The sequence below is a fragment of the Nothoprocta perdicaria genome, unplaced genomic scaffold (assembly GCF_003342845.1).
Source record: "Nothoprocta perdicaria isolate Ctin4 unplaced genomic scaffold, notPer1 scaffold_250, whole genome shotgun sequence".
NCBI classification, from domain to species: domain Eukaryota; kingdom Metazoa; phylum Chordata; class Aves; order Tinamiformes; family Tinamidae; genus Nothoprocta; species Nothoprocta perdicaria.
In genome coordinates this window covers 749534-891727 of record NW_020455478.1, presented here as the reverse complement: position 1 = coordinate 891727, position 142194 = coordinate 749534, and the positions used below count along the sequence as shown (strand labels likewise).

Sequence of the window (142194 nt, the reverse complement as noted above, 5' to 3'; positions counted from 1 at the left end):
TGGGGCCTGGGATTCTCAAGCGGTGCGKTGAGGAGCGCCTCTGCGTTGCCACCTCGGAGTTTGGGGAGGGGCAAATGTGCAGGAGCGGTAASGGTGTGAGGTTTTCTCTTGGGTGGGTTTTTTTTTTTTTTTGAGCTGTAGTACTAAAAGATAGTTTTGTAATACTTCCTCTAACCTTAGAATTACAGAAATCATATATCGAGTTTCAAGCTTAGTTCTCTTGCTGGCAGTGTTGGGTTAGATACCTATCTAAGAACGCTGTTATCATCCATCACTATTATCTAGCTGCACCTGAAACTCTTAAAATCTCACTGTTATCCTGGTTAAGAAATACTATAATTTCTGGGCTGCATAGAACAGTTGGTAGAAGAGGCTGGTTTGACAAAACAAATTTTTTATGAAAGTAGCTGTCTGCAGCTGCAGGGGATACAGGTGCCTGAGCTTCCGAAGATAGCGGAGTCTTGCATTTTAGGGACAACAGTAGAGGATGCAGTATATCATCTCAGATCTCATTCAACCTATGCTTCGGACAGTGGAGAGAAGTATATGTTTAGTCTTTGAAGGCTAGGAGGAATTTGGCTACGCAGTACTTTGATAATTAATTATGAAGAGGAAAAAAGAATCATGAGGCTGCTGGAGTGAGGGCAAGAGGCCTGGCAAGCTTGCTGGAGCAGGAGAACGTGCAAAGTGATTTGGATGAGGTCTTCCAGAGTGTATTTCCAAGTAGTACCATACTGCTTATGAAATATTTTAAAGCTAAGTTAAAATTCCAGATATTTGGATTTGTACTTATTCCCTAGCTGTTTTAATTGACTGAACTGAAGAAAGATGGCTTGTATAAATGTTTATTTCAAAATAAGCCTCTAAGTACTCAACTAAGTCCTATTTTTTTTTTTTTTTTGCATAGTGTGTGTGAATTTTTTTTGCACATGTGTCTCATGCTCAACATGAGCATGGCATGTGATATAAAGCCTTGCCTTTCAGCTGCTGTATGGGTATTTCGTCTCTGAGAAATTAGTTTTTTGATCTGCAGTTGCATCCCTCTTCCAGATGGGTGGTGCTACATCTTCCCAGTGCTCRTAGGAAAATTTGGGATGTGCCTGGCCATTAAATCATGTTGCTTTTAATTGCCTGGATGGTTAAAAGATAGCAATTTCTTTATCTTTTTGGAGCTTCAAAATTACAAGGTGGTGGAASAGCTTGCATGAAAGATCTAAAAGTGAGGCTAGTGCTAATTCAGGAACCTGAAATGCTGATTCCTGGGAAGTCTTGCTGTGCCCTGTGCAGGACTGAGCACCGCCGCTCATAAAGCTTTGAACTTGTGTCCCAGATACACTAACCCTCAGAGGAACCCGCTGTGAAGGATCACTTCACCTCCTTGTACCGACTGCCTTGTACCTTGTCTGCCTGCTGCTTGTGGGATGGGCAGAGGTCACAAACTAGCATTGCTTGGTGGCAGCTATTCTTGTTCAGGACCCAGATGAGAAGAGAGAAGCAGCTGAGACTTYGTCCTCTTGCTTTGGGTTAGTGGAGAATGCTAGTGCTTGGCGTCATCGGGTCCTAATTACAACCTAGACCATGAGCAGTGAACTGTTTTCCCCCTAATCTGTTTAATAGTTTCTAGTATGATGTAAAGGAAATGAGCACCAATGTGCCATAGGGGAGATAATTGCTTTGTACCATAAGGAAGGCCTTAAACCAGTCTTTGCTGATCAAAGTTGGAATTGAGAGCAAGTTTAGTGCAGTGTTATCTTTGAAGTGCACTTGGATTGTCTTGGTCATGTGCAAGCTCGAGATGTTCCACTCACGTTTGCTAAATAGTCGTATGTTGGACCTGCAGATCTKCACAAAGCAAAGTGAGCTATGCAGAAGACCAAAGCAGAAGTGTTTCTGAAATGTTATTTGAAACGGTTAAACTATTTGAGGAGTCACTGATGCTCTTTCCCTTTAGTAGGTTTAAAGCTAGAGCTTTACTTGAAGTTAAAGGCTTACCTTGCAGAACTGTAGTTGTTCATACCTAGCTTTGGTTTGTATTCTGAAATACCTCTTATTGCATCCCATAATGTAGGTTTAGAAAGCAGCGATCTAACACATGAATCTGAGAACAAGTCAAGCTGTTAACTGTTGACTGCAAGTATGTTCTGTAGGCCTTGCTGTGGAGGGAACTGGAAGTTTCTAAGATATCATTCCTCCACGTGGGTGTTAATGCTATCCATAGCAGCATCAAAGTAAACTCAGTATGATTCTTTTTTTTTTTTTTTTTTAGAATATACTCATGAATGAAGCAACTGCATGATGCTGCAGTAGTTACCATGTAGTTAAGAAAATCTTCCAAATCCTATTAAAAAAAGAAATTTGAGCAAGACTGTCTTCATAGGTTCTACTTGCACACATACCTTGGGAAAGATGACTTYCTAAAAATCTGAAACATGGACTTTGGTATTGCTTCTACACTTGTGAAAGCTGCTATGCTGAGGTATTATCACCTCTGGAAGAAGTTAATACTTTGAGCATGTTTTTGGTGGAACTGTTTTTTTTTTTTTTCTTTCCCCTTTCTCCTTGCCATTGTAGATACTAGTCCACTGTTTTTCCTTTTTAGATAGGAAGGAAGATGAAGAGCTGTAAAGTAGAACTGATAGGATGGCCTGGTTGGAAGTGGCAAGACTAGCTTCTAATCAAGCCCGTAATGAATGAATAGCTCAAATAATGGCTTCAGTAACACATGTTGCAAGATCTTAAAAAACATTAAAAACCCTAAAAACAAGTTAAACAAGTGAAATTAAATCAATTACAAAATTACCTTAAAGTATAATTCTGCAGTGCAATTGAAGTCGAGGCAAGATGTCAAGGAAACTGAGCCCTGAAGAAATACTAGTAGATGAAAAGCCTAAGGGGGTCGTCTTGTTTTACTTCATGCACCGTGTCTCACTCATTTCCAGTGTTCATTGCAATGGGCATTGCCAAACTCAAAAGGTTGAGTCTTCTGTTGGTTCGTTTTGTCTGTTAGAGGCTAATGTAGTTGACACTTTCACTGGCTTGTGTGACTCCAATTCTTCATTAAACTGATCTTCAGCACAGGGCTAGGATTGTAGTAGTCAACTTCTGGGATTTAGCTGTTCTGTCTTAATTAAGAGACATTAAAACATGAGCTGCGAAGCCTGACCCATGCTTGGAATATTATTGTGTCATCTGTGAAGGTAGCTTGAAGCTAGAATGAGATCAGAAATCTAGTGYTAGTCCTAGGCTCCTTAGGAAGAGCTGGGCTCTTGCAAGGGCAATCAAAACAGAACCCCTTCCAGACTGGGAAGCTCTGTTGGAGGAAACGTTATTGAGAGGTATGTTGGAATGAATAAACTGATAAAAGAAGACTGAATCACACCTCAAAAGATGGTTAGTACTTGTGTAGGAAAGAGCACATTTTAGTTCTGATCCTTGATTTTTAACTCCGTCTTCCTTCAGCGGTGTGTCCTGGTCTTGGCATGTATGTTCTGCACTCCTCTCTGCTCCCTGTCTAGTCTTGTCACTGCTGCATTCCTCGCAGAGCATTGACCTCTGTAGGGTTGGAYGCTGCAATTTCCCATAAGTGCCCAGAGTCAGGTGTGTAGGGCCTGCTTTCTACTGCATGGGCAGGCACCCTCTGAGCTGTGACAGCACTGTCTGTTATATCATCTCCTGCTAAACTTTAAAATAAGAACCTTTGGAACTTGACTTTAAAAAGTATGGAGTTAAATAGACTTTTCTATCCACTGGATTAGGTCTCTGAGAAGACTTGGTCTGATCAGCATAGCCATTAGTTCCTGTGGGATTGAGGTAGGAGGAGGTAGGTGCTGCGGTTCTGCGGATGCGCAGGTCTACAGCTGCAGGCACCTTGTAAGGTCCAGGCAGAACGTACTTGGGGAGTTCGGAGTTGTTTGTGAACTTGTTTTCTTGAATCGCAGTTTAATTTCACAACTAAGTTATTCTTTGTGGCTGCCTCCCCTAGTAGATTGGCAAGATGTGGCACATTAGATCCTCCTTAATTTAGCCCTCTTGGGAAAAGAACAGGAAAAGTGAGATTTTTTTCCGGCTTTAATCTCAAAAGCTTCCTACTGTTCAAGGAAACAGCACTGTCAAAGTAATTTACCTGACTCTTCCGTGCTGTGACTGCACTGTCCATATGAATAAGGCTTCTAGAGAAGAAGGTCTTGCATGTTATTTATCTTTCTCCATTTTAATAGTGTGGACAGGTTTCCCTCCAGGAGAGCTAATGAAGAGCTGTATATTATGCTTTATCAGAGATTTTATTTGGAAAAATAGAGTATCTTGACTTGGAGATCTCTAAGACCCCTGTCTGTAGGGTGAGACAGACCTCTTGTATGTACAAGTCCAGTTTCTTTAAATATTTTTGATTTCTCTGGAACTGCACAAGATTCAGTCCCTAGAACATGATGAGTATAAGGGGAAGTAACACACTCCAAGCTGAACTGTAGAGGAAAACTGCTGCATTGCCATGATTAAGTCCTTGCAGTTTTTCTCTCAAATCCTGAGTTTTGTGCACAGGTATAATACATTATTTATAGAAACACAGTTAGAGCCATTTTCTGTTTCCCTTTTCTGGGCCTCATTCGTGGCTCTAACTTTGGGACTAGAAACTAGGACCACTTTCAAAGTATTGATTTTGTACTATTACCTGAAATAGCAGAGCTTATAGAAGAAATAAAAATAGATCCTCCTTTCCTACATCTGTAAGAGAAGTTTTTGACCCCAGCATCAACTGGGAAAAGAGGGAAGCCTTGACAGAGTGGAACCTTTTTTTTCTTAATACTGTTTTCTGTCCTCATGGAAATGCCTGGGGGAACCTGCWCTTTACTGTCTGTGTGAAGAAAAGACAGAAATGCCTGTGCATGATCTGCAGCCCTAACCTTCTAGGAGGAGAAGGRCTATCAGGTTTTAGTGATTTCAATCTTTCAGTCTTTAGAAAATGTAGCTAGAAGTATTAGAATAGTGAGTGTAGCTAAAGACCGGATTGTAGATGGGGAAGCAAAAAGACTGAGCRCCTGGAGAGTTAAGGAACAGCTTATTTGCACCAAGCATAGCTGCATGGAGCAAACTGCTTATGACCACTGCATCTTACCTTTAACCTGTTAGCTAGAGCAAAGGACTGGCAACCTGACTTCTCTGGTTTTGTCTGCAAATAGATCATGGAAGAGAGTGAGCTTGGTGCTGTGACTGTCTGATTTCATGGGTCATAGTCACTGATCTGACTGTGCAACTGGGAAAGCTCTGCATGTTGCTTTGCTGTCTGCAAACTTGTCGTTGGTTTCCTTGAAACTTCAACGTAAGATAAAATGAGATGCTGTGGAGTTCTGTTGTTCCTAACCACGCTGTTTGACTATTGTATCCTTATAAGGTGTTTGCTTTCAGACTTTYTCAGAAACTTAATTCTGCATTTGTTGCAACTAAAAAATTGAAAACTTATTTTTTTTTCCTTTTGCTTTACTTGCCTCCTGACAAAGAACAGACCAAAAATGAGAAGCTACAAAATAAAAGCTCACCTGCTATATCTCAAAAGTAACTTTGCCTCCAAGTTAATTAGAGAATGTTGTTCTATCCCATCTGCAGTCAGAGCTTGCTCTTGTTTGAATAGTGTAGAAGCCCACTTGGAGTCATGTGAGCTGGTGGTTTTGCCCTTATTATTCCACTCGAGTTTCGACAAGTAGAAAGCTCTACTTGAGTTTCCTTTGCTGTRCTAGAGTGATTGGTAACTGGAATGCACTGTTGCAGCTTACCTGTGAGCTTGTCTCGTAGTCATCCAGACTCTTTTAGGGTCTGATAGACTTTTCTGATCAAGCCAATGACATTTATCAGTTTCTGAGAACTACTGCGTTATTGTAACGTAGGCCTTGTTAAGCTTTTGGCCCTAGAAACTTGATTGAATTACTTGAGTTTATTATGTTTCTAGATGGTYTTGCTAGTTTACCTTCAACGTATGGAAGTTGAGAGCAAATCAAACCTACTTAAGGTGATCTTGTTAATCTTGGCCTTGACACTTTGTTTCTGTTTAAGCACTTTTCCTCAATAGTTGACAACCTTTTAATCAAATAAATGACAAATTCTTATCAAACTAATACTCATCATTAATATTAAGAGTTCCTGTTCTTTAATTGGTGAATTATGGATATCTTAACTGTGAGCCTTGAGTACCTTGACAAACTCAGATGCTTAGTTTTTTCTCTGTGCTGTTCATGCTGCTGGTAGCAGGAATTTGCTGTGAACAGGGCATTATATTCTGGCTGGGTAGCCATTATAATTAAATTATCATCTTTATCTATGTTCAGTGAACCTTTCTTGCAGTAACTCCCAAAGGAATGCACCTTTTTTCTACTTTGGGAAAATGTGAACCCTTAACAAAAGGAGGAAGGTGGCAGCAAGGTAAATGTTTTGCGACCTGCTAGGTTTTCCTCGTGGGTTTGGCTAATGGATTATGGTCAGGGCATAGTTGTTTTCTAGTGCAAAATACAGTAGTTTGTTTGTGTGCTTTTTTTTTTTTTTTTTTTTTTTCTCCCTTTGGTCTGCAGTCCCTGTAATCCCTCCGGAAGCTAGTGTTAGTATCACACGATTTGGAGGTGATCAATTAGCATCCTTCACTGCTGCAGAGCATGTCTGCATGTAACAGATGAGTAAATTAAATTGTGGGGAGAAGCGGCGTGTGAGTCTTTGCTGTGGCTGCTCTCTGTCTGTTTCTGGTGTATGTTCTGTCAAAACTGAGGGGAGACATYTGGTAACTTCGATTTCCAACCATGATTAAAAAAACTGTAGTTACAGAAATCAGTTTCTGGTATAACTGCATGACGATAACAACACTTCCAGATGCTGCCACACTGCTTTGTCCTGACCTCAGTTCTGACAGTTTTAGTAGTTAGAGTCTAAATATTTTCTACATGTCTAAAGTTGGGATTGTTGTTCATGTTATCATTAGAAAACACTGACACTTGATGAGGACAACTGCTTAACTCTGATATCACCTGAGAGGACTATGCAAGATAAGAGACTCGTCGGAGTCTTCTGAAACATTCAGTTTATGRTATATTGACTAGTGGATACCCTGAAATGCTGCAGTACTGTCATGTGTTGGGGCTGATAACCTCTGCTGGTTTGAAAGATACTGATTTTTAGCTATTGGTGCTGCTTTTGCAGAATTTATTTCATTAAGCAGCAGAASACTACTGCTTTGCTTTGAGTAATTTTGGTAACTGATACCCTACGTGGCGGGAACATCCTCCTCCCAAGCTGTTTAATTCACATTGAAAGAGATGCAGAAATAATTGAGGAGCTAGCTAGCTGTAGTGATGCTTTAGGAGCGTGTTACTCCAGACCAATTATCTTTTGCTCCTCTAAAGCATTGATTATAAGCTGTCTAGCTTTCAATTACTAGGCCATTCCAAGTCCTCTGCAATATTTTGAACAGCCAGTGGTGACCTGGCAGTAGAAGAGACTAAGGATGGCAGTTCAGTAGCAATATGTGAAAGAAAAGTGACACCAAATGTGCTGGTGGTAATAATTCCTGTTGGAGTAGGAAGTTCATCTTGAAACCTGCTTGTTAGGGTTGTACCTGCAGAGGTTGGTAGAGTTCATTGCTTGCCACCGCAGTGGCTGTTAGTTGAACTGATAGCTGTGTTCGTGTAGACTCAGCTTTGGAGTTGTGGTCTTTGGGAAGAGGATTTTGCTTGATTTGACAAGCTTAATATTGGTGGAACGGGGGCATGAAGAGTTATTTCTTTCTCTGAGACTACTTTTTTAATAAACTGTCTGTTGAAGGTACGAGCTTGGGTGCCTCTGTCGTTTCCGAGGGTCACACCCAGGCACCACTCCTATTAAAATTAATGGTGGCGTTGCATCACTCCTTTGGCCGGTGTGTTCTCATTCAACGCTAAGGTATGACAACTTTTCCTCTTGCATAAGAAGACTCTCTTTGTTCTGGTCGAGGAGGAAACTGTTTCAGAGCTCGCTGGAGTTGCATGCCACTGTACTCTGCAGCTTATTTTTTTAAACATTAGTATTTTAAATTTTTGTCAAGCTAAGTTGTCTCTTCCTTACAGTCTATATGACCGCCTGCTATGGGACCATATATTCGGTCATGTTTGCATGAACAGATGTCTTTAAAGCACTTCCTAGTCTGTGTTCCCTTTTCTAGAGATACTTTGAGAGAACTGTTCAGACAGCAATTGATTAAATCATTAATACATGAAATATTAAATCCATTTTTGAGGAGAATTCCTTTAAGAATCCCTCACTGTTTTAAAGTCCAGTTAAATGGATCTAGTAATGTCATCAGCCCTGAATGCACTTCCTTCAYGGCTTCTAGTATGCTTCTGCTGGTAGACCTAAATTGACTGCCTCACGTACATGAACATATCCAGACCCTCAAATTTCAGTGTGTCTTTATCTACTTTGACTCTTTGCAGTCTCTGTCTATTTACAAATGCTATTCCAGTCTTTTCTGTTGCTTCCAACATTTTTCAGTCTCATCACAAACATTTGGAACCACCTCAATCCCAGTGCACCAAGTGGCGTATGAGTAAAAACTAGTTTCTAAAAATGTGACCRAGATTCAATAATGTACTTACTGAGCTAAATGGTCTGTGCTGCTCAAAGATGAAAAGTGATAAGGTAGTTAAAACATACCTTATCAAAGAAAAAGCCACTAAATGTGGCTTGTATCATGAAAAGTGCAAGAAGGACCATTATTTTCTGTGGGGGGAACTTGCTATGGCAGAAGTGCTGGCTTGAGGAAAGCAGGCAGCTCGGGGTGAATCTAGTTAAGTTTTAAGTTTATGAAATAAAAAAAAAAAAAGTTTAAATAAACAAAAACTCTTCAAAATTGATTTATGTGCTTAAAGTCTACAATTCTTATAGTGACTCTTGCCAAGACAATTAAAGAGCTCCTTGAGCTAGTTTAAATTTCCAGGCTGGCTTTGGAGGGCAGTGGCTGCAGAGAATATGCAGGTATGTCCAGCTAGGGAGGCGAGTCTTTGTGGTTTTCCTACTGGAAAGGTTTTGGGGATTGTGAAGATGTTGCTCTGAAACACCTTTGTGAAACAGTTAAGGCTATAACCTCATGGGTCATTTTATGTCTTGCAGAAGGTCAGCCTAGGTGGGCACTAAACCCCTGAGCTTCTAGTTGCTATTTTTTGGACTTTACGACCTTAAATTCTGAGGAGTTCTAGTTAAACACCACGTGTTATTTAACTTGCTGTTCTCTTTTTGTGAAGCTGACAAATTTGAGTGACAGCTCAGCCTCTAAATGGAAATCAGAGCATCTTTGCTATGTTATAAGAAACTTTTTGTTTGTTTGTTTGTTTGTTTTCACCCGGTACTTATCCGATTCTCCAGCTCAGAGCTTTTTGTAACCTTTGAACTGTGTAAGTGTAGAATAGGAACGTATCCTGTAAAAACTTGCATTTGTCTGAAGAGGCAGCTCCTACTCACTCACTCACCTCTGTCCTACATCTCTAGATCTCAGTTGTGAATACCGAGGTGTGTGTCATTCCAAACTTGCTAGGTAAGTAGTTAATCTTTTGGAACAGAGGAAGTAAATGCAATCTGTAGCAACGACTACTGTCCYTTTACTATCTTGCTCCTTAATGATTTTTATTTCTTACCTTGAGCAAAACACACTTTTTAACTTCTCAATTAGGATTTAGGAGTTTATCAGCAAATAATTCCATAGCTGTCAAATCCTAGAGGTTCTTTCAAAAATTTCTGTCTGAGATGAAAAGCATTGAAGATGAGCACTATCATCTTGAAGGYGATGTACTTCAGACTGCAAAAATTAAAATTGGATACAGGCTTTCTTTGGGGGTAAGAATGGGGAGAGTTTATTTTGTCTAAACAAAATAAACTGGGTGGATACTAGAGCATCAACCTGGTAAAAGGATCCTTAAAAATGAAATGCATGGTGGTGAAGGAAGGTAGGTTGAATGAGAGGGTCCGAAGGTTACTATGGTGAGATAAGAAAGAAGTGCGCGCGTGTGTGTGTGTGTGTGTGTGTGTGTGTGTAAAAGGGAGCAGGCTTGAATTGCAGACCTCCTTGATACTTTGGGGCCCTTGGAGTAAAGATTTCAAGGAAATGTTGCTAATACTGAGTTAGTGGGGTCGAGATTTCTCAAGTTTGTCATCATTCTGACTGTAGTAATGGTTCTTTCTCCTTCTTGCAGGATTTAACTCCTTGTCACAAAAGTGATCCTTTCCTTGCCTGTAGTGTTCCTTGCAGACAGACTTCAGATAGATATCTGCTTCTTCACYTGAGATTGCTCTGTGTTCAGCATCTTTCATATTCTGAGTTTAACTTGCAGTTTTCAGATGGCACGTTCAGTGTCACTAACCTTTGAAATATTCTTAAGGGASATGATTTTCTTGATATGATACTTCTGCATTAAGATTGAGGCAAGTAAAGCCACTCTTGAGAGCTTTTGCAGTTGCTCATCTTACTTCTGTAGTCAAAATCRCTTCTATCAAGTATATCTTGCTGACTTAAACTGGTCTTTGCTAGGTAGAGTACTGCTGATATGCCCTAACCTAATTTAGGACAGGTTCTAAGTAATAGGCCTGCTTTGCAGATAATGAAGGTCTTTAGGTCTCAAACTACTAATTGCCTCATGGCACTGAAGTATTAGGCAGRACTTTTGGTACAGGAAGGTATAACCATTGAAAAGGGTGGATGTTACTACCAGTTTCAGTTTGAGTTGTAGGAGAGATTTATGCAGGAAGTGGGAGCGGATAAATTCCTTTTGTGGAGCTGTTATCSCTTGTTGAATAGTTGAATCTCTGGGTTTTGCCTTAATACCTTAATTGATGGATGTTTATGTCTTTTTGACAGATAAAATATGTTTAAGCYTTGTAAGTTACAGTGTAAGGGGTTAATAGATTTATAGTTGTTAAGATGCCTGTGCCTGTAATTTAATTTCTAGAACTAGTACACTGTACATTAGTACACTTCATACTGAAAAGTTATTCAGTAACTTGGTTTTGGTTACTGAGCTGCAAATAATGCTGGTGAACTTTGCAGCAAGGTTAAATGATAAATGTACAAGAACAGATCTCCAATTCAGAGCCTATTCCTGGAGGCAATAAAGCCTTCGCTGGTGACCTTACTCATGCAGATATTTCTACTGGCTATAGCAAGATTAAGCACTTGCTTATTCATATTGCCTAATATCTATGCATTTAGGACCTTATCTTTTACCTTTGATATTTATTGCATTGTAACTGTAAGCAAAATGATTACCCTTAGGTTTGCTGTAATGCTGGTTTTTCTTCAAACTTTTTAAAATGAAGGTAGAATATAACTGTTTCTGCACTTGTGCTGGTGTACGTTGCATCAGAGTACTGGCAGATCTCCTCTGTGAGATCATGTATCAGCTTGCGAGGTAGAAACCCGTCTGCAAGCACATTTAATCTATTTTTGATTTGTCAAGATCTCCAGGCTAGAAACAAAAAGCACTTTGTCCTCAGTACTTTTGCAAAGAGTGACACTTTAGAATTCCTCCTGCTAGTTGTTTGTTGAGTCGCTTTTCCGAGGAGAAGAGAGACAGAAGTGGGTCACTTCCACTCTATGTAGGAGGTTCCAAGGCTTTTCATCCATAGGTTGAACATCTCCCACTGACATTGAAATCTCTGTTTGGACAGTTGAAAGTTCAAACTGTTCAACAGAAATCATTAGAAAAAAACTTCTTCCAACTGTGCTAGCACTTGTGTGAGTTTTCAGAACGCCAGACTGCCTTGCCTCAAATCYGAGATGCTCTCGTTCCCCTCGGATTTGTATGAGACAACAGCAGTGTGACAAAGTACTTTCTGATGAGCAGAACCCTATAAGAACAGCGTTTCTGGGCTTTTAGTGGACTTCTCAGAGAATCATTCTTGTTGATTTATACTTTGTTGCTGAGAGAATGTGCGACTTAGAATATATCGCGGAAATATGGCATCCAGATTTTAATTCTCACTTTTCATGTCTTATTGCTCTACATTTCTTTCCCTTACCCCAAAGTGCCTAGATGTAATGGGAAGTTTGAATCTTTACCTCACTGCATAATCTTTTTTTKTGTGTGTGTGACTGTTTTCTGAAGAGCTAAATATCAGAGCTTTAAATTTCTGATGCATATTAGAGCTGTGTGCTCGCATTTCTAACCCTGCAGCAACTCTGAAAGTATTCAGGCTATCTTTAAGCAGTTGAGCTTAGTTTTGTACTGTTTACTTCATGCTCTCCAGGTCTCTGTTTGCATTTACCTTTGCTAAGCAATAATGCTTGCTAACTCAAAGCATTAAACTGCTGATGGAGTTTTAGCGTGCTGTGAGAACAAGCCAACCAAAGAAACTTTATTGCAGCTTCCTGATAGTGGAAATTCCTGTAGTGAAATAACYGATTTAATCTTTAAGCTTGGAGAAAATGARGGTGTTGATAGGAAAATTACTTTATATTGGACTCTCATCTAGCCTGATATATTGTGGCAGCAACAAGAGGTTGTTGTGTGAAAAGAATAGTAATGACCTTAGAAGCACTGAGTAGCAGCTCTTAAATCTGAGCTGCTTGTTCTTTGCTTTGAGCTCCCAGATGTAGGGCGCATTCTCCACTACACTTAATTTTGACTACTGATGCTTCCACGGGCAGCATCTGGATGACATTGCATCCTTCTAATGTGCCAGTCTAGGTGTATTTAAGGTTAAGCTGTAAAGAAGACTCCAAGATATCACTCTCTTCCCATGAAACAGTAGTCAGTGGAATGTGCCATATCTTTCTCCTGAAGCAGATTTGCAGTGCAGATAAAAACTACTTCCTGAATGCTGGAGCAGGCCTTTTCAAGAGAGGCTGAGTTAGATATGAGCATCTAGCTGTAGGTGAGATGTATTTTACCGATTGTCTCGGGTGGGGCAGCTCCTGTTAACAGCCAGTGTGGGCATGGCACTAAAGATGCATCGGGTAAGGATTAATCTTTTTTGGCTGCAGATGCTTTTTGAAGTTTTCTTGGCAAGATAACTTGGTCAAATGCCCTTACTATAGCTATGGTATAAATGCGACCTGTTAGGACTGAACTGAAACGCTCTAAAACTCTTCAACTCCTTGGGTTGAGATGCCCTGTGTGAGGATGGCTCTGACTCGGTGAAGGATCCAAGCATATGATTAAACTTCAGGCTGTATCACTGAGTCAGAGCTTTTAAGCTCCCARTCTCTCAAGTTAGGACATCACATCTATTCCATTACCCACTGGAATCACACCTTGCCTTAACCTCTAGTGTTTCTTACCTCACTCTGCTTCTGTTTCCTTTATAGGAAAGGAATTCCTATTTAAAGGAAAGGAATTCTTTTCCTGCCCACATCTTGCAGCCATACCTGTACAGCTAAGCATCTCAAGACAATTCTTTGATGCTTGACAGTGAGTCCCTATGTGGAGGGGTTTGCTCTGCAGCCCAGAGTGTACCTGCATACGGGTGCTCTCAGCATTTCATGAATGTTGTTTGGTTCATCTAATGTTGCTCCATACCAGTTTGGAAACTTCTTGTGTAATAGCATCTTGCCCCGAAGCCAAATTTTGATATTTTATTTTAATTTATTTAATTTTGCTTGAATTTTACAGTTACTGCTGCAGAATTCATATTGTATTTCAAAGGTGTGATTTTTTTTTTAATATTACTGAAGAACTTAAAGCTACTGTAGACTTTATAAACTCACTATATTTGTAAGCATGGAAAAAAATCTTATCCCTTCAGAAGTGAATGCATCCAAGTTTTGGCAGTCCATATAGAGAGCACTACTCAGATTGCTTTGAGCTCTTTGGGTGTGAYGTGGTAGCAAGACACTTCTGTCATTTCCCTCTGCAGCAGAAGTCCATCTCTCAGCTTTGGGTCTCTCAGGCTGTCCAACTTTTCTGTTTATAGTTTACACTGTTAAGCTGACTTTTGTGCCATTTTATTTCTCCACAGTCAGGTTGTTACAGGGAAGTGCCTGGTACCTCATTTTTGCAGGCTTCTATAGTAGATTTATTTGGACTGTTCAGATGTATGGTCTTTCCTTAATTTTCTGTCTCTGAGTTGGCTGCTTGTTTAAAGAAAACAGGTGTTTTGAGCAGGGAGTAGCCCCATCTCAAGAGTCGCGTGATTTCCAGGGCAGTGTTTGGCACAGCTATCCCGATACCAATGAAGACAGTCTTCTATAGTCACAAAGTCAACAAAATGTACCTCTTCTAACACTCTCTTAAACTGTCCCACCTTTCTGGAAAAGCTGAACACTCTTTTGAACGTACAGAGTCTTTTSACTGTCCAAAACTTGTTTCTGTATTGAAGGCAAATGCCTTGAAACTAAGGACGGGTGGCAGATGAAGTCTTTCTTTCTTGCAGTCAGGCTCTATAATGCAAAGCATTGGTCAGCCTCAGCTGTAAGTGGAAGAGAGCAGGTTCTGTGTTTGAATGTTGGACAAAGTTGCCAAGTGCTGATGCAGGATCTCTAGGTCACTTTGGTTCCTCTTTAGAAGTTTGGGTTTCTTACGGAGGGCAATGCAYAGGTTGTCTTACGTATTGCAAGAGGCAAGTTGTAATTTGGAGTGGGGAGAGCTGAGGCTCTTTGGAGGTAAGAGGAGGAAATTGTGAAAAGCCAACGTGCTGCTACAGCATCAATCTCCATAACTGTGCAAAACCTACGTTAAACCTGCAYGGATGTGCTGCTCAAAACCTCCCACACCTACCGTCTCTCCCGTGGAAGCAAATGGTAGGTTCAGTTCCTTGTTGCCATCGTTCCTTGGTGCCATAGGGCTTTCTAAAGCTGCTGTCTCTGTCTTAATGCCCTGGCAGCCCRTGGGCTGCTCGCTCGGCCCGGCACCTGCGCAGCAGCGCGCTGAGCGCTGGAGGCGTGAGCAAGTCTCACTGGCTGCTTCTTGAGTCTGACATCATATCTAAGAATTAGATGGCTCTCTTTCACCAGAGGGATAATGAAATAATTCCTGCTGTGTTATTCATTAACTTGCACTTCATTCAGTGGCTTTTAAGAGGATAACAGGTGTGTTTAGAGCTGGACTTGCATAAGACTTCCGACATCCCTTTGATAAGATAAATGGGTTGAAGATATGGCAGATGACTAAGAGCAGCATAGGTGTAGTAGTGAAGGCACGCCGAGGTGACATGCGGTGTCTTATGCTTACTAGCTTGGAAAATAGTTGAAGAATTTTGATTTAAAGAAAATGATWTGCATCTGTAAATGTGGAAGAATGAACCTTTTAATGTTCAAAAGAATAAAGACTTGAAGCAGGCAATGGGAATTTGGTATCCCGCTTATTTTGCTCTAAAACAAACCCTTGATAAACTGGGATTCCTGTAAATAAGTCAAGCTGCAACACTAAATGCAAGTGCTGCTCCATTGGGAAGGCTTGCCAAGGGGTTAATCTTTCCCCAGACAGGGTTTTTATTCTGCAATGTTCAACTGAGCCAAAAAACTAATATAAGCAGATTAAGTCGGTTGTGGGAGGGATGCAGGCTGATCTTGTGAATGTTGCTGTGAATGCACCGGCATCAGCAGTTCATCCACACAGATAATAACTGTGATCACTGCAAGGAAAGGCTGCAGTTGGCTTAAGCAWCTGAAGAACAGAACTTCTGAATGGCTCAATAAGACTTCAAATTACTTTATCCATGTAGAAGCACTAGGTGAGGGAATTGGGAGCCTTGGGAAGAAAAATTAGGTAGTGGTCCTGTGAGCTCAGTGGTTATTTTATCTCCGTCTTGCTTAGTGGTGCGGAGTAAGTTCCTGGATATTTTCAGGTGTTTTMTCTTGGATGTTGGCACATACAACTTCTGGGCCTGAGTGCTCACTTCTATAAATCATACTCCCAGCTAATGCAGTTGTGTTTCACAAATACAGAGCACTATAAAAAATCAAAATACTTGAGAACTAGCTTTAGACTTATCTTTTAGGTGCCAAAACTAGAAGATGCTTCCAGTGCCTTATGCATTCATTGTGTGTGGCTCTTCAGCCCTCTAAGAATACGGTGCAACCACGTATCCGTATGAGCTGGTGGGAAAAATATAAAGTACAGTAAACAGCTGGAACTTAACCAGGAAAGGTGCTAGAAAATGAGCAGTGTGGAAGAGACTGACTTGAAAGTCAATGTCGTGGTCTGAAAAAGGTTTAGWAAAATGTATATATTGGAAAGACAGTCATGTACCAAGAGCAGCACAGTGTAATGCACTGAATGGGGAGGGAATTTATGGGAAGGAAAGGATGGAAAAGAGAAATGATGATCATACATAAGCTCAAAGAAGCTGAACTAAAGCTTCACAGGTCATTTCATTGTACTTGTATTTTCTAATACAAARTTCTTCTGTTAGCATCTTAATGTCAATATATAATAATCAACAACTTTAATTCTACTGAATATGTAAGTGGTGAAAATAGCTGCAATGTTTAATATACTTTTCTGTCCACTTGTCTTCCTTAGTTTATTGTGCAAGTCCTTAACTTGCACCATAAATAACTTAAATAACAACCTTAACTTCTAGTCCAAAAATCCATCATCAGAGCATGTCAGCCCTATCAAGGAGCTCTTCCTTTGCAGCCRCACTTACATGCAGTGCTGTGACTTCTTGAGCTCTTGTATGTGGAAAAAGAAGAAAACAACCCACAACAGTCTGGCCTGGTTTCATATCTCTCCTCCCTACCCCGATATTCTCTTCTCAGTCCCATGGTAATGAGGACTGGAAAATGAGCATCTTTGAATCTCATCAAATATTAAATTCTTTGAGCATACAAATTGCTGCARTGATGTTCCACCATGAGCTTCATTGGTTATTCTGAAAATTTCTGCCATGAAGGAAGACCGTTTTAAAACAACTGTCACCTGAACCTGAAACTAGTTTATAGATAATTGCATTTCCAAGCTAATGGCACAGATGCAGGACTATTATAACATTAACTTATATTAAAACATTTACTTACTATATATTCTGTATGAATTTGGCTGACGGATTAAATTAATCTTGCTAAGTAAGCTTTCCTATGTAAGAATGTAGTCTTTTGCCCAGGCAAAGCAGCTTGCTCATTTTCTGGCATCTGTATGTGGATGTACAAAACTGCGTTAACTCTTTTGAGAAGCGAGCTCCTGTTCACACAGACTGCAAATTCTCAAATTTGCGTTACATCACTTGGGAAACCTCTTGAAATAAAAGCTTATGATGAATCCAGTAGACATTAAGTAGGCTGAATGGTTATTCTTGTCTCTGTTGGTTCTTCCTAGTCTTACTCACTGTTTGAACCCTTCCTTTGCCTTTCAGTTTTTTTCCTTAGAGCTTTTCTRAGTCTTCAAGCCTAATGCTGGAACAGGTCATCTAGAAAGATGGAGATATTCGAAACATGGCTGCAAAAGATGCCCTAAGCCACTTCATTTAATTGGAATGGTGTCTCAAGTCAGGGGTTGGACTCGATCATCTCCAGATGTCCCTTTCAACCCAAGTTATTCTGTGATTGTGTGTAGGTGTGTGTGTCCATGCCTATGTGTGTATCTGTCCTGTGTTTTCATACTTTTTCTTCTTGGAGTTAAATGGACAGAAGTAATTTTTGCTGTTTCTAAGTGAATATTGACTCATTCCTGTAGCTGTTAACACTGCAAAAACTCCCAGTCTTGAATTTGAGCCTTTCTGACACAATGTTTTCTGTAAAGACAGTCCTTCCAGACTTGAAGGCAAGCTTCCCTGCAAGCAACATTTAGTTTTGTTGTTAAGGAGGGGAAAGAAATTCCTGTTTGTTCCTGGCTCACACTTTGCAGACCAAAGTTGTCACCTCCCAAGATTTGCATCAGGACTTGAGCTTTCTCAGTGCACTCTATGTGCTGTCAACAGCTTTAAGCCACTTGCTTAGGTCATAAAATCAGATGTAGTCAGTTGAAGACAAGGTCTTTTGCTGTTTAACTTTATCCGGAACAAAATGACAAACCAGCAATCTTAAAAACAAATACTCAATTTCTTACTGCTCATTTATGTTGTGTGTCCCTTCTTGACAAAGTCTCCCTGACCTTTCTTGGRTCTGAACAAATCACGTAACTCGAGTACTTCATCCTCATGGTTGAAGTCTGGTAAGTCTGATCCTCAGACTTATATCTGAGTTACGTACGTAGACTTACTCAGGTAAGTCTGATCCGCAGACTTACATTTGAGTTTGCATTCAGTCAGTACAGACGCTATSCTGCTTTAGCTACTAAATCAGCTATCTTTGAATTTAAAATCTCTTCTACTAAAGAGTACAAACAGACTTGTCTACTTAAGATCTCTTTTGTTAGAAAAGAAGTCTGTTTTTGAAAAATGCATAACTTATTACACTATTTAGCCAGCTTTAAGCAAGCTCCGGGACTAACATGCCCTTGTTTTTGTATTTGTTTGGGAAGTACAACTTTAAGGGTGCATGCCAAATCTAAAGTAAAGATGGYTGTAAAACCTTTTTTTTTCTTGTTGGCTGATAATGAAATACAAAGGTTCGTGCACAAAACAAGATTAAAGCAGATAAGTTCCTTGTTTACTGATACACATCTTGTTTAATATATTTTATTATTATTTTTATTAAACTACCTTGCCTGCTCAACAGGTAGCTCTGTTTCTAGTGGAACAGCTGTAAATTTTGTAATATCTGTCTTGACAAAGATGTGGCAACACTTTGCTTCAGAAGAGTTGCTGAAGGACCTAAGCTTTTTGTCTTTGAATTGATGGTCTCTCTTTTAATTACAGCCAAACCTTTTCTAGGGAACTGATTTGTTTTGAGTCATGCTAGAAAATAGTKATTTTTTTTTAGGATAAAACAGATGGTGCTTCTAGTGGTGAGTTACAGCAATGTGTATATACAGGTACCTGTTATTATCCTGCACTACTACTTTGTCATTTTTTTAAAGGACCTGCAGTATGAATTTATTCTGGAGTCTTATCTCTCTTCCAAGTGAGAACTAATCAGTTGTACAGAACTATAGTGTAGACTGATCAAAGTCAGTAGGCAAAACCTCCTCATTTAAATCTTATTCCTTCCCTTTTTTGTCCTAGAGGAGCTCGGTGCTGCTGATTGATAGAACCATTGAAGCACATTGATTCAAAAGGAGCTAAAAGCACCACAAAGGATTGATTCCCTTATTCACATAGCTGCTCATATGCAGCGAAGGAAAATTGATCACTTAGGTCGGTGGATTTTTAAGTTTAAGCCTTGGAGGGAAGAGACTCTTCCGTGACTGCTATATATTGATTGGGATATATTAAATCTTGTTGAAGTAGAAGATGAGTTACATTCTGGCATGAACTTTAATTGTAACTGAAACTTGTTGGTTTTGATACCAATGGTTTTGATACCAATGTRTCTTTGACGTCCCTTCAGTTTTTCAGGCAATTTTGGTGTAAACAGATAGACTTGTGGTTTTATCAGAGTTACATGGAGAGAAGATATAAAGGGAGCTGTCATGGCTGCAACCAGCYTCCTGGCTCTCTAGGAAGCCTCTTTAGAAACCTTTATTATTTAAAGGAAATTACCCCTTGCTTTGAGATGTACAGAACTGGGATGTGAGGGTCTCACGGTGCTACCACAGTGTAGTAGTTGGAGGGCTGTTGGACTTGAATTATGTAACAGGTCCAATTTTTTTCCTCCTAAAAAGCTGCTTTGGGTCTTTTAGAGGAATAAACTTTGCAGCTGGGCAAAATAAAWTTTATCCTACTCTGAGGACCTCTGGAAAGCAGCCCTTGCTGAGAAGGGCCTTGGAGTGCTGGTGGGCAACAAGCTAACGGTTAGCCAGCAACGTGCCTTTGGGTCAAGGWGGCCAATGGTGTCCTGGGGTGCATTTGGAAGAGCATTGCCAGCAGTTGAGGGAGGTGATCCTGCTTCTCTGCTCGGCCCTGGTGAGGCCACATTGCTGCAGTTTCGTGCCCAGTTCTGGGATCCCCAGGAYRAGAGAGACATGTTGCTACTGGGGAGGTTCCAATGAAGGGCTACAAAGATGATTAGGAGACTGGAGCTTCTCTCCTGTTCAGACTGGAGAAGGGAACRCTGAGAGGGGATGCTATCAGTGTACAGAAATACGCTAAGAGAGGGTGTCAAGAGAACGAGGCTAGATTATTTTCAGTGCTGTCCAACGACAGGACAAGAAGCCATGACCGCAAACAAACAGGAAGATCCAACATGAGGGAAAACCTTTTGCTGTGCAAGTGGCAAAGCACTGGGACGAGTTGCCCAGAGAGGTTGTGAAGGTTCCTTTCCTGAAGATGTTCAGAACTTGCCTGAATGTGATCCTGTGCAGCGTACTTGAGGTGACCCAGCTTGAGCAGGGAGGCTGGACTAGGTGATCTCCAGAGGTGCCTTCCAACCTCAGCCATTCTGCAATTCTGTATCTGAGACCAGACACCCATAATGTGTAGCACACATCTTCCCAACAGTACAAAAACGAAGGTACATGGATATTCTCTTCTAAATTGTTTAGTCACTTAAGTAATTGCAAGTCTATTGGTTGTGCTTCGTGTCTCTTCTGTAAAAGCAGGGCATGTGAAGAGAGAGAGAGAGAGGAGGAAGAAAAGAGTTGCTGTAACCTTGACAGAACATTCAGAGCTCCTCGCTGTAACTTGAAGTGTGGTCATCTCTAGCTGCATCAAGGCACTTTTTTTTTTTGGCATATATTTGCAGGATCCTCTTTAAAATTATTTTGCCTTTTTTTTCCTTGCCTCTTTAGTTGTGGAGCCCCATTTCCAGCTCTTAYTTGAAAGTGAAGCAGGTAGCTTGCCAACAGAAAGCGGTATTAACACTTCCTGCCTCTGAAAGTACCTGGCCATCCACACATGGAGAAAAACTGGAGCAAATAACCRCCTTAGTATTTGGAGGACAGTGAAGTTGCTTACTTGTAGGAGCAAGTGTTTGCTCTTTGACATTTTTGTGGTGGTRTCCCCTCCTCCTCAGGCTCCTGGATGAGAAAAGGCATCTAGCTCTGTTGCAACTTCATAATGTACCTGGGGAGGCTTCAATTCTTCTTTGTACCTAGCAGAAGGACTAACACTGGTACAGGTTTTAACCTCCTCTTTCCCCCTCTTGCCCTTTTACTGAAGCTGAAACCAGAAATGAATTGATGCAGCAATCCCCCMTGATTTGGAACAGAGTTGTCAGTTCAACCCTGAGAAGGGGAGTAACCTGTTCTTGTAATTCAGTTGTCTGGCTTGAGGCTTACTGCGTGGAGGGCTCCTAGTCGAAACTGGCTTATATTAATGTAACTGGTAGTGTTTCCTCAACCAACTCTATGCTCGTCTCCTTATCGTGCSTAAGCACCCCCCGTTTTATCTGTCTGTAGCTCCTACCTTTTGCCTTATAAGCTTGCACACTGTTCTCTGAAAAGCAGACTTTACTGTGATCCTAGGAAAGACTGGCCTTGAGCTCCCGACATGTGAAATTCAGCGAGTCAATTAGGGTAGAGTTGGCTCCCTTCTGAGGGCAGCTATTTGGATGTAATTATTTAGTTAACTTACTGATCCAGGATTATTTTGCATGTGTTAGTAAAGTATTTGTGCTCACACTTCTTTTTTTATTTACACAGTTTATACCATAAATAAACAGCTTCACTAATGTTGTGATCAAGGATAACCTTCCTATCCCCAAGAGGGGGATAGGCTGGAAGAGACTGGCTGGAAGAGACTAGCTCTTTATGCCGTGGGTTCATGGATGCCAGCAGAAATACTGTGGCTGTGTATTAGACCTGAAGACATTTCTTCCTCCTGTTGGTTCAGAAAGCAGCTGTAGAGCCAGCCCTATTCAAGTGTGATAAGCGTTTGAACTGCCAATTCTACAACTGTTTGACTCCAGAGCTACAAATAAGACTGGAAATCAGCAGAAGGGCTGAGCCAGCGCTCTGCGCGTGGTGCACAAAAGACTTCCTGGCCTGGTTGTTGGAATTAATCCAACATGTGCAGTGAAGATGCTTGTGCGTGGATTTGTGCCACGGGCTGATGGAGCAGGAGGTCAGCGCTGGCCTTTACCAGTGGTGTTGGCTTTTGAATCTTTGGGAGTCAGAGGAAACAAACCTGTGTTGTTGCAAAGGGTTTTTAGGAATAGGTTTTTTAGTCTTGGATGTTACTAGTCTTGCAAAGAGATGTGGGATTTTTGTTTGTTTGTTTGTTTTGTATTTTTCACCTGAAAGGAAATATTTATGCATTTAAGACTCTCCARTAAAAGGTTAGTGTAGCTTCTGATCATTTCCATTTCCTTCTGGCTTGTTCTCATTTTCATTTCACTATAGGAAGCCCATAATACAAGCCTTTATAGCAAGACTGTTATGAAAATTACAGAAAACAAAAGGGGACTTAACCACATTCTCATGTGTACGTGAKATTGATCCCACTTATTTGTTCTATCAGGCTTAGACTGTAGCTCCTTCAACGAAAGTTAGATTCTTCATGCTAATATATTTTAAAGCTTACATCCTGTGTGTTTTTATAGTTCATATGTAGCTGGCTCAAATTCTACAATTGCTGAAAGACAGGCATTTGTTTTCAGCAAAAAAAAAAAAAAAAAAAAAAAACTTTTCAGCATTTTCTTTCTTTTCTGGCCACCATCAGTGTCAATAAAACAAGTACTTTTGTTTGGTTAGGTCACCGGAGGTGCTGCTAAGGTTGAGCCTGGTGGGTGCTGCACAGACCTGATGCTCCCTTGGGCCCCTCGTGTGACCCTTGGGTCTTAGTCACAGAGGACAGTGATGGTCACCCGTGTCCTGCCCAAAGAGACATTCGAATTCGTGATTTATAACCCTTGAGTAAGGTGCAGTAAAATAAAATCACCTTTCGTTACAGGCCTCTATGGCAGGGCAGAGGGGTTTTGGAGTGTCCTGCCTGTTCCCGTGAATAGCGCTGATGATTTCTGAGGGCCTGTGGCTCTTGATGTAGACATTTTGCAGCAACCTTAAAGCTCTTAATGTTTTGATGTGTAAATACCTGAATTATTCACAGCAAGCATTACAGCAGAAAACATTGACTGGGGCTTGTTAAGGAGGCTTTAAAAGCTTTGTGCCCAAGCCAAGTATAGTGTAAAAGAGACCAATTACTACACTTAGGAGCTAATGGGGGGGCAGAGGAGCAAAAGGRTTGAGAGACTTCCATACGAAGCTGTTCTCCTTGTTTAAATTTAATTTTGATGTGTGGTGAGGATTACAAAGCAATTGAAAGAAAAAAAGGGAACAGGCTGATGATGAAAGCTTGAGGCTTCTAGGAGTGTGATAGAAGAACTTCACAGGCAGGTAAATTAAACTCCAGTTTATATCTAGTCATATTGACAGCATTTGGATCTTGGGGGCTCAGCCAAATGAAAAGGGAAAATTCAAAGGAAAGAACTGGAAATGCTACAAGAAGTGATGATTTCTTCTGATTTTTGGTCTCTGACTTGCTGGATTGCTCTGTAGTAGTATGGGAGAATATTGATACATAAGTTTGCAATCATGGGAACATTTTTTTTCTTAAAAATCTTCAGTTATTGGCATTTACTGTAATCCCACCCAGAGATTCTTTCTTTACATTATTTATGGAGGAAATTGATCTTTTCTCATGCAAGATCAAACTTTCTTTAACATCATTTGCTCTTAGCAGTACTTTTACTGTCTGCCCTACTTCATTCTTCTAGACTCGAACCTTTCCTTGCTTTGAACTTCTCCAGTTAAAAGTTATTTGCTTGGTACTTGCCCAGAGGTATCATGAGAAGGAGAGTGAGACTTATCTACCAGAAGATGCCTCCCTGGAGGCCAGCATTTTCTTTTCTCCTATTTTAAAGCTTTCTCTAGAGCAGTAACRTTGCGTTGCCCAGGCTCAGGAGTGGCTGCATGGAGGGCAGCCAGCCCAATGCTCCTCCTTGAGCTGTAATTTCGAGCTCAGCCACAGGCTGGCTGCATCACCCCTGGGTGCTACGTATTTAATAATGTGTTACGGGATAGGAACAAAGTTTTCTTTAGAAGGAAACAAATAATACCCCAAGAAAAGACATATCAAGGACACAAAGACCAAAGGTGAGCTAAAATAGTGGGGAAAAAAGTGAAACCCGCAGTGAAATGACAAACGTGTGACCACGTGGTGCAAGAGGAGGTCTGTTGGTTGCAGCGCTAAATTAGGGGGAACGGAGTGTGTGAAACRCACACGAATGAGGAAGTGTGGATGTGAAGCCCTGCTCGCGTCGCGCTGAGGTGGTGACACGCTGTGGCACAACGCGGGCACAAGCTGCAGCACATCTTCCTCTCTTGTTTTTGCTGGATGTGTCCTGGCAGCTAAGAACCTAAAGCAGTAGCTTTCTGAGCGTTAGCTAGATAAGCTTCCTATTCAAATGTTACTTGGGAGTTTTTGCCTCTCTTTAATTTAAATACATGTTAGCAGAAGCATTACCACAGAGGCAAGGCATATCTGAAGTTGGAGAGGAGCTAGACCAGTGCCTTACTCAGGCCAGTGCCATCTTTGGAACTAACATCCGGTTGCTCTGGCACCTTGTCCACTCCAGTTGGGAAAATTTCCAGGAACCTTTTTTTCCCCATAATCATTTTATTCCTTTGTTTTGGCTCTGAGTGCCTGCATGTGATATCAGCTGCCCACTCCAGTTGCTGTAGCATCATCCAGGAAAATGCAGCCAAGGTGGGACCCAAGGGGGCTGTTCCCCTCCTCCTTTCAGTGTTTGCCTCACAGCAGTGTCCACAGTGAGAGGGATCTCAGGAAGACAATTCCAAGCAAAATCTTAGCTTTAGTCTTCAAATTAAGAGCTATCTAACAAAATGACAGTTTGAAATCACCGTGTTAAGTCCTGCAGAACCTCAATATCTGTACTTAAAAACAAACAAATCCAAAGCAACCAAGCGGGGAGAAAGGTGGTGAAAAGCCTGCTCCCTTTCCAGACTCCTGGGACTTTGTAGGAGTTGCAGAAAGACGAGGCTGGTCCTTTCTTCTCTCCTTCCTGGAGGCTCTTGTGGTGCCGAGTCTGTACCCCGTGGACTCGGCGAAGGGAAGAGGCAGGACAAGGGAGCACGTGCGCCTGGGAAGGCGCCATCGCCGTCCGCGGGGGAGCTCGGCAGGACTTGCCGCGTTACCCGCACGCGGGGAGCAGCCCTGGGGCTCGCTGCCCCTGCCAGCGCCTGTGAGACGCCGCTGAAACCCCATCAAAACCTCCTTGCCCTCCTTTGCAAGAAACCAAGTGGTGCTTTCAGAAACTGTTCTGGAAAAGTAATCCATGCTTATTAGTGGCCTTTAATGACACGAGTAGCATGTTTCTTCCTACAGGCAATGTTTTTTTCATATTTAATTTTGGCACAAGCTGTCGCCTTAGGAAGCGATAGGGTTCTGGGCGCTTATCTGCGCCTTGCAGCCGTGCAGGAGGCGCCCAGTGAGGACCATGTGCAGGACTTTCCAAGCACTGGCAGCAGTAAAGCGGAATCATTCGTGCTTGGATCTGAACGGCTTTCCTGTTTTTAAACTCCAGAACACCCTGGTGATCCAGGGGCTTCCTCCCGAGCTTTTTCAATTCAGGGAGAAAGCTTCCTGCAGATTTCATTGAGGTTTTTCTCTGACACCTCAAACAGAATAACACCTAAGTCTCCTTCCTACCACCCCACGTGTGTTTTGCCTCGTTGAAAACATGGGCTCGATCAGGAAAGTGTCTTTGAAGAAAGTTGTTCTCCAGTTGTCAACTTGACATGACTTCCTTTGAATGCCCTTGCTCTTCCCGGCCAAGGCAGCTTCGTGCACGCAGGTCGCTGCAAAGCTGGGCTTGCTCCAGTGGTTCAGCTGCTGCCTCAGCACAGAGCCGTGTGCCTGCTGCTTCCTGTGCAGTATTTAATTACCACTAACCCGTACGAGCTGCTGGTGCAGGAATTTGCCTGGCTGCTTGGTATTTGTGTACCCTGTGTCCTGACATGCAGCCCCTACCTGAACTGTTAAGCTCCCTTTTGCTTGCAAGGAAGTTTGCACTTGTCACCTATGCTTTTCTACTAGCCAGGATCTAAAATTATGCAGCCCTTTCTTGTGTTTCAGTAGCATTTTTTTTCTCTTTCCTGCTATGATATTACCATAGGAGACCATAAATATTAGATAGAGATGCTATTAATGGAGTGCACTGTGGAAATGACTACTTTTTGGGGCACATCGCAGTACTAGGAGACTATATAGGGGGGTTATTTAGAAGTATAAATTAAACTTTCCAGGCATAGTTAGGTCCAGTGGGCTGTTGGGACCGTGTCCAAGTTACTGGGGTAACCTGTTACGGTCCAAGTACCGTGTTCTGGTACCCTGGAAGCAAGAGAGAGGTAATTCCTCAGTATGCTTTGCAGAACCACAGAGTGGCTGAGGTTGGAAGGGGCCTCTAGAGATCATCTAGTCCTCCCCTCCCGCTCAAGGCGGGAACTTGCTCGCTTGTCCTTRTTGAACCTCATGAGGTTCCTCTCTGCCCAACTCTCCAGCGTGTCCAGGTCCCTCTGGATGGCAGCRCAGCCCTCCGGAGTGTCGGCCACTCCACCCAGCTTGGGATCGTCTGCARACTTGCTCAGGGTGCMCTCAGYGCCCTCGTCCAAGTCATTGATGAACAAGTTGAACAGCACTGGGTCCAGTACTGACCCCTGGGGGACACCACTTTAGGAACTTCAGGAACATTTGATTTTAGTCAGCACCTTTAATTTTAGGTTTGGCATGTTTTAATGTGGACCTATGTATCCATATGACTCAAGCTGTTAAAGCTGTCGTTCGGCCRCTTTGCAGCAGCTTCTGTTGCTCAGTAGTTTGTTTCCTCACTTTCCGATACCAAAGAGTGTTGAAAAACATTTAAATTACTTTAAGGAGAAGTTTTCTGAAATGTTCCCCACCAGAAGTCAGGTCTTAATCCAAGGCAGCATGTCTGTCCGAGTGCTGGATTGCCCGTTTATGTGTCTGAAGATCTCGAGAGTTATGAGTGCTGATGCRTTAGTTAGTAATTTACTTTTCCTTTTTAACTAGGACAAGCTGGGCTGACAGCTGAACTTTTTATGTTGTTTACTGTTCGAAAAGAAACCCCTTGTAAAGTGAAGTCTTATGTTTTTATGTGTTTTCTTTCTTTTTGCAGCTGCCCATGTGAAGCATTGGAGGAGATCTGAAACTTTCTGGGACAGAGAGGACTGTTTCATTGTCTCCTACTCCTTGGTAAGTTGGCCAGTTGCACGGTTTTGATGGGACCAGCTCCCACCTCCAAGTAGATTCTACAGTTATAGATTTRTTTCTTCATTAAATCAAATGGTTTTTATGCTGTTATACAAAAACAAAAAATCCCACAGAGAACGTGACCTCATTTCCCAAATTAATTGTCCATATTRCTAGGTATTATGTTGGTCAATCCTTTTGGAAGGTATTCAGTTACATCCAGATTATTTCCAAAGACCTTCCAATGGTGTCAGGAAAGAGGGAAACCCTGCAGTCAAGGCTTGAAAGTGGGAAGCTGAGCATTCTTCCTCATCTCGACCTAACATCCTAACCTTCCTCATCTCGACCTAACCTCCAAAAAGGAAAGATGTATTTTCACTCTGTAACAGGAGCATCTTTTGCAAAGCACGATCATTCTCTTAAACACTGCATGCAGAAGTGTTCTAATTATCAAAATATGTGGTTTCCTTTCAAAAACTCCTAAAAGACATCTGTGATGCAGCAAATAAGTTCTGAGACACCTCAATTTGCTTATGAAACTGGAATAAATTGAATTCAGGAAAAAATCAGGAAAATTGTTTTGAAAGAGGAAGGCTGGGGAAGAATGGGAAGAGCTCAAATTCTTCTTTTTTCTTTGTCTTTTCTACAATTCTATTTTTTTCTTCTGTGCTGTACATTACACACCTAGCTGTCCTGAACTATATGTGAATTGAAACAATCATTTTAATATCCTTTGTTTTGCATTTTCTGGCAAACATATAGTTATGTACATAATTAAAATGACCATTAATTTAGACATATTGGAAGGCACATCTCGTAATGGAAAGTAGTTAAGACATTCCTATACCAGCTGAGGCGATTCTGAGGTTGCAGCCTCAACTAATCAGTTATCCTTCCAAGTGCAACACAAGGATGCAAAACGAACAAGACCAGCAGCTTCTTGTTTGGGTGTGCAATTTAAAATTATAAAGATTCTGTTGAAAGGAAAAGCACAGGAAACTGATAACTGATAAACCTTTTTTTGACTGCACTTTTATAAATATATATTCCTCACAATGCAAGCAACTTCCACCATGTGTTTTTATGTCTACTATTTATATGCTATCCTATTTATAAATAGCAGCTGGAATGGGAGAGTTTTCTTTTTAGGGACTTTTTTCTCGGTTAGTTGTTACCTAATGTCTATTTGAACAATTCCATTTGATCCTAGAAATTGTTTTTTGCCATTAGGGAAGAACTGATGATGTCAGTGGTGGTTAAACAAAACTATAATAAAACTCCATTCAGCTGCTCTTCAGAAAATACAGGCTAAGTCAGTTTGTGGCTAGATTTCTTTAATCAGGTTATACTAATTTCATTTTGTAGGAAACTGCCTTTGAAGGTAGTACAGTGCCTCAGTTATCATCAGTGAAATTCAGCAGAGCTGCTTGTTGCAGTTCATGATATGAAGCAAGTCCTTGTTCCTTTGGGTTAGGCAGCCTCCAAAGCCAAGGCTTTCACAGAGAAGGTCAGAAATCCTCGTAGTAGTCATCACAAAATCACTATCATCATTTTTTTTTCTCCAACATGACTGACTTGGAAGAGGTGGCCACTTCCATGGTAGGAATAGCTTTGGAAGCTTTGCCATGGCAAGAGATTATGATCACAGGAGGCGTTTCACAGCTCACGTGCACAGTGTCACCATGTGGCACTGCCAAAAATGATCACGGTCTCCTRGACGTGGAGCTCAGTGTCGGGTGGCCTTCCTTCAGTCTAGTGACCAGAATCATCTAGCAATGCAAATGAGTGAGATCAGCTTGTGGTGTGATGGGAAATGAGTTCTTCCTTCAGGTGGATTTGTTTTCCATCAGATCAACGATCTTCAGTCTGATAAATACTTCTATTTTGCTGCATTTGCCAGCAATTTTTTAGCAATATTTTGTGTTACAGTGGTTAAGGTGATGAAGCGTTTCATTAACATCTAACATGCCTCAGCATGCCGACTCTGCTCATATCAGAAACAATTTTTATAAGTTCTTGTACCTTTTACCTTGGCAAAATCACAGTTTATAGCTGTTAATAGTAATTGAAACTGAAAACACTGCTTTTTTACTCACGTAATTTTTTCAAAATTCACTTAAAGAAGGGAAATTCTACACATTCATGTAAAAACTACGTCAGTGTAATATAAGGCATTTTGCAGCTGAATGCAGATTAAAAAACTTGTTCTGATGTTAATCTGAATAGTCTGCAAATGGTTTGTGTTGGCTTTTAGGAAATTTTAGAAGAGCTATTTCTTTAAGTTAGTATTCTTTTTATTAACGTGAAGCTGGTTAGTACACTCTGTATTTTAAACATGAATATAGCTAACCAAGAAAAAATACATCGGAACAGTTTTGTCACAGAGTGCTCAACAAATGAAAACCTCTCATCAGTGTCAATAGGCGTGTTTTAGATTTGTAATAAAGCTCAACTTTTTAGTGAGTTGTTTGTTTGTTTATTAATCATATTTGCAATTAAAGTTATTTTCTGAATGAGCTCAGTCTTTTAGCTATGGTTGCTGATTCTGGAAGGGCAGACTGCACTGGTAAGAGGGTAGTTGGCTGCAGAAGGTGGTGGTGCTCTTGGTGGCCAAGCTCTCGGCTTGACACGGGGTGTGTAATAATTGTCTTGCAGGTGTAGAAGGAATCTTGCACTGAGCCGTACATTCTCAAACCCATCTTCTCTTGCATCATTGCTTTTTATTGTATCGGGATACACTGCAAAGATAATCCAGTTGCTGCCTTTTCTTGACTGGTGAGCTTGCGGACAGAGGTCGCTTGGACAGATAAGCCTATGGTTTAGCCAGCTGTCATTTTAAATTTCCTTGAGTGGGAGCTTCCTTTCTTAAATCTYGCAGAGCAGGGACAAAGGTGCACCACTTAATCTGAAAAACATAWTGTTAGAACCACAGATTAGAAGCTAAAACCAGCTGCCTATGAGAGTGCTGCTGTATTTCTTCTTTTTTGATGACTTTGAGGCAAGGCCAGATTTGGGTGGGAAGATGCACGTAACCAAACACAACCCGCATGAAACACAGAGCTGTGCTGTAATCAAGGCCAAGGTCTTGGTTTGAATGCAGGGGCTGGATGCTGTGACCTCTGATGAGTGAGAAGTCAAACATGATGAATTTGGGGCCTACTTAGCTTTAATCACCGTGATGCACTGAATATTCTTCTCAGCTGCAGGGGGTCTCATGTTCATATGGAGCTTCATACTGAACTCTTTTCATCCTCTAGCTTCTTCTGAAACAAGAATATTAAATAATTCTGCCTTTCTGAAATCATTATTCACAGTAATACTGTCTTCATCTTGCTGTTGACAAAGAAGATTTCTGGATTTCCTTGGTTTCAAATAACTGGAAAGAATCTGGTTATCTGACTTCATTCTTACAGTCATGGAAATTTCTGCGCCAGGTTTTCATTTTTTTTTCCTATTGGTAGTTTTTTGCTTAGTTGATAATTTCAGTTTTCTCTCAAGGCATATAGTTTTTATTTTTCCTTTTTGTTTAAAATTATGCTCTTATATCTAACTTTCCTTTTTTTTTTCCCCTCAGTGTCTTAACTAGCAGTTCCATCTCGGTTCTCCCCATATTTTCCTCCAATTTTATATGCTTRTATTCCTGAACAATTATACACAAATGCTTTGGTCAAGAGGCTCCTCAGTTTACCATATTTAGTGCAATATGGTCATAATTTTTAAGCATGAGACAAGGATAACTTTCCAGCTCAGTAAATAACAATAACCATTTTTTTCTGTGRTAATGAAGTCCAGAAGAAAGTTGCATTGTGTTGCACATAATGTAGTTCATTAGAAAATATCATCTGTCACTTCTTACACTCCCACGATACCTTACTGTGGAATATGTTAACTGTTGGGCTCTGGGTTTTGTAGCAGAAATAGAAGTTTCTTGCAGTTTCCCCCTGTGATACTGAAAATGGTGAAGAAGTTGCCCTTTCTGGTTGGTAGCATGGTGTATAATGCCCTTGTGGCTGTTCAATACCTGAGGCTGGCAGAAAAAGCAGGCTAGGAGGTGAAAAGTGAGTAAAAAAGCAGAAACAGGGGAGGCTCATCTCTCCTTGGACTTTCTTAAAATAATCCAAGTTAACCCACGCTCGTCACCACATTTCACGCCGTAGATGAGTGTTTGTACCTTGACACCATTCCTTCAATGTGTTGTTCTAGATCCTGTGGTATTTTGAACCTACTTGAAAGCCTTTATACGTTGCTGCTTGCCTTCCCCGGGAGCATACTCAGTTGCTCTGTTTAATTTTGTATCTTTTACATAGTTTGCTAGTAGCAAACCTCATAAAATAGGTATGTCAGTTTTTAAAGAGAAAAGAACCTACCTGAGTTATAAACCGAAGAGCAGACAGAAGTTTAAATTAGAATATTCATATTCACTTTGCTTGTTCTTAGTAGAGTTGAACACAAACTTTTGTATTTAATATTTTTAATATTTTCACACGATTTGCAGATGAGGAAAGAGTGGGGGCTTGTTTGGGAAGAGTGCAAGTGAGTCAYGTAAAGTGGTTGAAAGCTGAAGGAACGGTAGGTGCAAGGAAAAAGGGTATCTTGATACATCCACTCATAGAGGAAAAAAAAGCTGTAATTGTACAATGTTGGCTTCTGTCCTCAGAAATAAACCATTTAGAGGACTGATGGACGCTGGTGCCGACGTTTCTAGTTTTAATCAACATGAATGGCCGGCGACCTGGCCTTTAACATGAGTGTCTGAGGCAGTCACTGGCGCTGGAGGGCTGCAGATTCTGCTACAAAGCGTGCGGGACTCGTTAGTGGGAGGCTCCAACAAAAAGCGAGCACTATTAAAACTGTATGTTCTTGCAGGACCTTGTGGTCTTTGAGGATGAGATTTATTATCRCAGTGAAATGCTACATTAATGATAAATTTTCACAAAGGGTCACTGATGTGCAGCCCCGTAATGCTGATTAKAATCATCATTAAATCACCATAATGATGACTAGAATCATCATTAAAAACTTTCAGGTTGCAGTTGGCCCCAGAAAAGGTGCAGACAGAGCAGCCTTGGAAGTATCTAGGATGGAAACTTTTTACTTCACAGCACTGGSGTGCTGTCATGGARGGTTATGTGCTCTTCAGGAGGGACAGGCTGRGAAGGCGAGGTGGGGGAGTTGCTCTGTATGTGAGAGAGCAACTGGAATGCATGGAGCTCGACCTGGAAGTGGATGATGAGCAGGGGGAGAGCTTGTGGGTAAGGGTTAGAGGGCAGGCCAACGTGGGAGACACTGTGGTGGGTGTCTGCTACAGGCCACCTGACCAGGAGGAGAAGGAGGTTGGCGAGGCCTTGCCTTCTACAGGCAGCTGGAAGTTGCCTCACGGTCACAGGCCCTGGTTCTCATGGGGGACTTTAACTACCYCGACATCAGCTGGAARGACGGCACAGCAAGGCACAAAAAGTCCTGGAAGCTTCTACAGTGTGTCGATGACAACTTTTTGATGCAGGTTGTGGAGGAGCCGACGAGGAGAGGTGGGCTGCTGGACCTCGTACTGACAGAGAGGGCCTKGTTGAAGATGTGAAGGTGGGGGGCAGCCTTGGCTGCAGTGATCACGAGCTGGTGGAGTTCAGGATCCARCGAGGAGGAGGCAGGGCAGTAAGTAGCCTTGCCACGCTGGACTTCAGGAKGGCCAACTTTAGCCTCTTCAGAGACCTGCTGGGAAAGATCCCATGGGCTAGGGCTCTAGAAGGAAGAGGGGCCCAGGAGAGCTGGTTAGTTTTCAAGCAGCATTTCGTCCATGTCCAGCAACAGTGCATCCCTGTGCATAAGAAGTCAGGCAGAGGGGGCAGGAGACCAGTGTGGATGAGCAGGGAGCTCCTGGCAAAATTCCAGCAGAAGAAGGCAGTATACAGAATGTGGAAGAAAGGACAGGCCCCTTGGGAGAAATACAGGAGCGTTGTCAGGGAATGCAGGGGTGCTACAAAGAAAGCTAAGGCTTGTTTGGAATTGAATCTGGCAAGGGATGTTAAGAGTAACAAGAAGAACTTTTTCAAATATTTTAACAGCAAAAGGAAGGTCAGGGAGRATGTGGGTCCACTAGTGAATGGGGTGGGTACCCTGGTTAGGAAAACCACGGAGAAAGCAGAGCTGCTGAATGCTGCCTTTGCTTCTGTATTTGTGAGGGGCAGCCCTCCAGAATCCCAGGCCCTAGGGACACAAGAGAGCTGGAGAGTGGAAGGCTTGCCCTAGGTAGAGGAAGAGTGGGTCAGAGAGCGCCTAAGGAAACGTGACACCCACAAGTCCATGGGCCCTCGTGGGCTGCACCCCRGAGTGCTGCGGGAACTGGCGGATGTCTTAGCCAAGCCTCTCGCCATCATCTGTGGAAGGTCCTGGAGAACAGGGGAGGTGCTGGAGGATTGGAAGAAGCCAACATCACTTCGGTCTTAAAAAAAGGCAAGAAGGAGGACCCGGGTTAATCTCAGTCAATCTCACCTCCATCCCCGGAAAAGTGATGGAACAGCTCATCCTAGCTGCTGTCTCCAGACACGTGGAGGAGAAGAAGGTGCTCAGGAGTAGCCAGCATGGATTCACCAAGGGGAAATCCTGCTTGACTAACCTGATCACCTTCTATGAAGGAGTGACTAGCTGGATAGATGAGGGCAGAGCAGCTGATGTCATCTGTCTGGACTTCAGCAAGGCTTTTGACAGCGTCCCTCACAGCATCCTCCTGGGCAAGCTCCAAAGATGTGGGATAGATGAGTGGAYGGGGAGGTGGATTAGGAATTGGCTCAGTGGCAGAGCACAGAGAGTGGTCGTCAGTGATGCGGAGTCCAGTTGGAGGCCTGTAGTTAGYGGTGTCCCCCAGGSGTCRRTTCKCGGTCCGGTCCTGTTCAAYTTATTCATTAACGACCTGGATGAAGGGCTGGAGTGCTCCCTCAGCAAGTTTGCCGACGATACCAAACTGGGAGGAGTAGCTGACAGCTGTGAGGGCTGTGCTGCCATCCAGAGGGACCTGGACAGANAGTGCTCCCTCAGCAAGTTTGCCGACGATACCAAACTGGGAGGAGTAGCTGACAGCTGTGAGGGCTGTGCTGCCATCCAGAGGGACCTGGACAGATTGGACGACTGGGCAGTGAGAAATCTCATGAAGTTCAACAAGGGCAAGTGCAGGGTCCTGCACTTGGGGAGGAATAACCCTGGACACCAGTACGGATTAGGGGTGGACCTGCTGGAGAGCAGCCCCGCAGAGAGGGACCTGGGTGTCATGGTGGACGACAAGTTGACCATGAGGCAGCAGTGTACCCTGGTGGCCAAGAAGGCCAACGGGATCCTGGGATGCATTAAGAAGAGCGTCTCCAGCAGGTCGAGGGAGGTGATTGTCCCCGTCTAGGCAGCCCTGGTGAGGCCACATCTGGAGTACTGCGTCCAGTTCTGAGCTGTCCAGTACAAGAGGGATGTGGAGCTGCTGGAGAGAGTCCAGCGCAGGGCTACGAGGATGATCAGAGGCCTGGAACATCTGCCCTATGAGCAAAGGCTGAGAGAGCTGGGTCTGTTCAGCCTGGAGAAGAGGAGACTGAGGGGGGACCTGGTCAGTGTCTAGAAATACCTCAAGGGAGGCAGTGAGGAGGAGGATGTCTGCCTCTTTTCAGTGGTGGCCAGCGATAGGACTTGAGGAAACGGCCGCAAGCTGAGGCACCAAAAGTTCCACAGGAAGTTAAGAAAAAATTTCTTGTCAGTGAGGGTGCCAGAGCCCTGGCACAGGCTGCCCAGAGAGGTTGTGGGGTCTCCTTCTTTGGAGATCTTTAAAACCCACCTGGATGCAGCCCTGTGCAACGTGCTCTAGGTGACCCTGCGTGTGCAGGGGGGTTGGACTAGGTGACCTCTGAGGTCAACCTTAAGCATTCTATGATTCTATGAATTTGGGTGCTCTAAGGAGTAGTCAGCAAGACATGAGGACCTTGTGCTGTGGTGTAGCCAAAATGCAGTCTGCAGATATATTAAAAGGGAAAAGTGGGTAAAGAGTGAAGAACTTTGACTCTCAGTTTGGCACTATTTTGATAGCTGCCGGACCAATCCTAATGTCTGCAGGTAACATGTTAGAAAAGAGTGCAGAGGACAGGAAATGATTGGAAAATGCACTTTCTGAGAGAGTCCTGAAGCTCAGACTCTGATTATCAAAGAGAAGATTTAGGGGGTTATTTGGTCAAAGGTAACAAGTATTCACATGGGAAAAATAAATGTGGAGATACAGGGCGCTTAAGKTTAGCTGAAAATATATTAATGATCTTCTGAAGCTGCAAAAAGAAAATGTTATATTTTATGCTTGGAAATAAGAAGCAGATTTTTCTGTGTGGATATTAACTTAAGGAGCAAACTGTTAAAACTGTGATGTCTTTCCTGTCACTAAAACAGTAAAAAAAAACAGATCTTTTTCCTAAAACGTAGGCTGTGTCTCAGAAAAACACTTTGAAGAATCCTACAACCTGTGTTGCATACCAGAGCAGACCGAGCACCACAGTCCCCTTGGTTGTATAAGCTGTATGTTTGTGAATCAGCATCTGCAAAATGCCTCTGGAGAAAATTCAGGATGATGTAGAAAAATGAAAATGTTTTAATTTTAAGGATATAAACAGATCTGAAAGGTACAAGCAGGTCTAATTGCTACATTCAAACCAGTATTCTTCTTGCAGTAGATTCAGTGGTATTTTTTCAGAATGTAGAGAAGGACTGGAGGCACTTTTAGAACATTTTGTCTCTCGGGAAAGCAGGTTATATGGATTTCATGTTTTCATAATTACTGCTTGTTTGGGATTTTTTAATAGCTATATTATCAACCTTTAAAAATCAATGTGTATTTATTTGGCAAAAGMAAATCAATTTGTCTTCATTTCTGCACTTATCTGAAATTCCAGATTTTAATAAGTGAAGAAGAGCCTCTAAATACTGAGTAAAGACGAGGATTTCTCCTCCTATCCAGGATCTATCATGGTAAGCAAAAGGTTTTTGTGGGGACTGTTACAGAGCAGAACAAGCTCATACCTGAAAAAGCATTAGAGAATTAGGGTTTACACCCAACATTGTAGAATCTAAGTGTCGTACTAGGTTCAGGCTAATGCTTTTATGGTAATACTTCTACCCATCCTTTCCTTTTATGACTTTATTAATCACACAACAGGAAGAAAATCTGTGTCTGATACCRCATTTAGTTGTTTGAGTGCTAGTCTTTGTAAGTTTGGTAACTTTAGTAGGTTATTGATAGCTGGGTCCTCTAAAGAGTCCATCCTGTTTGAGCTTTTCATTGGTCGTTGATAGGCTGCTGAGTGGTGAAGAAGTCTATGTTAGTGCTGAAGTTAACTGTAAGGCTTTGTTTCTCAGGATGAAGAGACTCAGCACAGCCTTGAATGCATCCAGGCTAATCAGATTTTTCCCAGGAAGCAGCTGATCCGAGAGGATGAAAACCTTCAGGTAATCACCACATTGTCCCTTGCCAGTGAAGATCACAGTAACAGAAGYTGAGCTGTATATTCTCTGGCCTGTCCTGTAAAATTTTAATTGCCAAGTCAGCACAATTATAGGAGAAACAAATTCTCTTCTTTAGTACTCACATACATAAGCCAGTCATCAGAGTGTGCTAGACAAATAGCCTAGACAAATAGCCTAGGTTATTCATCGTACATGTTTTGCCCTTAGGATGAATTTAATCACCATATGAACGCCTCTCTCCATGAAGTAAAAAGTAAGATAATACATGACTAGGTCAAACATTCAACAACACTGCCAATACATGAAGCTATTTTGCTCAATATTTTCAGGAAAAAAAAAAAACACAGGCACATACTACTTAAGAAAATTGAGACAAAATAAGGAATTGAGAAAAAAATACGGAAAGACTTAAGTGAGTAGGGCCTATTTAGTCAAGAGAATAGAAGACTGAGAGGGGATCTGATTGATATGTATAAGTACATGAAGGATGAATGTAGGAGGAAGGGGCCAAACTCTTCTCACTGGTGGCCGGTGATAGGACAAGGGGAAATGGGTATAAGCTGAAACACAGCAGGTTCCATCTCCATGTGTGGAGGAACTTCTTCACTGTGAGGGTGACAGAGCCCTGGCACAGGCTGCCCAGGGAGGTTGTGGAGTCTCCTTCTCTGGAGGTCTTCAAAACCCACCTGGATGCCACCCTGTGCCACATGCTCTAGGTGTCCCTGCTGGAGCAGGAAGGTTGGACTGGATGATCTTTAGAGGTCCCTTCCAACCTTAAACCGTTTATTCTGTGATTCTGTGAATCTTTTAAAACAAAGACTACAATTAACCTATAGACCAACCTTACCAGAAACTCTTCTTCTTAGCAGTAGCAGCTAAGCTAACCCCTTAGCAGTGTTTCAGTTTGTTTTTTGAGTGTGTGACCATGAGTGGATATTTTCAGGAGATGCGTGGTTTTGGTAAATGCTTTCTAAAAGACTTCTCTTCCCATCCTGCAGGTCCCATTCATCGAACTTCACGGTGAGAGTACTGAGTACGTAGGACGAGCAGAAGATGCCATCATCGCACTTTCGAATTACAGACTTCACATCAAATTCAAGGAGTCTGTTGTGAATGTAAGTGGCCCTCATGCTGCTGTGGTAATACAGATATTCAGAACACAATTCTGATCAGAGAACTGAGAGAACGAACAGCACACTTGCCTTTTGGRCTCAGTGGTAAAGGAAAGCGGATGTTTAAGCCACATTTACGTTATGTATTCAGTAGAGACAAGAGAGGTTCTTCTCAGGGAAAACTGGGACCTAAGTTAGATTCCCACCATTGATGGAGGAACTCCAAGATATCAGGAAAGGTTCAGCTACTGAAGTTAGATGCAGGAAGTTTAATAATATCAGTACTTTCATAGTGTCACTGAGATGAGAATTGTGAATTGGATGCTAACTTCAGATTCCTAAGTATTTCTTTAAAAAGTTTTACTTTCCCTTTAAGAAACTGTTATATGCCCAGCTACTCCTGATCAGTTAGATAAAATTTATTATAGAAAAAATGTATTATAGMAAATGAATTAAGCAGGCGTTCTGCAATCCTTTACAGTAGTATATTGATGACAGCCATGCTGCTACTTGTACTATCATCTGCAAATTATAGTATATTAAAATTCAACACACTTTCATATTGCCTTTAAACATAGAGCTATCTTATTTATAGTCTCTAGGATGTGCCCATATCTTAGATATCATTAATCATACTAAGTACTTTTTAGTTCATGAATTGTCAAAGTAGTAGACCAATTAGACGTGTCTGTTATGCTAATGAATGTCTATATACCTCATTTGAGTGATAAAATCTTGATGATGCAGGGATTTTTTTTCAGCAAATAAGGCATTTTTTTCTGAGCAGGACATTTGTTTTTGTCTGTTACAGTGGCAAAAAGATAATTGGCAATTTAAGGACGATTATATTAAGGACCATTAATAAATATATGTGCATATGCCATGGTACCATGGGGGCTGCCAAAGGTCAGCTGGGTGCCAGTCCAGACTGATTTATCTATGAACACGACCAACAGCAGAGAGACAATTCATGACGTGACATGCATTTTATTGCATTTCTTTTCCTCTGTACAATCCACATATGAATTCTGAGACAGGTTTCTGTCAAGAGGCCTCTTACAATAAATCTATTAATGAATTATACAATTATAATGAATTATGCAAACAGGTTTTTTTTTTAATGAGAGTATGAATGTCGTATTAAATTGGCAACTAAAAATGATAGAGCAAAGGACTGCCTATTTAAGAATGAGGAGGTAAGACTAAGCAAAGGTACCTCCAGAAATCAAGAGTTARTCCTTCTGCTGGGGTTGTACATGGGCATCTACTTCAGAAGTGGTTGGGAGTCATTTTCTTGTAGCAGCTGTAGAAACGGACCTCCAGGGGAGCAATATTGCATGCCAGTTACTTGCACCTTAGGAAGGGCAATTGCATGAAGGAAATGGAGTCGAGTTGAAAATGAATTCTTAGTCTTTTTTTTTTTCTTTTCTCTTTACTCTCTTTTTCTGTCCTATAATTTAATTGCCCAGGAGACAAAACAATACTGGTGAAACCTCAGTAAGTAGCACGATGTTGCTAGGTCATTTGTTGGACCTGTGCTTGAAAACAAATAAATTTAAATGTTCACAATGCTCATACTGCACCACAGCAGAAAAGATGTGTGTGCATGAATCCTTTCAATGGGTAATTTCCTAGATGAGAGTAGTAATGGGAACACAGCATTATAGATGCAAAGAGAAAAGATCCAGTAGACCACATATAAATTGATGGGATTATGGCTTTCAAAAGTGTTGACTTTYATTAATCCATGGGATAAAAATGCAGACTCAACAGTGATATCTCTTTGCAAATCAAAAGTTAGGTTCTCAGGCTGGTCTTCATTGATTGGCTTTCCTTAAGAAAAAAAAAMCCCAGCTTTGCAGCTGGGAACTGTTTCTGTCTCATGGTTGTGCTCCCTCTAAGCTAAATACTTTTATGAGAGAACTAAAATTGCAGTCTGGTTTATAAAACTACAGTTTTGAATGTAGCTTCTTTCAAAGAGTTATTTTGATTGCCGTAGAAAAAACACTCATGCTGTCAAGATGAGGAAGGATTTCAGTTTTGAAATGACATGAGTTTCAACTTCATCTTTACTTGGAGAATGGTTCATTTGATATTTTCCCCATCTTACTTTTGTATCAGGAGTGAGTCATGCGTACTGAACTCCACCTTGCTTCATTCCCAGTTGCTGGTCCCAGTTGTCCACACTGCATGTAAGTTAGGTCAGTCATGACTGCGGAGAGGGGCTAAGTGATTTACTCCAAGACAAAAMCTAGGTGTAACTCAAGTGCAATGGAAGGCATGGTTTATTTCAGGTACTCCTTGTAGGTTGAGCAGACAGRATCCACCCAGGAGGAATTTGATTCCCTCCAACAAGAAGAGTTGTCTGATAACTTCAGAGCTGATCTTTCACCCTCTGCGCTTCCCTGTCTTTTTTTACCATGGTTCAGCTTGTGCATACATACCCTTGACCTCATGATGTTAAAAATAACCATTCTGTAACATAAACCTGGCATTTTTTTCAGGTTCCATACTAAGAAARCCACAAAAAACTACTAATTACAGCCTCAAAACCACGGGATGCCACGTAGTGGTTAGGAGACTCRGGCTAAATTTTATGCAGGGCAGAGCATGTAGCATATTCTCTCTGCAAGGCTGTGGCTGATAGCAGCAAGGACGTGGTGTATTGCACGCCGCTTGACCTGCAGCCAAGGGCTGAGCCATGGGATTTATGGTTGCAGCAGCATCAATGTGACTTTTTTTCTAAGAGACATATAGAGGTGTATATTTCTAATTATATCTTGTATTGCTTTTAGATCGCAGTCAATTCCATTCAATAATAATAATTTGAAGAAGGACTTGTAAAATGCTGCCAATGTTTAAAATGAGATAATTTAGGAAGAGAGTTGAGAGACAGATATGGCAAGAGCAGGATGCTGCAGTGCTCTCCATAGGAAYGGCCATTGCTAAAGCACGTTTGTTTATATAAAGCCCCAAATGTTTGCTTCTCCACTTTTTTTAAGTAGGCATCACAGTATGGTGAGATGTCAGCAGATAGACCGGACAGCTCTTGAATGAGCAAGTTCACTGCACTGAGGGTGTCTGACCTGCTGTGTGCCTGAAAAGCATAGCAGTAAAAACCAGGTTTTCTGGGGGGTAAGAAAGAGGGAATGAATATAACTGAGGAGAAATTCAGATAATTTTGCATAGTTTTACTGGGAGAAGCGCAGTGGGCAGAAAAGAGATGGAAAAGAGTTTGTGTATCATCAKTGTACAGATAGGAGCAGGATACAGAACAAAACTGCTGGGAGTAGGGAGTGTGGTGAAAAACTGCCAGTGAAACAAAGGTGGATATTGGGAAGAATGCAATAAAAGAAGGCTTGAAAATAAAGGAGTTTTGACAGAGAAGGAGCATTTAGCTTAAAAAACAGGAAAAAGTCTAGATTCTCAATTCTTTTAGTCAGTCTATTTCAGTAGAAGCACTGTGAGTCAATAGGACTGTTAATCCATTATGTGAGGCTGTCCAGTGTGGAACAAGGTACAAAGGATTCTCCAGTCTCCAGTTTCTGCTGCTTGATGTATGGAACTGTCATGCTCCGCTCCCTGATTCAACATGTGGTCTCAGCTGCTTTCCTGGGATCCCTTAAGGTTCAGAGACCATTTGGAATTGAACTAGAGCTTGACTGATACATAGCACCACACACTTCAGAGTTGTTGAAGTAGATACTTTTCCTGGTTTCTCTCTGTCTTCTCCATCTGCATGTAATCCTGTAATAAATCCTTGTGAGGYGTGCCAAAGAATTACACTGTTAGCACCTTGAAATAAAATTCTATAATCTTTTTAATTGAAGGTTCCATTGCAACTGATAGAAAGTGTGGAGTGCCGTGATATATTTCAACTCCATTTGACTTGCAAAGACTGCAAAGTTATAAGGTATGTCTGTAGCTTTGCCTTCCCCATGCTGCTGGCATCTGGGATGTTCTGCAGAGATGGTTTTTCTTCCTTTGTGCAGTTTCCCTCCACAATCTTTTGTGCTTTTTGTGTAGGTAACTGGACATTTTAGTGAAGCAAATGGGAGTAAATAACAATCTGCACAGTTGTTTGCTGCCACATAATGTAGCGGAAAGTCTTGGTCTGATCCAAAGCAGATATTTTATTTCAAAATTAATTTTAGTTTCCCTGCATTTTCCCTGCTTCACCATCTATGGTCAGTTACAAGATGCAAAACTACGGAAATACGCAGGTTCTTGGACAAAAATGTTCAATTGAAATGCGAGGTTTAGCAGGCTGTGGTAATAGCTGGGGTAGTTCTACATGAGACTTTCGGCTGAGATAGCATCAGTCGGAGAGTGTCCTAAAGACGTCGGTAGCTTATTGAAGAAAAATATCCAGCAGAGCAAAGCAGACAGCATCATGTAAATGGGAGCATGAATTTTTTCCTCTCCTTCAGTATCCCGTTAGAGTGCCCCGAAAGCCTTTGAGCTTCACTTCTTCCTTCTTTTCTATTGGAGAAATTAATGTTGATCTATAAATTTTAATTAAAAAGAAGGGAACATTTCTTTTTGATGAAATGTTTGCTGGCAGTACCTKTTGTATAATGGAATGAGCTGCAGCCGTAGCTGAGTTCTCCGAATGTTTAACAGGCCAGCTGCTTCCTCAAATGCTGTATTTTGATGAGGACTCATTTTTACCTTGGAAATAATATTTCCTTCAACTTGAATTAAATATTGAACTTGCTCTTAACTTGTAGCTCTTGACATTTGAGAATTCAACCTCAATGTCTACGTTAATTTGTTGCTTCTCTTCAATCATAGAATGAATACAAATTATTTGTATATAGCCTTGCCGTTCCAACATTCCCTTTAAAATMGAAACTCTGGCAGTCAGCACTTGCTGCCACTGATCCCTGGAAGTGTGGGGCCTGAATGCCAGATTTAAAACGTGCTTATGTCATTTCCTACAGATAAACTAATTTATATCTTGAATAACTACTCAAACAGAGCTAGTATTGGAAATGCCAAAATACCAACTTCAGAAAAAGCTGCAAATTTTGGCAGAAACTCCRGGATTTAGAAAGAACCACAGTTCTTAGGATGAGCTGCATCTTATATAATTGTAGACTCGCTTTATACTCAAGGAAGAAAACCCCTCCAGGCAGCAGTTCCTCCCAGATACTTCAGATGTGTTTCTTAGCACGACGTTAGACATGCATTTTCCTTCCGCCGAATGACTTTTAGATATTTACAGGTGGGGGTGCGGAGTCCTGCACTTCGTGAAATAAAATGCTGCAGTAGAAGAGAGCCTGAAGTGAATGTAAACACTGGGTGCATGTCGTAAAACTATAAAATCTTCAGGAAATCTGCCAGAGGAAAATAAATTGCTAATCTTATTTCCACCCCTTTGTTCTGGAGGGCCTAGGAATCCTTTTTGAAAAGCTAATGCAATTTTCATGTACCTAGCTTTCAAGGTTAGCTTATCCTTGGCAGGGCATGCTCCTGGTGATTTGCTGTTAGTCTGTAACATTGGGCAAAGCTCAGATCCAGAAGATTTGCTTCTCTTTGCCGTCAAGGCCAGGGAAGAGCAACTGAGCTATGTGAGGTAGGAGGATAAGGTCAAATTTCAGGTACTGGAGTTTTCAAAGTGAATTCAAATGGCATTTCTCCTCTGACTAAGCTGAAACTGCATTCTTGCTTTCAGGAGTATTCATTAGTAAAATATATGTGATGTTTTTGAGATTTAGTTGCCATCTGAGACCACTGTTCTGCAAGATGCTGTAACACGTTTCTTGGGTTTGATTGTGTGAAATTTTCATCCTGAAGTCAGTGAGACTGTCCTTGATTTTAAACATGTGCAGAAACATCTTACTCATGACTAGTAAGGCATACTGATTTATTCACAATCCCAGAACACTGTTCTCATACTTACAATTTAATTTGATTTTATACATTTTTATTATTATTTTTTTACTTCTCTTTGAAATGTATCAAGAGTCAAAAATAATTTTTTACTTCTCTTTGAAATGTATCTAGAGTCAAAAATAATTTTCCACAAGATGTTTATTATCATGTTCATCTTTCACAGAAATTTTCCTAGATCCTCTTGTTAGGTCTTACAGTCTGTCACCTTTGGCTTTGAATTAATAGAGAAATGCTTGGTTTGGGGACAGGTGTCAGTTCTCCACTTTTGAGCAGTGTCAAGATTGGCTTAAGCGACTGAACAATGTTATCCGGCCTCCTTCCAAGATAGAAGACCTCTTCTCCTTTGCCTATCACGCCTGGTGCATGGAGGTGTATGCCAGTGAAAAAGAACAGCATGGGGATTTATGTCGGCCAGGTACGTGGAAACGTTTTGGCTATCAGCACACATTGACTGGCAACTGCTTGTTTGGTACTGAAATGCAGAATTCTCCTGAAATGGAAAGAGAAAAACAGTGAAATATTGACCAGTGTGGATCTTATCTCTTCCCTGCTCAGCAGACAGGCTGTGGCTGGACATGAGCTTAGGGTAYGATGTAGCTTTGAGTTCTTGATTGGCTTTTGTGAGTCAGTATTTTTTTCTCATTTGATGTATCTATCAAATAATTAGTATCTTGAATTATTAATTTTTTCACCCCTGTGGCTTGCTTATTTCTGGTGGTAGATATTATTGTGTAGATATCCCAGAGTTAAAATAAATCCATGGAAATGTAATTGAAGAAATTAATCCAAGGCCTTATAATTTATTTCTATAAATGAAAGCAATCCAGTATTTGATATGTAGGCATAAAATAACTACATTTCTTTGAAATCTATCTAAATAACCCTTTCTRTGGAAAAAATAACTTAAATCTTATCAGTGCATATGTTGAATGATTTGAGTTATGGCTCACAAGATTATGGTTCGAAGTTTCAAGTCCACATAATATATACCTTTTTWTTTCCTTCTGTTTCTGGAAGTTGCTTTATGATACTTAAGAAGGTCTAGATTATTGAGCTTGACTCAAAACCCTTCTTAAAATGYCAGCATTTCAGGAGGAAAGGACAAAATGCTGAAGCTCAGGAGTTTTTTTTTCTTAGGGAGTGGGGAATCTGATTTTACGACACGGAGAGTAGCTCAAAATCAGAGGGCAAAATTAAGCAGGTTTCATTTTCCTGCTGTGGTGTCCAGCATTAGAAGTAACTGTAGTTCCATACAATTCCCTAAAAACACATAAGCARCCTTGAGGACTGGGGCTATTTCTAATATGCTCTCTTGTTATCCGGAAAAGCCCTTGATCACGTGCATCGCATGTGTTAATCACCACTTGCTCCCAGCAGCTGATAATGAAGCCAGTCCTCTGTGCTGAGAGAACACGCTGTATACTGTTGTGCCAATAAGTAGTGAAATTAACATTTATTGCTGAGGAATAACCTGGTGGAGATTGCTGCCTGGTTGGAATGTTTCATTGTGACCGTTTCATCTCTGCACTTGACCTTTTGTCAAGTGTGGTATGGTAGTATACGAGACCATCCAGCTTTTATAAAACAGAGAGCTGGCATACATGATGAGTAGATGGCTGGAAGATTATAAATCCAAGGTCATCCAGAGCATAAGAGTCCATTTGAGAAACAGAGAATAGTTGGCAAGCTTCAATCTCATGGGTTTGGTGACGGGGAAGGTAAGAGCTACAGCACATCTGTGATCCGGAGGGGAGCCTCCTGCAGAAGCAGCACAACCAGGGAGCCAGGACAGCTTCCTTTTTATGATGCAGTTGCACGATGTATAGGCAATAAGTGGTGATGGACAGTCAGGTTCAAAATATTTATTACTCTGTAGCTTAAAGAGTGATTTTTCTCCACTTGCACAAAATGGTGTCCTCATAATTGAGGTTTCAAACAGTATAAGAAAAATAATCTTGTTACCATTCCCTTGCAGATCTTGGCACGTTGTCCATACTGTAGGCATGTCTGGATTTACAATGTCATGTTCAGTGTATGATCTGACACGTGCGGAGGAACAACATTATAGCTTTTTTTCTCCTTCAGAGTTGGTCAATTCCTGCAGTTAGGCTGCTGTCTTTACTCTTGATTTACTTGGTTTTCCATATTTATCCACAAGTTTGTAGTAAGACTGCATAAAAAATCACATTTCACAYGGGTACATTTACATTTTTCAGATATCTGTGTCTGTATTTTATATAGCTCATATATTTAAAGACTTTAAAGGTCTTTTGAAATACACGATATGAATGTCTGATACTTAAAGCTTTAATTTTTCTATAGATTTTTCTGCTGTTGATTGTTCTGTCTCATGATATAGTGAAATAGTAATTTAAAGAGACAAGCAATGAATAGACTTCCAGATTTGTTTTATCTAGTGATGCTGAAACATTCACTGGATTTATTAGATTTCCTGGCTTGGTGAATCTGGAAATTTTCTACAAGGTATCATGTTCTGCCCTTTGAGTACCTTGTAATTCTCTGCATTTCCTGTCTATGGGAATAGTTTTTCTTTACTGACATTGTATATTTTCTTTCAACTGCATTTGGATGCTTTTTAAGACKTGTCCAGAAAATAAATGGAACTCATTCTCAGGTTGTATTAATATATTATTCCAGGAATTTACAAGGACTTTGCGACTGATGCATTTTATCTTTATATCTCTGCTATGAGTCATGGAAGAATAGTCTCCAGTTGAGAGATGGAATACAGAGATGTAGGTTAAATTATGGGGTTTGCCTGCAGTCACACAGGATGCCTGTGGCCGAGTTGCACATTAAACTGAGATTGCCRAAATTCCAGGCCACGTCCTGTATTTTACACTTTCATGTATCGATCAGACTAGAGCTTCACATCCACATACCTTGTTCTTAGCTTTGGAAAAGAAAAACTACCAGCATTTTGTCACTGGAATTGCCAATGGCCRTAAATAAATACCTGCTGCTTTTGCCAGTGTGCTTGCTTCTGGGCTACAGGATTATAGAATTTTTTATGGGAATTTACAGAAACTGGTCATGGCAGAGAAAAAGTCCTTTATGGATTTTGCTGTTTCGGAAGAGCTGATTGGTAAGAGATAGGAGCACAAACTGTGGCACTCTTGCTTGATACAGATTTTTAGACCAGGGCTATGAAATGTAAATATTTCTGGTTTTGGACAGTTCCCTTTCCTTTTCATTTTTTAGTAAATATAAATACAGCATTGCCTTTTTCCAACTGTTTTGAAAGGCAGGAATCTTGCTCTGTATCTCACTTTTATTTTCTCTACCTGCCTTTGATACCCAGGAGAGCACGTAACTTCGAGGTTTAAAAATGAAGTCGAGCGGATGGGTTTTGATATGAACAATGCCTGGAGGATTTCCAACATCAATGAGAAATACAAGTAAGTTACAGAGACTGCTGATTCATAGCCCAATGTCATCTCACAACACCAGTTCTCTTACAGGAGATGACTGGAAATTTTTAAGTTCTGGAGTCCCTAACTCTGAGACAGTCAGAGTTAGGATTTTTTTTTGCTATTTTATAGAATAAATGTGCTTTTAAGGTAGTGTTTAGTATTATATTAACTGTTAACATTTTTGTAGGCTTAGGAATAGCAAAATTTAATGTGCTTGCTGCTCAGCTTCCTAGAGAGTAAGTATACTAATGCAAGAAGACAAAAGCCTTAAGTGAGCCCAGAATAGGGTCATATTGAACTTTAAATAACTTTTTATTGAACGTGACTTCTCTAACTTAGGAGAAGGAGCTGATCTTGTAGACGCAGAGAATGTGACAGGGAGAACTCTTGTTCTGAGAGCTTGAGCAAATGCCCTCTCCTTTATCTGCTGAAGCACACGAGGCAGCCCTCCCTCCCCAGCCGGGAGGGCACAGCGTGGGGCTCACCCCTAATCCCATCCGCTGCAGAAACAGCAGCCAAACTTCGTAAGGAAACTTGCTCCCTTCTGTTGCCTTTGCATGACAATGACTTGCAGCCCGTGGCTGGTGTCGTGGCAAGGAGAATGTCTAGAGCTCAACCAATGGAGCAAAGAAAACATAGCCATTCCTTCCAGATTTGGTACATGTGGATGACACAAATCCCCTTTTTTCTTTTTTGTGTCCAGCACTTGAGAAAAGAGTGGTTTTCTGTTTGTTTTTGTTTTTTTCTCAAGACAACTGTATTTTCTGAATAGCATGGACATATGGTCGTATGATTAAGTCTGTCCTTTTTATGCGGTAAATACATCTTTTTTTTTTTTTTTTTTAATGCTTAATGTAACCTCACTGCAGGAAAACAAACTTAGAGGTGTAGGAGGTGTTATTTTTATGTTTTCAAGACTTTCTCTTATTAGTGAGCGAATTTACATTTGAATAAGCTGTAGAACACGTTGCAGTCTACAGGCTAGGAGTAGGAAGTGTCAGCAGACAATATTGGGTTTTGTTGTTTCCCATTTCTTGTGTTTTGTTAAAAGATCTGATTTTTTTCTTAGTTTTGAAGGACTGCCAAAATGGAGAACATTTTATTATTTCAGTATACAGTTCTGTTAGAATTATAATCTTTACCTTTATGTCCTAATCTTAATGTTTCCCTTGAACGATGGATGAAGTAGGGAGAATTTGGTGTTGCCTCAGGATTATAACACTCAGTCCATACGTGAGRTTGGGCTTATCTGTCCAGGAAGATAATTCTTTTCCTTTTATTGCCTGTTGGGACTGAGGATGAAGTTTCTGACTTAGCAATGTGTTGCTGTCCCTGCTGAGTGCTTGCGCTATCCCAGCTATTCCTGCAGGTCCTCTGCATTCTTGGGCAGTCTTTACTTCCTTAGTTAAATTACAGAGCAGGAGATGCATCTAGTAGGGGCAAGTGCGAGTTAGCCAGTCATGCAAAAGGCAGCACATTCACATTCCTACAGGTGGGTTGTTACCCTGGGGACATTTCCTCTCTTGAATGCACTAGCCCAGAATGGCTCAATTTCTGGCCTTTGTGATCCAGGAAATTAAGTCAATTAAGAAATTAGTTCTATAGCATTAAGAGATGAGGAATTTCTTGTCCATGGTGCCGTTTCTTTCAGCTGCTGGATTTCAAAATCAACAATGTCCCTGTTTCTGGAGGAAACACCAAATTGAATCTTGAAATTCTGAAGAGTGTTTAGGCACCTCAGTATTAATAGTGCTTTTTTATGYCTCCTGAGAGGGCTTTATTTAAACATCCAGTGAATCAGGAATTAATAAAGCAACGCAGTTTGCTGAGATGAACATTAATCAGGTTGCTTATATCCTTTTTGTCGTTGTCTGGGAAGCTTATAGCTGCTCTCTGTTTCTTRTATTCAACCCTTTTCTCACAGGCTCTGTGGTAGTTACCCACAAGAAATCATAGTTCCTGCCTGGATCACGGATAAAGAGCTGGAGAGTGTGGCCAGCTTTCGCTCCTGGAAACGTATCCCTGCTGTTGTGTACAGGTGAGGAACAGCTTTCACAGACTGCGCATGGGGTGTTCTTACGAATAAAGCTGAAATAAGCTGGAAATGGGAATCTTGGCTTGTAATTAAGCTTGCTTAGGTGTTGTCCTCTGAGTCACAGGTGTTTCCTCCCTGAGCCTGAAGAAAATTAATGAAAGCGATGAAGATGCTTCAAATGAATATTTCTACAATGTACTAAAAGTATTGAGAGGTCCACCTTGAATCTTAYTATTTTCATGCATTTATACTGTGATGCAGAGGGATGTTGCATGAAGGCCAAGGACCTGCTAGGATGGAGTTGAAGATCTAGGCTGGAAAGAGACAGCAAACCCGGCTCACTCCTTCCTGTGCTGCCTGTCRGAGTGGTACCAAAGCTCTGGTCTCGTGGGTTGCCTCTTGCTCATGCACTGTGGGATTCTGCCTGATGTCCTTCAGACCTCACAGCAGCAGCAGTGTCGTTCATGGATGACGAGGAGAACAAGACGACCCTGCCACAAGCCACCCTGGCAGTTCACTTGTTGAATGGGGATGAAAGGAGAGGTCATTAGAAACCAGTTCAGACCTGTGTTTAACTGACAGTCAACCCTAACGTGTTAGGCCTGATAGTCAGGGGGCTTGCCTGCTTAGTTTGCAGTCTGCATGTGGAGATGTTCTGCTTCATGTGGGGAAGAGCATTTAACTGTTAAACAAAGAGTGATCTGTTGCTTTCTGGTTCCGTTTGGCATTTTCCTGATCTCTAAAAGTTCTTGTCAGGGAAGTAGTTGGAAGATACAGCGATCCTGTCCTGGATTTCTGTAATTAGCATGAAAACTGCCTGGTGCTGATCTGACAGGTCAGGAAATCAAGTAAAAATTCTCTGAATTTTTCTGTCACGYTGGCAGTCCAGTGGGGATAAGCATACCAGTGTGAATGAAAGGATTCCTCTGGTATGCAGTCTATTTTGTTGGTATTGTTTTATACCCTTTCAAAACTCCAAGAATGTGAAATAGTTGCCTATACTGGCCCTTGTCAAGACATGTAAGTGAGATAGACCTATTACATGTTCCCTGCAAGTGTGAGTAATGATCTGTAGGTCTTCATTCCAAGCAGATGTTGTGAGAGCACTCAGCTTTGCATCTTCTGCAACACATCCTTTGGGCGTTCCTCTCCACTAAGCACATTAAAAAAAAAAAAAGTTAAAAAAAGTAAAAGGAAGAAATAAAAATAGCTGAAGGAATGATAGGGAAGATCCATTACTAGATACTCCTGTAATTTTTTTTCTGGTTCTAACTGGGACATTTGGAAAAAGAATCAGATAATGGGGAAGGTCAGAGAAACTAATATGCAGATTGCACAGCAGATACACTAGCCTGATCTTAAGGAGATTTAGGGGAGACATCATACACAGACTCCAAAACCATGTGCATGTTAGCTACGTCTGCATATTTGAAACAGATAGCTTTAATCAGTCTCTTCTTTATGCTGAGAGTAACTATTCTTTATGATAAAATTCCTTTTCTGAGACGTTATTTTTTGACAGCTGCTTTAGCGAGAAATACTTTTAACTTTCTTTTTTTTTCCCCCMMAAAAAATTCTGGGATGTGTCATTTAATGCCTTGGCCACTCTTCTGGTGTTACTTATCCTTCCCCAAAATGTATAAAATCTCTTTAAAAAATGAAATGACTGAAAGTTTAGCGAGATAATAAATACTGATAATTCCATGAAGTCTGGCCAGTCACCCATTCCTGCTAAGCAGACGGTTGCTGAAGAGCTGCTCTCTGAGCGGCAGCCTGAGCTTTACAGGGCAGTAAAGCTGACACAATTTCCCTACAGCCTAGGTATGAGGAGCAAGTATATAAAAGTTGGGAAGATGCCACGAAGCAGCATTTTTATAAATATTCAGACATACTTTATGTATGGTTGGGTATGTCTTTCAGTGCCCTTCGATGGGAGAAAAGTTTCTCATTGCTGATACTTTTTTCACCCTGACATTTAGTAACACACCTTCAAGTTCCAGATTCCGCACTCTTAACAGAATCCAAATCAGCAAGTGGTTGACGATCCATGGAGTTGGAAATACGTATATAGTTTTGTTTATATAAATATATATATATAAACATTAACTTTTTTTTTCCTTACATTTGGAGGAGTAAACTCCCCAGACATTTTTTTTAATCTGTTGCGGGAATTTTGTTATTTGCTGACCACAAAGTCTGCTTGCTTTACTTTTCCTCGGGGAAAAAAAAAATGGAATAATGATTTTTCACATCCTTTCAATAACTAATCTCAGAAACTTCTTTGAAACTGGGACGGAGAGAGACGAGAGAGAAGGACACATGGCCACAAACAACTCATTGTCTGTTTTGGTAAAGCATTCAAAAGCTGTGACAGTGTTGCACAGGCTGCAAAGATGAACAGGCTGAATTCGGAGCCAAGGTCCAGAAATACTCTGCTGAGACCAAATTGCCGAGAATTGCCCCTTTTCTGTGAAAGGACCCAAAGGCACCCGACTTCTGCTGCTTTTCCCAGGCTTTACCATTTTTGAAAAGGGAGGTATTAGGCACATATTTAGGCAGAGAAAAGTGGTCTTGGATGTAACTTTTGATGCTTTATATGTTTTGCTCCCAGTAAATCAATAATAGGAGAAGCCTTTGGGGGCTTGAAGAAAGGTTCCTTAGAGGGTTTTGCAGATGCTATACAAACGTGGTGCTGAAGTCAGAAGAACCTGCTTGCAAGTGAACGGCGTGGCTGCTGCCTTTTTGCCTTTCCCAACGTTGAAGGTTGTTACGCAGGCAGGCAGGGTTTGTGCCACAGCAGGAAGCAAAGGTAGACAACATGTGCAGCGTGCTGCGCTTGCTGAATTACAGGGAGCTGCAGTAATGACTCCTGGTGTCGGTAGCGGGCAAGTGATGCTGTGCAGCTCCAAAGTCGCTTCAGTGCTCCCTGTTGTTGTTTTAAGGGACTCAGGAGGAGTCAGGAGGACGTTGGCAGCAGGTCAAGGGAGGTGATCCTGCCCCCCTACTCAGCCTCAGCGAGGCCGCACCTCGAGTACTGTGTGCAGTTCTGGACTCCCCAGTATAAGAGGGATGTGGAGCTCCCAGAGAGGGTCCAGCGGAGAGCAGCTAAGATGATTAAGGGGCTGGAACATCTSTCGTATGAGGAGAGACTGAGTGAGCTGGGCCTGTTTTCTCTGGAGAAGAGAAGGCTGAGAGGGGATCTGATTAACATGTACAAGTTCATGAAGGGAGAATGCAGGGAAGAAGGGGCCAAGCTCTTCGCATTGGTGGCCAGCGATAGGACAAGGGGAAATGGGCATAAGCTGAAACACAGGCAGTTCCATCTCCAGGAGAGTAAGAACTTCTTCACTGTGAGGATGCCAGAGCCCTGGAACAGGCTGCCCAGGGAGGTTATGGAGTCTCCTTCTCTGGAGGAGACTCCAAAACCCACCAAACCCACCTGGATGCCGCCCTGTGCCACATGCTCTAGGTGTGCCTGCTGGAGCAGGAAGGTTGGACTAGATGATCTCTAGAGACCCCTTCCAACCTTGAACATTCTGTGATTCTGTGACTCAGTGGATTTATAGTTGTCATCAGGAGGTGGCTTGAGCACAGGGAAGATGAAGCATATGCAGAGGTGTAGYGTATAACACACAGGGCTTTATAATGGGCTCCCTAGTTGCTTAGTGAGGGATTTACTGTCCAGTTTCTGTAAGGAGGCTCTATTTGGGAGGGTTAGGAAATTTGCAGAGGAGGGACCTTTCAGTAACTGAAATGTGAACAACGCTGTCTTACCCTCAGGTCTGTCTCTAAAGGCTGAAGTATCCTACTTAAATACTTTGCTCTTTTGTTCCTGCGGACAGTTCGACTGGAATGAGTAGGATTCAGGAGGCCTCCGACATTGCCATAAATCCTGCTGATACATCTCAGCATGGCAGATTTGTTCAGGCTTAGGAATGTTAGGACTTCACAGCTATCARGGAACTTCACGTTTGGCATAATGTTTGTTATTCGTGATATAAATGAGGYGCAAGAACCTGGAGATGAAAATACAACTTTTTAGGGCTCTATGGAAATGATTTTGCAGGTGGGTAGTAGTGGAATAGGGGAGGCTATACAGGAAGGTAAATGTGTTTATCTCAAATGCTCAGAGYAATTTCATCTGTCCACAGTGATGATGCATTTTCTTTTGCGGTTTGTGGAAGTGCACTTGGGGACTAGGTGCCATAGTAGCAATTGGCGCACACGTTTTGCTGAATTAATTTTACATCATGAGAGTTGTCTCTGGAAGGTTGTTCCTTTCGATCGAAATCCATTTTCCTTTTTATGGAGCTGGCTGGCGTGTGTGTCACTCCGATTGCTTTTCCTGCRGGTCTGTTAGTGCACAGCGCTAGCCGCTGCCTTTCAGGAAAGGAATTTGCTTTGTAGCAATTAGAAAAACAAAACAATAAAAAGCACTTAAAATACAGGTATCACCACAGATGATATTTTAAGTCTTCACAGCAAGGAGCCTGTACTGCATTGTTGGTGTCATTTTTTGAATGACCAGCATGAGGCAGCTCCCTTAGGAACACACCTCCCTGCACTGTGGAGGTGGTACTCCCAAGCACCTGGCAGGTGGACAGCTGGACAGCTCTGGTGACACATGCAGAATGGTTTGTGACACCTTTCTAGCTGTGTACTAGGGTGGTGAGAGGAAAAGGTTAAGATTTATGAGTTGGGGTGGCTCTTCTTCCTCATGAGAGCTGACAKAGCCCACTATTTTAAACCAGTTTTGCATAAAAATCCAGGATAACTCTCACTGTTCTGGGCAATTGCCATGTGAGAGGGAATTCAACAGCTCTTGGCTGACATGGAACTGTAGTGGTCGGTGGGTTTGCTTGCAGGAACACCCCTGATGTGTCTCTATTTGCTGCATCACAACAAACTGCAGGGGACCGCCTAGCAGAAGTCCGGGTTTTTCCATTCCTCAACGCCACCGATTGTCATGTGGCCCGGGAGGAATCTTCAGACMGTGGCTGAGGTCCTGTGAGCGTGAGGTGCTGTTAGTGAAAGTCAAGAAGAATGTGTGAACCCTGTCAATGGCAGACACAGACACCTTAGTGGATGTGGAAGCACATCTTCCCTTGGCAGCACTGCACTATGCCTGCAGGGAGGCAAGTGGAAATTATAGTAGCACTATAATTTCAGTAATCTTTTTAATATAAATTACAAGGGTGAGTTTCTTAATCTGCTGTGAGAGAGTGTACTTACAGTGCTCCAGGAATCTCCATTGTGTCTAAAATCTGTTCTTTAGGAGAACAAAAAAGGTTAMATTTTAAAACAATGCTAACTCTTCAGAAATTGATTTTTTTTTAGATCTTAGTGTCGTTCTCCCAAATAAGGTAGTTACGTTCAAGTTAGATCGTTCGTGAKTTATCTCAATGACCCGTCTTTTATTGATAAGCTTATTTCTCTATTTTCTAACCCTCTGAAGTTTATTGATATTTAGAGTGTTTACAATGTAAGTCACATTTTAGAATAAGCATTATTTTTTTTTTCTGTACCAAATTTTTGCTGGGATATGACCAGTATTTGAGAGGCAGCAGAGGAAACACTACYTGTTTCATGTCAGTAAGAGCAATGGAGAAGGCCTGCACATGAAGGAACCCCAAAAGGGAAAGAAAATGAAAAAGAGAAGATRGAACGAAGAAATTCAGGAGAGGGGRACCTTCCTGGGCTGCTTTATACTCTCCTGCTTAGGTTTTCAGATCRTTTCCGAGCAAATTCTTTGTACCGAGCAGGCTGTAAGGCTGCTGTAAGGCTGCAGGGCAGGCTGTAAGACAGCTCATTTTCAACAGACAATAAMACCAAAGCTCAGAATGAGTAAAACTGCCAGTATTTAACATGGTGAGAAATGGGCTGGTTTCCTTTTAGCTGGTGAAGTAACACCTAGCACACACTGGTTTCTAGTTAGGAGAACCCTGAGTCTGAAAAGTGGTCCAGGATGGCCTTTGATTCCCAGGTGATGTCTGGGAGGGGATGCATCGTTGTGCACAGGTGACGTTTCAGTTAACCTGAGACATCACCGAACTGAAAGCATGCCAAATCCTGCAAGAATTTCCTACCACAGCCTGAACGTCCTTCACAGATTTCATTACCGATATCTTTTGATTCAATAAGCTTAAATCTAGAGTTATTCACTAGCTTCTGGCTTTTAAATTAGTATGAGTTAAGCTGAGCTTTCATACCTAGTTTGTTAAATTACAGCAGGAGGCCTAGATAGCCAGGGGGTGGTCGAATACCCCTTGAAAGACTGGTCCGTGTTTTAAAATGTTCCCAGTGTTTGCTGGCCAATGGGCAACAATATTAATGGAGAAAATGCTTCAATCTCTCCTCCTAACCTCGACTTTGACTACTGATTTTCAGTTTCCTGTAGCCACAATCAAAGGGAAACTTGGTGACTAAGTTGCTTCTGAATCACAGGTTGGGGATAGCTGCTGAAATACGCAGAGGTCTCTGAGAGGAATTAAAATAATAACAGTTTATTTCTAAATAAATAGAATGCCCTCTGGGTTTTTCATCCCCGTTCTGCCACAGGATCATCACTGTTCATTTTATTCTTTTCTTTTTTTCCAGGCACCAGAGTAATGGAGCGGTTATTTCCCGCTGCGGACAGCCTGAGGTCAGTTGGTGGGGCTGGAGGAATGCAGACGACGAACACCTCGTCCAGTCTGTAGCCAAAGCCTGTGCATCAGATTCAAGGTCCAACAGTAATAAGATAATGAATGGAAATTGTTCCAGAGATTTCTCCAATGGAGGGGATCTTTCTGATGTGGAATTTGGTAAGTTTGTCGCCATTCCATTTCTGAGCAAGCTAGAGCTTTCTGTAAGAACTTAGTCTCCTGAATGTGCTGCAACAGATGAAATCCCTTGTATTTATTCAGGCATTCTCTGCTTTTCCTGTGCATATCCTAGTRCATATACATTGTTGAGCTTGTGTGAATTACTGTAGTGAGTGATGTTAAAATATCCCTTTTATTTTTCTCTGGCTGCCTGTTTTCCACAGATTCCTCAATCTCTAACGCTTCAGGAGCAGAGAGTTTGGCAATTCAGCCTCAGAAGCTTTTGATCTTGGATGCACGATCCTATGCAGCAGCTGTGGCTAACAGAGCCAAAGGTGGAGGCTGTGAATGCCCAGGTAAGCAGTGAAGCTCTCAGTTTTATATGAACTTGATCAAAAGGATTTGTTCAACAGTAATTACAGTGATATACTTCACTGCTGCATATTTAAAAGACCACATGAAGGCAAATACCATTCATCTGCATTAAAGTTTTGAGTTGTTATCACATAATCCCTTCAAAAGAACATAGTTATTAATTCTCTTTTTTTCAGAACATAAAATCATCTGCTAACAGTATGCAAAATACGTTGAACTTTGTGGAATATGTTCATGAGTTTTTCCTCAGTAAGTCGAGTATATAAACTACAAGAGACAAAGTTGTCCCATCTGTCATCTAAATTGTCTGGTCTGTCATCTAAAAAACTTAAACAAAAATCTAATAACTGTAGAGGCTAATAATATTCCAGGGTGGTTGTGCAGAGCACAACCTTTCAGCAATTTTTATGAAAATGCAGCATTTTTCAGCATGTGTACCATAACCCAGGCAATGGAAAGCCTGATTTGCCATGCATTTGTGAGACCTTCATCATCATCATTTTCTGTATTCTTTGACATCCATAAATTCTTTATATTCTAAACAAGATATTATGTTCTGGTCACTATTGGATGTGAATATTAAAATTTCYTGGCTGGAGAGTGTGGAGAAAAATACCAGAAAGCAAAATTAGGACAACAAAAAGGTATTTCAAGCATGTTTCCCCCCTTTTGGTCTTTGCTGTAATAGCTACACATTGATATATAGCCACCATAAAGAGAGAGATGAATTTTTTATTCAGTATCTCAAAACTATAAAATAACTTATCGTCACAATAAAATTTCAGAACGGAAAAGCAGATTACCCAAGAGGTTTAATTTTCCTGCTATATGTTGATTCTTGAATTCTTTGCAAAGAAATTTGCAAAGAGCTTAGGTGTCACCTTCAATAAATTTGATTTGCATTAAGTGCTTCCTTTTTGCTGATACGCTTTCTACAGGTATTGCCAAGTTTTCAAAAGACAAAAAAAATGCTTGAATTCTGCATTAGTGTCAGTCACTTCTGACTGCAGTTACACAGTCCCTCACCAAAAGGATGCTCTGGTTTGGGACAGAATTTGTTGGGTTGGATGACAATTAAGAAATCAAAACATATAAATTATGCTTAAGTGAGTACCAGCTTTTCTTTTGCAAGCAATCCATATGCCATATTCCACATCCTGACTTTTCTGTCCTAGAAAAGGCCATTTTAGCTATCATGTCATCATTTTTTTTTGCAGACAGAAGCATCATCACRGAGGCAAAACCTAGGAAGGGCCATCTAATTACTTTATTAACTAATTCTGCATCTCGATGGATGCTCCTTTTGACCAGTGGACGCTTTCTGCCCTGAAACTGCCTCCTAAGTAGAGCTGACTTTCTCAAATATTTAGTGTAGCAAACTCTGAAGGAAAATGTAGTATTTTGGACCACATTCTCTATGTATTTCTTACCCTTGTGATGCTCCTCCCTTCCCTCAGAGTATTGAAAATAAACGTACAAACCTACAAACACTTTGTTAGTTCTTTCCTGTTTCACTGTGCAGTGTTGTAGTGTCTGGAAGCCCTGCTGGTGTCTAAGTGCTGGCTTCTCCTCTACAGAATATTGGTAAACATCTTACTCTGTCTGCCCACAGCAACAGTAGTTTGTTGTTATGAAAAAGCTTCTTTCAGAAACTAAATGAGCGTAGGTTTTAGTTTCTTCCTTTTTTTCTTGACATTTCCCTACAGAGTATTATCCAAACTGTGAAGTAGTGTTCATGGGGATGGCAAACATTCACTCTATCCGGAAGAGCTTTCAGTCCCTGCGTTTGCTCTGCACACAAATGCCAGATCCAGGAAAGTAAGTGGATATTCAGTGGGTTTGCCTTTCTTGACATCTTTCTGCATTTCTCGATGCTGTTCATAAACTGCACTCCAATGGTTTGTTCCCTTAGAACCTTTCCTGTGTAATTATGCTGGCTGTATTTCTCATTTCCACAGAGTCTGAGCAAAAGAAAGTTGTTGGCTCATTATCCCAGAAGTGAATTCAGAAAATGAACAAATAATGAGATTATAATTCAGCCCTGAATTTTGATATGTTTTGAGAATGTTATTGCTTGCAGGTGGGGATGTAAGTGGCAGCACTTAGTCATACCTGCTTTTCGGATCTTCAGTTTTAACAGTATAGCTCTCCTTCAAAAAATTCTAGTGTTGGGCCATGAATTTTACATATTTATAGTGTCCTATCAGGAGACAGCCTTCCAATGCCATGGGAAAATTAGCTTCTCTATTTAAGGAGCTTCTAAGGTTGGCTCTTCCTAAGGACAGACCTGTTTCCTCTACCACTTTGTTTTGAATTTGTTGCTAAGGATCTTTCCTGCTTGTTTAAGGAGCTCCAGAATGGCCAGCATTGCTAAACTGACTGTGAGATTCTTCCTGTGGTTAAGATCCTTAAGATACCTACTGCATAGTTTGGAAAGCCAAGGTGGGAAATACCTCTAGCAGAGGCTTTTCCCTGTCGGAGAGTCCCAGGATCAGATAGTGTCACTGCTGGATGATTTGAATCTTCAGCTTAGAAGAAGTGAGACAGCAGAAGCTGCTGCTGAAAGTAATGGTGACCTGCTTAGATTTCATCTGCTTACAAGTCTTAGCAGCAAGCATACCCACACTGGCCATTCCTTGGGTAGCCTRCATGGCTTTGTTCCTGGTGAATTTGGGAAAACATGAACAAGACATAAAGGAAAAATATATTAAGGGATGACATTCACAGRTTAGGAATGTAATAAAGATTATTCTGTGACTGGATAAATTCAAAGATCAAAGTTGGAAGGCATTTCAGAAGAGAAAAAAATTCACCTCCTTTGTTTTCTCTAGTTGGTTGTCAGCTCTGGAAAGCACCAAGTGGCTGCAGCACTTATCTGTGCTTCTGAAATCCGCGCTGCTCGTAGTTCACGCCGTGGACAGAGACCAGCGGCCGGTCTTGGTGCACTGCTCAGATGGCTGGGACCGGACCCCGCAGATAGTGGCGCTGGCCAAGTTGCTGCTCGATCCCTATTACAGGACCACAGAGGTTTGTAGACCATCCATTGGCGCACGAAGTGGTGCAGTGATGTTAGGTTCTTTTGCCAGGAACTTTGGGAATAAATGATTTCAGCTTTTTCCACTAGGAAAAGCACTGGAGCTAGCAGAAGTTCACCAAATATAGTCTGCAGGTACAATTACAYGTGGGGTAAATATTCCCTGGTGTAAGAGGAGATTGTATTTTCCCCCTTTGCTGTAACTGCCTGCTTATTGTGCTTCTCCTTGTTTGGCTTGGGATGATGCAATGCAGAGTGTTTCTAGCACCATTTCAGTGTCTCAGCCCCTTGTTGATACAAAGCGTTTCTCTTTTCTACTTTCCTCAGCTGCATAATTTTGCTAGCTACGCTTTTGTGTGTCTGTCGTTTAGTTCCATTTCTCTTGTTTTATTTTCAGTCTGATTTTTCTTCCATGCCTTTTCAGTGTAGTGGGAGGTGTGATGGCTAGATTCCACCTACCAGCAGGTGCATTTGTTCTCCAGAACAGAACGTGTCTGAACACTGTGCTGTGTAAATGGCYCCTCAGAGCTGTTGTATTTTTCTTTACAAGGATCACAAACATTCAGAAAAATGAGTTTTCAGCTTTGTACCTTCTTTTTTTTTTCACCTATAAGCTATTCTTTTTTGCTCTAAATTACAGCCATTGACTTAATAAGCATCCACTATGAATTTTCTTCTCCCTATGAAGCAAAGCCTTCTCACTGTTTTAGGCTGTGTAAGACTAAGTCTCCCTTCAGTTTCTAACCTAGACCTTATTTTGAAATGTTGCCTTTTAGATTGCAGGACAAACCACATAATTCAACCTTTATGAAACTTGTGGATGTGCTATCTTTGGTGTATGCCCAGGCAAGCACCCTGTCTGAATACGGATGTCCTGTCGTGGGTGGATTGCTTTGTTTTTCGACCGAAACACTTGCCCTAATCTCAGTGCCTAATCTTCTGTCCTAATCTCAGTTACTGTAATCCAGAGAGTTTTGAGCACGGTCAAGTTCCTACTCATTCCTCTTTTGCCAAGATAGGTCTCATATGAGGATCTTTTTTGTCTGGCAGTGAGGAATAAATAATGTGYCTTATTCCCTTTCCTGTAATCCTGGGAATTCTGGTCTGTCCTAATTTCGCTCTGCACCATTTCAGAACACAGAGCTATTGGGTAAAGAAGTACAGATAAGTAATGTGGCTAACGCTAAAGTGAAATCAGATTGAGTGAGGGCGTCATAATAAGGTGATTCCCATGAGTCTTGGGCTGTTTTAGAAAACTGTAGTTTTCTAAACTTGCAGTTGAAGCAAAAAAAACCCAGAAACTTTCATCTGTGCTTTCATTTCTGCAGGGTTTCCAGGTGCTAGTGGAGACGGAGTGGCTGGATTTTGGCCACAAGTTTGCAGATCGCTGTGGCCATGGTGAGAATTCGGATGACCTAAATGAGCGCTGCCCAGTGTTTTTACAGTGGCTGGACTGCGTCCATCAGCTCCAGAGGCAGTTTCCTTGCTCTTTCGAGTTTAACGAAGCATTCCTTGTGAGTTGTGGCTTGAGAGATTGCTGTTTTATAGAATACTTCTAAACCAGTACCCAGCACTAACATACTCAGGAGCCCTGAAGGGTTTCAGATTTTCCCATTTACCTAGGATAGGCTGAAACCTGATGAGGGAAATGGGAAAACTATTCAAATACAACAGGCAAGAGTAGTTGTATCCTTCAGGGAGCCAGAGGTTTACTCACTCTTGAAACAAAAGCAGCATCTGTAAAGACTCTCTTTAAACTTAAAAGAAAGAAGGAAATTTTATGAATCGAATACTTTTACATAGTAAGTGCTGAAATAACTCCTGTGTAATGTATCTAGAGAGCATGAAAAAATCATAGTTACTGCCAGTGTAAACTTCTCCTTGATTTGATCTTATGTTTTGAGTTGAGAAGACTCCTTTAAAACCGCTTTTCCATTCAGGTTTTACATTTCTTCCTCTTATATATTCCATCTATATTACATCCATTAAGATTTAAAGCATATTTAAACAATTATACTTGACTAGAGTTGCCACTTTCTGGCTCAGCCATGTGACCAAATACATATACAGTCCTAGYTTAGCTCAGTTAAATGACATGCAGAAACTGGCTAGCAGACTGCTTCAAAGCAATCTGCTAATCTTCAGGAATTATATGTGGACATACTTTTCCCCTAAGGGGGTGTTCTGGCCCCTAATTTGTTAAAATATTGAAGTACTAAACATCTCAATAATCTCATTGAAGTCATTTAGATTATTCATGTGTTTACAGTTCACATTAAGCTGTTTTGTTAGACTGGGACCAGAGCATGGAGTGGGTAATGACCAAGACTGGATGTGTGTGCTGTGTGCATTTATACCAACGTACAGAAATTAATGCTTTTCCCCAACATTTTTTTTCGCCTTTCTGTTGCCATATATATGCTTTACCACAAGAGGTATCATGATTCCCTTTGCCATAAGAGCTTGAAACAGCAAGAATTTTATACTTGATTGCAGAACAAATATTCTGCCTTTATTTTTTTTTTTATGATTTTAAATGTTTACATTTTGATTGAGCTCTTTCACAATTAAGTTTTTCTAGGAAGACAAAAATGCCCTGTGCCCCGGGCTCTAGATGTCCCCTGCTTGAGCAGCAGGTTGGACTAGATGGTCGCTAGAGGTCCTTTCCAACCTCAACTGCTCTGTGATTCCGTGACATGTTAAGTATGTTTGTGTATCACTCTTTAGGAAAGGGCTGTATGGCCTTATGAAGATTCATTGCTGCTTAAGTGTGGTTTGTTAATTCTTCCATAAGCTGCTATCTTCTGCCATATAACTGTGCTCGTGTTGGTCTGTGCAGGTCAAATTGGTGCAGCACACCTACTCCTGCCTCTTTGGTACATTCCTGTGCAACAACGCGAAAGAGAGAGGAGAAAAACACACGCAGGAACGGACCTGTTCTGTCTGGTCTTTGCTGCGGGCAGCAAATAAAGCCTTCAAGAACCTGCTCTACTCTTCTCAGTCTGAAACTGTATGTAACCTTTATTCCACGCCACATCGTGACAGTCCTTTCAGGGGCTCCCAGCTATAATGGTCTCAGAAGCACGTGCATTAAGAATATGCACAAGTTATAGCAGTGAGAAATGATACTGCTAGCCTGTTCTCATGAATACAATGCGGAGAGTGCATTTTTTTCCTGAAAATGCCTCCTCTCTTTTCATCAATATTTACTAGTGAACAGTCTGTTGAGTCTTATGTTTTACTCATTCAAGCTTTATCTATGCTGTGCATTCCCCAGCACAAAGCTTTGAGGCTGAAATATTCACATAACATTATTTGTTGTTGACTTTTGTAAAATATCAAATGCAACCTAGGAATACCTGTATCCTGGAAGCGTATTTTGTGTGCCCAAATATTTTGCTCGAGTTTTTGTAACAWWTTTTTTGTGTGTGTGTTTGTCAATTAGACCTTTCTAGAGAACTGGGCTATTTCAGAGGAATGTCATAAGATTGCCCACAAACCTTTGCCTACAGTTTGTATCAATGTCAGATCAAAACAGAAAATGTAAATGTTACTTAGCATATTTGTATTTCTCTTAATATTTCYATCTTTTTGTCTTGGTTTCACAGAAACAGCTCACTGAAGCTTCTAGGAAAGGGGTTCACAGGGTTTTTCTGTGTGTACTTGATAAAGGGCATGTAGGTATTTGGATGGAGATGGAATATGATGGACCCGGCACGATGCAGTGGCGAGCACRCTATGTGAACAGACAGTTGGGCATTGATTATCACTATGCTGAGGACAGCAAAGACTGTCATAAATTCTTCAAACACTTTTTAAAGTTACCAGACAATGTAGACTCAAGTGTAAGGACTATGCTATGCTTTTGCATATGATAAACGAGGAGTTTAATTGTCTCTTAGAATAAAATTAAAACCTGGCTTTGCAGGAGTTTATATTTACGTTTTTCCTAAAAATAACAGGATCATCGTTGTTTTCACGTCGGCCCTCTATCCTTGTCTGTCTCCTGTGGAGAGCACACGTGCAGCCTGCACTAAGTGCAGACTCCATTTGTCATTACACCGGGTAACCTTGGAGCCCTTCATGCCTTTTTATCACTGTCATCATACGTGATAGCTGGAAGCCTGAGCCACACAGCAGAATATAATATGTGGGAACCTTTAAAGCTATGGGTACATCTAGAAAGAGAATTTCTCTGGGAACACCAGCAAGTTTGCCAAGAAGGAGCCTGGAGAGTGCTCTTCAAATCAAGCAGTGTCCTTGGGGCTGCCCTTACATGCTGTATGTTGCAAAACAGATGCAGTCTCAGTGACTTGGCCCCTGTTCTCAGTAAATCCTATACCATATTGCACTAAGCCAGTTTGGCTAATTTGTCTGCATGTAGGAGTTTGGGTAATTTCCTTTCTTGCATTGATTTCTTCGTGATTTTTGTTTCAGTGTTTATAAGGTGCCTTTGTGATGTAGCCACGTATATTATAAAAATACAGAAATTTAAGAGCAACATCCATCAGACCAAGATATCCCAGATTTCCTCCCTGTGCTCATCTGGCTGTTTCTCGCTTGTCCTCTGCTTTTCCACAAGAAAGTTGTCTGGGAAAACAGTGGAATCGATAGAGTAACTGAAGGTGTTTTAAAAAGTGAAGCAGAAAGCTTATTCAATACTCACGGACTCCCTTTTGAGTCTTTGCCTGTTGAGTGAAGTATTTTTGTATGTGCTTAATTTTTCACATATGAGAGCTTCCGTTAAAGGCTGCGTTCGTTATCTTTGATGAATTGGAGCTGGTGGAAAGAGGTTAGGAGTTCAGCTCTCTCACGGCATGATATCATTCAATGCACTAGAAAATCTCTATGGTATCAATGGGCCACTGAATTCTTCAAAGTTTAAATTGCTCAGGAGTGTTTTTAAGGTGTAGATTSACACAGGACACATTGCAGTAGGTCATTCATGAGGAGCTGAAAGTTGGCATTGTGACATCTCAGCCTCCTTCGCTGAAAGGAAAGATAATCATACCGCCAMGTGTAATTGATTTAAACTGCCATGGGTTATTTAGAGATCTAGCAAGGCCTCAGAGCTTCGTAGCTGAAGAATAAGCAGAGAAAGCCACGGCCGTGTTTGAACAGCTTTTTACATTCGGAGAGTGAGCAGTGACCGTTTCTTAACAGCCTTTGTGTTCTTCTCTCTCAGGTGCTGTATCCAGTGTGCCACGTGCGTAACCTCCTGCTCTGGAGCGCCGTTTACCTGCCGTGCTCTTCGCCCTCCACRCCTGCCGATGACACGTGTGCCCCATACCCTGTTCCAGGCTCCAGCCCTGAAGATCAGCCTCTGGGCAGGTGAGCCTAGAGCCCAGAAATCCAGTCCTGTAAAGTAAGATCAACAGAGAATATTGTGGGCTATAAAAAGGCGAATACTCACTGTGGGAGGGGGCTTGTCCTTATACGCTCGTTTGCGGGACTGTTCACCTGGCTTGCCTGAACATCTGCTTTCCTTCCTTATAATCTGCATGGAAAGCTGGGGTCCTGGTGTAACAAATGCATTAAAACAAAACAAAAGAAGATTAGCAAACAGAATTAAGTTCGGAATATTTTGTAGTCTTGTAAGATTCCCTATATCCTTGCAGGCTATAGTCGTTCATTAAGTTGAATTTTTTTGCTACGTGATTTCTCCTTCTTCTAGGTTGTTTACCTGTTTCTTTGCATTTTTTTGTAAGATGAATCTGAGCACATATTAAATGGGAGATGGGACCAGAGTCTTAAGTATTTGTGCCTTCTGGTGAGGGGGTTATTCTGGGAGTGTTTGAAGTCTGGTTAAATATATTTTGCTGATGGCAAAGAAAGCACTGAAGCAACTTTGCACTATAGAAGATCAAAGTGTGCTCCTATATAATACTTTACAAAATTTTACTTGTTAGCAGRTTGTTGCTGCCCTAACTGGGGGTGAGTTTCTAAATCATGGTAACTAAATTTGGCTTCTGATTATTTTTACCATTATAGGTTACCAAAGACAAGATCATTTGACAATCTGACAACGGCCTGTGATAGTAGCATGCCTACAACCAATCGACGTAGCAGTGATCCCAGCCTAAATGAAAAGTGGCAAGAGCACCGGAGGTCTCTGGAGCTGAGCAGCCTTGGTAACCCAGGGGATGATCCTTTTGATGGAGACAGCCTGGGCAAACAAAGCAGGGCTCCAGTTGGAGCAGAACTGTCTGTTGCAGCCGGYGTAGCAGAGGGACAAATGGAGAATATTTTGCAAGAAGCCACTAAAGATGATGTTGCTCTGGAGGAGCACCTACGGGGTAGTCTAGAGACAGTAGGTAAAGAGGATGAGATCGCCCTGAATAAGGAGAACAGAACTGAAAATCTGCATGGGCATGTCAGTGACATCTGTGAAAAGACTGAGGTGGATAAAGGTATTGTAATGAACAATCCAGTGTCAAATCCACTTTCACAAGGTGCTTCTGAGCTTAAAGGACAACCGGATGAGCATGCTGATCTCAGTAACATTATCCAGAAGTTACCTCAGGTGAGAGGACTTCCAACTGTTCCTTTGGAGAGTTTTGTAAATAGAGATGCTCAAAATAATATGGAGGAGGGTGTTAGCAAGCTTCAAGGAGAATCGGAAGGTCTGTATAATACACTGCAGGACAGCTTTCCAATACCTCTCACAATCCAGCATGAGGCAATCACTTCCAACATTGAAAGTTCAACCGAAACCTTAACAGAGAATGAAATAAATCAAGAGCCGATTCCTAAGGGCCTTTGCCGTAGACCTCATCTGATGGACAACAGTGCCGATGAWCTTTCTCTAACTATTGAAAATAGGCTGGAGGGGGAAAGCACACTAGAACTGCAAAAACTGGGAACAAAAGTAAATAGGACTTCAAGTAGCAGCAACACACACATCCCGATGCCTTCCCCTTGTGCCTTGCCTTTAGCTGAATGTAAAGAGGAGATTGTTTGTAACGGAGAGCTGGAGCCTGAGAACAAGGTGATAGAGAAGCCTCTGGGGTTTAGAGTTACCCAGAAATATCCTGCGACAAATGGACATTGCGTGAATGGAGAGGAGAGTCGGATGAAAGCTTCTCTGAGTCGGCAGGTCTCTGCAGCCAGCTGCAGTTCTGCTCAGTTTCACTTGAGGAACTTGCACCAGAAATGGATGTCTAGTCATCTTGGGAAGCAGCAGCCAGCCAGCAGCCCAGACCAACCTGCCAGGAGTCACCTGGACGACGACGGGATGCCCGTCTACACCGACGTTATCCAGCAGCGCCTGCGCCAGATTGAAACTGGGCACCAGCAGGAAGTGGAGACTCTGAAGAAACAAGTGCAAGAATTGAGAAGCCGCCTGGAGAGCCAGTTTCTGAACAGCTCCCTGCGTCTCAATGGTGATTATGGAGATGAAGTGGTAAGTGGCAGGGTGATTGAACCACTGCTGAAAACAGTGGGCCAGTTGGGCCAGGTCTGGCTCTCAGCATAATGGCAGCTCTTAGTTCACTAAGGCTGTGATTTTGAGGGAGCTTTATCGGGCTTTCTAAAAGTCTCAAGGTCATTCTGAAAAGGGCAAGCAGCTGATTGAACACATGGCAAGTGGCAATTAATGATGCCTGATATTTTCACTGTATTTCAGTGTGACCACTGATAAGGATTATATTTGCTGAGTTATATACTTGGCAGTAAGTTAGCACATAGTTGGRTGTGTTGTTGAATAAGGATGATCAGGGTGTCAGAGACACTTGTACTTGTGCAAGGGGAAAGATATTTTTCTGAAGATATGTCATTTAGTGGGACAAGAAGGCGGGACACACCTTTTGGCGTTTTGCACGCAAAGGGAAGGAAAGATGGAGCAGTGGTTCTTCTTTTGGCTAAAACATAACAATAAAAATCCCAAAAACATATAGTCACTGGCCTTATGCTGTTGCTTGAATGTAACACTGATTCAGAAAACAAGCAGRAGAGTGGCTTTTGACCACAAAGCAATTACATGGGTTGCTGCAAATTTGTTTTTCCAAAGGCTCAATATTTTTAAGGAAGAGAAAAGARGTGGAAACTGGTAGGCAAAGGAGAGGGAGATGAACATGAAGGGAAAGGTGAGGAGACTTAGTGAATTTTTCAAACAGAGTTTGCTTCTGCCTTTGTGCTGGAGCAGCAAACAGAGCGGTACCCTTGGGTCCTGAGCTTAGCTTTATGCTTAGCAAAAATATCCTTTTCCTACATGCACATTGTAATGTGCTCCATATGCCTGCAAAATTGGGGGGGGRAAAAAAGAGGTTTCCAAATTTGTTTCTCCTAATTTGTTGAGAAGTGGCAGAGGTGCTGAATAGTCCCAGGTACTTTGTCACGAGAGGGTTTCGGGGGCTCCTTGGCTGTTCCAGTTAGAGGCAGCAATGCTGATGTGAAGTACGCAGCCCTCCCCAGTTCAGTGCTCGGTGCAGGCATCCCTTTCAGACGAGTGTCATTGAAATTCGGTGCAACTTCTCGCATTGCAGGAGCTTGGATTCCTTGGGGAAATGTGGAGCTTTGGCTTAATTTATTATACTTTTGTTTTTTAAGGGCCTTCGCAAATTGTGGTGTAGTAGGGCTGGGAGTGAGATCACTTTGTCCTTTAGAAAATTCCAGTGTTTTAATGAATCTGACCTTTATCTCCTATTTCTGCCCGCGCTTGGGAGTAACAGAGTTTTCTTCCATAACTCCCAAGGTGCCAGTTCCTCAGGCACCAGCAGACATAGCCAGACTCTCGATCCTTTCATGTATTTAAGGGCTGGTGTAGTTTTATGTAGGTCAGTAAAAATACAATTTTCCGTGGCTGGGCTATATTGAGGCTGCATTATTCCCCCAAAGCTTTCTCTGGAAAAGGTTTGTTCTTAGTTTTCCATGTGAGGTTTTCGGGCTGGTATATGTTACTGGTATTAGTTCTGAAAGTGAAATAACCATGGAAAGGAAACAAGACCCTGAAATTGGAGCCACGGATAGGAGCTTTTAGTTCCCACATCACCCAATACGTTGCTAGAACTTAGTGCTAACACCTAGGTTTTAAACCCATTTCACCTTCCATCACACCATCATCAGAAGGTCAAGAAGCGACCCGTTTTCTCACAGCTCACCATTGCACAAACTGCTTCAGTTTGGAGCATTTGTAGCTCCTTTCAACATGGGATTATCCCTTTGCCACCACACACATTGTATAGAGCTTGCATAAGATCTTCCTGGATGAATCTAGTTTGCTCTTTCCTAGCAGGATACACCCKTTTCATTCCCCTTCACCACCATCCAGATATTATTTGCACGGAAGTGGGAATATGGCATAGTTCTGTTCAGCTGTGTTTGTTTGCCAACAGACTTCTATACCCGACTCGGAAAGCAATATGGATCAGAACTGCTTGTCTCGCTGCAGCACAGAGATTTTCTCTGAAGCCAGCTGGGAGCAGGTGGATAAACAGGACACAGAGGTACAGACCAAGTCCCTGTAAATCCATCATTCTTTCCTTCCRTAGGATGAGATATCTATAATGCAAATTGCACTCCTTCTTTTGGTCAGATACCAGTTCCTGTGAACTATCTCCTTTGCACTCGCCTGTCTCTCATACTTGGAATATTGGTACCTGTGCCTATGAGCCCTCTGCTATCAACTGTCTGGGAACTGTCTTTGTAAAGCTGCAGCGGGGAGGAAGAGCTAAAGGAGCCTTCCACTGACACATGCTTTGTAAATATTCTTGGCCTGGATGTTTTTGAAAGACAGAAAGAAATCAGGAAATTTGGCTTTATGCCTTTTTTTTTTCCTGTTTATCTCAGGAAAAATCAGGGCAGCTGTTTTCAAGGGGAAGGTTTCTCTCTTCTTGCTCTTTCACCATTGCAACACTCTGCTTGTGCTCTTAGAACAAATGTTTTGCTCGTGCTGTTTTGCTTTGACTTTGGGAGCTCCAGTGAGGTGGCCTTGTTTCTGCTGAAGCGATCTTGCTAAACAATGTCTCTGTCTTTTATTTCTCCCAGGTGACGCGATGGCTTCCAGACCACCTCGCTGCACATTGCTACGGCTGTGACAGCATGTTCTGGCTCGCCAGCAGGAAGCACCACTGCAGGTAACCTGTGTGTTGATAGAGGATAGGAGGCACTGTCAGGTAACAGGAAGGCGAGGTCAGGGCTTCAATCACCACTTCTGCTTTTAGACTAGGAAAGGGTTTTCTTTGGACATGTGTTTCCTTTGTCAAGGATGGGCTTCAAACCGAATTTCAGAGCGGGGGAACCATCTAAGCTCCTGAAGCAAATAAAGGAACCAAGAGCTTTGGGAAAATGGATCAGTTTTTCCTGTTCTGTTTCAGTACAATCAGGGTATATATTTCCAAAGGCATATTTGGTGTCTGCTCCACCCCAGCCTGAACATATCCAACCTTTTTTACCGTCAAAGTGAAGCTGCAGGCGGTTTGCCGTTTGCAAACACAGCTTTTTAAGGGAGTGGAAATAATAAAAATACTGATCTGTCTGCTTTGCATTGAATAGCATCTTTACTTCCATTCCTAGTTGAAATCGTTTTCCTTCTGTAATCGTTATTCTCTTTTCATTAAATTGCTTTCACAAGAGAATCTGAAAGAGACACCTACATGAAATAAAAGTTGCTGGATTATCCTTCCAAAATAKGTCACTCTCAGAGGCCACAGTAGGTAGTGCTGGTGGCGAGTGATAGCTGCCTTTTGATGAGACCATATTCTAGTTTAAGTAAGAGAATCTGGTTTCTAAGTTCCATTTTCAAACAAAACCTATTCCTAAATTGTGGACATCAGAAAATRATTTCAAGAATTATGATTTAGATAAATGGCAGTTTTCTCATTTTGATGCTCAATTGCTTTTTGAAGTTGCAGATGATAAAAGGAGCTTTCTTGGTTTGTGTCCATTTTATATTTTGCTCCATTTAGTCATCTTGTAAAGATAAACAAACCCAGAGGAGAGTGAGCAGAAGTTGAGCGTTTTTGATTTTTCCCAGTTTCCTGTCCAGTGTGTTTATACARATTTATTGAAGTGTGCCTTATGGCTTCAGGTGAAAACTAGAATTGTAAACATATGATATATACCTGAAGAATTTTGTAGGAATTAAGGTGATGCTTTCCTTCCTCCTCTTTCTAGTGGGTTTGTTTATTTAGTTATCCATCATGAAAAGTATCCCATTCAGCATTGTCAGCCTGCCTCTTTGCTTCATTGCATTGGCCTTTAGCATCTATATTTATATTTTCTAGGCCCAGACTCAGGAGAACTAGTACACAGGGACACCTCCGACACCAGGAGCAGTTAAAATTGTTGAAGAGTTTCAAGTTTTGTGGCAAAATTCCCTTACGTGGCTTTTTTTCTTTGACTTTCAGATGTCTAACCTGGGTTCAATAGGCTCTCCATATTAAGCCACTATCTTTTTTTTATGATAGAGACCAATAAGGAATAGTGTCATATACAACAACAACAACAACAACAACAACAACAAATTATACCTTACGTTTTCATAAAGCCCAGTGACCAATGGAAGTCTGCTCACTGCTTTATCTGAGAGTGAATAGGAGTTGAAAACCACATACTCTCTAAGGCCTTAAGAAGGATAAAAATACCCAGCTTCCTTCATTGCCACTATTTGCTTCCTTTGCTAGTTCCTCTCTGAGCTCTTTCTCCCCTCCTTGCAGGGACATTGAACGTGTTGATCAAATCTGGTGAGCATTTACAACAGCCTGTGTCTGTTGTCTGTCTCCGTTTTCTTGGTAACTTCTCCAAACTAACTCGGTCTATTCCCCACCGTTGTTTTTCACTTGCACAGAAGTGACTAGCAGTGATTTGGGGATGAATAGCACAACCCGTTGGGCATTTTGATTCACGGGGCTGTAAACAGATGTCTCCCAGAAGGCAATTTAGGACTCGACTTTTGATAGCCCAGTCCGCGATGTGTTTCACACTAACACTCACCATCATTCATTAATTTGAGTAACAGAGAATGCTTCACTGCTAACCAAAAAGAGATTATCCTTCAAGTTTAGTCATGAGGGTTTTGTTTGTTTGTTTTAAATTCTTTCCATTCTTGCCTTCACTGTAGGAGAAGTCCCTGTGTTTTTAAGCAGCTCTAGTGTAGCTTTGCTCTATTCTGCCAAAAAAAATCACCACTGATTTTTAGGAGTGAAAATACGGCGGCAGGAGCAGACAGGTAAAGCGCAAAGCTGATGAAAGGGTTAGTATTACAGAAAGGCAGCAGTGTGCCCTGGTGGCCAAGAAGGCCGGTGGGATCCTGGGGTGCATAAAGAAGAGCATCTCCAGCAGGTCGAGGAAGGGGATTGTCCCCCTATACACAGCCCTGGTGAGGCCACATCTGGAGCCTGTGTCCAGGTCTGGGCTGCCCAGTACAAGAGGGATGTGGAGCTGCTGGAGAGAGTCCAGCGCAGGGCTACGAGGATGATCAGGGGCCTGGAACATCTGCCCTGTGAGCAAAGGCTGAGAGAGCTGGGCCTGTTCAGCCTGGAGAAGAGGAGGCTGAGGGGGCACCTGGTCAATGTCTATAGATACCTCAAGGGAGGCAGTGAGGAGGAGGGGGAAAAATGTCTTAACAGTGGAACAGGCTGCCCAGGGAGGCTGTGGAGTCTCCTTCTCTAGAGGTCTTCAGAACCCGCCTGGATGCCACCCTGTGCCACRTGCTCTAGGTGTCCCTGCGTGTGCAGGTGGGTTAGACTAGATGATCTCTGGAGGTCCCTTCCAACCTTAAGGATTCTATGAGTCTGTGATTTAGTAAGAAGTCAAGATTTTAACCAAGAAAAGGGGACCTCATTTCCCAAAAGGAGAAAAGCAGTTCTCCATTGTGTTTTATCATCTCTATTTTTAATTTTTCAAGCATAGCAGAGGTGCACCCGGATAGAAGGAACTGAGATGTTCAGAGCTTTCCGCAGCTAGTGGGAGAAGAGTTATCAAACACTGTTCTCCATCACACATCAATAAAACATGCAAGAAAACAGACRCATGGTAGCAGGCTGGTGAACTACAGCAAGTAACTGTTTTAATTTTTCCAGTTGCTTTTTGACCTCGTTTGTCCAGTAAGTTTTTGCAGGATAATGATTCTTTTGGCAGCAAAGACTGAACTGCTTTTTGCAGGACCTGTCTGTATAGCACCTCATTGAGCTGTGTTCACTCCTGTTTTTTTCTGGCAATAATTTCTAACAGAGTCCTTAAGAAGACTTCAGAAGCACTGCAAAAGGGTTGTGAGGCTCCTAGGGCTAGGCTTGTCACTTTGAAACCAGGTGGTGCTGCACAGAGCTGAGGAAATCAGCCCACTGACGTGAGAAATGGGATTTCTCTTTGCTGATTTTCCCTCCACCAGTGGCCATCATCTGGAATTCTTGTCTCTTGGCAATAAAGGATTAATCAAAGCTGTTGGATGGAGGCAGAATTTTCTGTCAGTCCTGTGGCAGTAGCAAAGTTTTTCCAACTCAAATGATAACGGTACAAAATCCTGATGCCAAAGAGTTAATAAAAAGGGCATGGAGGTGAACGTGAAAAATCCAGGTCCCTGAAGTTCTGAGCTCCTTATGAAAATGGATGAGTTTTGGAAGACAGAGCCCTGCAGTGCTCATTGAACTAGCTGGATCAGYAGCAGGTTTTTGACAGGGGGTGCTGCAAAAGAAAATAATTATTTTTGAGATTCACATCTTCTCCTTGGCTCCTGCAAGGTGCATGTGCCTCCACTGACTGACAGCTGACAGCGTATGAGGCTGCTCACCCTGCTGCAACGTTACCACCATCCCTGCGCATGAGCCTGGCTGCCCATCTCATGGCTTCGCATGATCCTTGCTGGCTCTCTGTTTATGCAGAAGTGTGGGACTGCTGGGGCCCTGCCAAAGAGACTGTGTCRTTGGGGCAACAGGAGGATTGCATCTCCCAAAAAATGTGTTTTTTTTTGTTTTTCCACCTCTCCCGTGCTTTAAACCTCCTGACTTGAAAGAGACAGAAGAAAATGTCTCTGTGCTGATTCTTCCTGACACTCCCTTTTAGAAGTGCAAAGGAACAGAGACTTTTACCTTCTCCCAGGACTGCAATATCCAATATTGCTGTAATGCAAAGCTTGCAAAGTGAGTAGGAGCCAGAACAYGTGATTCCCACCTCCTGGAATTCGCGTTCCTTCTGAAGGAAGGCTCCTTGTTTGCTCACAAGGTAGCAGTGCAGGAGCGCTGTCATGCACCGCATGCAGTCTCTTATTTAGGGCATAGTAACTGCCGTGTTCAGGGGGACCCCTTCACACCACCTAGGTGTTTAGTTTAATTTTAGAATGGGGGCAACACCATCAAATTGCTACTAATATATATATATATATTTTTTTCCTTTCTCCTCTGTTCTTGACCAAAGGAATTGCGGGAATGTGTTTTGCTCCAGTTGCTGTAATCAGAAGGTGCCAGTTCCCAGTCAACAGCTCTTTGAACCCAGCAGAGTCTGCAAATCGTGCTACAGCAGCTTGCACCCGAGTAGTTCCAGCCTTGACCTTGAACTGGATAAACCCATCACTGCCACGTCAAACTAAAGCTCAAGCCTAGAAGGAACGGGGGAACGGCCGTGTTGACTCTTCCCCGGACATGCACRATGGATTGGTGCATTCGGTGGGAGGAGACCGGGAGGCCTGAGGAACCATGCACTTTGGAGCGTGGGGCATGGAGCAGTGCTCGGCAAGACAGAAATCTAGGACGAACGACTGGACTGTGGAATTCTCCTTTTCCAGTTATTCCCCGTTTCCCTTTCTGTCCTATTTGTGCGTGTGCATGTGTGTATGGATGTGTGGGTGCGTGGTGTGTGTGTGTATATATATAGTAATATATATATATATATATATTTGTTTGCTGGAAGATTGTGAAGTGGGAAGGGAGCTGGCACCCAAACCAGATCCATGCATATCCCACTGTTGAACTGTGTTGCAGACAGACAGTTGTATGGAGGAAAGAGAAGAGGGGAATCAGTCCAGAGTCAGCGTGCAAAGTGTGAATACGTGTAGCATCAATGCTAATGCTTTCAATCACTCCTGTTACTTCCAAACAAGAAACTGTTGTTTGGGAACCTGTTGCTGCTAGAAGAAATGGGAATCTCTTTCCCGAGAGAGCACTCTCCCTCTCTGTTCTCAGAGTGAGCTTAGTTATCCTCAACTGTGTGAAGGAAGACTCAGTCACAGATTTCCATACTCAGTGGCTCTGTATTTAACGATATAACCTATGTGTTTTATTGCTATTAGCCTGGTTAGCTGTGGCTCAGAGCGGGAACACCGGGACAACTTGGGCTAAGGAAAGTTGCGCGCTTGTTTGAGTGAGGTGAGAAGGGCACTGAACAGGCTGCCGAGCTGAAATTGGYTTTACACTGGCACCTCCGTCTGTAAATGCAATTCATTATTTAAAGACAAGTGGGAAAGTAGGAGACTTCAGACTGTTATCTTTGCCCCGTCTGTCAGATGGATTACTCGGAACGCAGAGCCGCTTCTGGAGCGGTGCGCTTGGCGCGGTTCCTGCCCACTGTGCTGCTGTTGATCAGACCTGCACCTTCAGGGCAGTATCCAAAGCGACTCSTCAGCAACTGTGCTGGGCTGGTATTTTAACTGGGCTCGCTCCATGAGAAGTGCACTGATGTTTGTGATATTCCTGGGATGCTTCTTCCTTTTTATTTTTATTTTTTTCAGTCTATATTCAGCATACTCCAGATAGGAAAATCCTGCCTGAGGATTAGAGACCTTAAATAAATCATGGATTCCTGTTCTTCTTTCTGTCCCCACCAGAGTCAGCTTGTAAAGTCACCTCATTAAATCATAAATGTCTTGAATATGTCTAAAMGAGAGCCTTAGGTACTCACCCCCTCTTCCTTTTGGTACAACCTGTTTAGTACAATTGGAGAAGGAAGAAATGCATATGWTAATACCCTACTTCCCAGTTTATTGCTGAGACAAAGTTACAACCCACTGTATCCTCCAGAACAAAAAATCCTGCCGGAAGATTTGAAAGCTTTTTCGAAGAGAAAAATGAAGCAAGGGTCGGGACAGGAGCTCTTTTCCTCAGTGCAGCGTCAGAATGACAAAGCCCAGAGTGAGTCTCATGCAGAAAAAAACCCTCTTGTAACATTTGTTCAATTGGATGGAGAARGAAGTGGCCAGGTAATTTACTTGTGATGTTTCCCACGCTCCTGGAGAGGATCGTTACCCTGCTGCAGCGGCAGCTGAAGATGTACAAGCCAAAAATGACTGTGCGGGAAGCTGGTTGAGCACAGCGGCCTCCATCCTTATGGGATGAGCAGCTGGTGGCGGGATCATCCCTGCTACATGTTCTGAAATGTTTTCTAATCATCGGGAGGAAAAGGCAAAGACAAAGATGGGGTGTGTGGTCAGAGATGTAGCGCTCTGAGCAAATACTTAGGTATTTGTTCCTAGAAGAGGGTAGTCAGTACCTGGAGCAGAGCTTTAGGCGTTAGGCTGTGAAGTAAAGCAGAGCAAGGGGAAGGGCGGGCGTACAGCTCCTCTCTCTTGGGCTCGTCCACTGAGGTGGGTGTTGAGAAGTTGGATTTTAGGAGACGTGGTAGCGTTTTACACACGGACGTGTGGGTTTGTGGTGCAGGCAGGCAGTCCAAAATAAGCCGCAGATTCTGCAGTTCCTAGTGACAGGTGCCAAGAGGGTTTGATACGGGTCTGGGGGGTCTGGGATGTACAGTGTGAATAAATGCTTGCAGCTCTTAGTCTTTCTTTGATCAATGAAGCACTTTTTTATTAATATTATTTTTCTTTGTATGTAAAGGAGGAACCAGTATCTCTCCATAGCTGTATATATATAACCCTTCTCTCCTAAAGAGAGTAAAATGCTCCTATATTTTTCTTTTTTTTTTTGTCAAAGCAAGAAGTAAATACTTTAGAGTTGTTAAATATATAAATAAAGTGAATAAAGTTTAGAATTTTGCATGGGAGCATTTGCTAACACACTTTTTAATTTTTTTATTTTTCTCTCCTGTCCTTGATAGGGGACACATTTGAGGTTCAGCAGAAATACCAAGGCCTTTGAAAAAGGAGGCTGCAGCAGTCCTCCTCTTGCTTTCTTTTCCGCGGTGTGTCTTTGCCAGGAGCAGCAAACCAGTGCTTCTCCACGCAGAGGAAGAAATGCTAAGCTTGGATTCCCTGCTGCAGCAGTGCCAGGGAAGGGGAGAAGACACAAGCCACCCAGCCCCACCAGGTACTGTCCTGCACAATCCCTAGAGTTTCCGTAGAGGCTGGAGATCTGTAGGGGAATCTGACCTTCCTCGGTACCTCATTTTTCTTTTTCCCCTGTAAYGGACCATCATATCTCAAGCTTGATCCAGTGATGCTGGCCCAAATGCAGAAGTAGCCCAGGCCATCCCTGCTGTTAGCACAAGCCCTGGCGTTGGGCGCAGCGGCCGCGTTCGGGGCAGAGCGGAGCTCAGTTTTCATTTGCACACTTTCTGCCTTATTCTCACTGCTGGCTGGTAGACCCAGGGCTCTTGGGGGGAACAAACCAGACTTGCTCAGGTTTCAAACCTTCAATCTTTTGCCAGAAGGCGGAAAACACAAGTGCTGGTTGTCCTGCAGAAGTCTCCTGCASCAGGATGTGATGCTTCTCGTATTCTCAGGGCTGCTGGCTCGCTTCCGCAGCCCACCGCGTGCGTGTCCGTCACCGAAGCTCATCTCCCTTCAGCCGTTCCTGCTTGCATGTTTTAAGTCAAGAGAAGGGATTTGTCCTGAACTCGCTTGTGCACTAAAGAGCTCCTTGAGCATTCCCGAGTTACTTTAGGTCAGGTGTGTTTTGATCACAAGACGTGGTGCACAGTTGCTTTATAATCTTAAGGTATTTATGTAATCGAATAATATACCAGTTTTTTGGAGAGGGCAATGATCACAGCAGGTGATTTATAGCTTTGAGGATAAAATGAAAAGCATATATAGTGTTGTACACTGCTAAGAACGTGCAAAGGAGTAGCGGGTTTTCAATTATACACCTGAATCTGATTTTATAGAGGTCCTTTCATACCTGAGTTAGCTCCAAGTGCTTTTTCAGTAACTCATTACTCTGCAGTGCAGTGACTGTAGACTTTATGTGCACACCGTTACTCACAGCCCTGGACATTTGCACTTAATTCTTGCCTAATTTCTGTTTGGCAACCGCTGAGCGCAACCCTGGGGCTCTCCTGGGCCGTGGTCAGGAGGAGTTAGAACACTTTTAATTCCTACRGAGTGCAAAGGATGGCCGTGCAGCAGCGCGAGCCAGGAGCAACGTCCTGCCGCCAGTCTAGCAGTGCTGCTAGAGGAACTCGCAGCTGGTGCTGCATAGAAATTCACTTCTTGGCCATCAGCTTCTCGTAAGGAACCTTTTTGAAACATCTCTTTGCTCTTAAGCAGCAGGAAATCCCCAAAGGGCAGCAGTGGTGTTGGCACGACATGCAGCTTTGGTGCTGTTTTACRTACTGCGCTTTCCTTCCCATGATCTCCTTAGGCCAAGGCGATTTGTACAGCTTATCAGGAGTCTCAGAAACAGGATTAGTGACTGAGAAGGGAAAAAGACAGTCTTTGAGAACCAGAAGTCCCCCTTGGCCTCAGGTAGGACAACGGCATCCTCAGCCTCTCCTTCCTGGTGGGACTGAGTCCATGACTGCTGTACGTGGGAGCAGGAATCGCTGAGGAGCGGTGACACTGTCGGGCTGGGCACCACTTAGCGAGGTTCTCAGCKAGTGGCGAACCCAACAAATGTGTTGAGAGCTGCTCGCCTGAGCCAGGAAGCCTCTACCCACAGGAGGAAGGCCAAGTTAGGAGGCTGCAAAGGTCAACATCACATGTGGGAAAAGAAAACCCACCACCACCACCAAACCTGCACTGATGCAGAGGTCATTTAATGGAAATGGGGCGTACAGAAATGTTATGCTTGTTCTCTCCATGGCCCTCTAGTAGATCACAAATTATTCACAGATAYCAACCCAAGGACTCGAGAGAACTTAGACGTGTCCAGAGTCAGGTGAAGGCAGTGCTAGTGTGGGTCATTCTGGAAGGAGATGCAGTCAAGCAGCTCCTGACACTGCTAGAGGAAGGCCAGTTCTCTGCCACTGGTTCCCATGCAGGATCCAGACTGGGCTCTGTGTGGGCTTCAGAGTCATCTTCAGTTACTCTCCATTGCTTGGCCTTGCTCAGAAGCGATTTTGTGGCATTACCTTTTCTGAGTAAAAAGCAAAAGCGGCAATATAGGCTCTTAAGGAACGTGAGTGAATGTGGTTTCTGTTCAGCGTGYGCTCACAGGACGGGGTATTTACAGCTGTGCTGCTGGGAATCAGGTTTGCTCCCAGTTGGGTTGGTTTTTCTTCTCTAAAAGGCCAGGCTGGTGACTCTCCTGAGGGCTGCTCAGGACCTTCACAGACCTAGGGACTGCTGGAGGAGCACGTGAGGTGTGCCAGGCAGCTCCGAATTCCTGGTGTGCGCTTTTTTTTTTCAAGATTTCAACTTGATTCTTTATCCAAGCGGGAAGCCACTAGCATGAGAGCAAGGAACTAGAAAGCAGAAATGTAAGATTTGAACACGGCCACATSTGTACAAACATTGTTCCAGCATCCACAGGCTATAGGGGCATCCTGTTTCCTGGACAGAGGAATAAAAACCTTCCATCTCTTCATTTTACACTCATCCTGCCAGCAGTGGAGCTCGGAGTGTTGCATTTTGCGATTTAAGATTACATACTCCTTGGACTTTTAAATTTTTTAAATGCTGCTAAAGTTTTACCTTACTATTTAACAGATATGTTTTTTAAAACGATTTCCCATAGTTATGTTATTAAATGATTTTTATCTTGCAGTGGCAACCAGTGATGCATTTGATTGTACGTTTTTTTTTTCTTTGGTGGAATTTGTATTAAAATGACATCTGACGTCTTGATTAATTACTTGGAAAACATTAAATGTTTTACAACATGCAAACCTATGAGAGCAGAGAGCTGGTTAGCAGCAGTATAAAGTGTTAGACCCTAGTGCTTCTTTGTTTGTAACAGCATTTATTCTGCTGTAGCCTCAGAGTGACTATTTAGATCTTAATAAATTGGTCATTTTCCTACACAGTGACAATTCTCCAGTCCCTCRTGTTTTCTGTATTCATACTTTTGCAGGCCTCCTGGTTGGTGGGATATATTTTTAGGCAAATCATAGCTTGTATATTAGGAAGAAGTAAGCCCAGTGATCAAAAAATGTGCGTAAAACTGAAAAGAAGAGGTGCTGGGAAAGCCAGAACTGGCAGCGAGTGTGGCAGGTATCACCAAAGCCCCAGACCTAGCAAGAAAGGAGGCTTCAAATGGGCGATAACCAGCTCTGCAAACAGCTTCAAAAGCTGGGTAAATACGGGTGGCTTTATGTTTTAACATGTGCAAGACATTTTTCTTTGACAGCAACCAACACGAGACTTTTTCCAAAAGCCAGAATTATTTATTCACCCTAAAGCCATGCAGCAAACACAGAGAAATGTGGCAACGAACAGCCCAGCAGTGCTTGGTCATGCTAACAGGTTTGTCTTTGCACAATTTGAGTGATGCTCAGGCCTTGCGACTCCCTGAGCTGGGGCAGCTGGGCCCGCTGAGCGTTCGCTCGCTGCTCCCGTACCTCCCAGGCACCGCTCCTTGCTCCTGCTCCTGCTCCTGCTCCTGCTCCTGCTCTGCTCAGAGATGGGGTCTTTGATCAGCAGGGTCTTCTCAGAGCCCTGGTCTTTAGCCTCAGCAACCTGTTGGGTAACTTGTGCTCAGAAAACAGCTCTTTTCTTGTCTCTTCCCCTTCTTTCTCCTACTTGCACGGAGCTCTTTGCAGTTATATGTTCCAGTTGTCTTCCCTTGTTTTTCTTCTGTTAGCAGCAACTTGCAATTAGAAACTTTTTCTCAGCAGGATAGTATCAGGCAGGTAGACTGAAGTGCTGATTTGGGGAGAAGCATGCAATCAGTGTCCAGGTGTTTGCTTGGATGGTAGATAACTGGCTTTCAATCTAAAACTTAGATTACTAGAATCTATGTCAGTATGACCTTATCATTAGGATACACAAACAGAAAATTAATMAGCCTTCTAGAGGGCAAAAGTTATTTTAATTATATTACCAGCATGTACAGTTCTGATGCAGCTCAGACATCTTCTCCCTGTCTTTTCCAGAGTAGCTTCATACAGTAGAGTTGATGTTGATGCTAACTGTTTATGAGGATGTAAATCCCAAAYTATTGTGTCCTCTGTTTCCAGTGCCAGAGGCTTAGGATGTTTTTGCTGCCCATCGTGGCTCTGGAGCTGCGTTACCTAGCGGCTTTCACAGGATCAGGCMCCTGCTCAGAGGCGTTACAGGGTGAAGCCTCCGCCTCAGCTTACTCTAAAGCACAGCGAAGTTTGTTTGGGACAAGAAAGAAAGGAAACATCAAAAGCACAGCCAGAACAACAGTGCCCAATGAGCTTACTCAACCATCCCCTCAGCTATGGCAGGATTAAGAAAAGGGAAGCTTCTTTATACAATGGTTTTGCTTTTCCCAAAAAGCTGCCAAGATCAGTTACAGAGTTTCACAGATCCACAGGGTCTGCAATCAAGTGTCACAGTTGCCCCAGAGGTCACCGGTATGAATGGCGCCTCCCGACCACCTGGCTTGTGAACAAATTGTTAGAGATTAGTCAAGGTTGCCTTGGCAGAAAAAACTGAGTCCCGGCAGCTGCCAGGGTGGAAGAATGCTTAGGAGCAACACTGGAAAGCAAGAAGGCAAATGTATCAAAATCATAGTTTTCTCTATTTAAGCAGYGTCAGATAAATTTCATTTTGAGTTTGGTTGCTTTTCCTTAGCATGAACACCAGTTGCACTTGAAGAGATGCTGCGTCAAGTCTTTATCTGCACGTGATCACTCAGCCTTTGCCTAAAACCTGGTAAGAACATTTCACTGTCTTAGACTGAGCCTCAGTAATCTACAACTGTGATTTTCCCAGGTACCTGTGCCAAGTCACAGCTTGCTGTGTGCAACGGGGCTCCCGTCGTACACCAGGCAGCTGTCCAGGAAAGCTGCCTCAGCATCGTAGCTGCCGTTTTTCAGCTCCGTGCTGACAGGACACAACTCTTGGTTGCACCACCTGAACAGAGAATGCAAACAATTTGAGACTATTCGATTACAGACAAATTACCACTGRAGTCCTTTCCAGTGGGGATCTTTGTCGTTGCTGCCAGAAGAAAGCTTCCYCATGGCAAGGAGGAGCAGTGATGCTGTTTGTCCTGATGGAAGCTGATAGTGAAGTTTGAGCTCTCAGCTGGCAGATGGTTGGATCTCTCAGTGAGGCAGCACAAAGGAAGCTGCGCCGCATGAGGAACTGTTGCAAATGGCCAGGRCTAGGGGAGGTTTCTGCTTACCTTTGAGCAGTGGAGACATCCGTGGCGGAGGAATCGGGCTGGGCTGCATGTTCAATTAAAAGAGCACCTGTGAAAAAATTGTAAGACGCAATGACTGCAGCCAGAACATCAAAGAGTAAGGAAAAAGGGTTGGTTGGTACTTCTCCTGTGTCAAGCTGACCCTCAGTTTAGAAGGAGTGACTGAGCTCACTTTCAAACACTGTTCACTGCAGAACGTCCAAACCTGGACACTGCAATCCCCCATTCTGGCCTTTCCCGTTACCTGCATAGATCCTCGCTAGGGAGTAGGAGAAGTCTCTTGCTGCTATCTCCATGGTTGCCGCCCCTTTGGAGCCAGCGCTCTGCACGAGTCTGACAGCCTCCTGCACCAGCTTCACAGCACCTTCCAGTTTCTCAGTGCTAGAAGCCGACTCCAGTTTTCTCTGCAACAAAACCAAAGGGAGGAAAAGTTAGCGGCTCTGCCTCGTGCACGGAGATTGTGAGCACCCCCAGCAAGGTGCTCAGCGTGGCTCTGACCTGCACTGCCGTAGCTGGAGCAGCCAGAGCGGCACCTGGCAGCAGGGAAGGGGACGGGACCCAAAGCAAACTCCCAACCTTGCCTTAAGAGCAGTGGATTCCTGTAAGCTGGACACAGCAGGTGGCATCACCATGCTGGCTTTCCAGCTGCACTTGGGGACCAAGTCAAATCTGTTGTACCTTCTACCCGAGCACTTGGGTCAGGTTTTAGTTATATGTGACTTCCCCTAGTTTTGTATTTTCCCTTCCAAACCTTGGAGCTGTGTTCAGAGAGGAAGAATCAGGCTGGAAGGAGCTTTTCTCTGCAAGCGGTGTCTGGGGGGAAGGCCCCATAAAATCCCACCTGTCTCTTGCCATTTGATCCAACCGTTTCTTTCTAGAAGGAAGCCAGGAGCTTGCCTGGGTTCAAAAGCTCCTGCACCCATGCCTTTGCGCTGMGCTGCTGCTTAGCTAGTTTGTTTAGGGTCTCAAGGGTGTTGTGAAGGCATTTCAAGTGAGGGTCTGCCAAGAGGCTCCAAAGAGTTGCCCTCTCCTAAGCGAGCAGGGCCACGGCCGCGCCACGAGAGCCGCTGCGGCCGGGCCCGGCGCCGTGTGCGGAGCAGCAGCGATCGGCCCACCGAGGGCGGGAGAGCTCCGGCTCCGGGGCCAAAGCTTCGTCTGCTCGCACTGGGCTCCGAGGCACTTTGCCAGGAGACGGCGCGGGGTGGACGGGACGCACGGCTCCTGACGCGCCGCGACGCTCTGCCCGCCCTGGYGCCCAGCTGCACCAGCACCTCCCCRCRAGCAGGGCCTCGCCAGTGTCCCAGCCTGAACCATTACATATTTAAGTTCTTAAAGTAGCACGTGGTAGGAAATGCTTCTTGTTAATTAGTCTAATTTGCAGCTTATTTATGAAGCTTTTGGGGKTTTTTTTGTTTGTTTCGTTGGTTGGTTTGGGTTTTTTTAAGCCTTCAGTGCTCAGGCGATCATGCAGCTCCTCTTGCTAGCACAAGCAAATAGCTCATTTGCACAGTAGGAGTCAGGCTGCAAAAGCTGAACCCAATTTTGCTTTCTSTAATATTTCTATGCACAACACCTCTGGTGCCCTGTATTTTCTGACGATTAATACAAGAAAAACATGGTCTTCAATGGAGGCTATTCTGCGCTCGAGGCAAAGCAGTAAATAAATACCCAGAGCATATGCTGTGCGAATACAAAAACGTCGTTAAAGCGGGTCGGTCTAGCGCCAACATAAAGCCCCAAGAACTCCCCAAACCCACAGAATACTAATAAGATGTTTTAAAAGTAGCTCAGAGCTTGCTGCCAGCAAAGATCAAAGACCCCAAAGGCGTAAACATCCTCGGAGGCAGCGGGGCGGGAGGCAGCAGCAGCCAGGCCCTGCAGAGCACAGGGGCTGCAGAGCACAGGAGCTCGCAGCTGGGGCACCAGTGGCTCCGTCCTGCATCACTCGGTGTTTTYGCAGGTCTAAAGACCCAGCCCCACGTAGATGAAGTAGGATAAAGCATGGGTTTAGTGTCAACCCAAAAGGACTATATTCTCCCTCCAATAATTTACCCTTTTATTTGTTTTTAAGCACTGCACATTCTTTTCCTAATGGAAAGCAATTGGTTTTCTGCAAGACCAAGCTGKTTTTTTCCACATGCAAAGGGAGAGGGGGGGAAGAATTTGTGGACGGGAGGCGAGCCAGCTGCTTCAGGGATGATGCTCACAGCAGAAGCAACTCCTGTTCTTCCCTCCTGCATGTTGATTTGCTCCAGTTCCTGCCTCCTGAGGGGAGGCAGACACATGCAGACTCCGCATGCCTGTTGTACGCCTCTTTTCTGACTGTCATCGGAGAGCAGAAGAGCTTTACAGCCCCAATATTCCCGATTCCTTCAGGTTATCACAGCMGTATTTAAGCTGTCACTCATTTGTCTGTTCTCACTTGTTGACTACCAAGCAAGACAGAACGAATTTTACCTACAACAAACAATAATCACGGCGATGTAAAAATACGGCACCAGGGAGAAGATCCAGAACAGAGCTTGAAGCACAAGCCTCACATGAATATTTGAAGCAGATGGGTAGGCTCACTTTAACAACCTAGGTATTTTTCCTGCTCTGTTAAAACTGGGATTATATTCTAAAAATTACCTAAAAGCACTATCACGTGGCCGTTTACAGGTAGGTCTTTGGCCCTACACGGTCACTGCTGATGCATCACAGCCTTGATCCTGAGYTACAGAACATGAGTTACCAAAGACCAGTATTCAGAAAGAAAACTGTTTGTGATGTGACCAAATTTAATCTCAAGCCACTAAAATACAATAAGCAGAGTTCCCAGGTGCTAGTTTAGAGTCACTTTTCAACWTGTAATTGAATTTTAAAGTACACTTGGCTCAGAATTCCATTGAATAATGTTTTAGCATAGCGTGCAATTACTGCAGCACCCATCTGAAACCCAGCACAGTTGGTGGGAATCTGGGACTGTCTCTCCCCCTTCCTGTTCCTGCCATGAGTTCTCGGGAGTTGCTGCAGACTAATTACCTCTGGATAGGAAGGTTTCCTTTCCTTGCCAAAAAACTGCCTATATATAAGAAGCTSATTTTTTATGGTTCTTGATAATCACACTGGGCAAGAAAAGTTCTCTGTATTTTCTCCCTTTCTGAAGATAAAGGTGTCACTGCATTAGTGCTCATAGAAAACAAAAACCAAATGGATGCAGCTCCTTCAGTCCTCTGTTATTCCATAGTCTACAGAGCCAAATGGCACAAGGAAAAAGCAGAAATTGGTAGCAGGGGAGCAGGGGGAGGAAATTCCAGTAAAATACGATTTTCAGAGAAGAAAGTGCTAAGACAATGCTGCTTTCTCCAAAGACATTTCTCTGTCTGGCTACAAATCCTACAAATGGAGATCTCTGATGAACATTAGTAAAAGAAACTGCACTGTTTTGAGAGAAGTGTTAATAAAAAGGAAAAAGAATGCAATAATAAAAATCCTCTATAAAGGACTGAACGATTTCATCACTAACTGGGCATAGTAAAGATGGTTTAAGAAGAGCCAGGTCCCCAGAAGCCAAGAGAATTGGGGCAACTGGAGCTCARAAAGGGATTGGGTATCATCCTGATTCTGGTACAGAAACCCAGCATGTTCCTGACCAGTGCTGCAGAGGAACTGCCAGCTGTAACGAGCATCTAGAAGTCCTGAGGAAAGTGCTGTGGGCTCAGGAACACTGCTGTGTGTGCTGGTGCTGCGAGCAGGACACCTTCCCCTCTGCCTCCCCTGTGCGGGGCTGCTCAAGGCAGAGGGGCAAAGGCTTCTGCCCTGTCCAGSTCAGACTTGCCAAGTACAAGCTGTCCCGTGCAGCATCACGTGTATCAGCACGGCCCTCCCAGCTCAGCTTCCTCCAGTCACTCCGTTGCCAAGAATCCGTGGAAATGAGGCAGTCTAAGCACGCCATTAACGGAAAACGCCAGCTTAAAAATCAACGCGTGCTTTTTCCCCCTGCAGTCTCCTTTGCAGGTTGATTTGTGGGGAAGCAGGAGTCATTACGAGCTTACTAATTAGTAAGTCTGTACTAAGTGGTACAGACACTCAATTATTTGCTCTGAATCGTGTTGCTGAATTCTTTATCATTTCTCCCATTATCCAGTTGATAAAAAGCTGAAGGGGCTCTCTGAGCTACACCAACAAGGTGCAGTCCTAAGACTTAAGTATGGCACTTTTTGGGTATCTACTTAGCTTAAATTAGCATAAGTGAGGAAGCCTGTGGGTACCAGTTCCTTTCCAGGTTATTTTTAGACCTACCTTCCCCTTCTTCCATGCCCTACTCCCTACCTTCATTGTCAGAGTAAACTACTTTTTATCCACAGACGGACCAGTTGGCTTTTMATTAGCAGTTAGGCTCATCAGCTTATGAGTGGACATGGCCTTTTTTTGTCAGATGGAGATATTGTGTCATTTATTTTGGCTTTAACAAAAAACTTGATGAGAGGATGGTAAGATGACACTCATCTCTGAAGAGAGTTATAGAATATAGAATAAAGTTGCYCATTGCAACCACTTGTTACAAGTCACGTTCTTGCTACTGTGTTCTTGAAAGATATGATGGATGGGTAAGATTTTATATTGAATGGACCAGAGCCCCCAGTGAGAATTCTGCACTGTGTTGTACTGTGCATTACTAGCACTGAGGTGAATTTTTGCAGCACAGGAAGATCCCAAAGCAAATACTGCCTACTTTCTGGTTTTGTAAGTGCTATTTAAAGAGCAGAATTGAGAGGCACCTTCTGCACCCATGTCTAAAGGTCTGAATTTGATCATATTCTCTACTGGTCTCAGCTGGCAATATTAATCCCAAATGACACTGTCTCACAGTGAACAACTTATGCTGAATAGTGCTGTGGATGTGAGCTCACCTGCACTGTGGAGATGAACACAGTCATCACCTGCCCTTGACTCTTAGTGAGCGATCGCAGGACATCAAGTGACAGAATATTTGTTGTTCCTTCCCATATGGACAGCACCTGCAGGGTAGAAGAGACTGTGGAAAGGATGTGAAGGAGCTTCTTGGAGCAACAGCAAGAGGAGTGGAAAGAGAGACAACAAAGACATGGGTCTAAGTTAAGGGATGGTAAGGAAACCTCTAGAGACTTCTTGCCTCACCACAAATGGAAAGGAGAATTAACGATTGGTGTCAGGGAGCCAGCTCCATTGCTGAGCTAAGAATCAAGCTCTTGGAACAGGAAAAAGTCACGTTCCCTCTCCTCTAGGGCTGCTGTAACCCCCTTTGAATGGGATGATGATTGGGCTGAGCAGGAAGGCAACTCAGAAAGAGCTGCCAGAGCTGGAGTGAGTCTGAGAAGGGCTGTGTCTTCGAGCATGTAGGAAGCAGCTCTGGAGGACTCTGGAACATATTATGTAACACATAAGAGCTTCCACATAAGAAGCCGTCTCTGCTTCTCCTACTGCTTTCTTACCAGTGTGTCACGGACTATGACTGGCAGGCCTGTGTCCTCCATGTAGCCCTGTCCCCCAAAACTCTCCATGGCCTCAACAGCAACAGCAGAAGCCTGAAAAATGTAGAGAATTAGCATGTTGTAGTTGCATGTAGCACATTGCACAAGAGGAGAAAGCATCCAGAAATATCTAATATCATGTGGCAGTTCCTGCTGGGATAGGACCAGCTGGATCTCATTGATTTGCTGGTTGGCAGGTTGCTCATTAAATGACGTCTTCATCCTGCAGAATGAAAAATGAGCAACACTGGGAAAGGACTTCATAAGTAGTTGAATCTTGAGAGAATATCCAAGGAGCTTCTCTGTCAGTACAGTTCTCTCTATGAAAKGAAAAGCCTGAGGTGTGTATGAAAGTAAATGTCTATTCCATATTCCAGGAGAGTTTTTAACCTTTTACTTGATACCTCTCTTGTTGCCCACGTTAATCATGTTTCTTTCCAGCTCTGAAGTTATTAATGTGCCACCCAGACCCACTCCAGGCTGATGAAGCTGGTTGTTCCTTACCTGTTTTCCAGTGTAAAGTTTGGCTACTGGTATCAGCAGTCTCAGGAGAAGCTGCTCTTGCTCATTTGCCATGTTGGTTTCTACAAGTCCAAGCAATCTAACTATCTCCATGAGCAGCAGAAATGCCCCTCGGGTCTGCACCTGCAGGCAGAGAAGTGGGGTCCTTCACTGGCGAAGACTTTTGACTCAGACTGAGTGAGCCTTATCTGCTGATGAGCCATGRCACTAACACTCACACCTGGGCAAAGGGCTACCCCTCCAGTGCAGACTCACAGCTTCAGAGACAGACTGGCCAGCATCCAAGACACAAAGCGAGACTGTARGTAGTCTGGAGATGCTTCTCATGGCCACTGCAGTCCAGCATCAGGAAAAGGACTGATTTCATTAAGCTTATTAAGATCAAAGCTCCCACCAGGCATCCACATCACAAATCCACATCCTTTCCAAGGATGAAGAACATGAGACCATGCATGTCAGCCGCTGAGTACCAGGAGCTGCAAGGTCTTTTGCCAAGGGAGAAAGCTGCTTAACGAGGAATCTGGAAGTTGAGGTTCAGGAAGCTTTGCTATATTGAGGTGTGAGTGACACCACTTTCCCCCAACGCTTCCCCCTGCAAATGGGATTTTTAATGCTGCTTTAAATATCGGCACAGACCTATTGCTGCCCAGGACAACTGTTGGCATTACACAGCTTAAGCTAAGAAGTGCTGCCTGGGTGGGGAGAGGAGCAGAACTGTGTGCATTCCCTTTGAAGATCTGTTAGGGGTGGGAAGCCACCCGTGTCTTGTGGAAGTGAGCTGCTCTGTAGCGAGCTAAGGCTCAGACATCAAATTACTCTTGAAGACACAGTGTCTATTGATACCTCTCTGTCTTTCGTGGTCTTAGATTCACGCCTAGAGGCGATTCTCTGGCTGGCTATGCACTGAGCAGGCACACAGCGAACAAGACCTGCTCTCAAGGGCCAGTTAGTCTGTGTGTTTTGACCCCTCAGAATTCTTTAAGCTGGCTGCAAACAGTGCATAGCCCTTCTACTTGTGCACAGGCTCCCAGGCAAGTTGGATGAGTCTTCCTGGGTCCTACTAAACAGTCCATTAACTCCAATTTAGGAGATTATGTTGTAATGTTTGGATTCAGATGTTACGGACCAGCTTCAGAGGTTGAGGCATAGTAGATGCATGCATAAATTTAAGGCAATCCTCTCAACTGTTCCCAGGTAATTGTTATTTAACTTAAGCTGAAGTCCAGCAGAGAAGTTAGGTCAATTGCCAGACCAAATCTCACTGAAATATGTCGATCCCTTGTTGCATACATCTTATTGTAGCAGGAGACAGCTACCTCTGCCTGTTGCACACAGAGGCAGGTTGGCTGCTCTCAGTAGCAGCTCCGGTCTCCCTGGCAGATCCAGCTGAGCTTYAAGAAGCCTCACCTCCATCCGGGCTATCGTCTGCATGTGGAGGGGATGGTCCTTGAGAAGCTTCCCAAAGGCAACCCGCYGAAGAGCATATTCCCTGCTCAGACTGATCATCCTAGAGAATATAGCCAGGTAAAAGAGTTAGACTAGCAATCCTCCTGCTTCACCGTTGGGCTTTCCCTCCCACCCGTTCCCACTGGAAGAACCCGACTCAGCTGTACATGCAAGCCTAAATTACCCACAGGGCAACTCCAGCTTGGCTAGATCCCAGCCCTGTGCCCACAGAGGCCTAAGATGTCAACCAGCTGCAATGCTAAGCCTTGCAGAGTCCCCTTGTTTTGATAAGCTGCTTCTTCAGCCCCAGGGGAGCGACGCTGCTTTCACCTTCTCATGGAAGCTACTGCACCAATGACATTGTGGATCCGAGTGATGTTCAGCATGTTCGAGATGGAGGCCACTCCACGACCCTCTGCAGAGATCTGAAAGCAGTGAAGGACAAAGGCTGATCTAAACCTCCCTTTGCATGTCCTTGGAAGCTGAAGCACATCTGTCTGGGTGTCAAGAGGCAGACAGACAGGGACAGCTCACTCTGTCTGCCGTCAGGCACCAGAAAGATGTGCTTGCTTTAAAATACAGCCATCTCATTTTATCCATGTCTTGGGCATGACTAAACTGGTGACTTTGGAGACAATATCAGCACGATCAATTCTGGTCCTGGGCTGCTTATTCCCACCTGCATGCTACACAGAACTATCCCTCAGCCAGGTCCAACTGGATCAAGGAAATAACCATCCTAAAATGACTTTTTGTTTTTGTTTCTCCTCCTCTGGGATTGCTTTAAAATCAAATTAGTTTCTTGAGCTCTTCAGAGCTTTGTCCTGTACACAGCTCTGTTGGGGCAAGGTTCTGTGGAATAAACAGCCAGCCACAGAAGTGGGAGAAACTTCCTTTTCTCTCTTCTTCATGGTTGTCTGTCTTCATGCCAAGCCAGCCCGGTCCCAAGAAGGTGAAATCTTACTTACTAGCTCTGCTTTGGCTCCATCTAACCATAGCTCTGCTGTTGCCATCTGGCGTGTACCCAGCTTGTCTTTCAGCCTTTGCACTTTGATGTTGTTCAGCTTCCCATCCTCATCTTGAACCTTCAAGAAGAACAGGGACAGACCTCCAGAACCCTAGGGCCATTAAAAATGCATACAAAGAAGATGTTATGATGATGAGAAAAGGCAAGTAAGCACATCTCCCCACTCCTTTGCAGTATTCCACTATGAAACAGACCTGTTTTACATGTCCTTGAGCATCCGCTATCCTCGCCAGGGTCAACGTCACATCAGAATCAGCAGCTGATGTAAACCATTTAAAGCCGTAGAGATGATATGTACCATCTGGCTGCTTTCTGGCCAGGGTCTCTGTGCCATTAGCTGTAAGAGGGAGCAGGAGATCTTGGCTTTATGGGAACTTTTGTATCAATCAATGCTGATTTTCAGCTTAAGCAGAAGGTCTTTTAAATCACCTCTTGCTATCAAGACAAAATATGGATTAGCTGCTAAKCGGTTTCACTGGCCTTGGATAAAAGATGCAGTCAGGGTTAAGCACTAGAAAGAAAATGTCCTCTGTTGAGTCTGGCCCTTTCCAGCAATTGCTCCAGGCCAACAGCTGAAAATGGCAGCACTTTGTAGGCAAAAACATAGAGTGGTTTATAATCCAGCTCCCCCATTTTTAAGAGACTACCACAGCCAAAAACAAAAAAAAAAGGCCCATGGAAGAGGGTCTTGCAGTGATGCTCACCTCTCTAGCTTTCATTCCACACCTTCTCCCCCCAGGAACCCAATTGCTACTTCATCAGACGTAGCTGACTCCCTTTGCACACTTCTGTCTTTGCAATGAAGTTCTGAGATTTCCTGGTCTATTCCGCTATTATTATCACTTGCCAAGGAACAAAAGTGGAAGGCCAAGACTGTGTCTTCAGTTCTACCTGGGATGTGCCTCAATATCTTGATCAAGGGTCAGATCTCGTGGGCTATCGGTGCAAGTACCGCAGCTCGGTATCTGCATGTGTGTGTGTACTGCATGCACTGGTRGACAGAATGAGTTTGGTCTTTTATTAGTAAAAGGTAGCCCTATCTAAAAGAGTTACATGACTTCTGCTGAAGTATCTTAAATCAGCTACACGGCCTTGAAAGTTCTCCCCACACCTTCCATCTTCTCAGTTCTTGCTACCACAGCCAGCTGCCACTGCTGTCATTTCCCAGCTAGGGACCCTTACCAACATCAGAGCCTCCCTTGCGCTCCGTCATCCACTGGCCAGAGGTCCAGAACTTCTTGGGGTCACGAGATGTCAGATGATCGAAAACATTTTTCAGAGATCCAGGAATACCCAGTGACTGTTTGGGGGGAGGGAAAATAAACCAAGATGAAAAATCCTAATGCCACAGATGCATCTTGCCCAGACCAAATTTCAATAGTTTCCTTAACTCACAAGAGTRTATCCTACAAGCGTCCCCGCAGGGATCCCTGCGAGGTTCAAGGTGGACAATAATACTGTGCTCGGTGATGTAAGTAATTCTAAAAACAAGCCTGTGCACAAAGACTTTATAAGTAACAGAGAAACATGGGGGAGCGGGAGATGGAGCTGAGTCACAAAGCCAGGAAGGGACATGCAGGTGGCAGATCAGCTTTCCTGGAGCCTTGGCCAGTCCTGGACTCTGATCAAAGCTGCCAGCGCCTGGGCTGTGCCCTGAATGACAATGGGACTCCTACCTCAATGACTTTGGCTGCTCCATCCGTCATGGCCAGAGGACAGTTGAAACCTCCAGAGAAACTTGAAAATAAGTAGACTTTGATGGCCTGATGCACACGGCTAGGGAAAAAAAAAGAAAAGAAACCAGAGAAGTTCTGCAGCAGGTCAACAGTAGAAGGATAAAACATGACGAAAGGGAGGCCAAAAGGGTACAGGCAATACAGATGAGAACCATGCCACTCATTTCTGAGGGCAGAAAATTTCAACCAGGAAGAAATGGAACAGAAGAGCTTCTCATTCCCAGAGAAATGGCCAGTGCAGGGGCTGGATGAAAGGCATTGCTTGCCAGCTGTGCACATTAATTGCAGTTCATAAGAACAGTAAACCTGAGGCTCTCTCTGGAATACAATGCAATTGCAAGCAAAAGCCCATGTAGTTGTATTATGATGAGTGCAGGTAAAGCAGGAATGGYGGGAAGAAGTGCCAGGCCCCAGAATCCAGAAAGAGACATCAAGGAGTACAACTGCTAACTGTAGGCCATCAGGTATGGATAATCATTGCTAATGCAGAACATTAGAGTGGACAGGGAGACTGCTGTTCAAAGCAGAGCTAGGTGTGCCTTCATCCATGCCTCATCTGTCATCCATTATTCAAAAAGGAGTCCAGTCCTATTAGATGTTGAATACACCCTGCTGACAGCAACCAGGGATATTCAACAAGTCGCCAAGCCACTTGCCTTCACCAAGGGGCCTTCWCCCATTCCCACATCCCCAGTTACCTCCAGTTGGAGTATCTTCTCTCATAAGCCTGAGCAATTAGCCCCTCTTCTGCTGCGATTTCCTTCATCCTCTTCCAGGCCGAGCAGGTGATAATATGATCCAGCCGCTGCCCCCAAGCACCGTACGGCCGAAAGACCGGAGGATTCAACGCACATTCCCATGCTAGAGGTTGGATCTCAGTTCRCAAACGGTTTCCAAATTTTTCCAGGTCCTGACTCACCTCCTCCTGTACCTATGAAGTAACAGCAAGAGTCCTTCAGTACACCCTGGGAAGACAAGGAGCCTGCAGGCTTGTTTCGAAAGGYAAAAGATGGAGCACAACTGTTCAAAGGTGCTAATGATCTCTTGCCACCTGGCCCTTCTGTGTTCTGTAATGAGCAGGACAGCAGCTTGTCTCTCAGGCTTGGATGGGACAGCTGTGCTCATCTGTCACTTTTTATTTTCCCCCAGAATCCCTTTTCTGAAAAGGCTGCATCTCTGGGTTTTACAAAAGACAGAAAAAAAATTTGTATGAGGGTTGAGAATCACACATATACTCATGAATCACACAGATACACATGCTGGGGGTTGACTGGATGAACTCCAGAGGCCCCTTCTAGCCTCAGCAATTTCCCGCTGGATACTAATGCCAAGACGACAAACCTGCAAAAAATGGAAAGCCTTTATCTACCTAGGAAGAATTCCACTGGGCTTGATAACTACCTGCTTATTAGATTAGAAAGGGAGGGATGTCTCAGCTGCTTGAGCTTCAGGCTGGCTCCTGAGGTGTCTGAATTCGTTTCCACTCTGCAACCAGCCTCCTAAATGTCTCTGGATAAGGACTAAAATGCCTTTACTTTTGCCGTGTTGGCTGCCTGCCACAGAGCAGCCTATCTATTGCTAAAGGAGAGAAAGGRACACCTGCAGAGAGGGATTCATTCCGACTTTTAGATCTCTGCTTTAGTGTGAGAAGAATTGCCCTCTATAGGCACCTKCTCCTCTTCACCGGCAGTGGCCAGAGCCTAGAGAACTTGCCTAGACTTAAATAACCTCACTGATCATTAAAATTAGGTCAGATGAAGCCGACCTCTAGCATAGTAGGGCCTTGTAAACACATTCAAGTCAATAGTAAGGGTCATAGAAGTACCTGATCTAGATTGGCTTTCATCAGAGGAATCCCTGAGCACAACAAGTGTGGAGATGATTGTCCTAGCTGCTCTATTCAAATAGCACAAATGCACAACACATTAATTTGCTGCTGATGAAGTTCAAACACTGCTTTCTTCCTTTCTCTGCTCCCTCCTGTATTGACTTTTCATTAAATTACGTCCTGTGCGATTGATTCCTCCATCGCTCTGCCTCTCAAACTGCGGAATGAGGATCCAACACCTACTGCCTGCTTAGTGCTTTAGAAGTCTCARACTTCAAGCCAACCAGTTTCCTTTCGGATAAACAGTGGCAAAGAGAACAAAGCACAACCTAAAACATGCCCAAACTCCCTAGCAAACTGGTCCAGCTTATGGTGTACTCTTGTTTGTTCTAGCTGCAGTTCAGCTGGAACTCGGATGCCTCCAGTGCAAACACGGGCTAAAAGCTAAAGGTTGTTTTAGCGGCACAGTCTAAGAGTCCAAGGATTCATGGATTTCACTAATCCCTGAAGTGCCAGGACCTTTGCASTGTTTAGCAGGTAGTTTTTGCTGAGTAGAAGAACAGGAGTTTACTAGAGAGGTTTCCAAATGGGTGCCAAGCCCCTAGATAGACAGGGCAAGGAAACTGTCCACACACGAGAGTGAATGCAATTATGACAGTCCCTTCACTCCCATACACAGTGTGTGTAAAAAGACATTTGGCCTCTCTGTGTGTTCCCACCTGGACTTTGCCTTTTAATGCTCTGTGTTGCCCATGTTAATGTGTTTATTTCCAAAGCCAGAGAACAAAAAGAGAGCTCCTGTAAGCGGGACCATTGAATGAGGTGCACGGCAGCCCTGGCACTCCAGGCAATGTGCAACAGGCTACTGAAGGGTCATCCCTTCAATGTGGTTTCATCCACAAACTGTTAGGTTCATGGCACAAGCCATCAACAAGCAGCGTTTTCTGGGTGATGTTGTTCACCCTAATCAGCGCTTTAATGTCCCATAGGATGAGTATATTGGACATGCATCAAAAGTGAAAACAGATCATCTTTTATATTAAAGCAGGTATTTATCGAGAGATCAAAGACCACAGACCAAAAAGAGCAGACACTTTCTTCTASGTAATCCAGAGAACATCTTTAAAAAAACAGATTTTGTGCTTCTTTCCAGGAATATATTTTTGTTACCACTGGACATAGGCAAATAGCATGATAGAAATCAACTTCCAGGGAGGCATCCACTTCAGTGGAACACAGAGTTCACCTGTTGTTGGAGAAGGGCATCCGCATGGACCTCCCGGAGGAGCCTGTGCTGCAGGAGGCAGCAAGCTGAGACAAGCCTCTCCCTTTTAAGGATGAGGCAACACTGCCCCGCTGGGACCAAATGCAGAACTGTAAGGAGATTTTGCTGATTTTTTGATAGGTTTTACACAAGTGGACTGCAGCTCTCGGGCTTCATAATGGACCTCACTGAGCCTTCCATTTTTCAAGAGATTTGACTCACGCTTCTGTCAAATTCCGTACCGGGAGGAGGATCTTTCTGGCTGCCTGAACGCATCCCCTACTCTTACATCTTCTGTCAGGAAGGCCACAGCGATGCTTAGCGAGGCTTCATCCCTGTATTTAGTGACGGCTGTGAAAAATGCAAGCTCGCAAAGCTCTCCTCACACTATTCCACCAGACTGCAAGGCCTCATGAACCCGGGGACGGAGCAGTGGCAGGGAGAGCATCACTCAGAGCCATGTTCTGCCTCCTTTGYTCACCTGGTGGCTCTCCAGGTCACTGTATTGCTTCCAGTGGAGTAAATCACAAAGACAGGCAACACTCAGCTCTGGGAGATGTGGTCCTTGAAAAGGGACCACATTTACTGCAGTCCTTGGGTGGCCTCTTCTACCTGATAATGCAGYGAGCAGAAGGAGCCCCCAGCTGATCCTTGCTGAATGGAGACCTGGGTCTGTCTCCCCTGCAGTCCTGTCCAGAGCACTTGTTATCTGCAAGCCCACTCAGAAATGCCCATGAGTGATGCTGAGGACAAGCAAACACGAAAACGCTTCTGGGTGTGGAGCTGAAATGCACTGTTCTTTCTGAAAGGAGCTTCCTTCAGAGCTGCAGGCGGAGGGAAACRAGAGACCAGAGCAGAGCGTGACAGCAGCCGCACTTTAAGGCTCTTTACCTGCAGTCTCTTACCGTGGATGACTAACACACAAACACACGCATGGCCAATCCCTAAGCAACGAGCAACCCCTCACGCCATTGCAACACCCGRCCAGTCACAGGAGCCCACCAGGTCCTTTCTAACCCTGTTCATGCCCCRTCAGGAGCTGTCATCTGGCGGCGATTCAAACCAAATTTTGAAGAACGCGAGGCTGAAAGGCGACAGGAGCTCGCAGACACGTTGTGCTGAGGGTCTGCAGAGATCAGCAGTCCGGAGCTTCCCGCGCCGCGGCGGCACCGCACGCACGCACAYACACAAGGCAGGCACAAGCGCACGCCGCACCTCAGGAGGAAGGTGCCTTCTCAAGTAGTTCCGAAGCAAAGCATCTTCGGCGTACGGGTTCCCCGTCCCGGGCTGCTCGTGCAGGAAGCGCTCGGCTTCCCTCCCCACACAGGGCATTCCCAGGCCTCCCGGCGCTCCGAGTCCTTCACGGCTCCAGGCTTCACCCCTCTTCYGGAGGGAGGCGGAAAGACACCCAAGGGCCTCCCCCAGCCCAGCGGCGGGCGGACGTGGAGCTGTGAGAGCTCCTGGGGGCTGCCGAGCTGCTCCCCTCTCCAGGCCTGCCCTGGCTTGAGGTCAGCGTGGCTCCCCTTCTGGTTTTACCCTTGACATCCTTGAAAATCACTGCTGCCTTTTCTCCTCCCGCGGGGAGGAGTTTGGAAACAGCTCCTGGCCCCAGACTAGGGAAAAGGTCCCTGGGAAGAGGGCAGAAGGGGGCCCAAAACAGGGAGGTGGCAGAAGGCTGCCGCGTCCTCCCACCTGCCGCTGCAGCCACGACAGGCCCCGAAATGGGAGAAAAAGGGTTTCGCTAGGGCCGGTGTGTGGATAAGGTGCGGATCAAGGCAGGCAGCCCCTGCCCCGCTCCGAAGTGCTGAAGTCCGACACAAAGTGGCTCCTTTTTGGGGGACAGCAGGTGCTGCCCCGTCCCCTCCTCTCCCTGGCCCGGGCCGGCCCCGGCGGTGCCAGCGGGAGCGTGCGGAGCTGCTGGAGCGCGGCTGCCGCCTCGCAGGTAGGGCCCGGGGCCCGGGCTGCRCGCCTCGGGGCTCTGCGTGCCTTCGGGGAGGCCTCGCGCCGCGGGCAGGGCAGTCGGGCCCCTGCGGGCCGCAGGAGCGGCCGTGCCGTCCCGGGAGAGGGCAGGAGCAGGGCCCGCATGGAGCAGCTGGGCTGGGCAGAGCCTCTGTGGAGGCCGGGGCAGAGCCTCTGTGGAGGCCGGGGCAGCGCAGGGCTGCGTCGCTCCCGAAACCCCTCACAAAACGGCCTCCTCAGGTAACCCTCTCCTACCCAAAGGAAACCATTTTATATGCAGCGTGTTTTGCAGGAGAACGTGTTTTTGTAGCTTCGCGACTCTCTCACATGGGCTCCTCACCTCGCTTGGGAGCAACGCCTGTGTTTTCCTTGCGTCCCAGTCCCGTTCAGACCGCCCAGCCAGTCGTCAGCGTTGAAGGGAAAGAAAAAGACCTCCAAAAATATTTCACATATAAATATTAAAAATCTAGCGCCGCGCATTTGTGTGAATACGCTTTTGTAGCTATAATGTGCCCTCGTTATTAAATGAAGTACTAAATTTAGCAGAAGAGCTGTCAGCATGTTCCAGTCAACATGTTTTAATGACTGCCAAAAGAGAAGAAATGCGAGAGGTGTACAAATACGAAGCAAAATGAAGTTGACTGTTCCGATAAGCCTTCGCAGCCCAACACGTGAGGTCGTTGCTTAAATCAATCCGCTGCGTTGGTTTTCTGCTTTTAATGGGCGACAGAAATACTGACTCGCCTCGGCCAAGGAAGTGCACCTTCGGGGCCTCGCTTGGGATGTTTCTGTCCATTAACACCTCCCCCATTAGCAGCTACAGCTCCTACACGTCGAGATCCGTGGCGGGGCCATTTCTCAAGGCAGTTAATGCGTRCGTTGCTAATTCTGTCTAATGGACGTTTTTAATCAAGACGTCAGGCCAAATCAAGCACCTTGCAGAAGTGCAAGGAAAAAAAAGGGAAAAAAGGAAATACCTGCATCACTGCCTTTATCAATCAGATTTCTAATCTTGGGAAACAATTTCCCTCTTTAATCCAGGTTTGTTTAACAAGGCCTGCCTTCATTAAAACTGTACAGGCCTCTCATTTTTTTTTTCTTTCAAGGTGTCTTGGTAGAGTCATTCCTTTATTCTGGCTGAGATTGATGTTAGCGTCCATCCTGCTTGCTCGTGCTAAAATCCTGGCTCCCACTGGCAGACTTCCAGTTCTTTTTCATTCCCTCTTCACACTTCCTAGTCGCTTTAGGAGGTAGCATTTGCGGGTGAGAATATGAAAAATGCATTCTGAAGTGGCACCAGTTGACACACAGCTCAGATATGGCCCTGAATTTCAAATACTATTGATCGTTAACCTGTGAATAGATTTTTATCACCCCACAGACTTGCAGGCAGTACCACAGAGTGTCTCTGCTTTACTTTGAGTTAGCTTTTCTTGCCTAACAACTGGCTTTTAGACCTGAATAGGACCCAAGAGTCTGGTTCTTACTTGAAGGAAGACGAGGCATTTCAATGACTGCATGTTTTCCAGGTATTTCACCTCCATTTTTTTTCTGCAGGCTTCAGTTGCAAGTGGAAAGCAGGACTTTGATACGTGATGGCCACCCACCAGCTGTTACAGACGAGGCAAAAGAATAAATCCTCCAAGGTAAAAAGCCTGACGTGCAACGGTGCAGCCGSTGTGGTGCTCAGTTCTGAGGCTGTGCCCTGTGGGCTGAGAACTCTTTCTGTTGACTGCACTATCTTTAGCTGGATGAAAAAGCAGGTATTTCCAGCTTAATGAATCCAGGAGGATACAGCATGCAACATGCAGCTTTGACATGTCTTTCAATAAATAAATGAGGGCTCATTAGGTGTGCTCAGAGCCCTATTAGCAGGAACACACAAAAAAAGAGCTATTAAAGGACTAAACTTTGTATGCTTTGTACTGACATTTTTCCACTTAAAATCACAGTGTTTAGTACTTAGAGCCACCACAATCTCCAGCGTGGTTAGCTCTTTCAGTTTGTAGCATGTACTGGGTACAGTTCTCTGATAAAATCACTGTGGGAGCCCAGTCCTTGTATGGTGGCAGCAGGCTGGGTCTGCTCTCAGATGTCAGAGCTGTTGAGGTCTGACACTTCTGTCTAGTGCAGGACTTTCTCTTCTTACCACTGATTCTCAGAAGCACTTTTGACCATGCCAGTGACCCTGTAGCAGTTCTTTCATGCCACTTAACATGATGCTAATAGCTCCAGCCAAAGCTGTGGTAGGTGCTGGGCTTCGGTGTAGCAGCAGACACTGCCCCAGTTGTGGCCCTTGTTTGACTCCAATTAACTTTGAAGAGCTGAATTGACAGAAATTATATATATATTTTAGCATGGGTGGTTTTCTGACAGGTACCATTATTAGTGCAGTGGAGGAGGTGGGAATGTGCCACTGTGACCCGTGGGCAAGGGAGGGATCAAAATTGTCTGGATCTGAGTAAATGTTGTGGGATCCTTTGATAACTAACCTTAAAATGCTTAATCCCACCCATGTTAGGCATGAATCCTCTCTCTACATTACATGAAGACAAGAGAAATTTTAAAATAACTGAAGCTACCTTTTCTTTTTACCTGCTAAGAGTCATTTCCGTACCAAGCTAAAACAAGTACTGTTTTTGACTGTGCCCTTTTATTCTTTTCCAGGAACCAGTGTTGTTCCCCAGCAAAATTACTACTGAGCAGCAGTCTGTGGTGCTGGTGAAAAAGCTTCTGGCTATCTCAGTCTCCTGTATAACATACCTGAGAGGGTTATTCCCAGAGAGTTCGTATGGAACTCGCTATTTAGATGGTAACATTCTCAATTTTTGCTGAATTCTGGCTCCCATTTGCTCTTTTTTAGCCATAACCTGCTCTAGAGATGAGCTGCCATATGCTTACACATTCAGTTGCTTGTAGGAAAATTGCTAATGGGTCTTCTTCAGCTCCTGAGGCAAACAGCGGTTCTGCTTCAGAGAGAAAGCTCAGGAGACAACCTGGAGCTTTTGGCAACTCTCCCCCCTCTTTTTCTTTCTTTTTTTTTTTTTTTCTGCTAGTGTTTCTAGTGGTTTATAATCATTTCTCATAGATTGTTGCCAACCCTGTGCATCAGGCCTCCAAGATAGTGGAGTGGGTTGAGAATCAGTAGTTTAAAAAAGTGCTTTTGTCTTGAGAACTATCTCACATAACCACRCATGCTTGTGAGAGTGTCTCCTTTAGAAGAAAAGTTAGATTAAGGCTGTGTTGTCATAGGATCACAAGAATTAATGCTGCTTTCCACATCTTTATGTTTGCACATATGAGATGCCTTAGTGGGGTGTGAGGTGTCTACCCGCCTACCAACTCATTTCCATGATTTTATTGAGATGGTTATCCTGAGACCTGGTCACAGGTACGTCATGGGCTTTGTTGGAATTGCCCTTGCCTCCACTTGACTTTTGATCACCTAAAACTAAAAGGCCATTAGACTTTCTAATCAAATTTCAGGTCTTTCAAGTACCGTCTTCGAGCAAGAATGTTAACATCTGTCCCGTTCAAGCTGTTTGTTGCTTGGATCTTTAGGTGTCATTAAATCATCTCTTTATTTGGTAGCTGTATCAGTAGCAGGAGGGAGTTCCCACTTGCAATTCCGAATATCTGAAAACAGAAGGAATCCAATGGAAAAAGTAACAAAAATTGTTTATTCCAAATGCAGGCTTCACTTCGTTTGATTGTTGGTGAAGACTGAATGCGAAAGTGGGCGGTGTTGTTAGCAAATAACAGAATGGATGGGAATCGAGAGTGGGGGAGGGAAGAAAGAACGGAAGTTGATGCATTTTGAAATCAAGCCACTAACTCTAGCACTTTCGCTGGGAGAGCCTAGAGCATCTGAGGAAAATCTTTGACATTTGAAAATGCAGCAATAAGCCTGTGTCAGCCCACCTGGGACTCGGTGGAAAACCACCATTTCCGCTCAGGAAGAGCTTCCAGATAAAGCATTTTATCCAAAAAAGGGAGGCTGACTGCCTTAGTTTCAGTGTTTGCCCAATAGCTGTGATAAGGATTTGAAGTATGTGCTAAATTTGGTTTTGCAGACCTCTGTCTAAAAATTCTCCGAGAAGATAAAAGCTGTCTGGGATCATTGCAGATAGTCAAGTGGTAAGTGAGTAACAGCGAAACTAAGACAAGATTGTGCTGAATAGCAAGACATCTACCCTTTACATTCTTTTTCTTCCTTAATTTGAAAACATTTTGCCCAGTAGTGCAGTTGGATATGCCAGCGCAGCTCCCACTGCTGCAGCGTGTGTGTTTGCCCCTGTACCTAAACAAGAGGTAGTTGCTGAAAAAGGTGGTGTGAGTTCAAGGTTTGTTAAGTGTTGACTTTAGTGAGGTCACGGTCAGGCCCTGGAGCACACACAGGCAATGCAGGTAGGGAGATTATAAATAAAATTTTGGAATGTTTCTGGTTTTGTTTAGTATTTTGTAGGGGTTTTTTTCCTTCTTAGTATTTCTTTTAACATGTTTCCTATTAYGTACAGTATTTTATCTCCTTGGAAATCGTATATCTAAGGACATTACAGTTTCTTTGTATGATAATTAAAATGTATTTCAGGGAGTTCACATATTCCCAAAAGAAGCATAGACAGGAGATTTCTATGATTTGGGGGAAAAAGTTAGCTTAAATTAGCTTATCTTTGTTTGTTACTGTTTGACATTGCTGTGGCCAGGAAGCACCCGGTGCAGATTCCTTGATTCCAAGAGTAAATATCTGACTGATTCTACGTCATGTAATATTTACTACCTTGAGAAGGCCCTCATCTGTAAAAAAAAAATACTTCAGATAAATATTTGCAAGGCCAGACCCATGAAACTGTTCAGATTGAAGCTTCTGTCAAGCTCTATACATAGTCAAGGAGAAGAGAGATTGGAAAGTGGTCTGGAGAACTAAAATAGAGCACTGAGCAGAGAGGCACTTTGAGTCTTTTGGCAAGCCTTGGATCCTTGTCGTTGTTGGGATTTGGCCCAAGGTGTGTAAGCAATGCATGGATACAGAGGGAAGGTAGTGACTTCTTGAGGATTGACCTGGAAAGGACTRTACAAGCCCAAGATGTTTCTAGCTTTGTAATCTCAAATTCAGAAAGTGCACACTTTAAGCTCTACCTAATATATTTGTGTTTACCAAKCAGGAGATAAATATCTGCTGGTTAATATATGCTGGTTAATATGAACACTTCTTTTTTTTCTGGCAGGATTCAGGGTTGTTTTGATGCTTTGGAGAAGAAGTATGTAAGTTTGTTCCTGATTTCTTATAAAATACAGACAAAATTATATTTCCWTTACTGCTTTGTGCTTTGCAATGATCTTGCATACACAGAAAMCATATTTACAGCTGTGGTTGCCATGCCTGCCATGGGTTCCTGCCTGTGAGATTCAGGTTCATACTCCCTGAGCCCAAATCTTGGCTGCTGTTGATCTCTAGACTTGTCTACATGATGAGTGAAGTGCTTTGAGGCCTGAATGGGATTCCCCTTAGTTCTGTACTCTACATTCGCATTCTTTAAGGTCTGGATAGAGGCACTGCCAGTCAGAGCACATATCTTGAGCACCATGCCATTTTCCTTCAGACAGGTTCCTTCATGCTTCTGATTTCCTCCATCTCCTTTCACTTAGTCATTGCCCTTCTTCTCATTTTCTTATCCTCTTTAACCCTCTTAGCTTTCCTACCTGAGTTCAGATTTTATTCTTTTCCTCCATTTCATCAAGTGATCTATGTAGCTTATTTTAGGACAGCATCAGTTAGCAAGTCATCATATTCCCTGCTGATTCTCACACAGAAAAAGCTCTGTAGAGGAAAAAGTGCTGGTTGCTGTCATCTCTCTCAGCACTGTTCATCAAACCAGCTCTCATCTAGATCAGATGAAGTGCTGGTAGTTTCGGCCCTACTGATCAGATGGGTTCTTATACATCAGTACAACTGTCACTGTAGATGAGATAATTTGAAATGTTGTGGACTCAAGTTATCATTTGCTGACAGCTCTAGGAGGGATTTASTCTGCCACTATTTCTGAGTGACATCAATCAGTTGTTACCTGACTAGGCTTAAGGAAAAAATTAGATACTTAATAATGGAGGTTATTTCATGATTGTTTGCAAGAGTAKCCCCAAGTATAGTTTCTTGCTACCATGTAAATTAAATGCTTTTGCTGTGCTGTATACCTGAGAGCCCAAGTTGAGCATCCACCAGTAATTGAGAGGGAATGAAGAGGATGCAGGGAAGTGAGATTCATCMTAGCAAGATTTCTGGTACCAGAATGGCTCTTGTATCAGTTTTCAGTAAGTTTATGTGCAATTGCAAAATAGTTTTAAATTGGCCTTTGGAGATTGTCAGAAATGGTTGCAAGAGGCAGCTGTTTTCTATTTTCTTAGAAAAAAAAGTCAAGCAAACTGGCCACTAGGTGTTGCTGATGCAGTGCTATAAAGGATACATATAAAGACGATTTTTGACTCACGGTTTGTTGAATTTATCTATTCCTTCACTCAATAGAGTGTGAACTCTATAGAGTCTACTCTCAATCTGTAGACAGATTTTGATATGTCTCCCTTTTTTTTCCCCTTGATACTGAGGTTAATACTAACTCTGTGTTTTGTTTTTTCTTTCTCCTTAGTTACACATTGCTGTCCTAGCAGTAAGTAAATGAATGCAATGCATTTTTTTTTCCTCCAGAGTGCTCAAGAGAGATAATAGAACTAAGGTTGTGTCAACCCATTAACGTCTTTTGTAAAGGGAAGTAAAAGTGTATTTGTCTTTTTTAATGAATGAGTGACCTTTCTTAAATATGGTAAATATGGACTTTCTAGTCTGTGTGAGAGCATTTTCTGAGTAATTTAGGCTTCTGATTCTGAGGTCTTGCATGCATCTGTAACCTGCTGGAGGCACATTCACGTGCTTCACATCATTGCTCCCTGCAGAATCTTGCCTCCATCCTTGTAAGAAGGAAGCTATGTGTCCTGTCCATTCCCTCTCCATAAGAGTCATCTGCATTAATCCGCTTGCTGGCGTTATTAAGGAAGTTCTGTAGTAAACTATTAAGCCTCCAGATTTTGGGCAAATTATTCCTGTTTTTTTTTTTTGCTATTGAAGAGGTCACACAGTCTTTTGCCCTGCTCCATGGTAAAACACCGATAGGTATTCTGTATATGGGAGGCATAATCTGGGTAGTTAAATCTCAGGCATGAAGAGTGAGCCTGTGAGGATCGGGATGGGAATTTGCCTCATTCCTTCACAATTGCACAGGTGAGTGTCTCCCACCTTTCTTTGAAGTGGAAAGTATTGACTGCTGATAGAGGCAGGGTATTTCTCAGCCATTCCTTTTTCCGATCGCGTGTAACAGATAGTACAGTGGATGTCGTAAGATGAAAATAGCATTGTTTAATCACTGCTCCGTGCTAACCAAGGGGAGAATGTGCTCACTGTACTTTCTTGTAACAGATTTACACCAATCCCAAAGAACCGGAGGTAAGAACAAGTTTTAATTAATCTTTGAGGCAACAAAAGGCACGGGTGAGTAGATTTGTATTCAGAATAGACTTGTGGGCTTACATTCTACCCTTCCATGGCTGCTTGGTGACCCTGTTTCTCTTCTTCTGCTCTCACTCCTGAATGGCAACTCAGTGAGCTGGATTGTGATCAAACACTCCTACTGAGCGCTGTGCTGTGGGCCCATCTTGGGCCTCAGAGAGCAATGTTAACAGGCAGCTAATGGGCATGAGAAGAATTGGGAAGTTCAAAACCAGTCTATTTTGAACCACCCTTTTAACAGTCCTGTTAAAAGGAGCTCGTTTTTGGTGCAGGGAGGTTTAGGAGAGAATTTCTGAAGCATTTCTGAGCTGGGATGTTTATGTCCCGTGATGCATGTGCTTTGCTCTTCAGTGTCCCTCTCCACTGTGTTTCTGTCTCTCTTGTTTTGTCTACATGTAGCCTGTGGAAGACAGACTAGATAGCGTAATATATAAACAGAGGTTCTGCATCCCTTCTGTCTTCATATAGCAAGAGCTGCAGAATTTTTGCCTACCAGGTTACAGTTCTGCTGCTTTCTGCTTCAGCGTCTTGGGAAAGAGGAAAGAATTTAGCTCACAAGAATGGCTACCAAGGCTGGCATTTGTAAAGTTGACTTGGAAAATTAAGAGCTCAGTTTCCAATAATCAACCTCATTGTCAGTGATAAAAGGGAATTATAGGCATGGAAATGGGCTGTGATCTATYCTTCTCTTGTGTTGAATTAGTCTTCATAACTATTTTCTAAACTCATAGCAAATCATTTACAATTTTCTTTCTCTCTCCCAGAAAACTCTGAGATTTCTGTGAAATTTAGAAGCTTATAGTCTTTTGAATATGAAATTTTGCATTTTCTAGTAAGAACAGCCCTTGAAGCCCTTGTCTCTGTACAGGACTCCAGGCCAGGCAGCCCAGTAATACTGCACAACCCCTGAGGCCTCATGTTTTCCCCCTTAGTAAGGGATCATTAGCTGGCCCCAGTGCCTCATTAGACATTTAGGTAAGAGAGTGAAGCCCACAGAGGCAGTGRAAGGAGGAAGAAGGAAATTTATATATATATTTTTTGTGATTCTTTCAGTGCTTGGTAAATTGTATTTGTTAGGGAAGTTTGCCAAAAGCTGTGCCATAACTGAGTTAAATCTTTAGTTATGTCATTAAATTAATGCTATGGTCTGATAAAGCTAAGACATGATAGACACTTCAAAGTTCAATGCATCTTCTAGACTTGTTAGTGAAAGACCTGTTTGTTTTTTTCCCTATCTCTAGACAGTGACTGAACTGTATCAGTTCAAGTTCAAGTACAAAAAGGATGGGCCCCAGATGGACATCATCAGGTAATGGTCTGGATTTACTTTTCAGATTTACACCGTGAAAACTGTATTTTATTGGAGAAGAAACTGCTCTTTATGATTATAACACGTAGCTGTCTGAGTCACTAAACAGATTTAAATATCATCAGAGTTGAGGACATTCACTCCACAGGATGTGAACTCTTGAGCTGATGAATAGAAATGCCGTTACACAGCACACTAAGAAATTTACAGTAGATCACAACTGAATTAAGGGTCGTTTATGGAAGCTATGCCTAATCAGTGTAGCACTGCAGAAACTGGCACAGTTGAGTTTGCTGCAGTCTCAGCTAATAGTGTTCTTTGAGTTTGTCAAGAAAGCCTCGTGCTTTCAAAAGCAGCTTTTCCATGTTTCATCACTTTTGCCAAAATCCCACACCCATGAATTTTTTCCTTGAGCGTACTCATATCGTGCTGTTCTCGTCTTGTGTGTATGAACTGGGAGATCTTCAGCCAGACATATCTGAATTAAAGCTGCAAAGTGCATGGTCAGAAGCTGCAGCTCTTTGCATCTTTTCTGTAAGTTTTATATAGTTCAAAGCTCTGTTTAGTAAATCTCTRTTCTGTGTAGTGTAAAATAAATACTGTCACTGGCCATTGGGTATAGCCACAGAATGGTTAAGGTTGGAAGGGACCTCTAGAGATCATCTAGTCCAACCCCCTGCACACACAGGGACACCCAGAGCACGTGGCACAGGGTGGCATCCGGGTGGGTTTTGAAGACCTCCAGAGAAGGAGACTCCACARCCTCYCTGGGCAGCCTGGGTCAGGGCTCTGTCACCCTCACAGTAAAGAAGTTCYTCCTCACATGCAGGTGGAACTTYCTKTGTTTCAACTTACACCCATTGCTCCTTGTCCTGGGCCACCAGGCTACCGGCCAGCACCATGGCCACTGGCCACCACTGAGATCTTGGCCCCTTCCTCCCTTCATTCCCCCTTCATGTACTTATACATATTAACCAGATCACTTATACATATTAATCAGATCACTCCTCAGTGATCAGATTAATCAGATCACTCAGTGATCAGATTAATCAGATCACTTCTTAATCAGATCAGCTCTGCTGCCTTTAATGCTCATCAGGAAACAGCTCTGTAGCACCCCTCTGTAGTGTGCCATTTGCTGCTCTTTCTCTGAACACATCCAAATGGTTCATTGTACCCATCTAAATTGTTTTCTTTTTGGAAAATACTTGTTGATTGCATCTGAGTCTGGGGTGTCCTGTTCACCACGCTATCTGTTACAGCTTTGAAGCAGCTTTCAAGTGTCCTTRCTATACTGAGGGAAAGAGAAGATCTGAAAAATAATATATGACTTTTGCATGTTCTGATTTTTTTTTTTTTTGCTCCACTTTATTAAGATGAGGCACTGACTCCTGGTAATAACAACAGTCTCCCAAAGGAACGCAGCATGCCTTGATGTCCCTAGTGCTGACCAAGAAAGGGCTGTGCTGTTTCTGAAAGGGCTCTGTGCAGTTTCCACAGTGACTGACACTGTGAGGGCAGCATCCTGCAGGACCTGCAGTCGTTAGTGGACTGACTTTCTGGCACTGGCACTGCTGATTGAGTGAGAGTGGCATCACCAGTGGCATCACCTGCTTTTGATAAAACCGCTTCTATATACCTGCAAGATTTATTGGCACAGGAAAACTTGGAATTAGTCATTCCACTTTTGTGTTTTGTCTCCATCCTCACATCTGCATGGTAAAGGGAAATTTTCTGCCAGATTTCTGCTTTTTATGTTGATTTTATTTTTGAGTTCCTCACCATGAGGAGGAACTCATGGTGAGGCCCAGGCCCTCAAAGAGGTGCAATTCTCCAGCTACTACCTTTTGGCATCATTTCTGGTTCACATCCAGAATGTTTTTCCCATACAGGTACAGTACCTCACCTCTTAATTCACAGGAGATACCATCACTTTTTTTTTTTTTTTTTTGCAGATATTCTTTGCCCTATCATCCCCCTCCCACTGCTCCCAAGACTTGCAAAGATGATGTATCAGGAAAAAAAAAAAAAACAATTTCTTCCAATTACTCTGATCTAGTTATTAACCAGCAGTGGTCCTCTCACTTGATGTACTAGCAGTTTTCCTCCATTTCTGAACATACAGGATTTCATTACTAGTACAGTGGGTTCAGCAAAGAGTTTCACTTTTGACAGTAGGGAGTCTGCCAAACTATAACCTATTACTCTGTGAACACCAGCTGTTCAATAAGATGAGCCTAAAAGCTTGAGCTAGGAGAGCCTGTCCATCTTAATGGAGCTGTTCCTTACGGTGACTTAGTCACATTCAGCCWGGGGATTCTGTTTCTGCCATCTCAGATTGCTTAGTGGAATAATCATGTGGGATGATGGTGTTAGAGTCCATCCGGCCTGTGTGTTAGGTCACCTGCCTGCCAGTGGCTTTTCAGTGGCATTTTTTGTGATGTAGAAGCTACGTTTTAAGACCTCATTGCAAGTCAACGAAGTGTGTAGGCTCTTTAGTCACRGAGTGATTCATCTAGTCTGGCTTCAGCTGTTGAGAGTTAGCTGTATGGTCTGAGCTGCTCATCTCATTTCCCACTGTAGTCAAGAGAAACAAACTCCTCCGGAGGGCGATTCATCCCACCTCTACTGTACGTTTATCTCGGTCTAGACTGCTTGCTGAGACTAGCCAACTGGCATTTGGATGGGCGAAGGAGGTGAGAGGAATGCCCCTTAGTCACTTTTGAAAAATGTGCCTCGGAACTAGTTTTTCTTATATGGCATTGGAGTGAGAACATGCAATTCACTTCCCTTAAAACTGCAAAATGGACTTGAAAACAGCCACTGTGATGAATTGGCTTTATATGGGCTTCTCACCCCATTCCTCTCATTCCTCAAATTGCTTAGGTGAAAAGCACTTGTTTTATGGTCCTTTTGATCCAATTTAATCATGTTTAAACGAGTGAGTCATGGCGCTTGTATAATGGGGTACATTGCCCCAGCTACAAAATCTGTTCAAATGTAAATGCCATACCTCTGAGTTTAGAGCTGTTGTTTTGCTGATGCCACCACATCCTTGGAATCTGTTTCACTTCCCTGTTTATTTAGAAGTTGCATGAAGGCATTGTACCTTTGCTGCCGTTGGTTTCAGACAATTCCATGGGTGCTCTGTGTTTGTAATTAGGTCTTGAATATTCACCACTGGGGTAAACAACTCTGATAGTCTTTTTGTTTCGAACGACATTGTTGTTCTTTTTCAGCAACAAAATGAACTGCGTGAACAAGGTGTGCAGTGAGGAGGTTAAAAAAGCCAGCAGTCTCCTGATCCGTAAACTGTACCTGTTAATGCAAAACCTCAAGCCGCTGCCCAATGACATTAACCTGACTATGAAACTCCTCTATTACAATGATGGTAGGTGGAGAACAGAGTATGCTGTGGTGAAACCTTCCATCAACTTCTATGATAAACCCAAGCCCGTGTTAAAAAAGAAGTACAACATAGAAAGGTGAAACGGTAGAAAGTATTATGATACAGTGAGAAATGGTGTGAAATATAATAATGCCTTCTGACAAGCTGGAGTTGCAGATGCCTTTTAAGAAAGATTTCTGTTTAAGAACAGGTGTGCAGCGTGAAAAGGAGGTATCTTCTTTTCTTGTAGTTTGAGAAACAGATATACTGTGTTAGATGGGTTTTACTTCAGAGGGGCGAGAACGTTGATGCTATCTTAATGTCCTGAAGTTATTAATAGTTATTAATTCTTTGAGGCTCTTGGCCGCATGTGCTCAGTTCCTTTTTTTTTTTTTTTTTTTAAATTCGGAATGAGGGTCATTATGAGATTTGCCTTCTTGCCTAGCAGTCTGCAGACTAGAATTCCCAGCCTTTCCTTAAGGCTGGAGCCTTTGACCTTGAGTCTCTCTGGAACCCCTGAGCTTTTGAACACTAGACGGGAGGCTTCTACAAGATCACTAACCTGTTGCACGTTTCCAGATAGCAGCCACACAAGCCACRGAGCATTCTCAATCCGTTTTAGTAAAAATTTCCTTGGCATTCTCCCTCTTCCCCCAAAACCAGAATATTTTTAGGAGCTGGCCCTACTACTAGGTATAAACTGGTTCTTTGTGCATTTGAGAGACATGGAGCCTGTTTTCTCTGACAGCAATGTGTTCTTCTTCCCTGTGTAGTAACTCCTGAGGATTACCAGCCGCCTGGCTTTAAGGAAGACAGCAGCTGCGGTAATTTGCTCTTTGATGGTGATCCTGTCAACCTGAAAGTGGGGTCAGTCTCCACTGGATTCCACCTCATGAAAGTGAGAGTAACAACTGAAAAGAAGAGAATAGGGACAGTTGAAAGCAGGCTGCTGCAGAAGAATGGCCCTACGGAGATCTCCCATCRAGGATTAGACTGTGATGAAGAGGAAGAGGAGGGAAGCCCAAAGGTATTGAGATAGCTCCGTTTGGTTCTTACTGGAGCGGTAGTGTCTAGCTAACGAAGTTATCCTAAAAAAATAAGCATTTTCTAACAATCCAAGTTATAGCCTCATCTAATAATGGTTTCAGCTTGTGGTAGAGTAGCCTATTGAATGCTGAGGCTGGGATTCCATAGGCATCAAATGACTTTCACCCCAGCATTTCCACTCACTTATGGAATCAAGTATGGTCTCCCCAGAAGGGGGCAGCGATTGTATGGAGAGACACAACAYATATAGACACTTCTCTACAGCCAGGCACAAAATGGAGACCATAGCATGGAGTGCAGCCTTTCTCCTTGGCCTTTCTCTGGGTTAAGCAGCATTCCACTGTATGTTTAGGTGGGATTCCTCCCACTTACCCTTAGCTTACCCTTAGCTACTTACCTTTAGCTATCTAAACTTCCTGCCTAAACTTACCCTTAGCTATCTAAACTTCATTGAAACAAAATCTAACCACCTAAACTTCACTTACCCTTCGCTACTTAAACCTCGTGCCTAAACAATTCTCTAGCCTCCTCTGTGCTTCTTGTAGGAGATACCTCTAGCAGGCAGTTAAGATCATTTCTTTAGGTGTCAAGGTAGACTTGAGATTGTCCCCTGATTGAGTCTTATTTCAAAATGACAGAGAGCTTGAACCAGTAGCTCAGACCTGAAAATTACATTTTAGGTAGTCAGTGCCAGGGAACAAGCCCCAGTGTAACTGACTTTTCAAGGCAGGAAGCCACTTAGGACAGAATTTTCTGAATTTTCTCAGTAAATTTCTTCTTATGAAAGACTTCTGACAGCTTAGGTGTAGAAAGACCTGGGAGCTGAGGGATCTTGAAAATCTCATTCCTATTAGTGCTGAATTCATGGATTTACCACTTAGGCCTGTTTTTTTAGGTTAGGCTATTAAGAAGAAGCATCATTTACTTTACAGAATAACCCTCTCCCAACCAGAGCAGATTCAAGTGGGCATGGAGAGGACAAAAATGACATGCATCCAAGCTGGAAAACTGAAGCATCTTCTTTTTGCCTTCGGGATACAGGTAAAGGCTCAGTTTTGAAAATGAAGGAGTTTGTGCTCATAACATCCTAGCGTAATATTTTGAAATGGTTAAACAGAATTTGTCAGACTGTTTTAATTTTATATCAGATCAGATTGAACTATACTAAAGGGCTCCTTGTATATATTTGTTTTATTAACAGATGTAGTCTTTTTTTTAATGAATAATTTTCCACCTCTATTCTTAGCCTTTTTTTTTTCTTCCTGATATGAAGAAGATATATAGTTCGTCAATTCTGAGTTACATTATATACATTTTTGCCAAAACTCTTTTCCTTTAGTGGTACAGWTTGATTTTGCTAATACTATTTCTATATGAAAACGAACATGAACATGCGTGAAGAAAGCACCCTCTCTGTCACCTCAATAAATCTGCCTTCTGATATGCCATGTTACATTTGACCTTTGAGGCTCAAATATAGCTTGTGGAACAATACCATCTAGTGACAAAATGCTAAATAGCATTCCTGGAATCTCCAAGCAGTAGAATAAAAAAATTGGGTCTACCTATAGAGTCACCTGTTTAGGTCTTTCTCCTGCAGATTGCCTCATGTCTAATAAGGAGTGAGCTCATATTGCCAAATTTTACGTTACACATATAGATCCCACTGTGGAATCTCTGTCCTTAACATCCTGCTTTCATGAAACTCTGAACTTGGGACACTTGTGGATCTCTATTAAATTTTGTTAAAACTGTCTAACTAGGTCAATAGTTACCAGTCAAGGGATAGCTCCCTTCTTATGTGCACAGAGACACACACACACTTACACAGAGTGTTTACTGGCATAAGCCATGTTTCTTTAGGAAATGGGACTGCAAAATGAATTAAAGTATCAATAAATGGGTAGGTGTTGCTGCAAGTTCACTTGATGTTCAGATGAACATGCTGAAATTTTAAAATTGCTCTTGAAATTATTTTGAGATTTCCCTGTAAAATATTGCTTATGTTTCTAGATTTTGTTTCAGTGAAATACAGGATTTAGCCTTTAGAGCTATTTTTGATATGATGTTTGGATCGTAGGTGGAGAGGAGAGGACGAGAATCAAAGAGACAAGCAAAACGTGTTGCTCAAGGGCATCTCCACAGGTGAGCAAGTTGAAATGGCTCTAAGATATGCCATGCTGGTACACACAAATTAAATTCAGCATTGGCACAACCAGTTTGTTTTACCTGTATGCCTCTTTGGATTAGGGTTCTGAAATCCCTACCCCATTGTAAGGGTTGAGGGCTGTGTTGCATCTGTTGCTTGAAATAGTTTTCACCTCTCCTCTCATGCTTCCAGACTGTCTTTACGGATGAGTCACAGGTGTGATTGGATCTGGCCCCTCTTGGGCTATCCTCTAGGATATCCTTGTCCTCTGGAGATGTTGATCTTGTTTCAGTGGTTACTGGGGCAACCCAGAAAACTAGCATGGACCAGACATGTAATTTTAGATAAATAAAGTTATGTGAGATTAATTCCATCCTGASGCTGTCCAGGCCAAACCCTGAGTCAGAATCAGAGCTCAAATTCGTGGGTATTTGCCGAGGTTTGTTCAGTGACAGAGCAAATCTCTGAATCCCACTGGAGTGACTTGCTGTTCCCATGCAAATTAGTTGAAAATCTTGTGAGCCTGGATGTTCAGAAATTACATTTTTGCAGGGTAAGTTAATGAGAGTAGGAAATTCCTACTAAAATTTTCCCTGCTTCTGTTGAAAAGAATCATGGGGTGTCTAACGCAGACAGCAACTGGAGACTGCAACTTAACGTGTCATTCAAAAGGCATCTCTGAAGTATTTGCCTTGACTAGGGATCTTAGAAATGAACTTCTGTGCCCAGGCTGGTATTTTTCAAACTTTAACCACATTTTTTTTTTTTTTTTTTTTTGTCACATCCTCCAGTTTCCTTCTGATCATTGTTTATTCTGTCGTCTGTGTGAAAACAGGAGCCTTTTCTGTTTGTAGCTCATGGCTGTGCCACTGAATCATCCTCTGACATTCTTTCGGTCTGTCATGATTGTGATCAGAGCACCAGATACCTCCCTCCTGCTGCATGTGAATTTCATTAGAATACGGGAGCAATAGTGAGAGTTTCTGAAGGTGGTGGAAACAGTGTTAGTACTGAAAAACGGAAAAGTCACTTTATCCATTGTATGCTTCCAAAGACTTACAGACAAAAAAGAAAGAAAAAAAAAAGCCTTCTGTCTGGCAGAAGGTTTCTCTATTGATTTTTTTGTTACTATTTTTAAAACCAGCATGTAAAAGTTGGATAATACTTTGGTCAATTGAGGAAAAGTTTGAATCAGGTTACTAGTTAAAAAGTGCAGATGATTATGGTAAAGCCATTGCTAATTAAAATTCAACATTGCTTTCCATATGAGAGCAACTTTCCCTTCTTTTCTGAGGAAGCAGGGAAAACAAATGACCATTGTGTATTCCGCTTGTATCAGGAAGCCAAACTGTGGAGAGAAGTTTGTCTTAAAAATGAGGACAGGTGGGTGTGGATGGGAAGTCTAAGTCAGGTGTTATCTAACAGGGTCAAATGTAGGTTAGATGGATGAAGCCGTCCCTTTGGGGTGTGAATGAGAACAGTTTGTTGATGTCCAGACTATAGTGCAGTAAAGCAATGCCATTTTCTTACTGGGTAAATGTTCAAAGAAACTCCTGAAGCTATAACATAAACATTGAGGCCAAGATTTCCAGAAGTAACTAAAGAAATTTGGAGTGTCCAGGATTTGGGAATCGGTATGAGGATCTGATATTCAGAAAGAACTGAACTCAGAAATGTGGTATCCACAGTCCCAAGCAGCTTTTAGAAGTCTAGAACAGCATGTTACCTGCTCTTTGTCTTTCTGGTTTGCTCATCAAAAAGAAAAAAGGCACTGGTGGAACTAAGTTAATTGGTCATCTTATAGTGCTTCAGTAAAAGCAGGAATTAGTGTATTAAAAGCTTTATGTTATCTGTAGGATATGGATGAAACAAAGGATGCCTACCTTCCAAAGGAGAAAAAGCCATTCCTGTGCAGGTAGAACGGTCTTTGGACTTTCCAAATGGCCATGGAGATACTCTGACAGGGAGCCTTTCCGACTGGAGAAAACTTTGCCTGTACCCAACCTGCTCGTTACCTGCAGTCTATTGATGATACTTAGGATCAAGTGAGAGATTGCCCTTTCCCAGCAAAACATCTCTGCGCTTAATCATCCAGAGTTAGACACCAGCATGAAAATTAGCCTACTCTACTGCCTTCAGTAGAGTTTTTCTGATTGCATCAGGCAGGGGTTTAGCCCACTGTGCTGCCCRTATGTGTCCTCCTAGTTGCCACTGGTGTTCTAGGAGTTGCAGCCCAAAGAGCTAGGTAAAAGAGGGAGCTGCTGCATCCTGCACCGAAGATAACATTTTGAAGGTTTTGGCACACTCCTTTACCCTCTCGGAAATCTTTTAATGTTTTTGTCCTGCAAAATGTTTTTTTGTCAGCTTGGTCTACACATRAGCAAACATGTTACGATGGAAAGAGTTTGGAATGAAATAGTCCTAGAAGATGAGTAGAAGCTGACCATGGGGATGTGCCTGCAGATTTTATCTCACAGCATGATGAAGTTCTGGGGTGGCTCTCAGGGCATGGTCACACATGGTCACACACAATGAATAATTGAGTTGCCTCCAAATTGCCTCTGATCTCGCCCTTGCCAGAGCTGGAAGCGATACGGCTCCATCAGCAGAGCACAAGTCACCTGTCCGTGCTGGGTGTCTGGCTGAGCATCCTTGGCCGGGCTGGACACCACACTTAGGCTGCTAGACCACTTTSGGACGTTAGGAAGTGCGTTGGCACTTGTCCTTGTGTGGATGTAGTGTTTTTAGCTGAGGGTAGCTCAGGGGTCTTCGTGCTGCAAGTCACTGTCTGGTATAGGTATATTCCCAGCATATAGATAAGCTCTCTTTGACTGCAGCTGTCTAAAAGTTAGATATCTAAGGAGTGGTTGAGATGCTGAAACGTTGTAAATCAGCGCAGCTTTAGACCTCTGAGGTAGCTTGGCTGGCTTCTAGCTAGTGCTCCCTAAAGATCCAGACCCAGTGCAGGTGTCCTGAGTACCTGGCCATCCCCTCTTCTTCTGAGAGACTGTGTCAGGGCTGGAAGCTGGTGTGAACACAGGCTTTCAGGGACAGCACGTTCTGAGGAGCATCTGTCCCTATTGCCAGGCAAACCGCTCTTAAAATTGCCATGACAGAAAGCAGTAAAAGGGTGAAGTCTGCCATTTGCAGAACAAGAGGAAAACATTTTTCTGTGGCAATGTCATTATCTTGAACTTTTGCAGAAAAGAAAAAAAAAGAAAAGTTTATCTCTAACTGTCTATCAAGAGAACTGTATCTGATGAGAAGTTCCCAGAACATTTTCTGCTCCAACACAGCTGAGGCTACACAGACCCAAACAATGAAGAGAGAAAGATTCAGAGATGAGCTTGCCTCTCTCCTTCCTGTTAGCTCAGGCCATTACGGGAGGAGTGAGACAGTGAGGTCAGGAAATTCCTGACTTCTCTCAATTTGCATCAGATCCTTAGCTGTATCTTGGGGCTATTCATCCTTTGCGTGAGTTATTCCTGTCTAGCATACAGGAAACAGTTTCCTAATGATCTCTTCATTCAAAGGTGAGGCTCATGCCCTTGGTCAGATCTGGTGTGGTTTAACCCTTGTGCCCTCTAATTCCCTTCCAGCCACTCCAGAGACATCTGTGGGATTAGCCAGAACTTCGGCACTGCCTGAAGCTCCTCGTGCACATGTCAGCAGCCAGCTGCTCCACAGAAATCTTCATAAATTAAGATTGGCAAATCTCATATTTGGAGCGGGGYGGGGACAAAGCTGGGCAACAGCGAGTAGCCAGAAGGAGTGACAATYACTGTTCACCAAATCAGTTACAGTTCTGTACAGTACAGTTCTAGCTTTATGAGGAGAAGTCTTCCCGCTTTGGGAAGCATATTGGAAAACTGGGTTGTGGTCCTGCAGGCCAAATGGCTAGCACGTATTTCACAGTCTGACTGAGGGCTCCGATGGAGGTTTTTAAGGAGAGAGATTGGTCTTCCTCAGTTTTTTGKTTTTTTTTCTTTTTTTAACATTCTGTGTAAAAATCTGTTCTTTAGTACTTTAATCACTACACGAAACACTGCAAAATAGAGAGCAGGTCTGTAAGACTTCCAGTTTGCTGAAAAGGAAATTGCATTGAATGTCAGCGATTTTGACTGTGWACTTTGGGAAAGGAAGACGTCTCTTTGCAGTCAGCGATGTCTTGGCATGGCTTCCTGGGGGACACAGGCATGGCAAGTTTCCACAGGAGCACCACAGTGAGCGTCTTTCATTCTTCCACCTGCGTAAATTGGCTTTCGTGCTAACCAGTATGATTCTGCTGTAGTTGTGTAGATGAAAATCAGGATTAATTCCACTGATGTCAGTGCAGTAGCTTTTCTGGAAATTGATACGAGATCAGTGCTGAGCGCTGCGTTGGAGCTTTTGTCCTCTGTGCCCCCTTCACAGAATCACAGCATTGCTGAGGTTGCAAGGGACCACCAGAGACGATTTGGTCCACCCCGCAAGCTCAGATCTGAGTAGAGGAGAGAGCAGGTTGCTCAGGATCATGTCCTGTCAGGTTCATAGCCTCCCTGCATGGCCCATTCCAATATCTGATCACTTTTAGAGTCCAAAAGTTTTTTCTTACACTTAAATAGAATGACTTGTATTTCAATTTGTGCCCATTTCCTTTTGCTCTTTCGCTGGACACCACTGAGAAGAGCCTTGGTTTTGCTGTGTTTTGTGAGCATGGAGCCGCAATTTATCAGTGAGCAGATAAGAACTATTGCCCTTCAGCCAAAAAAAAAATGTCTGTGAGGGAAGCCTGAGGTTTGGGGGACTGCACTGAAGAGCCACTGGCTTCATTTGTGGAAGTGGCAAGCATTTGCTGTGCTGTTAAGTCAACGTTAGCTGCAGCTGAACTCGCAGGATGCATCATGCCCTGGTTCTCTCTCTGATTAAAGTTTCTCAGCGATGATAAATATCTCCTGCAGATACTGTTTGCTACCATGACAGCTGAGGATCCGTTTGCCTTATTTCACGAGTCAAATCTTTCATTCTTTCTGACCTTATTCCTGGACTGGACTTCTTTGACATTAATGTGCTTGCGAACTTGTCAAGATAGTTGCAAGACACCTCAGCAAGCAAAAAACTCCAGGTCCCCAACAAAGGGAGCTCTGCTGAGGGCATCAAATTTGCAAAGTGCCAAACCTCAGCACGGGGCAGGCCAGGGACAAAGGCGGGACACAGTCAAATGCTCTTATGCTCTTTTAGCTTTTCTGCATAGAATGGGAAGCAAAACACATGTCAAAAGAGCAGTAAATTCACTTCAATTTATGTTGGGAATTTTTGGCCAGAATACATGGGGACACGGGATAGAAAGCTGCAGAGCACAAAACTAGGTTTTGACTTGGCCTATCTAAGAATAGCAGTATAGCCATGGTCTGCTCATTCTRTTTCATCCACCAGTCTGTCTTGGGAAGGCTTTAATCTAAATCTAATCTATTTTTAGCCTGATATCTTCTCCAGACAATGTGCAGCTGTCYTGTTAGTTTTATGCCAGAAATTAGTAACACTTGTATGATTCATAACTTAGCTGTAATCTCACTAAAAATTTCTATAGCAAAAATTACATTTTTTACATGTAGCACAATATCATAGAACACGTGAGTTTCAAAGTTGGTATGCTCGTGGTGTGGCCTAYATCCAGGACGAGGCCTTGGACTGAGGGCTGGGAAGTGGAAGATCTGTTCCTGACTTTGCTCCGTGATCTGAACTTGTCCTCCCAGCCCGTTGTCAATATTGTCCCTTTCCAGGGAAAGGTTGGAAGGGCCAGGGCTTGGTCCTGCATACTTCCATCTGGCTCCATGAGGCCTCCAAGAAGCCAAGGGCCTGTAGTGGTTGTGTAAGACAAGAACAAACAAGCAAACAAAAGAAAACACCACAAAGAAACAAAACAAAACAAAACAAAAAAACACAGAACATTAATGGAGCCCAAGCTCTCACATCAGTTACTCTACGGCAGGCACCCCAGTGCATGTGAGTAATTACAACTAATCAACTTCTAGAGGCTTTGGTTTGTGTGTTTAATCAAGGGGAGGGATTTCCTGCTTTATACCACATTGTTTAAGAGGTTTACTTTCTGGTTAAAGGCAAACAAACAGGCATAGGATCTGACACAAGCCCGTTTAGAGCCACAGTTCTGGGGAAGAAACTTGAGTGTGTGGTTAAGGATGGGACGTGGAGATTGCACTTGGGGTCTGTTCCTGGCTCTGAATCTCTGTATGAATTTGCATTAACTTGCAGTTGGCAGGAGCAGGATGGGACACGTTGCCTTCAGTGAAATACCTGGTGGTTTTGACGTTTAACAACATCTCTTCAATATACAAATCATGCTGGTCTAGATCACTTGGTGACAGATTTTATGCAGCAGAGCCAACTACCTGGTGAMGACGAGACAAAGTGAAAAAGTACTTGTTTTGTACTTTACCAGAYAGCTGTGCTGCGTAAGGTCTGTTCCTCAGCAGAAGTAATAAAAGCACTAGCTCTAGATGCGCAGCATAGACCGAAATGGGAAGGAGGGTTTTCTTATTGGGGTGCCTGAGGCCTCGGGACCRGGGATCGTTGCTTTTGCTTTCTCGTGCGTGCAGACCCTGCAGCCGTGTCAGCCCTGGAGCGTTTGTGGACGCAGCGTTTCTCCCCGCTGCGCCCTTGACTTCAGAAAAGGAAGCAGACTGCTTAAAATGATGCCAAGGAGAGGCAAGTAAATAACTGCCTGAAATGCCAGTTTCGGCAGCTGGATATCAGGACAAGAGCTGTAACTCTCAGACCCACTCGTCACTCTTTCCTCAAGCAAATACAGCTCGGACAGCACTGGATGATTTGTCAGCTTRGATTTGCAACATGAAGCAGAATCTGCCTGTTTCCCTCTGGCAGACTCTGTTTTCCCCTGGTTTTATTGAAAGGAAGTTGTACTTTCTGTGTTAACCAATATTGCGTTGCTTACAGTGAAGAGGAGGGAAGAGAGGGAAATAGAAACAGTTTGAAACCTGATAGAGAGGAGGCCTGAGGTTATTTCAAACTGTTTTGCTGTTAATCATTATCGGTGTTATTTCATTCATTAGAAAGCCCATCACTATGTAGAGATTACCAAAACCTCCTCCCAAGGACAGATAGAAAGGAAGCCTTGATGACGTGTGTGGGGAGGTCTGTAATGACCACATTTTGCAATCTGGAGACCTTGTGCTCATAGCCAAGATGTGTTCCAGAATAGCTTGTTATCTACGTCTTGCATTTATCCTGCTTCACTTTCAGGATCCCTCCTGCTTTTTGGTGGAACCAGAATAAACTACTCCTATTTTAGAACTTTATCAGCACTGATTTACCTCTTTATTCAGCTTAGTTTAATCCGAATAGACTTTCTTTTCTTGGCAAACTGGAAGCGGAGCACTGTGTTATGTCCCTTTACTTGAGTTTCAGTCGGAGCAAACCAGGTTACGTCGCCAGACTCCGCACATTGTCCTTCTTGGGAGGGTGGGAACACAGGTTACTCCCTGCAGCTCAACACTGTTTTGCACAAGCCATGCAACTATGTCGTGTGGCAGTGAGCATAAGGGATTTGGGCAGTTAAGGAGGACAAGTGACCGTTGCGCTTATCTGCGTGTCCAGCTATTTGTGCTCTGTCTGATGTATGTGTTCTGTGCCATTTGCCCACATGTATTCTGACATATACAGCAGTCTTTTTCAGTCCTTCCTGATTTGCAGGCCCTTAAATGTTTTTGAGGAAGGTTTCTGTTTTTTCTAGTAAAGAAAGGCAAGTCTCTTGAGTAAAAACCTTGCTTTGCTTGGATGTTTTCTGCAAACTGAGATGTACAAACACAGGTACTATACTCTCTGTCTTCTGTCACTTCCAGTGAAGCTGTTCCTAGAGATCCCCTTATGTTTAATATTTGTGTGATTATCTGAAGTTGGTGAAAAGGGCTTCTGCCTTATAAGACGATACATTTCTCAAAGACCTTGCTTCTTCTATTTCTCTCAACACTAGGGAGATGAATACTGTTCCTTGTGCCACCAAAAACATTCCCACTTCCTGAATCTGAACCTGTTGCTTTCACAGGTCTTACAGTCCCGATTTCTCAGGATTTCAGTTTTCATTTCTTGCCTCATCACTTTTGTGGAGAACAGGATAATATTAGACAAACCCAAGGACATCCAGGAAAAGAGGCTCTAGTTATGGAAGTTGTGTTTTCTTGACTCATGTAGCAGGAGTCTGTACCGTGAGAATGATCACTCTTTCTGATGGTTCTTACAGATAAGCTGCCTGAACCTTGCGTTTAGCCAGGAAGAGGTAATAGGACCCAAGAAGAAAAGGAAGGTCAGTGAACCAGAGAAGCTGCTTCTGGAAGGCAGGAAATGATGTTCGTTCTGACACACAATACGTTTTAGAAGGTGTGAGTTCTTCTTATTGTCATCTCACTAGTAAAAGCCTTTACTCTGTTCTCATGTTTAACTCTCCACGTTCCACATGTATTTTTGAATATTTGTCTAGTGTAAACTTTCGGTTGCAAGGAGACAACAAGCAATGGTATTTGTGACAATGTAGATAAACAGTATTTCTTGTTCTAAAGCTGAGGAGCCATGATTCCATATGAATGGTGTCTGTGTGCTTCCTTTTCTCTCTCACACACACACCAACACACAACCCACTGGCTGAATTTGCTCCTYTGTGGCTGGACAGTCCTGGGCAGTCATGAATATTAATAGCAGCATTTCAAGATAAACTCTGAGGTATCAATGCCTACGAACAACCAGTCTCATGATTCTTTAGACAGTGCTTAACTTCATCGTATCTACTATTTCCGGAGCATAGATTTTTCTTCAAAAAACAGGTTTTTATCTGTATTGAACACAGAGATAAAATAATCTATACGCAATTTCTGCTGTTGCTGAATGTTTTCTTTTCTGACTTTGCAAATAGTGTTGCTATGACTGTATTATCAGCTTATTTTTAAAGCAGCAACCCATCACATATCAAGGGGCTCAGACAGTTACATGATATAAATCATATTGAAATACAGCAGTTCTGAAACTTCGCTTTGATAAAGGTAGCTTATTACTGCACGTACAGGTAAGGACATTCACAACAATAAAATAAGGGATATAGGAATACATTGGAAGAAGAGCACTGTGTGTTTGGTGTCATGGAGATTACCTGGCATTCTGTCAAGACCTAAGGGATATTACTAGAGTGAGAGGAGCAAAATGGTCTTAACTTGTCTTACGCATTTTTAAAAGTTGTTAGAGAACAGCAGTTCCATTACTTTACACACACAATAAAAAGAAATGTGAACAACAAAGGTATTGAAAGGCACCCTCTTCCCAATAGTTTTGATTGTCTAAAACATTCAGGTCCTACAGTGACAGGGAAGTACAAGTGCTAGAATTCCGCAGTTCTTTGCCCCAAAAATGTAGCCTATCTGAAATAACCAGAGGCATTGCAACACAGATGCAAGGTGTCTCCTCAGTGGCCTATGGCAGAGAGCAGCAGAGACGACCGTGAAGATCACTTAGTGAGTATCTAACCCTCACACGTAGAATCACAGAATCACACRTGGCCTTGGCCCTCAGTGCCATCACTGCACATAGCAGCTTCCCTATTAGGATTAATGTTAATATGAGGGTGTCTTCTTGTGATGGTGCCCTGGCATTTGGGAACCTCTCCACTCTTGTAACTGTGAACCTTTGCTTGACTGGATAAAAGCCCCTGGAGGTGTGGATTTACCTTACTTGACTAGCTGACCTCAGTTTAAACCCAGATTTCTTGTCTTTCTTGTGCTTTCTGCTTTTTTTTTTTTCCTTTCTTGTACTTTTACTGTAGTTGATCATCAAAGAAAGAATCAGAAGCCAGACTAGGACCGGCTTACTGAGAAGAGATAACTCTTTAACTCAAAAAATCCTAAATGATCAATTGAATTTTGCGGCTGACTGAGTTATTTATTATTAAAAAGACAGTACCAYAGTCGGGCTTGCTTGGCCCAAGGCAAACAGACTACTGACTATCCCTGAGCCTGCAGCAGTGTCTGGCAGGTTTTGTGGCCTGATGCCTATTTCACAAAACAGGTAGAACATGAGAATTCTCCATTTTATCCTTGTTTTCAGTCCCGTGTTCTCATTTTTGCACCTGTGGCCTAATAAGCCAGTTTGTTCACATGCCAGAGCAAACCAGAATTCTTCGCTCTGCCCAGATTTTGTAACCATGTGTGCTCTCACGCCTGCACATCCACCGGGGCGCTGCGTTCGTCACAGGCCAGCAGCAGCTCAGGACCTGCCTTGACCTAAAAGTATGGCCCTGCTGTGACCAGAGGGTTTCCCCTCCCTGTTTCTCCAGCCCAGTAGCTCCTACCTGGCCCTTAAGGCTTAACCTAGTGGTGGGTCATGCACACAGGAGAAARGTGAGGCTGGGATTAGGGCTGCACGAGCAGCTTAGCACCTTAACTTGCTCTGTGCACAGTGGAAAGCACAAGGYGCCTTGCCCTGCAATGAAAGTGGAGCGAGCTCCGGTGTCACCACGTAGTCAGAGGGTGCACACAGCTGCCACAGAGCAAATCCACAGCACAGCTAACTGCAAAGTGTCTTCATCTTGTACCCATGGCCAGAGACTCACCGTCTCACTTCACATTGGCTTCTGATCAGCTATTTTACGGTAATGGCTTTTAGTCATTTACATTTCAGGCCGGGTTAGAAATAAAGTTAGTTGTGATGAACTGCCACAGTAAGCGTCTGATTTTTCTTTCCCACAAGCTTGTGGTTACCATCAGATTCTAAGAAAAGTCTTTCCACTGCAGATTGGAATCATCTAAGCCACTTACACATACCCTTTTATTTATTAGCAATTCTGCTTGGCTAGCTAAAGGTAAAAAAACCTTTCTCTAGTGTTTCGGTCACATTTCTAGTTAATACTCATTAACCGACTTAATGTATGTTACACATCGTCAACCTGATTCACTCCTGACATAAAACAGAAGCAATTCGTTAGTAACGGTCCCTTGGCAATTAGGGAACTAAATTACGTTTGAACAATTTTCTTCAAAGATTCTCCTCCGCCCCCCCGTGCATCATTCGGCAAGTCCCTTGAATACTTACAGTAATTACGTGCGTGCAGTGAAAGGAGACTGCTACCTCTCAAACCAAAATAAATGAATATGCGATCTTTGTGCTAATATAACAGTGAGTAATACAAAGAATCACAGACATCCTCCCTTTGATTTGTCAAAGATAGCAGCAGCAATTAAGATTGCAAGCGATTTTTAAAAACCAGAATATTGGGAAGCGGCTGTGAAGGGAAAGTGAATCTTTTGCAGGGTTTTCAGAAAAACCTCAGCCGAGAAGAGGAACCCTTGTGCCTTTCTTACGACCGCAGACTTGTAATTGAGGCACCCTGGGTATCCTTGCACCTGCCGAGCCGCATGCAGGTTGGTGGCACTTCCAAAAATCATTCTTTACTTCTGGGATAGTGTTTAACAAGAACGGTAGTATCTGTGTTTCAAACTGAAAGTCAAGCCGAAGTCAAACGGAAAATGTTTACCATTGTCTCAACCACATCCTTAAATATAATGTCCTCGGCAAGAAAATAACCCCAGGTTCCTAGTGCTGCACAGTAATCTTGTGGACAGGTGTCAGTATTCAATTTTCACCTGAAAACCGATCGCTGTTTAGGGCTTTCCACTGCTACGTGTGGGCTACGAAGTCATCTTACCCCGTTGCCACTACTTTCAGTTTTGTAAGGAAAGCAGAAAGAAGAAACAAAACATAACACCTGAGGAGGAGAAGTACAAGTTCTTTCGTACTCGAAACCAGTAAGTTAAGAGTTTTGTCACTGCTTTCAGTGGAAAATGGAGAGGCCCTCTGTCTGGAGTGGTAATGCCAAACTCACATTGCTCTGCCATCTACAGAAGCTATCATTTTTGGCTATATCTTGGCTATGAAAGCGATCAGAAGATAACCAGGGCTTTTYGTCAGTACAGTGTTTCATCTGAAGAACTGTCCCTTGGGATTGCCACCTTGGGATTTCGCCTGGTAAAGTAATTTTTGAAGGCTCTCTGGTTTCCCTTGTTAGTCAGCAGGTGAAGTATGAGGCTGTGGCCTGCTCCAGTTGAGCGCCTGCATTTGTCATGCCACGAGCGAGTCATTCTGGGGGGCCAAGAGCTTTGCACATCAAGCGAAAAGTCACCCCGATGGCATCCCGCCCACACGTGTAGGTGGGCTAAGTCGTCTCTGCTAACGGCCGAGTGAAATTGCAGTAGACTCTTCATGTCATCACGGGGTGAAGAAGAGGGGATTTGCATTTGAGTTGGCACATTTTCCATAGGTGGTTTCCAAAACTAATTTAGGTCAAATGGGCCTGTATATCTTTCCTTTAAACTGAGACTTAGATTCCAAAGTCTCGTAGGAGTTTTCCATAGGAAGCACCACCCTGGGTATCCGTGTGCCAGACATACTTGTATGGTATTTCCCCGAACCTCAATAACATGCTGGTTTTGTTCATTCATATTGGTCATCTGATGATATTTTCTAAATACCTTGCTATGAAATTTGTCATTCAAATGCTAGAAAAAAAATACAGTTCTTAAGACACTGGCTGCAAAATTTCCATGGATTTAAGACACTGGCTGCAAAATTTCCATGGATTTGACACAATCTCCATGGATCCTATGGCCCAGGCATAGCAGGATTAATACAACTATCTCTTCTTAATTTGCACAGCTACTTTTGGAAAGGCTGATAATTCCCTGTGCATGTGTAGCAGGCATTTTCTTGTCTCACGACTAATGGATTTCGCYCCGCATTTAGTAGATTTTTAAGGAGGGAATCTTGTTACTGTGAGGATATTGCCCTTAAACATATTGCAGGCAGGTTTAAGGACCGTTACTGCTATTTAGAAGAGAGCACTTGAGACCTGCCCTGGCCTTTGGGAAAACGTGTGTTAGCGGGAAAAGGTAGGGGTAGGCAGAAATAAGGTAGTGGTTTCCCTCATAGAGATTTCATGGTATATTCTGTCATATTACTTGTATTTCTTTACAGGACGTGCAGCAAGGGGATGTTTATTCTGATGAAAGTCTAGGCTTGATAACAGGAAACCCAAGTCCTTTGTGCAGCAAATTGACCTTGAATCACACACAGACCTTTTTTCAGTAACAGAGGGTAGGACTGTGTAAAACACAGGAAAATGATGTCTCTAGAACACAGCATGGCATTTTCAGTTGGCTACAGTCTTCCCAAGCCTTTGCCAGCCTCTAAGCTGTGAATGTCATCCAGAGCAGGTGGTACAGATGTACGCATGGTTTAGGGAATTGTTAGCAGAATGAGGAGGACAGTTGCTTTTTGTCCCTGAATACTTTTCCTTCAAAGTGAAGTGAAAAGAGTAAATCGAAACTGCATGCCCCGGTGAGTAAGGCACAGTTCAGGGACTCAGGAGAGCTCTGTGCCTGTCCCAGTGGGGGCTTTCACTTGTTTCTGACCTTAAATGACTCCCTCCCTTTGCCTCCAGTTCAGAGTGCTGGTCTTCAGGGCAGGGCCACGTCTCATGAGCCCTTGTGCGAGCTACTGTTTTAGCACTTTAATCTTGCCTGACATTTCTAGATGCTTCTGCTGCATTAAGAAAACAGCATCTCAGGCTGCAGTTGCATTAATGTGCAGTATTTCCAAAGTGAGTGAGCTCTGTTTATACACAAAAAGATTATTTTTTCCCCCTGCTGTTCCAGTTAAGCTAGCCGGGAATCCAAGACTTCTGCTGATTTCTTTGCTTCTCACATATCTTCATCTGGAAAAAAGGTTTTGTCCTTCTCCACAGCTCAGCAGTTCCAGTATTTTCCCTCCACTTCCACGACTGCAAAAGACTGGAACGTCATCAGTGAAGGCTGCTCTCTCYTGCATTCAATGCCATCAGTCATTGCTATTAGGCCATAAAATTGGGAATCAGCAGGCTTTGGAGATGCCTATCTGCAGGAATGGGAAACAAGCGACGTTCACAACCACTGCGTTCCTTGAATACTCAAGCAAGAGGCAGGGACCTCTCTTTTTTGGCCTCCAGTTAGATTCATTTCGAGTGGGACAGGCAGCTTCAGCCCAGCACCAGCACAGGGCAAAGGTCCGAGGAGAATCGTGGTGTTGCTCTGTAGTAAAGAGGTCCTGAGTCAGGCCGAGCTCCAGACACACGGAAAGTATTGGTGAGCATGCTGTCAAGATGAAGCAGAGCTGTCTGTACACAACCAGATATTTCCTTTGGCCCGTGGTTGCTTGGCTCTCACCTGGTTTCCCTCTGGGCCCAGGAAGGGAGTGAACTTACACTGAAGTTAAAAAAGAATTGGTCCCGCCACCCTACAGCGATTTCTTTTTGTTTGCAAAGCCCAGGAAGCTTAACCCAAGGCTTTAGGCCAAGATTATCCATCCTGAGAGCAGGTGCTCTCTGCTTCTCTCTACCTACTGGMTAAGGCCAGCTGAGGTCATCCTGCGATGCTTGCGAGCAGTTTGAGGGAGCTCCRTGTGCTTCCGAGCTTCAGATGACTTCCAAATCTGACACACAGACAACCCCCGGTTATTCCATAAAGGAAGCTCAAGCATGAAGGAGGATTTGACAGGCGTGTGCTTGTTTTCTGCTTTAAAAGAAGTGTCCCTTTGCAAGCAAGCTTGCTGTGCTGTTGGTGTTCAGAGGGCCATTACCTACTTACGTTTGGAAATCACAGTGCTGATTGGTTGGCCTCTGTTCTTTTTCCCAGGCTTTTCTAGAGAATGTGAGAGCTGAGGTACTTGGCTACAAGAGATTTTCGTCTCTGAAATTGGCAGCTGCTCATTCCGGAAAAGAATCAGCATATTTGGCCACTGATTGCAAAGGAAAAAGAGAAACACATTTTTTTCCTTTTTTTCTTTTTTTTTTTTTTTTTTCATTTCACTTACTAAACTCTCCAGTGGGAGACATTGTCTGTGTTTGGGTGACCCATATTACTAACTAAGGCATTGCTAAGATTTCCCTGCTATGCTTTTCGCTTAAAAGGCAAAAATAAAAATATTCAATTCTCCCCAAAAATACATATATCCTCCTCGGCCAGATTAGGAGTACGCCCGTGCCAAACTTCTAATTGTATCAGGCCTTACACAGCAGTATATTCAATGTCATGGCTTCATGAGTCAGGATTTTCTGTCTGAAAAGGATCACGTCAAGAAGCCCCAGACAAAAATTCCCTATAGCCCAGCAACAGAGTGCTCTGTTAGGAAAGAGAGTTAGATGTGCAAGTGAGATATTTCTGCCTGGGCATCCTTCCACGCGGGACAAAGGAAGCACTCAGGAACCCTCAATGAGGCTTCTCATGACTCAAGTGCGGTGATAATTGCTCCTGGAGCGCAGTGYGCGCAGCCCCGCGAAGCTGCGAGGAAATGCTCGCGCTGGCCTTGCTGATGTCAGCCTGCTGCCTTTGAGGCCGCTCGGCACCACGTAGATCCCTGGAGCACGAAGGCGGCGGCGCGCTCGTTACGTCACGAGGGCTTCGCGACGCTGCCTCGGAGCCGGGTGGCTCAGCCATCGCAGGAAGCATTGCTCATGAGCAGCCTTGGGATTTTCAGGGTTTTGTAACTGCTGCTTCCTTTGCTTTCTAATAATTGCACTAATTCATCAGTTGCTACTTATTTCATCAGCAGATCACAAGGTTCTTTGCAAAGGAGGTTGGACTTTTTTATTCCCATCTGACAGGAGGTAGATGCTTAAATTCAAGCTGGAAGTGACTCACCTGAGGTCACACAAGCCTGCACTGGCAGATATCTCGGATCTTCAAAGGTCCTGTCATCAGATACTTATGTGGAATTCCCAATAGTTTCTGTTAAGAATTTTTCCAGTCTGGGACATCACTAGGGAGCCCTATGAAGCAAGGCTCTACTAAACGAAGTGTTCGCTAAATTCAGCACTTTGATGGGCTCCCTCTCACTCTTGTCTGCAGTCTAGATCTCGGTCATGTGTGTGTTCTGGTGACATTTTAAATGTGAGGGAGGCATCTAAGAGAGGTGCCAGTAGAAGGGCCTCACTGTGTTTTGTTTCCARTGAAGCAGAAGTTGAAAGCCAAATCCCTTTCTGATGGAACATTCATCCCTMCTTGGAGGTGTCTACCTGAAGGCCATCAGCCGTTATCTCCCTACTTGGTCAGTGAACAGAGAGCAGCTYTTCTCTGTGGTGATTCAGAGTGGAGGTGAACCGTTCTGAATCACACTAAAGGAAATCTCTATTTTTCCATTTTCCACAGAACACTGGGCTTTGAAGGAAGGGTGTGAATACYCATCCAGAGCACGGTCGCATTCTTTTCTCTCCATGGGCTTGCTACTGTGCCTTTGTATGGGATGATGAGAACTCATGCATGAGGAGATTATTTTGCATCCATCTACCCAGCAGGCATTACACCTTCCTCGGAAGCATCTGGTATTAGTTATGGCCAGAGGCAGATACTGGGCTAGATGTGCTTTAGGTCTGATCTGGCAGTTCTCGTGTTCCTTTGATCTAAAAAAAAAAAAAATAGATTTATCCATCACCTACTGGTGCATCAGAGAATTTTGCTGATGTCCAGTATTTCTGCAGAAACAAAAAGTCACTTTCTTTGGGTTTGGCGATCCTGGAGATTAGACTTCATCCCTCTAAATCCTCCAGGATATACAGCATTCCAGGGAAGTGTATGGGCCATCCCCTGCCTGCCTGGCCCCGTGCATAACCCAGCTTGTCTGGATGATGGCTGAGTTGGGAGTGCAGGTAAGCACTCTGCAGGAAGAGCAGAGGCACAAGAGTGTTGGGCATGTAATGTCAGATAAAAGGCAGGAATTGCTCAGGGGACTGAGCTTGGGGCATGTTTTGAGATTACTGCCCATTCCTTGGAAAGCTACTTCTCTGCTGGGGAAAAAAAAAAATAAAGACTAATAGGGGATTTTGGGGATGACACATCCATATGGAGCTCTGGGAGCCTGTAGACTAGATAGTAAATGGGGACTGAATTTTCCAGCCTTTTCTACCAGCATTTTTCTGGAGAGCAKGGAAGAACAGGGATAACATTCGCCTGGGCCTAAACCCAGCTTCCAGGAGACGGTGAGGGCTGGATTGACCTACTTAAGTGGTGGAAGGAAGGGAAAGATACTGCTCATTCTCAGAGGCCCACCTGCTATTTTGCCTCTTCCTGGCACCACACAACATACCTTTGCTGAGGAAACACATGAACAGGCAGYTCCTTGCGAGGGACGAACCTGTCTGCGTGGGCAGGGAGGAAGAAGGGGGCCAGCCACGACAGCTGCCCTTCCAGTCGGCATCAGCTCACAAAGAAGCCTTGATACCTTCTGAGTAAGAGTCTGCTCCTCAGCAAAGCGAGGGAGCACATTCCCTGCGCGGAGAGGAAGGCAAGTCTGCTCTTGGTGGCAACTTCCTTTCCAAGGTGCACCTCGGTGTGGGGAAGGGGAATATGGATTTCGGTAGCCCGCATGGGACCTGGCATGGAAGCCAGCTTGCTTCAGCCTCGCGTGTTGGACAGAGCTGTGGGGCAGCAGCAACCCTGCCACGATGGGAGTGGGGTGCTCCTCACCCTGCGCTTGCTGGCAACCCATGTCAATGCACAGAAAAGGCCCAAGGACACTAGTGGCACTGCTAACAAGGGACACCATCACAGGACAACCTTACCCTAAACCTAACTCTAACCCAAACTGAAACCCTCTAATCCATGGCTCRGGGTTAACAGTACTAACGTGACCTCACCACGCGGCCCCCACATCCTCTCTCAGCCCCACAGGGCACGCGGGAGCCAGGGCAGGACTAATGCTGTGGGTCAGGGTTGGGTCTGGTGTTCCTGTGCCACGGCCACATGTCCTTCCCCTCCGGCTCCTGGGAAGAAAAGCTGCGGCCGCATCCATGCCTGGGGGTGTCCCATAGAGGTGGGTGCTGAGCCGACCCCCATCTTGCTTTTCAGGGGTTGTGAGCCAAAAAGGTGCCTGGAGGCGCCGCAGGGAGCCCGTGCGGGACAGGCCCCTCCAAGGACCACATGGCATGACGGAGCCACATGCTCTGCRCCCAGCCGGCATCGCCGCCTCGCGCTGCCTCTCCCGTGTCACCTCCCGCTGTGCTCCCGCGTGGAGCGAATCCAGCCCCTGCGGCCCAGCCGGAGGAACCTTTCCCCTGGGGCTGCTCTTGCTCTGGCCGCAGCCGAGCCCTGCTGGTGCGGGCCGCCGCTGACACGGAGCAGACGGGAGGGCTGCGCTGCGCCGCAGCGTGTGCGGCCGCTGCGCGCTCCCTCCCCGCCTCTCCTCGCCCAAGCCATCACCCGCCTTTTCCATCCTTTCTGGCAGGCGGCACTTCCTCGCCCCGACCGTGCTCGGCCGCGCGCCGTCTGGGTCGCAGCTTTCCCGCCGCGCGGGAGGCCTCCCACAGGCCAAGGGGCCTCACAGGAGGGGCCCGGGGCCCTCGAGAACGGCAGCCCTCACACCCCTGGCACCTCGGCCAGCAGCTCGTCCTCAGTGCACTGGCCCATATGGAGCCCCCCACTGCCCACCAGACTTCTGGTGTCACCACCCCTAGCCCCTGCTCCCACTGACGGCTGGTGCCCAGATGCCCACGGAAGCCAAAGCACCTCTCATTGCTCCTCGGATGTATCCATGTGGATCCCTTCACCACCTCTCTGTCAGCRTATCTGAGGGCTCAAGGGGACGGACAGGGTCCGCCAGTGCGGGTGCCGGGTCAGCAGCCTTGCGGTCACGGGCTGTCCATAAGCAGTGCTGAAGCCGGGACCAGGGAGCAGCTGCTCGGCCTCCCGTCCTGTTTTCATTTTCTGTGAGCGCAGGCAAAAGGCTGGAGCGACGGGAGCCCAGCCCCACACGCGCCGAAGCGCTGCCGCATGCATGGAGCCACGCATGCACGTGCATGAATTGCCCCACTGGCAGAGCTGCGYGCAGGCCTAAACAGAGCCCTGTGGCACGGCCAGCACCGGCGGCGGCCGCGTGGCAAGGTGGGGTGACGAGTGCCCGCAGCTCCCTGCCCAGCAGCACGAGCCCCAGGCAAGACACGTGCGGCAGCGTTGGGCACTGCGTGCAGCCCCAGGGCACGAGCACTGAGTCTCTCGGAGCAGCAAAGCCCAGCTCAGCAGGGCCCCGCTTGGGGCTGGCAGAGCAGCTTTGCTCCTGCCGGCCGCCTGGGACCCATGGAGCCGGGTCGGGCCGCGGGAGCCGCGCAGAGGCCCAGCTGGGGCTCGTTTCCTTCCAGGCTGCCTCTTGGCCACCGCACACACAGCTTCCAGCGCACGCAGGGCTGCCGCTGCAGCGGGGATGCTGCCGGCCGCTGCGTCCTGCCCTGCCGCTCGCAGAGCCTCCCTGCTCAGCCCTCCCTGCCCCACGGCCCCACGGCGGGCAATGCCAGGCTGGGCCAGGAGCAAATGGAGCTGCAGCAGGGAGAGACAGGCTTCACTCCCCCAGCTTTGTGCCTGGGGGTCAGGSGGCTCTCAAGAGGTAGTCCAGGGTGGCTAGCAAAGGCTGAATTCACACTGCCACCTCGCCATCGGGATGGATATGCGTCTTGGCCTTGGGAGCTTTCCAGCTTCAAGATGCCTAAGAAGCTTCCTGGCTCGGCAGCCTCTGTCTCCCTGGCAAATTAGCTCTGCAGCCCGCTGTGCATCGCTGTTCATGTGGCACAATGGCACATGTGCACCTAGTTTTGTGAAGAAAACACCTGGGTCTGGTTGCCCACTAAACAGGCAGTTTCTTTAGCATGATAAATGACCGAGTCAGGCCCTAAAATGTGTCCCAGGTGAAGTTAAAGCCAAAGGTGGGTGAAATACTCTGCATGCGTGACATGAGTTTGGAGACGTGATTCGGGGCTCCCCAGCATCACAGCCCCGTGTGAGCAGGGAGCCAGGGCTAACACASTGACGTGTGTCTCCCAGTTGAGCTGGGGATACCACTGCTCACCAGCGGCAGACACCTTGGGGAAAACCGAGGGCAGGTGGAAACTTCAGAGAAGGGCAGGTCTGACTTCGTTCACAGCCGTTCCCTTCTGCCGTCTCCCTTTAAGGTAGGAAGAAATTTCTGCTTTCCATTTTGCGTCTTCTTTCTTTCTCCGGAAATCTCCGCCTCCTTTGCTAATTATCTGGCTCTTTGTTTCTACAAGAGAAACGACGGCGGGGTCCTGTGTTCCCACAGAGCAGTGCTGGTTTGCAGCCAAAGATGTCCCAACCCGTCTTGCTGCGCAGCACCAGCAACCGCAGACCGCGGCAGCGGCGCAGGCACGGCGTGCTCCGGTGGGATGCGTCCATGGCTGTGCTGCCCTGGGGCCTGCACGCTCCCCAGGGCCAGGATGCATCCAGCAGAGCCCTTCCAGCCATCCGGCCAGACCCAGCCAGGCGCTCCTTGCAACGCCTGCTCCTGGTCCCAACCACTCGCCCCTGCCAAGGGTCTCCACCTTCCCAGAGATCCAAATCTTTTCCCCAGGCGAGATGCTTGCACCAAGCCCTGCCTTCTCCCCTGCCTGGCCAGAGGCCATGTGAGGACAGACTGCTGGAAATGATGCCATTAAGCAGATTCACCTCAACCACCTTAGAGGTCCTGCTGAGTTTGGGGCTAGTGGTCTGCAAGGGACACGTGATGGTGCATGAGGTTCCATGGCTTCTTCTTAACTGGCTATTGCCGCCGTGCCGGAAAGAGCTGGAATGACAGCTCCTGTTCTGATAGYGCCTGCCTGGGAGCCTCTGCACACTGTGTGTCTTATCAGGGTCTTATCAGCCTCCGCATACTGAGCGCTTTATCTAGGCTCCCCGATCAGTGGCGAGAGACCCGGAGCTGCAGCCGTTTCCATGTTTTCTGTTGCTGGGCAGGYTGAGATAGCCAGGCTGAGATAACTCCCGCAATCAGATACCCTGTCCAGCGGCACGACAGCGCCTGCCATCAGCACTGAGGGCAGAAGGAAGACGAGGCAGAGGGTCCGGCCCTGCCTCCRAGCCGGGCTGCAGGGCTGAGCAGCAGAAGGGTCTTGCTAGCCACCGTGGCACAGCAAGGCCAAACCGCCAGCTTTGCAGAGCTTCCCACCAGGGTCTCCAAGGACCCCTCCGCAGGATGTGTCATCTGGGACGCATTTTGGAGCCAGCTGAGGCTCCCGCTGYGTCGCACAGCTAGTTGCTCCCTGGGGGACGGAGTCCGGATCTGGTCTGCCTCAACCCCGCTGCGCTCCTAGACCCTGCCAAAGTCCCCTGCATGGTGCACACACCACATTCGCAGCCGGGCCCTGCCGAGCGCGTCGCCTTCGTCTTGCCTCCAGCCCATTGTGTTGTTTATTCGTTATGGTYGGGCTTTAATGAGGCCGTTGGAGCCGTTTGGGGCCAGGGCTGTTTCTCCCCGTGTGACCGCGCAGTTCCCGCGCGCAGAGGCTGTGATGTGGTTCGGGGCCTGCAGCAGCATCTGCTCTTGCAGCAACGATGCCCAGGGCTGAATGCGTTTCAGATGGGCTCGGATCTCGTTTCCGTGCTCAGGCCGGCGGCCAATTTGAGCCGGTGAGCAAGAGCCGTGGTCCAGCCTGTGAACGCAATGTTCCCTCTTCAGAGAGCTGCTAATACCCAGCTCAGGGTACCTTAAAGAGCCGGGACCCCACCGCAGAGCTCGCCAGGGGCAAACTGAGCAGCGTGCTTTCGTGGGGGTCTGCTCTGGGGCAGCKTTGCCAGCAGGGCATTGCAGATGCCCCTGTGGTGCCACTGGGCACCAGGTTCACCTTTGTGCTCACCGCAGCCCCAGTGCAGACCTGGTCCAGGGTGAGGAGGAAGATGCAAGGCCAGTGTGTGTCTGTATAGTTACTTTGTGGGGAACGGAAAGGTCCACAATGCAGCCCCGGGCTGGCTGCATGGGGAGAGAGCGGGGAGGTGCTGGTGCTGCCACAAGCCCCGGGTGCTGCCAAGGCAGCCCGGCCGCGGCGGGGTGCTGGGTGCAGGTGCCTGCGCTCAGCGGCACCCCGTACTGCTGGCGGGTGCATGCAGGGCGCCGGGCGGGTGAGTGGCACAGGGTGCAGGGCGATGCAGCCCGCACTCAGCGGCGTGCAGCGTTATGGGTGCGTGCATGCAGGTGCTGGGTGGGTGAGCGGTGCAGGACGGTGCAGCCCATGCTTAGCCACGCACGGTGCTACGACTGCAGGCACGAGGCAGGTGAACGCCGCGGGGTGCGGGATATGGCAGCCCCAGCGGTGCCCAGGGCTATGGGTGCGTGCGTGCAGGCACCAGGCGGGCGCAGGGTACCCCCTGCACCTGCAGCTCGCACAGAGCGAGTCCGGTCTCGCCAGGGGCCTGGGGCAGCGGTGCGGCCCCGGCCGGCCGGGTTAGGCGAGAGTCAGTGAGCACATGATGCAGCCCGCGGGGCCGCGGGCTGAGGTCAGTTAGTCACACCCAGGCAACAGCACTGACTTCACCGCGGGCAGGAGCAGCTCCGCACGTCCCGCGCTCCCCCAAGGCAGGGCAGGAGCGCTGCTGGGCGCCTGGGGGACGGCGCGCCGCTGCACCCGCACCGCRCTGCTTATCGGTGCGAAGGCATTATCCTGATGAGGATGGACGGCTCCCTCGGGTCCTGCTGGCTCCTGTGCCTGCCAAAATAGTTTAATCCGTTTTAGTGGCCAAAATGCGACCGCTAATCAGGTGCTGCTGGTCCCTATGGAGAACAGTACAGCACCCTGTTCTCCCTGGTGCTGCATGGGCCCTGCGGCCCGCTCCTAGCGCTGGCCCTCTTTTCCAAAACGCCAGCTGGGTGGGATCCGACAGTTGTTGATGTCATTGGAAGCTGTTTCCATCCCTGCTGGAGCTCGGGACGTCCGCGGAGCGCCAGGCAACATGGTCCCAGCTTGGAGGCCTGAGGCACCCGTAGGGAATGTGCCACCAGCCCTGAGAGTGGCCTGTGTGGGCGACGAGTAGCCTGGACACCTGGAGGACTTCAGCTGGGGAGGGGCAGGGCACTTTGCTCAGCTTTGCTCCTGGTAGCCAGCACTTTGGCAGGAACTGTGCTTTTCAGGGAGAAGAAAGGGTTAATCGCCCGGGCGGCCACTAATGAGCCTTAACTGAGAATGACCCAGCAGCGGGAGAAGTGAACCCATCGTCCTCTCTTGGCGTTTGACCGTCTTCCAGTGCAAATCATGAAACGCTGAGCCCGGGCGTGAGTTCCCTGCTTGTGTCAGGAGGCTCTGATTTATTCTATTTATTTATTTTTGCCATCTGCTCACGGAGAGCTGTTAGGAGCGAGCGTGAGAAATCCAGATGTGCCGCGGCGCTCGCTGCTGCGCGAGTGCCGCGAGCCGCGGGCTCCGAGCGGCGCCCTGCAGCACGCTCGCCTTTAGCCGCCGACGCCGGCGACGTGCTCCCGCTCCCAGAGCTGCCTCCCAGGCCCGGAGCGCCGGCTGGCTGCCCCGGGGGAGCGCGTCGGGTTGGATGTGACCAGGGCTGGCACAGGGCTGGTGGCTCCCACGGCCTGCACAGTGCAGAGCTCCTGCTGCCAGGGCTGTAAGCAGCTCAACCGCTCCCCGCAGCAAGAAGGCCCCCGTGGCCCTGCTCCAGCGGCTGCCTGTGCTCGCCGTCACTGGGACGCACCGCAGGACGGGCCGGCAGAGTCTGCCCAGGCGCCATGGGTGTCCCTGTGCACCCACTTCGGCTCTCCGTCCATGTGTCCTCTCCTGGTGCCATGCTGGTCTCTGTTGGCCGCCGGGACCGTGCTGCAGGGTGCCAGCAAAGGCAGGGGTGAAGCGCATCCTTCCCTGGCCACAGCAGCACCAGCACCGTGCTGCGCCCCGCGACAAGCTGCTGCCACCAGAGCTGCCACGGCCAAAGCGGCAGCCAGGCCAAGACTGGGCCAAGCAGCCTGCTCGGGATATGGTCCCTCCAGCAAACGGGGGGCTTATTTCTTATTTAATTATTTATTTTTCCCAACTTTTTTTTTTTTTTTTTGCCAGGGCTCCTCCGAGACATGGGAGATGATGATCACACAGGATCTTAGCTCATCCGCTCGCTGTCTCATGCCTGGGAGGCTTGGCGGCAGGCCCGAGGGCTCCGGAGGAGGAGGAGGAGGAGGAAAATTTCATCATCCCGCTCTGGCGTCTCGGATAATCGGCCCCTTGTTAACCGCTGCGTCCCCACGCGAGGCGCCTGTGAGGGCCCGTGCTGCCTGCTGCCCGTTAGGTGGTCTTGGCCCGGCCTGAGCTCCTGCCGGCCTCTCCCAGGGCTGCTTGGGAGGCTGGGAAGTGGCTGGGATTTTATCTGCGCTCCCCGCCATTCCCTTCCCACCAGGAGCAGGGGTTTTCCAGCGCCTCTGGACTCCTCTGCACTGCGCTTTTGGCCCCGATGGCCTTCGTGGAGGGAGCGCTGCACCAACTGCTCCCTGCTCYGCTCGCACGCAACCTCGCTGGACTCCCGGCAGCTCCCGCTCCAGCCTCAGCACAGAGACAGATTTAACTGTTCCCGGGATGGACGATTTTCTGGCGGTGGGACAGTTGCTGGCACAAGCTGTGCCCAGCTGCAGGAAGGTGTTCACGGACCGGGATGGAGCTCAGCGCTGACGGGGTTCAGGGTTTGGGTGATGGGGACCGCGGCTGGCACTTGCTATCCCCAGCAAAGAAAAGCCCAAGACTGTCTCCGTGTGTTTCTCTTTCTGTGTGTTTATTTTTTTTTTTTTTTTTGTAAAAAGAAGTATAAAAAAATAAATACTTAAATAGAATTCTCTCTATATATTACCACAATCTTATTAATTAATTATTATTATTATTATATTAATAACATTATTAAACCCCAGGTCAGAGAGCACTGGTGGGCACCCTGGTTTTCCACTCGCGCCTGCGCGCCAGCACCAGCCTCCCCAAGCAAATAAATAAGCACCCGCAGTCCAGCCCRCACCCGTGCACGTCACCCAGCCCCGCGACCAGCCCCTTGCCGTGCCGCAGTGCAGGGCGAGGAAGAGGAGGAGGGCTCCGTCCATCCGGAGGACCCAGCCACCACGCGCAGCAGCAGCTCCGAGAGCTCCGGTACTGCTGGCGCTTGGAGCTGCGCTCGTCCCACACCGCCGCAGTCCAGCAGAATGGGACGGCGCTACATTCAAAGGTCCCGAGAGCACTTTTGAGRAGAAAAAGGCACTTTTCCGAGCCCCATGGGCTCGGTTGTGGTACCCCACAGGTTCTCTTGGCTGCAGGAGCTGTGCTGGAGGCAGCCAACGCCAGAGGACAGGACCCAGCTGCGTATGAGCGATGGCAAGACCGGGAGTCCGTGGCCTCACCCCGAGTGCCTCCACTGCCCACTCCCATCTGGCCACTTGGCTGGGGGGAGTCCCGTCCGCGCAGCAGAGCCGGGCTCTCTCTCCTGGCCCGGGCAGGCCGGAGCCACGTGGTTGGGCGGGCAGAGCCTTGGCGCCACACCACGCCGGCAGCCGCGGTGCGCGGTGCCCCGAGGAGGCCGTTGCTCGCACGCAACGGCCGAATCAGGGGGCTTTCGTGACTTGCCCCCTGCTCTGCTGAAGGTGGTACAGAGACATTCTCGGCACCGAACACCTCKCGCAGCTGAGGATGACGCTTGCCATTTCTTCCGCTTTTAACAACATTTGCAAGACCCCAGAGTGGCTTGCAAAGTGGAGGGTCTGACCATCCTCCTACCGGCATGAGGGACATGACAGCTCCAAGGGGACGGGCAGGGCCACTCTGCAGATACTGGTCTGTCCAGCTTGGCACTCATCACCCTCACTGCAACTGCCCCCCTGGAGCATCAAATAAATTAAAGTGCAGGGCAGGGGTGGACAGGAGAGCAGGAGGAGGTAATAAATAAGAAGGCGAGAGGACTGTTGGCAGGGAAGGTCCTTCTGGGGCCGGATGATACAGTGGTGGCCCCACGGTGAGCCAAGGGCTAGTGGGGATGCAGGGATGACACGTCCCCATCCTGTTGTCCGTTGTTCTCCCGTCAGGCGCCAGCGCCGAAATCTCCCTTGAAGGGATCTTGGCTCATCCGTCCTTTTGGAATGGAATCCTCTTGCAGCTTTCTGGGCTCAGCAGCAGGCAAGAGGTGCCGTGAGCCAGGCACTCACGCAGGGCTCAGGTGAGGTAAGAGGATGCGAGCTGCATGGGAGATGACCTGCACGTACTTGCGAAGCACCTGGCAGCCTTGCTGCTTCTTCTTGAAGGCACTCTTACCCTTGCTGCTCTCCCCGTATCTCACATCCACCTGGAAGATGTTGTAGTTTTTGCAGAGTAGGCAAGTGAGGTTGGAGATGAGGCCCCGCGTGGTCTTGGTGGTGTTGTGGAGGCGGTCAAGAAGCTCCTTGGCTGTAGGGTTGAGCTCCTCCTGGTCTCGTGTGATGTTCCCCAACGAGGCGTTGAGGAAAGCGAAGAGCTTGTACATGGCCACCATGACCTCCTTCTCACTTGTCCGGTTCTCATGGAAGTCAGGGAAGTAGATACCATTGGGGTTGCAGAGCTTGTCGGTCTCGCTGCTGAAAGGTTCTCCCTGGCACTTCAGCTGGAGGGACAGGCGCATGTCACCAGGGGTGCTGGCCGCCCGCCCTGACCCCGTCCCCCAGGTTGCCGCCCCATTGCACCTCCTGCCCCTGATGCTGCCCCAGCTTGGGCACCCTCCTCTTAACCACCTGCAAGTGTTGCAGTGGGCTTGTGCTGCCGCTCCGCAGCTTCARCCTTGGGGATGTCCCTGGCACATCCCTCTCGCTCCAGGACCCACCACCGCCTTCTTTAATGGCTTTTCCCTCCATGTTCCCATGGCAGGCCCGCTTTCAGCCTGCTCCAGGCGCCGAAGCAGTGAGAGGCACTTACATAGAGGCTGAAGAGATCCTGGGCCGTGGCGTTGAGCAGCGCAACCTGCTTGCGCGTCTGCTCGTAGACGTTGGAGCGGCATAAGCTGTTGATGGGGCAGCCGGCGCTGGGGCCGTTCACCAGCAAAGCCCGGCCAGCCACCAGCCTCCGTTGCAGCAGGAGCAGGGCCACGAAGGGGAAGACACCTGGGCACAGGGAAAGAAAAAGAGCAGAGGGTCAGARGATCCCCGGCACGGTGCCCGTGCTTGTGTCAGATGCCACCCGGATCTTGGCCAGCTCTGAGCACCTCGGATGGGCGCCCGCCAGGCTGGGCTTCGCCTGGAGCCTCTGCTCTCTGCTTTGCTCTTCCTCTTTTCCTGGAGAAAATGCTCCCAGCTGCCTGGTGCTCCCATGCCTGCCGCCCAGGCTGCCAGCTCCGCTCAGCCCCACTTCCTCACCTGCMGGCGGGCCAGCCCCACTCCCGGCAGGAATTTCCCTGCCCTCCTTCCCGGTGGGGCTCCTGCTGGCATTCCCACATTGCGCAAGGGCCCGGTGACGGCTTGTCAGATTTAATCGAATATGCAAAGCGATTTCCTCCCCGTTATCCTCGAACGGGCACTGCAGGAGCGGGGCCCCACCCCAGCCCTGGCACCCGCTGACTCAGCCAGGTGCCAGCCAGGAAACCTGTGCCGGGGCTTTTGCTTTCGTCCCCGGCCGGGTGCAGGGGCCTGGAGAAGGCCATGCCTCTGTCTCCCCATCTGCAAGCTCAGCGCGGCGGTTGCTTGCCAAGGAGCCCCGGGAAGAGCCAGCACAGCTGCCGGCGCCGCAAGCCAGGAAATCCCTGGCCTCCGAACAAGCGCTCCGTTGAGCGCCGGGCTGGGAGCAGCTGGGTCACCCCGGCCCGGCCGGCCGTCCCCAGGGGCTCCTGCACCAGCAGGGCCAGAGGGAAGCGCCACCCCCCAAAACCTGCAGCCCCACAGGCACCCTGATCCGGCATCCCCAGTGCTGYGGCAGCGGCCGCAACCTCAGCGCTCAGCCCTGCCCGCGGGCACCTCGCACCTGYGCGCGGCGGGGAACCTCGCGCCACGCTGCCGCCCGGAGCAGCCCCACTGCAGGGCAAGGCAGCTGCGGAGCAAGCGTGCCGGGAAGCACCTGGAGCCCAGCAAGTGTCGCAGCCGCTTGGATCCRCGCTCTGCCCCAGTGCCACCAGCAGCCCAGCAGAGCAGCCAGGTGACCCTGCGGCGCCCCGTGCCAGCTCCGCCGCCCCGCGCTCCCACGGGTGCTGAAATTGTCAGCACATGTATGAGCCTCCACGTTGCCGCCGGTCCCAGGGAACACAATAACCGCTTTATTTACCCTTGCTGCAGCAACGCCCGTGCCCAGCCAGGGAAGGACTTACCTGGTTGTGTTGCAATCGCGTGCCCGAAGCTGCCCGCGCCCGGGAGCGCGGCAGCCAGCACGGACAGGGCAGGCGGCGGCCGCGGGGCCCCCCGTTTCCTAGCCGTGCAGCCAGGCCTGGCGGTGCGCGCGGCCTCGAGCCCGCGGTGCTGCCCCGGCACGCGCGCCCATCTCGGCGCCGGGCAGAGCGAGGCTGCGGAGAGCCCACGTGCGCCCGCGGCCGCTGCCCCACGGTGACGGCCCCGCGCCGCGCTCCGAGCGGCTCCATCCAAAGCCCTGGCTGCACTTGGCAGCTTCCTCATTTCTGGGATTTCTTAGTTGCCTCTAATTAAGCCTGAATCGCCTGCGTTTCGCAGTATCCAGAGACCCAACAGGAGCAAAAAGAAAAAAAAGAAGTGGGGGGAGGAAAAAAAAAAAAAGCAGCAAGATTCCCCCCCCCACACCCTTTTTGGAAGTCTTTCGAGTTATATAAGTGTCCAGATGTTGGCTGCAACGCRCCAGAAAGGCATTTGGAGCTGCCTCCTGCCAATTCCCAGGGATGCTAACCCTGAGGAAGAGCAGCGTTCCGGGAGGCTTCGCTTCGGGCGGCGAGCAGGCGGCGGCCGCTGGAGCCGGAGCGCGCGCGTGTTCCTTTGCAACGTGCCCCAAGTTGGAAAACGGCGGCGGGGCGGGGGGGAGGAAGGGAAAAAGGGAGCCGGAGGGGAGGAGGAGGAGGGCGAAATAGGTTCAATAAAGATTTTTTTTTTACCTGCCGGCATGAACTTCATTGTGAGCTGTGTCCCGGGAGCAACTTTACTAGAGATTGAGGCTGGCAGGAGAGGTTTTCAGAAATTCATGTTCATACTGGGGGACTCCTCTTGGTTTATATACCGGTCCTCCAGTGAGCCTGTGTTGTAAGAAAGGGGAGGAGGGGGGGGGCCGGGGGGAGAAACAGAGAAACACTATCATTACTTGCATTGAAACTGTAAATCAGGAAGTAAAAGGGCTTGGAAATCGTGAATGATTCTTAGAAATAAACTTCTGATAAAGTTGATGTCACCGGGATTGTGGTTTTTTCACGCACAGGGCTGCCGGGGGTGGGGGGAATTTAAAAAAAAAAAAAAAAAAAAAGGGAAAACAAAAGAAAAAAAACCCAACCATGTCAGAAAACTCCTCACTTTTTTTTTTTTTTCCTTTCTTTTTTTTGCAGCTCGACCTCCGGGCGTCCGGGGGGGGCGGTGCATGGTGGTGGGGAGCGGGGGGGACATAGGGATGGGGATGGCTGCTCCGTGCTGGGTGCTCACGCCCTGACTCATGTTCCTGACAGCACTTTCACCCTGTCTCTGTCCCGGGGTGTCCCGTCCGCCCTTCAACCCAGTGAATAAAAAAATAAAACTTTTTTTTTTTTTTAATAAATTCCCCTCAAAGAGGCAGGAGGCACTGGTGGGGTTCCCACCCCATGTGGGGAGGCGGCAAAGGCTGCTCCCATGTCCCCACCATGCAGCGGAGTGACAGGACAGGCTCAGCACACTTGGGACCCCAGGCTGCAGGTTCTAGTTTTGGGGTCCTAGGGCGCTTTGCCTCCACGCAGAACTGCCATTTGGGCAGGGAAGAGAAGAGAAGAGAAGAGAAGAGAAGAGAAGAGAAGAGAAGAG

The 142194-nt window shown here is 44.9% G+C and overlaps 4 protein-coding genes across 9 annotated transcripts in view; 2 read left to right on the top strand and 2 right to left on the bottom strand.

The window, feature by feature from the left end:
• Nucleotides 1–27070: 27070 nt before the first annotated feature.
• On the top strand, nucleotides 27071–74106 carry MTMR3 (myotubularin related protein 3). 4 transcript variants are annotated; one of them, XM_026040155.1, is made up of 20 exons: nucleotides 27071–27147; nucleotides 36054–36129; nucleotides 36517–36606; nucleotides 37623–37739; nucleotides 41567–41649; nucleotides 43883–44049; nucleotides 46957–47053; nucleotides 48993–49106; nucleotides 55701–55906; nucleotides 56131–56262; nucleotides 57988–58099; nucleotides 59113–59308; nucleotides 60644–60829; nucleotides 62155–62325; nucleotides 64501–64646; nucleotides 65307–66717; nucleotides 68648–68758; nucleotides 69300–69388; nucleotides 70970–70996; nucleotides 73665–74106. In XM_026040155.1, exons 2-20 carry the CDS (start codon nucleotides 36127–36129, stop codon nucleotides 73834–73836), a joined length of 3630 nt encoding a protein of 1209 aa, XP_025895940.1. In that variant the 5' UTR covers nucleotides 27071–27147; nucleotides 36054–36126; the 3' UTR covers nucleotides 73837–74106. The 4 variants fall into 4 exon arrangements, with proteins under 4 accessions (XP_025895940.1, XP_025895942.1, XP_025895941.1 ...); XM_026040157.1 differs by lacking the exon at nucleotides 68648–68758; XM_026040156.1 differs by lacking the exon at nucleotides 70970–70996.
• A 5978-nt stretch (nucleotides 74107–80084) lies between these two features.
• Nucleotides 80085–96368, bottom strand: LOC112947986 (acyl-CoA dehydrogenase family member 11-like). 3 transcript variants are annotated; one of them, XM_026040184.1, is made up of 15 exons: nucleotides 96225–96368; nucleotides 92616–92848; nucleotides 91858–91957; nucleotides 91364–91481; nucleotides 90376–90518; nucleotides 90123–90272; nucleotides 89485–89579; nucleotides 89116–89215; nucleotides 87691–87831; nucleotides 87148–87240; nucleotides 86587–86694; nucleotides 81936–82095; nucleotides 81674–81740; nucleotides 81263–81399; nucleotides 80085–80220 (listed from the first exon to the last, which is right to left on the bottom strand). In XM_026040184.1, the coding sequence occupies exons 1-14, from the start codon at nucleotides 96339–96341 to the stop codon at nucleotides 81273–81275; spliced, it is 1752 nt and encodes a 583-aa protein (XP_025895969.1). In that variant the 5' UTR covers nucleotides 96342–96368; the 3' UTR covers nucleotides 80085–80220; nucleotides 81263–81272. The 3 variants fall into 3 exon arrangements, with proteins under 3 accessions (XP_025895969.1, XP_025895970.1, XP_025895968.1); XM_026040185.1 differs by lacking the exon at nucleotides 80085–80220 and adding an exon at nucleotides 80347–80658; XM_026040183.1 differs by lacking the exon at nucleotides 80085–80220 and having other exon boundaries at nucleotides 80439–81399.
• Nucleotides 96369–96896: 528 nt separating this feature from the next.
• HORMAD2 (HORMA domain containing 2) lies at nucleotides 96897–121221 on the top strand. The gene is made up of 13 exons (XM_026040191.1): nucleotides 96897–96951; nucleotides 98526–98614; nucleotides 99636–99780; nucleotides 101042–101105; nucleotides 102197–102233; nucleotides 103613–103633; nucleotides 104437–104463; nucleotides 105768–105835; nucleotides 109075–109226; nucleotides 109997–110250; nucleotides 111203–111311; nucleotides 112351–112415; nucleotides 120677–121221. The coding sequence occupies exons 2-13, from the start codon at nucleotides 98564–98566 to the stop codon at nucleotides 120779–120781; spliced, it is 1098 nt and encodes a 365-aa protein (XP_025895976.1). The 5' UTR covers nucleotides 96897–96951; nucleotides 98526–98563; the 3' UTR covers nucleotides 120782–121221.
• A 17219-nt stretch (nucleotides 121222–138440) lies between these two features.
• The window catches only part of LIF (LIF, interleukin 6 family cytokine), a 9177-nt gene continuing 5423 nt past the window's right edge, over nucleotides 138441–142194 (bottom strand). Inside the window, exons 2-3 of the mRNA XM_026040198.1 lie at nucleotides 139184–139368; nucleotides 138441–138875 (exon numbers count right to left, since the gene is read on the bottom strand). Of these exons, the coding sequence (XP_025895983.1) occupies nucleotides 138441–138875; nucleotides 139184–139368 (620 nt within the window). The remainder of the gene's footprint in view (nucleotides 138876–139183; nucleotides 139369–142194) is intronic.